This window comes from Peromyscus maniculatus, chromosome X, assembly GCF_049852395.1.
Source record: "Peromyscus maniculatus bairdii isolate BWxNUB_F1_BW_parent chromosome X, HU_Pman_BW_mat_3.1, whole genome shotgun sequence".
In the NCBI taxonomy this organism is placed as follows: domain Eukaryota; kingdom Metazoa; phylum Chordata; class Mammalia; order Rodentia; family Cricetidae; genus Peromyscus; species Peromyscus maniculatus.
In genome coordinates, this window is record NC_134875.1 from 5,015,496 (window position 1) to 5,139,262 (window position 123,767).

The following is a 123,767-nucleotide window of genomic DNA, read 5'->3' on the forward strand; positions in this document are numbered from 1 at the left end:
CAACAGGACAAAATGGACAGACAGAACATGAAACAAAGGACTACTGATTCTTGCCAAAACAAGTGTGGTTATGGCTTTATCAAAAGGCATCTTCTGAGACCAGGACAGTATGGCCCCATCCCTGAAGTGGCCTTCGCAATCCGGAAAAGGTACGGTGCCCTTTTCTTCGAAGGCAGCTTAACAGGCAGAGGGCCGATGGCTTCTGTTGTGCAATGGAACAGCAGCTGAAAAAGTTATTCTTGAAGAGTAACTAAGCTCACGCCTCTCAATAGTAGACTGGCATTTAATGGAGGGATGCAGACAACAAGGGGATGCTAAGATGAAGCCATTTATACACAGCCAAGAAGAATGGACATCTGAATTCAAAAACCATCAACAATTTCCAGAATTTAAAATCCTGAATCATGACATGACACTAGTGGAATTCAGGTGTTTCTGGTACATGGACTGCTCTCACCCAATGTGAGGTTGAACTGTTGACCTTGTGTACATCCTACTTCACAAATGAGTCTGTCAGATACACTAAGCCTATAGGCTGATGATAATGCCCTAACACTGCAGAGAAATCTCAGGTCACTGTCCAGGCAGCTGGCTGTTTCTGTCAACTCACAAATTTTTTGGAAGTTGCTTACATGCACTTCCTGTTTTTATTTTTGTTAGGTAATATTATTTCCTTCTTGGGTCTCTGAGGGAGTTGAAGATTAGTTAGTTATAGTTGAAGATTAGTTAGTTATAGTTGAAGATTAATTAGGATAGAAAGTGAATTAGATACATTTTGGACTTACCAAAATAGGATAGATAATAGAATTATTTTCTCTGATTTGTCAAATACAAATGGACTAGACATTGTTTATGTATTTATTGCGTGTATATATTGTACTTTTGTATATAGTTTTTCATACGTTTGTTATAAGCTTTTTCCTTTTTTCTTTTTATTAAATTAGAAAAGGGGAAATATGGTGGTATTTTATTTGTACTGAAATGTGATTTTACTTGTATGTTACTAAATAAAGTTGCCTGGGGGTAAGCTATTAGAGCCATAGCAAAAGCTGTGCGGTGGTTGCACACGCCTTTAATCCCAGCACTTGGTAGTCAGAGCTAGGTAGATCTCTGTGTGTTCAAGGACATAGCCAACAGACAGTGACAAGGCAGTCATGTGGTTGGTTTTACAACCAATGAGAAGGCAGAACAGAAAGTCTATATAAAGACAAACAGACAGGAAGTAGCTCTCTTTTTCAGAGAGGTCTCTTGGCTTAAGAGGCTAGCTACAGCAGGCAGGTAAGGTTCTTAGCTCTGATCTCTTGGCTTTCTTCTTTGCATTGGTTCTGTGTTTCTTATTTAATAAGATGGTTGGTTACATCTACAGATGTCTAATATAGATAATGCTATGAATGTACACACAGACACACACACACACACTTGTGTATAGGAAGTTTCACTTGGTCAAAGCTTACAGCAGAGCAATGCTCACCATTGGTCACAGTCCCTCCCAGCTATGCTAGTTTCCATTGATCTCACAGTCTCCAATACTCTTGAGTCTAGAGATGGCTATTTTACACCTTAATATCTGAGAAAGTAGAGGGTGAGAAATAGTAGACCCTGGATGGGAGGAAATGCCAGCTTTAGCTCAAAACAGAAAGATATTATCAAGACATTTTATTTTGTGAAGTGTTGTGATATTGAATCATGCCTCCAAGAAATATATAATGAGATCCAAGCCTACAGTACCTGGGAATGCATTCTTATTTGAAAATGGAATCTTTGAAGGTAGTATCAGCTTAAGCCAAAGTGATACCAGAGTAAGATGGGCCATAAAACCAGTGATTTCTGTCCTTATAAGAATGAAACAGGAGCACATAACCCTCAAGGAGAAGGGTATTCATGTACAGAATTGGATAATGGAGTGATTCATCTATGAGCCAAGGGACACCAAGAACTGCTGGCAGCCACCATAGTCTAGCAAAGAAACTTGGGACAGATTCTTCCTTAGAGACTTGGTGGGAAGAATGGCCTCTGATGAATACTTGGTGAATGAATATGCCAATTTGGTTCATATCTTAAGCCAAGAACAGCTGAAAGAAAGTAATGAAGGGAAGCCCACACAGGCATGATGACTGGTAAACAAGCCAAGAGGTACATGGGGAAGAGCCAGCATGCCCCCTGCCAAGGTCAATCCACAAAACAGTCTGGCAAAGTGTACATGTTGTCAGGCCATGAGGCAAGATTTCTAAGTTCCACAGGCCCATGTTTCCTCTCATTCTTCCTTTTCAATCTAGCAATGACCCTCTCAGACTACAATATGGTCCAGATCATAGGGAAGTCAGAACTAAGGGTTCTCTTGTATTCTTTTCATTTCACATAATTCTGCTTTCTCTGACACCTCACTTTAAGTTTCAACCAAGGCTCTGAGGATTTCCTCAGAGTACAAATTACTTTATGTGGAAGAAACAGAAGAAAAGAGAAACGTGAATCAATGTGGTGATAATCTAATTGTACTGAATTATTATTTTGATTGTATGTTAATAAATAAAGTTGTCTGGGAGTCAGAGCTATTAGAGCCATAGCAAGAGTGTGGCGGTGGTGGCATACGCCTTTAATCCCATAGATATCTGTGTGTTCAGGGTCAGAGCTATTAGAGCCATAGCAAGAGTGTGGCGGTGGCGGCACATGCCTTTAATCCCATAAGATCTCTGTGTGTTCAGGGATACAGCCAGCATTGGAGACATATGCCTTTAAGACCTAGGGGGCTGTACATTCAGACAGTGACGAGGAAGTCATGTGTTTGGGTTTACAACCAATGAGAAGGCAGAACAACATACTTTAAAAATACGAACCGACAGGAAGTAGGTCTCTTTTCGCGAAGCTGGGACAGCAGGAGGAAGGGTGAGATTTTAGCTCTGAGCTCTGACTTCTCGGCTTTCTCTTTTACATTGTTTCTGTGTTTCTTATTTAATAAGACGGTTGGTTACATCTACATCTGGCGCCCAACGTGGGGCAAGAGTTTCCACCTAAAACCTGAGAAAAGATTCTAAAACAGAGCTAAAAACAGCTTCCTAATTGTCTCTCTCAAATGAGCAGCAGCTGCCGGTTTGAGTTACTGGCGGGTTCCTGGCGTGTGCGCTCGATCTGCAGTATGGCGGGAATGAGGCCTCTGCAAGTGGCACATTAAGCTGCATGGTGGATTTAGCCTTTGCTAGTACAAAACAAAAAGAGGTTTCTGGGCTACATGCTGCTTTGATAAGAAGCATAGACCCACTATTTCTGAGAGTTGATGGCTCCCAGAGCTGGCGGAAAATGTACCACCGCCATGTTGGAAAGCTGAAGTGGGCAGAGCCAGCAGCCACAGCGCCATTTCAGGCTTAAAAGGCTGCAGTTTAAAGCAATAGGCTTAAGGTAATATAAAAAATAAGCCACATAAAGATGGCTACCACACAGAAAATCTGGATTATGTTCTCTTTGATATTCGTAACTGAAGAAAAACATTTGATTGCAAAAGCTGTTGAGTTATGCCAAAATGTGTATTTTAAAGGTACCTTAACTTCAAAATTTGGATGTAAGGATATGTTGCTTTGGAAAGGAGGCTCTGCTTTTGTTTCCACAGAAAGCCAGAGGCTATGGATTTGTTCCAGATTAAGATACATCAGGTTTGACCAGCCAAGACCACCTGAAAGGTCTCCGATGACACCATGGCCCAGATGATCCAGCATCCAGAATCATTTCAAGGCAACTGGCTCAGACGATACGGTCTCACGGACTACTCCATAATCCTAAAATTTTCTTTGTGTCCCCATAAGATACAGCGCCCCCTTCCAGCAGGAAGTAGTAAGAGAAGCTACGCCCAAATTCCCAAATATACCAAGCTGACTTTGGAGATGTGTAAAACTTAAAACCTTCCTTTAAAAAAAAAAAAAAGAAAGGGGAAGTGCTGTGGGACGGTCTGTATGTCAAATTGCTCTCATTGGTCAATAAATAAAACACTGGTTGGCCAGTGGCCAGGCAGGAAGTAGGTGGGACAAGGAGAGAGGAGAATTCTGGGAAGCAGAAGGCTGAGGCAGAGAGACACTGCAGCCGCCGCCATGACCAGCAGCATGTGAAGATGCCGGTAAGCCACCAGCCACGTGGCAAGGTATAGATTTATGGAAATGGATTAATTTAAGCTATAAGAACAGTTAGCAAGAAGCCAGCCACGGCCATACAGTTTGCAATATAAGTCTCTGTGTTTACTTGGTTGGGTCTGAGCGGCTGTGGGACTGGCGGGTGACAAAGATTTGTGCTGACTGTGGGCAAGGCAGGAAAACTCTAGCTACAAATCAAATCAGTGAATTATGAGTGTTTATTAATTTGGGGAGTAGATCCTAAAGAGATGACAGGTGTGTGTGTGTGTGTGTGTGTGTGTGTGTGTGTGTGTGTGTGTGTGTGTGAGAGAGAGAGAGAGAGAGAGAGAGAGAGAGAGAATGTCTTAGCACAGACAGATTCTCACTATGTATCTGAGGCTAGCCTGAAATCATAAGTCTTCTATATCTACCTCTCAAGGAGTGGGGTTATAGGCTTGCATCACCACACCCAGCTCAGAGTTGGGATATTTAGACAATGAAAGAATATACCTTTAACCTTGTATGGCATCACACACATGTAATGCTAGAGAACTCAGAAGGCTCATGAAGTAGCTTAGCTACACATGAGACTCTATCTCAAGCAATGAATGAATCTCCCTTTTGACCACACTCTGCTATGCCATGAAGAGCAGATGGAATGTTAGATGTCTAAATATAGATAAATAAGACACAAGTTCCACCTATACATCTAAGCAAAACAGGTAGAATTCTGTGCCCTGGGCAAGTTGACAGAACAGGTTGGAAGACTGTGGTCCTCTTATGTCTCCTGTTAGTCCATGGAACAATCTAGCAATTAAAGAACATTTAGGAAATTGTCATTCGCAGAACTCATATCAATACACATTCTTTGTCAAGGAGCCAATGGATACCAATGTTCAAGTCCCCATCTCTGACTGCCGTAACTTTTCCAAGCATCCCACACTAGGAAAGTTGTGTTGGTGTTTTAAGGTTGCTCTACTAAATTACTCAGTTCCCCAAAACTTGGTGCCTTAAAACACTTATCAGGTGAGCATAAGAACCTGGGCTCAATCTCCAGAACTCACATACAAGTGCTGGGCATAGTGGAACTCATTTAGAATGCCAGCACTAGAAAAGGGGCGAAAGGAGGGTCCCTGGTTATTGTTGGCCAGCCGGTCTATCCTAATTGGGGAGTTCAAGACTAGTGAGAGACATTGTCTCAAAAAGTAAGGTTGGCAACACCTGAGGGTTGGCAACACACTAGGGTACTGACCTCTAGTAGAGAGAGAGAGAGAGAGAGAGAGAGAGAGAGAGAGAGAGAGAGAGAGAGAGAGAGAGAGAGAGGAGAGGGGTGGGTATTTATTCTTTTACATTGTTGGAAATCAGAAATCCAAAGCTTGTTGTTATGCATGCATCTGGAGGGCAGAGATTGACATCAAGTGTCTTTTCTCAATTGCTCTCATTTTTTTTTGTTGTTTATTTGTTTGAGACAGAGTTTCTCTATATAGCTCTGGTTGTCTTGGAATTCACTTATGTGGGAAAGGCTGTCTGGGAACTCACAGAGATCTGCCTACCTCTGCCTCCCAGTGCCCTTTTGTGTCTTTGTTGATGCCTTCTGCTCAACATAGAATGTCTGAAAGCTCTTCTCAAATTCTCTGAACACACTCAGCCTCCAAGACTCAACTTACTGGAAAGCAGTGAGGAGGAAGTCCATGCCTTTGGGAAGTTTAGCCTTGCTATATCACTGCAGCAAGTCACTACAACACCTCCAATGTAAGAAAGGATACTTCCATCCCTCAGACATTAAAACCAAAGCACTAAGATTGGAAGTGAATTGCTCAGGGTCACCTAGCTAACAGATAATGACACGTATGTCTAGCCATATAGTGTCTACCCACCCCCAAATATCCATGTCATTGTTCGAGGAACTTGTGAATATCGCCTAATATAGGAAACATGATCATCAGATATGATTATGTTAAAGGTACTGAGATGGAAGGTTACTCTGGATTAGCTAGGTCAAACCCCAATGTCCTCATGAAAAGGAAACAAAGACTAGATAATAAAGAAGAGAAGGAAGTGAGTGTGGAATTGTGATTGAAATAATGTAAGGGAGATCTGTAGGGCAAGGCATTCATGAGCTTCCTGAGGCTGGAGAAGACAAGGAAACAATTTCTCTTCTAGACTCTCCAGACATCATAGTTTTAGCCCAATGACACATATGTTGGCCTCTTTGTGAGCCACCATGTGGTTCCTGGAATCAAACCTGGGTCCTCTGAAAGAGCAGCCAGTGTTGTTAACCACCGAGTAACAGAATAAATGTATGTATTTTAAGCCTTTGGGGTTTTGGCAATTTTTATAAGCCATATAAAACTAATACCAAAGCAGGCTGTGAACTCAAGATTCCCCAGGCTTCAGAACATGTGTGCTTCTATGGAGCTTACAGTGGGCCATTTCATCTAGAATAACTCCCCCTCAAAATGCAACTATTTTTCTCTCTTGTATATTTAAATATCTGTTCATAACATTGAGGGCCTGTGTGATCCATGCCATTAGAATCCACTTCAAGATGGAGACTGGGTTGTGTGCATATCTGTGTTCCCAGAACCTGCAGATGGGAGTCAGATACACATATCAGACATGTGTATTAGGATAGCCACTTCCAGCTGACAGGTTCTAGGAGCTTGATTGTTTCTCATTTCCATAAACCAATGCTAATTAAAAGGTGAAACATACACATAATTCATCAAAAAGCATTTTTAAAAATTAAGATAAGGGCTGGAGTGGTTAAGAATACTGGTTCTCTTCCAAAGGACCTGGGTTCAATTCCTAGCACCCATATGGCAGCTCATAGCTGTCTACAGCTCCAGTTACAGGGTGTCCTACACCCTCACACAGACACACATGCAGGTAAAACACCAATGTACATAAAATAAAAATAAAATTAAGATAAACCTCACATAAGAAAGATGTAGTCTTCAATTCTAAGACACAGTACAACATAGGTGACCCTTGAGAGCATGATGCTCAGTAAAATTAGCTGGGCAGAAAAAGATATACTGAGAAAACCAGTTTCTAGGAGGGGCTTAGAGAAGTTCAACCCACAAAGGCATACAGTGAAGTAGAAATTATCCCAGGTTTAGAGGGTATCTGGGAGTTTCAGTGTGAGATGATGAACACATATGGTCAATTTTAAATTTGATTTTTTTAAGGATTTATTTTTTTTATGTGTGACTGTTGTAGAATATTGTTTTCAGATATGTTTATGCTGTGGAACATTTGTTTAATGATGCAAAGATGTACTGCATTCTTTTATGTTGCATTTGTTTAACTCTGTGAAGCTGTATTACTGTGCCTGTCTAAAATATCTGATGGTCTAATAAAGAGCTGAACAGCCAATAGCAAGGCAGGAGAGAGAGGATAGGCAGGGCTGGCAGACAGAGAGAATAAACAGAAAGAGAACCATGGGAGGAAAGGAGAAAAAGCAAGAGATCAAGGAGTGAGAAAAGAAGGGGCCAGCCACACAGCCAGCCACATAATAAGAGTGAAAGTAAGATTATAGAAGTAAGAAAAGGAAAAAGCCCAGAGGCAAAAGGTAGATTGGATAATTTAAAGTCAAGAAAATCTGGTTAGAAATAAGCCAAGCTAGGGCCAAGACTTTATAATTAAGAATAAACCTCCATGTATGATTTATTTGTGAGCTGGGTGGCAGGCCCCCAAAAGAGCAAAAATAAACAACAACATCTGAGTATTTTATGTGCTTGCTGCCCATGGAGGTCAAAAGAGGGCATTGCATCCCCTGGAACTTGAATATGGATGGTTGTGTAGCATTATGTGTATGTTGGAATTTGAGTCTGGGTCCTCTGCGAGAACAGCAAATGTTCTTAATTGATGACATACCTTCCCCACTTCCGAGTCTGTGTATTTTATACAACAGAACTTGGAAATATATGATCTATTGTCTCTAGTTTCTTTCACTTGAGTAAAGTCCATAATGTCTTTAAGGTATATTCATGTTGCAGCATGTTCTTGGAATTTATTCACTTTTCAAGCTGAAAAATATTCTACTGTACAGAGAGACCACATTTTGTCTTCCAACCCTTGATAGGCATTTTTTTTTTTTTTTTTTACTTTGGCTCTTTTGGATGATGCTATGATCATTCATGTGTGAGCCTTTAGTTTTCAATAGAGATGCAACTTGTGGTTGCATCTTTTTTCTTTTTTCTTCTACTTTGTTGGGACACCCAAGATGGCCTTCAACTTACTAAGTAGATGAGGATGACCTTGGATTCCTGATTCTCTTGCCTCTATATCTAGAGTGCTGGTATTATAGGCATAGATGCACTGTTGTTCTCAGCTTTGTCAACAATATCACTACTGCCTCTTCATCCTCCTTATTTATACAGAATCCTGCTATGTAGTCTAGGCTGAACTTGAACTTATAATTCTCTTGCTTCACTCTTCTGGATAGCTGAGATAACAAATATGTGATAGCATGTGTGGCATGCTTGCTTTTATTTCTTTTCAATATATATATATAGACAATTAGAATTGTTGATAATCACCACCTGTGGTAAGCTGAATACTGTCTCCTAGAATCCACATCTGCTGGAAACCTTAGGATGTGTCTTTGTTTATAAACAAGGTTTTCTGGATCTAATTAAGTTCTTTAATGTTAAATTGTACTGGATTAGCACAGGTTCTAACTCAAATCCAAGCCCTGCTGTGTTGCCATGGAGGTCATGCAAAGGCAGGGATAAAGTTTGGAAGGGTGCACATATAGGAAGAAAATGCCAAGGACTGCCTAATGCTCACTCCAAGCTGCAAGGAGCAAGGGGGGATTTCCCTGTCAAATCTTCAGGCTTCACTACCTTCTGACTGCAGACTTCTGGCCTCCAGAAGTATGAAAAAGACAATCACCATTGTTCTAAGGCACTAAATTTTCCACAGACAATTAGTGTGGGACCCCTCAGGAGTACCAAAACTGTTAATTAGAAGGTGGCAAGGTGCTTGTCAAGCATTGGGCACATTGCTCAACACTTCTGGGTTAGGTTATCTTGCTTGTCAACTTGACTGAATCTGCAATCAACTAAACACAAGCTGATGTGCCCTCCTATGAGGGATCTTAAAAATCAGATTATTTGAAGCATTTTACAGAAGGACAAAGCACAGAGAAAGGAGAATGACCTATCCAAAGTTAGAGTGTTGAAATTTTAAAGACTGTGAGAATTTTTTGTTTTAGTTCTTAAAGGTTTAGATTCTTTTTTTGTTTGTTTTATTTAAGAATTTTTTAATTCATTTTACAAACCAACCAAAGATCTTCTTCTCATCTCTTCTTCCGCTCCCCCCACTACCCCCTCCCCTCCTTCCCCTCTAGCCCACACCCCATCCCCTCCTTCAAAAGTGTAAGTCCTCCCATGGCTGGGACAGCAAAACATGGAACATTCAGTTGAGGCAGGTCCAAGCCCCTCCCCACTGCATCAAAGGTGAGCAAGGCATCCAACCATAGGCACTGGACTCCAGAAAGCCAGCTCATGCACCAGGGATAGATCCTGCTCCTACTGCCAGAGGCCCGTTGAACAGACCAAGCTACATAACTGTCTCCCTTATGCAGAGGGTCTAGTCCGGTCCCATACAGGTTCTAAAGCTGTTGATCTAAAGATTGTGAGTTCCTACAAGTTGGGTTCAGTTGTCTCTGTGGATTTACCCATCATGATCTTGACCCCCCTAGCTCATATAATCCCTCCTCCCTTTCTTTGACTGGACTCCCAGAGCTCAGCCTGGTGCTTGGCTGTGGATCTCTATATATGCTTCCATTAGGTACTGGATGAAGTTTATATAATGACAATTAGGGTACTCACCAATCTGATTATAGAAGGCCAGTACAGGCACCCTCTACGTTATTGCTAGGGTTGTTTTTGTGGATTCCTGGGGATTTCCCTAGCACCATGTTTTTTTTTTTTTTTTTTTTTTTTTTTTTTTGGTTTTTCGAGACAGGGTTTCTCTGTGTAGCTTTGTGCCTTTTCCTGGAGCTCACTTGGTAGCCCAGGCTGGCCTCGAACTCACAGAGATCCGCCTGGCTCTGCCTCCCGAGTGCTGGGATTAAAGGCGTGCGCCACCAACGCCCGGCTAGCACCAGGTTTTTCCCTAACACCATAATGTCTCCCGCTATCAAAATATCTCTTTCATTGCTCTCCTACTCCGTCCCTGTTCCAGCTCCACCATCCTCCATTCCCTCATGTTCTCATTTCCCTTCACCTCCCTTCTATTGCTTCCCCTTAACCCCAGATCTCATCTATTTCCCCTTTCCAAGGTGATCCATGCGTCCCTCTTAGGGTCCTCCTTGTTTCCTAGCTTCTCTGGAGCTGTGGATTGTAATCTGATTATCCTTTGCTTTACATCTAGTATTCACTTATGAACTGAGTACATACCATGTTTGTCCTTCTGAGTCTGGGTTACCTCACTCAGGATGATATTTTCTAGTTCCATCCATTTGCCTGCAAATTTCATATTGTCATTTTTTTTAATTTTGTTTGTTTGTTTGTTTATTTATTTATTTCAGCTGAGTAATACTCCATTGTGTATAGGTACCACATTTTCTTTATCCATTCTTCAGTTGAGGGACATCTAGGTTGTTTCCAGATTCTGGCTATTACAAATAATGCTGCTATGAACATAGTTGAGCAAATGTTCTTGTGGTGTTATTGAGCATCCCTTGGGTATATGCCCATGAGTGGTGCCATTGGGTCTTGAAGTAGATTGATTCCCAATTTTCTTAGAAACCACAATACTGATTTTCAAAGTGGTTGTACAAATTTGCACTCACACCAAGCATGGAGGAGTGTTCGCTTTGCTCCACATACTCTCCAACATAAGCTGTCTTCAGTGATTTTGATCTTAGCCATTCTGATGGGTGTAAGATGGTATCTCAGAGTCATTTTGATTTGCATTTCCCTGATTATTAAGGATGTTGAACAATTCCTTAAATGTCTTTCAGCCATTTAAGATTCTTCTGTTGAGGATTCTCTGTTTAATTCTGTAGCCCATTTTTTTTTTAATTGGATTGTTCGGTATTTTGATGTCTAGTTTCTTAAGTTCTTTATATATTTTGGAGATCAGCCCTCTGTCAGATGTGGGGTTAGTGAAGATCTTTTCCCATTCTGTAGGCTGTCATTTTATCTTATTTACAGTGTACTTTGCCTTACAGAAGCTTCTCAGTTTCAGGAGGTCCCATTTATTAATTGTTGCTCTCAGTGTCTGTGCTACTGGTGTTATATTTAGAAAGTGATCTCCTGTGACAATGTGTGTTAAAGGCTACTTCCTACTTTCTCCTCTATTAGGTTCAGTGTAGCTGCATTTATGTTGAGGTCTTTGATTCACTTGGATTTGAGTTTTGCACATGGTGATAAATATGGATTTATTTGTAATTTTCTACATGTTGACATCTAGTTATACCAGTGCCATATGTTGAAGATGCTTTCTTTTTTCCATTGTACAGTTTTGGCTTCTTTGTCAAAAATCAGGTGTTTATAAGTGTGCAGATTAAAGTCAGGGTCTTCAATTTGATTCCATTGGTTCACATGTCGATTTTTATGCCAATACCAAGCTGTTTTTACTACTGTAGCTCTATAGTAGAGTTTGAAGTCAGCGATGGTGATGCCTCCAGAAGATGCTTTATTGTACAGGATTGTTTTAGCTATACTTTTTTTTCCCATATAAAGTTGAGTGTTGTTCTTTCAAGGTCTGTGAAGAATTGTGTTAGGGTTTTGATAGGGATTGCATTGAATCTGTAGATTCCTTTTGGTAAGATTGCCATCTTTATTATGTCAGTTCTACCTATCCATGAGCATGGGAAATTTTTCCATTTTCTGACATCTTCTTCAATTTCTTTCTTCAAGGACTTAAAGTTATTGTCATACAGGTCTTTCACTTACTTGGTTAGAGTTACCCCCAAGGTATTTTACTTTATTTCTGGATATTGTAAAAGGTGATGTTTCTCTGATTTCTTTCTTGGCCCATTTATCATTTGTATACAGGAGGGCTACTGTGGTTGATATATTGTGTACCTCAATTAAACTAATCATGGGATCACAGAACAGAACAGCCACCAGATTAGATATAGAGGCCAGAAAATCATGGCGTACATGCCTTTAATTCTATCACTAGGAGGCAGAGATCCATCTAGATCTCTATAAGTTCAAGGCCACACTGGGAACAGAGCTAGGCATGGTAGCACACACCTTTAGTCCCAGCACTTGAGATCTCATATCTTTGCTTAGAAAGGACACATGCCTTTAATCCCAGGAAGTGATGGTTCTTAACTATGTCACCATCCTGTGACGGCATCCCAGCCTAAGAAGCGGGTGGGCCCTCTGTGTGCCCCCTTCTTCTCTTTCCGCTCTCTCCTTCTGTCTGTTCTCTCTCTCTCTCTCTCTCTCTCTCTCTCTCTCTCTCTCTCTCTCTCCTCTCCCAATAAAGCTCTAAACAGGTAACCATGGCCTGTGATTCTTCCAATCAGCACTCTCCTCCACCCGCATGGCCACTGCCTGCAGCGCTGAAGCATAGCCAACATTGGTGCCATGACTCGGATATACCACCGAGCACCGAGGACCTGCTGTGACCGCTGCTGCCTGCTGCCTCCTCCTCCATCCAGTGAGACCACAAGACTGTGAGACTGCGAGACCCAGAGCGAGACTGTGAGACCACGAGTGCTCATGCATCCCTCGCCACCTCTGCTGAACCCCCACACAGCTACCGTTGCTGTCACCACAGTGAGTCTGCCGTTCTTGTAGCTTTAGTCTGAGCTATATTCTTTGTGACAGACACCCTGGGGGTTGTCCTCCTGCTGTGCTGGCAAGGGCAGGCACATTTTTGCTTCTGACAAGGGGGTAAATGGTGTCTAGGGTTCAACGGTGGACCAACTGCACTGCAGCCACAGTCCTCACCTTCCCTTGATGAAGAGGACTCGTGACTTGAGCTGATTCTTAGATCTCTCTCTACTCTCAGGGACGCCCGAGATTGTAGTCTGATCCCAGCTTGTTATTTTAATATTTTATTTTTCTCTTGGCTATAGCCATGGGACAAAGGGGCAGATATATTTGCCACCTACATTGATGGATAGGGGCAGGTACTGGTAAACCTGGCCACATAACAATGTCACAGGAACTTCTGCCAGTGAATGGGCAAATAAGAGTTACTTTATCTCCAAGCTTTGTGCTAAAGTTCTAAACCCTTCTCCCTCCCCACTTCTGTGTCTGCCACGTGCAACCTTTTCTGTCTGACTTCTGCCAGAAGTGGGTGGGCTCAAATGGGCAGGCTTGGGCGGTTTCTATGACTCATCCTAACTCACCTTAACTCCATCCACTCATTCTCAAACTGCCTTGAGAAGCACAGATGGGTCTGGAAGTGGCTAAGATCCATACAAATAAGTTTGCAGTAGTCAGGATAGTTGTTAAGCCAGAAATCAGCTTATAGCCTCAGATAAGCCTTCCAAAAGGATCAGTTTATCGTCTGCCTACTGGCAGGTCTTCCAAAAGCTGTCCTTAAGGCACCAATAATCAGGAAAAAAATTCAGGACACTGAGTAAAATCTGGCTCTTGTTCCCCAGACCTCCCAGACTAAAACTTAAGCATCTGGAGAGCAAGACTCCTGACCCCACAGGCAAAAGAGTTATCTGTGGCATTTAAGGTGTGCCAGGAATGAGATAAAAGTCCAAAAACAAAATTGCCAAGTGCTGGCACTCACTGACTCCCAAAAGCTATTGGGTCCCTGTTTTAAGTGAGGAAAAGGCCACGGGCTACCGAATGCCCTGCCAGGCCATCAACAGCATTGTTGAAAGTGCCGCCTAGAAAGACAACCAGTCAGCTGGCTGCCCCCAGGCACCAAGACGCATGGGTACATCAAGCTAAGACCTCCAGCAGACCTAGGCTTGGCTACAGACATGGCAGGGAACCCAGAATGCAGCAGGGAAACGATCTGTTTCTTTCTTTTTGGACACCAGAGCCACTGACTCAGTCCTGGGAGTTTTGGGGATGTCACCTCTCCTTTATTGTCAGGTACAGAGGACAGCATTACCCATTTCACCAGATTTAATTGCACTTTCAGAGTTACTTAATAAAAAAAGATTTCCATCTAAAATAAGAGCTCATTGCTTCACTCCAGATCCACTGCTTGTGCATACAGACAGGGCCCTGATCTTTGCCTTGTCCCTAATTCCAAAAAATAAATTCTCATACACCACAAGCTTGTCTCTTTGCAGTTCCCTGTTCTAACTCACTGTTCAGCCAATGATACAGGACCACCACAGAACTGCAGTCCAGAGATCATCAAGTAAGAAACTGTAACAGCTAAAGGTATTTACACCCCCAGACCCAAAACCATTTGGGTGCTACAAAAAAGACTTTAATGTAAACATCTAATGTAAACTGTGAGATGCTTTTAACAATTGATCACCTGTCTCCTGGATGCCAAACTAATAAAGGAAACAGGTGCTTTAAAATAATCTGTCTCTGATAATGCTTAACATGTTTCAAAATCCATAGGGATAGGCTGGATCTACCTCAGATAAATGCCAACATAAAATAATAATGATTCTTTTCTCTCTAAGCTTTTTTTTCCCTCTGTGTCACCAGCATCTTGTCAAACAGAAAGTTCCCAGCCACAGCCAAGAGGGATACATGTCTCCAGAACAAACGGATGACAGACAGCATCCCGCAACACCTGTCTACCTCGGAAGGCTCCACTTCTCCATTCCCCTAAGAGCCAACCGATGTCCAAAAGTCAGCTGGAAGCAGTTTTTGAGAGGAACAACGCCCCTATTCCCATCTACCTGCTTTTTTATAATAAGCAAAAGTCTGGGATGTAAGGACTCGGTCCTTAATTATGTCACCATGCTGAGACAGTGTCCCAGCCTAAAAAGTGGGCGGGCCCCCTGTGTACCCCCCTTCTTCTCTTTCTGCTCTCTCCTTCCATCTGTCCTCTCTCTCTCTCTCCCCTCTCCCAATAAAGCTCTAAGCAGGTAACGATGGCATGTGATTCTTCTGATCAGCACTCTCCTCCACCAGCCTGGCCGCTGCGGGCGGTGGCCAGCCATGAGCAGCGCCAGAGCATAACCAACAGGCAGAAAGGTATATAAGGAGTGAGGACCAGGAACTAGAGCCTTTTTAGAAGCATTTCAACTGAGACCCTCAGGGGTTAGGACTCAGAAGCTTTCAGTCTGAGGATTTGTGGCAACAGGATCAGCTGAGGAATTGGCGAGGTGAGGTTGGCTGTGGCTTGTTCTGTTTCTCTGGTCTTTCAGCTTTCACCTCAATATCTGGCTTTAGGGTTTTTATTAATAAGACCATTTTAAAAGGTCTTTTTAAAAAGTTAATCTTGTATTCTGCCACATTACTGAAAGTATTCATCAGTTGTAGGAGTTCCCTGGTAGAATTTTTGGGGTCACTTATATATGCTGTCTTATTGTCTGCAAATAGCGAAAGTTTGACTTCTTCCTTTCCAATTTGTATCCCTTTGATCTCCTTTTGTTGTCTTGTTGCTCTAACTGTGACTTCAAGTACTATATTGAATAGATATGGTGAGAGTGGACAGTCTTGTCTTGTTCCGGGTTTTAGTGGAATCTCTTTGAGTTTCTCTCCATTTAATTTTTTTTGGAAGATAAGTTTGTAATTATATTTATGTACAGAAAACTTGGCAGTGTACATTTAATTTAATGTTGGCTGTCAGCTTGCTATAAGTTGCTTTCATTATGTTTAAGTATGTTCCTTGTATTCTTGATCTCTCTAAGACCTTTATTATGAAAGGGTGTTGGATTTTGTCAAAGGCTTTTTTTGGCATCTAATATGATGATCATGTGGTTTTTTTTCTTTCAGTTTTTTTATATGATGGATTATTACATTGACAGATTTTCATATGTTGAACCATCCATGTATTGGGCGCCAGATGTTGATGTAACCAACCATCTTATTAAATAAGAAACACAGAACCAATGTAAAAGAGAAAGCCAAGAGGTCAGAGCTCAGAGCTAAAATCTTACCCTTCCTCCTGCAGTGCTCCCAGCTTCCCGAAAGAGACCTATTTCCTGTCTGTATGTCTTTTTTATAGTATTATTGTTCTGCCTTCTCATTGGTTGTAAACCCAAACACATGACTGCCTCGTCACTGTCTGAATGTACAGCCCCCTAGGTCTTAAAGGTATATGTCTCCAATGCTGGCTGTATCCCTGAACACACAGAGATCTATGGGATTAAAGGCGTGCGCCACCACCGCCACATTCTTGCTATGGCTCTAATAGCTCTGACCCCCGGGCAACTTTATTTATTAACATACAATCAAAATCACATTTCAGTACAATTAGAATACCACCACACATGTATCTCTTGGATGAAGCCTCCTTGATCATGGATAATTTTTTCTTGGAGTCTGTTTGCTCTACTGTCTACACAGGGCCTTGACTTTAACTGCCTCCATCTTCTGGCTCAATTCCCTGTGTCCTTGAATTTCTTCATTTCTTCTGTCCTGTAACCAGGTCCAGACAACTTCTTCAACCCCCTTATGTGGCCACAGAGAATCCAGCCTTAGCCTTTCCTCCTACATGATGCTGGCCATTTTTCCATGAACTACAAGCCTTGTTATGCTGGGGATCCCTTAACACCCTTCAATGGCTTCCTTTTGTTCTCAGGATCAAACCTTTGCCATTATCATGGCATTCAAGGCCTTGCCTGACTTTGCCATATGACAAGAGGAGAGATGAAGAGTGTTGTGGGAACTCTGAGGATAATTGGTTTGCAAGCCAAATATAGGGGCATGGGGGCAGGCTCCATTTCCAGAGCTTCTGTTCACTTATGGGGTATGCTCTGTCAGTTCCCATATATCTGGGTCCTGATGGGCTAAAGGCTCAAATATGTATCAATTTTGTCTGGTAGCTTTTGGTTTCTATTTCTTTTTAAATTTGAGGAGTAGTAGGCTTTTGAATTTTTAATTTTGTATTGTAAGCACTTTAAACAAAACACTACTATGCCCCATGAAATAAAGAACTTTTGTACATCAACAAAGTTCACAATTGCAGAATAAAGGTCAATACTCTGGGGTTTGGGGCTTCTTTTTCCTTCTCTGCACAAAACTGGTCAAAACCTTGAGTGTGAGGTCAGCCATGGAGGAGGGGACTCAGTGGGAAGCTAGGTTGATAGACAGGAGACCTTACTTTCCTAATGCTCCCTCTTCGTGCAGCAGTGTGTGTGTGTGTGTGTGTGTGTGTGTGTGTGTGTGTGTGTGTGTGTGTCCATCCAGTAAGGGCCCTATAGGCATTAGGGCCTAAGGCTAAGGGAGGGTAGCAGAGACTCATGGGAGGCAGCAAAAGCCTTGAGCACTGGTTGAGTCCCTTTGGTTTTCTGGAGATAAAGGGTAACCCCAAGTTGGACTAGGGGACCTTCATCCTTGCTTTCCTCTGCCAGTTCCCAAGTGTTACTGGTGGCAGGGGTAAAACATCAGGGAAGGATAAGGTTTTGCTGTTGTGTTATTTGTCTTGCTTTACTTTGACAGAGGGTTTTTCCATATAGCCCCAGCTGGCTTTGATATTGTGGCAATTCTCCTGCCCCAGTCTCCTGAATGCTGGAATTGAAGGGATGAGGCACCACAGCCACCAGAAAAGAGCAATTTAAACATGGACAGTAGTGCTCCTCTGGTGGGCATCTTCAGCAGTGTCAAGGTCCTGGTTGGTAGATGCTACCTACTAAGGCTGCTTTTGGCCATGGGTGGAGGAGGCTCCCTTGAAAAAGTGGCTGGTATATAGAATCGAGAGTGGATATTTTGTGAGGAGGGTTTTGCAGCTGTTTATTTGGGTAGCATTAGAACTTCAAAGTTCTGGCCAGCTGCTGAAGCCTAGGGCCTCCAAGACATCCTGGTTTCTCTGTTCACATGTTTTCCTCCAGGTCTGGTATGTAACAACAGGAGCAGAAAGCTGGGGAATGGTTGAACATCAGGCTGACCCCCAGAAAGTCATTGGGGTCACTAGCAGTGTTCTCAGTACACTCAGGACAACTGCTGTGCTCCTAGGATGGCCTGCTAGCTCTTGTGGATAATGACATACTTTTCTGCCTTGTGAAAAAGTTTGGTATTTTAGGAGCAGAGCTAGAAGGGCTAAATGCTTTTCCCAGTTGGTGGCAATATTTGAAGCATGAGAAGTTCAGGGAAGAGCTAGGTGTAAAGGGTGAGGAGAAGGGAGTAGTGTGTTGACAAATACTTGGTCAGGCATTGGTCCCAGAATTCAGATGCATTGGTAATAAGGAGGTTGTGTACAGCAGACAGGGCAAGGATCATGGCTTGTATGCATTGAACTTCCTGTATGTAAATCAGTTTCATGTTCAGCTGGAATTCAGTAGGGTTGCAATGATCTGACTGAGTTGCTTACCCAGTTCCTGGTAGGCATCTCTTTCCAACTGAAAGATTCACCAGGCCTCTCAGACTCACATTAACCTCACTTATAAGACACTGAGAGACACACTAGGCCCAGACACATCATCTTACAAAGGGAGAATTATCTTATAGCCTTATTCAGGCATTTTGATTGACAAGGGTTTTTGTTTATCTCGTGTCATTAGATATATTATGACATCATTCTTTTCTCTTGGTTCTTGCACCTGCATCTAGGCAGGTTATCTTTTATGTTTATCTTGTGTTGTACAGAAGCATACATTTTAGGTCCTGCCTCATCAGTTGCCATTCCCTCCACTGTGATAGCTCAGTTTAATCCAGTCTGTAGTGAGAATCTTAATTAGTTTTAATAATAAAAACCCAGAGTCAGATATTGGGGTAAATGCTGAAAGATCAGAAAAGTAAAGGAGCAGCCAAAGTCCTCTCTTATCTCCATAACTCCTCAGAATGAAGAGGGGCTGAGCTCCTGTCTCTGCCTGCCTAATATTCCTCTTTCCACTTAGCCATGCTGAGGGATGACTTTCTGTACTTGTGAATATATGTTGTTCCCATTGGTTAATGAATAAGCTGCTTTGGCCTATGTCAAGGCAGCTTAGAGGCAGGCGGGAAATCCAAGGAGAGAGATAGGAAAGAGAAAGGCAGAGTCTGGAGAGACATCATCCACTCCAAAAAGGAACAACAAGATGCCAGCAGATCAGTAAAGCCACAGAACACATGGCAAAGCATAGATTAATATAAATGGACTGAATTAAGTTGTAAGAGTTAGCTAGCAAGAAGCCTGCCATAGGCCATACAGTTTGTAATTAATATAGGCCTCTGTGTGTTTACTTGGGTCTGAGTGGCTGCAGGACCATTTATGAGAGGGATTTGTCTGGACTGTGGGGGGTGGGTGGGCAGGACCAGAGAAAACATGGCTACACAGCCATATCATTTCCTGTCTATTTGTACAGACCTCCAGACCTTTATGGTTAACTAATGGCTAGCTCTACCCTCTAATCTTCAGGAAAGCTTTGTTAGAGCACAAACAAAATATCACCTAATTTCCCCCTTTTTATCTATTACCTGTAACTTATGTGCCACTACAGTTAAGATATAGGATATTTAGTGTCATATCCAAAATTCATTTGTGCTCTTTTACTATGACTATCCACTGAATATCAAGTTTTCTTGCTACAGGAATACATGACCAGCAAGGGTATAACAATCTAGGGGTCTAGGGGAGAAAACATTCCTGTGATCCCAGCAATCAGAAGGCAGAGATAGGAGGATCATGAGTTCAAGGCCAGACTGGGATACAGAGAAAAAGAAGGCATTCTCACTCACTCATTTCCACTCCTTGATTATTGAGGTCATACATAAGGCCATTATAAGAAATAAAGACCAATCAGCTATTTCTACTCTTCAGCTCCAGTTATAGCCCTGCTTTGTCCATGGGAAGGTCTACTCCTAACACTTTGTGTGTTTGTGTTTCTCAGTCCCATATTTAGTGCAATGCATAGAATAGAAGCAGAGAAAGGGGGAAGAGAAAGAGGGGAGGAAGGGAGAGAGGGGAGAGGGATAGAGGGAAGGGAGGGAGGGGAAGAGAGAGAGAGAGACAGAGAGAGAGAGAGAGAGAGAGAGAGAGAGAGAGAGAGAGAGAGAGAGAGAGAGAGAGAGAGAGAGAGGAGATTCATGTATGTGTATATGTGTTGTGTTGTTTCTGGCCAGGAACACTGGGAATGGGAGTAGGAGCCATCCTTAGAAGTGACCAAAACCAGGTATGGACAGGCTCCATGCTGCCACAGTGAACAGTAGCACTTTCTTTGTCCTGAGAGCTGGTTGTAGCTAAGCTCTTCTTGGGAGTTTTCTCTGTAGTAGGCTTTTGGTTGTGGCAGCAGTGAGGGTATCTGCGTTCTCGCCACCAGGGAGGTGGACTCCATTTGCGGAGATTTATGGGAAAAAAACTGCAGCTCGTTTGTTGGTCACGGGTCATATTTTTCCTATTGAGTGGCTGTGAACTTTCCCAGTACCAACCCTGTCTCTAACCCAAGTTTCGGCAATTATTCCCCTGGGCTTTGGCTCTAGCGCAGCCCACCCTCCTTTTTGCCTGCATTGGCGTCTCTGGCTTCTAGTTCCCAGCAGCTGCCCAAACAGCTGAGTTCTTTAGTCTGTGCAGGGATTTTACTGCAGCTTTCAGCAGGGAGCAGCAATCAAGGCTGAAGCATTGGAGAGCCATGCAGCTGGGACAACTGAACTAGAGGAGGAACCTGCGGCCCAAGGTCACGGACTGGCAGCACCCAAGCTCTGGGCTAGAATGTGTAGTGGTCTTTCGGGTGGCCATTCCTGAGCACCATCTCCACTGCTTCTTCCCATCCCTGGCCTCTGGTGACGCGCTGCCTGGGGCTCGCAGGCTACTTCTGACATTTGTCTAGCGACAACAGGATGGGAAGGGGTCTGCCGCAGCTAGGCATGCCACCCAATCCAGATCTCGCGACCTAATGGGGTGTCTTTGAGCCCCGCCCCCGCCCTTTCCTCATGCCTCGCCCCGGAGACTGCGGCCCCGGGACCGCAGTGTCGCCCAGTCTCTTCCAGTGGGCCCTGAGGAGTCGCGCCCCCAACCCCCAGAGCGGGCATTAAGGCGCGCCTCGCCACTGTCCTTCTGGGCTGGACGACTGGCGCCAGCTCTGGGCGGGGCTCTGCAGTTGTGACAGGCTCCTCCTCCCCCAGCTCCTCCCCCCCCCCCCGCCTCCGCCCTCCTGCGCTAACTGTGCTCCTCCGGGCCCCTGCGCCTGCTCCTAGCCATGGTGGCCTGGCGCACCGCTTTCCTCGTTTGCCTCGTTTTCTCCTTGGCCACCCTGGTCCAGAGAGGTAAGGTGGGCACGGGTTGGGGCACCCAGGGACCCGGCCCTGTGGCCTGGGGGTCGCTCTGCGCATGAGCGGCCCTGCCCCTGCCTGGTCGGCCTGAAGTGGGGGCATCAGGCGACCTAGTAATTCTCGGCCTAGGGGTGAGGGTCTGAGGCTTCTGGGACTGAACCCACTGTGAATTGTATAGTCGAAGATGAGTCATGGTACCCTTCTTAATGCTGGTCTTAGAACACTAGGATGTTAAAATCCTGGCCAAGCAGATGCCACCATTGGTGACAACAGCTGTCCCCAGGGTTGTACCTTGGAAAAAGCAGTCATTTTGAAATTTGGCTATGAGGCCATCTGCAACAAAAGCATCTGGAGAGCTTCCCAGGAGACTTCCTGGCCAATTTCATCAAGATCTCAGTGGGGTTGGAGCAGGGACAGAGCAAAAATGGGGCGGGGGTGAGTGGGGGTAACTTGTAGGTCTTATTAGCGCCTTTCCATGGTTTTGGTGTCTGTCCCTACACTTCTAGAGAATATGGTCATATTTTGTGGAGGAGATGGACACAGAAATTGTGCTGAATCAAGGGAACAAGTTTCTTTCACCTTGTGCAACTCAATTTGTGCACCAGGCCCAGCCACCTGGTCATTACCTGGGGTCTTGTTACAAATGCAGTATCTCACACCCTGACCTACTGAGTCAGATTCAGTGTTTTTTTTAGTGTAATAACCAGATCCCAGGGTAATTTGCAAACACATTCAAGTCTGAGTAGCATATTCTCTTGATAAATACAGTCTGTGCGTGGAAATAGGATCTTAAACATGCACCAGCAGAGTCTTCTTACATTTATTTATGTCCCGTCTCCATATCACAGAAAAAAACAAAACAAAACCGTAAAACGGCTTCAAGAAAATGCTGTAATTGTAACCGAGCAGGAACTGTGCTTTGAGCTTTCTGAAAATCAAGGAATTTCTAACCATGAAAAAAACAGACTTAGGCAGACAAAACTCGGTCCTAATAATATTTATGTCACATATAAGGAACATTAGCAAAGAGAACTCTTAGCCCAGGAAGTTATGCAAAAGATGCAGAAATGGTTAAGGGCAACCCTGCAGGAATTGCTACAAGAAGACTCTTATAGCAAGCTACAAAGATATGGACAGTCTGGGCTCTAGGAACTGATGATGTAGAGAGTGAAGAAAGCCAAGACTTCAGTCTCAGCAACAACCCGGTAGAGGGAGAAAACCAGCACCAACATCAGATCTATGTGATAGACTTCTATGGAAAGAAGAAAAGCAGTCACAAGGATAAAGAGTTGATGAATTTTTTTCAGTTTCCATTCGGGGATAAAATTTTTATTATCTAATGGGCTTTTGTAGAGAAAAGTATCCAGTAGCCCACTTTATCCTTGAGGGCTATGTTCCAAACACTGCAGGAGATGCCCGAGACTACAAATGTGGCTTTTTTTCCTTTGCTGGAACTGGAACATGAAACCCTGCATGCTAGATAATTGCATCTTATGACATGGAGGTTGTGAAACTAGACTATAAATGGCCAAGCCTCAGGTTTTCCTGCTTTGAGTTCAGAGAGACTGAGGAAGCTTGTAGAGGTGAAGTCATACAGTGATTAGTTGGCAGCTGGGTTTGCTCCCAGGCTTCTATGACTCCACAGTAGCCATCTTAAAACACTGGGCATAATTAATTTAGACCTGGAGGCTGCCCTACTTCTAACCTTCAGTGGCTTCCTGAAAATGAGTTCTCTAAACCTGTTCAATCAGTCCATATAATGACTAACAATCACAAAGGTGTCTTTGACCCAGGAATGTGTCCTTCTTAGATCAGCTACCATTTCCTGGGTGCTTTCTGTGTGCCATGTATAAAATATACCTACCTACCTTCCTTCCTTTCTTTCTTTTTAAACATGGGGTTTCATGTAGCCCAATTTTGTAGCACCAAATTTGCTATATATCCAAAACTGGCCTTGAACTCCTGGATCCTCCTGCCTCTGCTTCCTGAGATCTGGGCCGATAGTTATACACCATTATACCTAGCATGTATCTTTGTTCAAATCACCACAACTGTTCAGATTAGATATTATCCTTGCTTTCAAGTAAGGGGACTGTGGTCACATATCAGAAGACTTTACTAGGGTTCAACCCAGATAAGAGTGCCACCCTGTGATCTTTTTGTATTGTTTTGTTTGACCTAAGAACACTGAACCAGAAGTAGCTTTGTTTTGAAGGTAGGGACCCAGCTTTTCTGTAGTGTAGTCCAGAGAGCTCTGCCAGTGTCTCTTTATTCTTGTTCCTGGTCCTCAGTAATGGGTTGTGTCTCAACCTCAGCAGGCATGCAAAAGGTCCCAGAAGCACATCTGGGGATAAAGTGTAAAGTCCCTAGGAAGTAGACACAGGTTTTAGCTCCCCAAAGTTGAAAGGATGGTTAAGAAGTCACTCTCAGCTGGGTGGTGGTGGCACCTGCCTTTAATCCCAGCACCTGGAAGGAAGAGGCAGGCAGATCTCTGTGAGTTCGAGGCCAGTCTGGTTTACAGAGTGAGTTCCAGGATAGCCAGAGCTGTTATACAGAGAAACCCTGTCTTGAACCGCAACCCCCCCAGCCCCCGCCAAAAAAGTCACTCTCTAAAGACATAAGGTAGTTAGCTTCAATGTGTATCTTACTGCTTCTGAAACATCTTCTGAGGGCAGGTGTGTCATCTGAAGGTGCCCAGAGTGTGGGAAGTTGTTCTTGTAAGGACCAGGGAGAAGGACCTTAGCTATGTATGTGGGTAAGAGTCTTAACAGGGCCTATACTTTAGGAAGGCCTGCCATGAGCCAGACTCATAGTGCATCACACATACTAGTGTATCAACCCGGGAAGGTTGACACTGTGACCTGCTCTGCCCCTTGACATACATAGTGACCTGTTGCAGTCTTGAAAAGCAGTGGACAATGAGGAACACATGCAACTCAAACCACTTTGTAATTCCATCTTACTGCCGTCAGGACCATCCAATCAGTAAATAGACAGCTCTCAAAGGAAGAAATAGAAATGGCTAATAAATATTTGAGGAAATGTTCAACCTCCTGAGTCTTCAAGGAAATGCAAATTTAAATTGCTTGATGTTAGAATGGTGCTGATTAGGATGTGGGAGGACCTTAGTCACCATTGATGGAAATGAGCTCTGGTGCATCCACTGTGGAAATCTGTATGAGGTTTTTCAAATTCTGCAAATAAAATTCCCATATGATTCAGCTCTACCACTTCTGTGCATATAACCAAAGGACTGTAAGTTAACAGACCACAAAGATACCTCCATACCATATTTGTTACTATACTATTCCCAATATCCTTGTATGAAATCAGTCTAGATGCCCATCAACTGACAAATGGCTAATGAAAATGTGGTACATTTATTATTATTATTATTATTATTATTATTATTATTATTATTATTGTTATTAGTGGGGTGTGTATGTGGGGGCACACACATACCACAGTGCACATGTGGGAGTCAAAGGACAACTTTCTTTAGTTGATTCTCTTCTTCCATCATGTAGGTCCCAGGGATCAAACTCAGGTCATCAGGTTTGATGACAAGTACTTCTACTCACTGAAACATCTTAGTAGCCCCACAATGGAGTGTTATTCATCTGTGAACAAGAAAAAAATATATTCCTTGCTGAAAAGTGGGTAGAACTGGAGATCATCATGTTAAGCAAAATAAATCACTCAGAAAGACAAATGCTCAAATGTTTTCTCTCATATGCTGAGTCTACATATGTATGCGTGTTAAATTTATATTTGTATGACATGATACTAAACCAGGATTGTTGGGAAGAGGTAGGGGAGTAGTAATGTGGCAAGAAAAAGAGAAGGTAATGGGGAAAAGATAAATGTCACATTTTCTCAGATACTATATATATATATATATATATATATATATATATATATATATATATATATATTAGGGGAAGGGGGTGGGAAATGACTGCTTAAAGGATAAAACGTTTGGGGAGTGATTAACATGTTCTAGAAATAGAGAAAGGTGATGCTTGTACAACCTTAAAGTACTGTAAAAACCACTGAATTATACACATTGAAAGGGTGACTCTGTGGTATGTGAATTATATATTTGTTTAAAATGATTCACAATGGCTGGAGGTGTAGCTCATTGGTAGAACATGTGTTTAACATGTGCAATGCCCTGGGTTCCATCCCCAGCACTTCAAAAAGAAAGAATTAATAATTAAATTTAAAAAGGTTTTAAAAAGTAAGATGGATGTGGTGACCCATGTCTGTAATCCCAGCATTTGGGAGGATGAATTAGGAAGACTGCTGTGAGTTTGAGAGCAGTCTGGACTACATGGTGAATTTCAGGCAAGCCTCGGTTATAGCCAACCAAAGTAAAGCAATGCAAACCAAAACACTGCACCACACCAAAAGAAAACAAATGATCTTCTACTTATGTCAGGTGTGGTGGCATATGCCTATTAATCTCAGTGTTCCAGAAGCCGAGGCAGGAGGATCTTGAGTTGGTGTTATCCTTCTGTCTCAGCAAACAACTAGAAGTAGGTGCATACAATTGTATATTAGGTCTGGTTGTCAAGAATTGGGTATGAGCACAGTGGCCCCAGGTGCTGTAGTGCTGAGTGGGCCAGTCTGGGATCCTAACAAGAACCTGTGGACTGACTTGGGGTATCAGGTTTGATTGATGTGCCCCAGAAAGTATGCAGGATTGATTTCAAGCTACTTAGCCCTGCTTGCCTCAGTCCTGGGAATTGGGCATCATGAGGACAAAGATAATTTTCTTTCCCTGAATAGTTCTGGGGTCACCATTGTGCAGCTAGTCCTCCACAGGGTCTGGAGACTCTTTCAGTGCTGCAGGATATTTGATCATACTGTGAACCTTGAGGTTACATTATTTACTGGAAAAACCTATTTCTAGCTGTGGTGTGGCTCAGCCCTAGCACACACCTTTAATTTAAAAGCTTTCTGCTTGAATATTGTAAACAGGATTAAATAAAGTCAACCATAGGTCAGGAGGCAGAAGAAGCAACCAGTTGACAGGAAGTGAACATAGGATTAAGAAAAAAACAGAGAGTGAAAGGGAGTCAAGAGGATGAATAGAAAGATGCACAGGAAGTAGAAGGGAGGGACATTCAAATTAGGAGGGTGGTTGGAGACAGCTTAGGAGAAGGAGGCTTCCAGGATGTTGGTGGAGGAGGAAGGTCAGCTGGGTGCTTTCTCTGACTCTGAACTAGCAGGCTTTCACCCCAGCATCTGGCTCCCAAGTCTTTATTGGTAAAATCAAATGATTGGGATTTTGTTAAAAATAACATTTCAGTCTTGAAAGCTTTGGTAAGTTTTCAGCCCCTTCATTGATGTTATAGGCCATGTCTTCATCCCTTCTCACAAGGTAGACAATAGGCAACTGTAACAAATGAACAGAGGTCATTTGAATGGGTGTTTGTGGGTACCAGGGAAGGGCCTGAAGTTGCTTTAGTGGGATGACAATGAAAAGGCCTGTTCTGGCAACTTAGAAGGGCCTAGAGACCAAAAACTTCATTGAATTTAGAGAATATACTTTGTAGATACGCTGTTTTTCCTGTCTCCAGTTGTGTCTGTATAAAACTTGATGGTTTTGTGTTTCCAGCTTTGTATACACTGTTAACTTTGTGCATTTTGAATGTCATTCCTCTGCTGCTCTTGGGTGCCTGGGAAGCCTGGCTCAGAGGCTCCTAGACCTCTAATCTAGACTTGGCCCTTCCAGAAGTCTGCTCAGAGGTTCATTGACTGATGATTTGATCACCATTGGATGTGAAGGTGAATATCTGTAATCCCAGTATGCAGGAAGTAGAGGCAGGATAATTGGAGTTCAAGGCTAGCCTCAGCTACACAGCAAATTTGAAGCCAGCCTGGGTTGTATGAAACACTAACACCACTCTTCAATAATTCTGGGTATATGCCCTGTGTATGGCTTTAATCAACTGGACTTGGAAGTCACAAAACGTTGCTTTCATTGTTTTCTGTGTGTTATGAGTCACATAGGATAGTTGAGGTTCTAGGTGACAATACATATTCTACCTTGCAAGGGTAGGAGTGTCCAATGATTTTTAGCCACAATTTCAAAACTGTGACACAAACTCATTGAGATGTAAAGGTCCAGCTAAAATGCTGCACCCTTTCAAGCTTTCTGCAGTAACCCTACTGGCAGTAACTGTGCATAGCTTTAGTATGAGGCTGGTCTCTTTGGTTCTTTAAAAAGCAATGATTCATTCCATGTATTTGGTGTCATGCCCATCTCTTTATTTCTACCCCTTTGAATGATTCCATACTGTGCCAATTGTCAGTTGTCACATTTTCTTTCCAGTGAGGGGGCTTAGCTAGTTAGCTCTGAAGGTTTTTCTAGGATTTTCTCTGTGGGGGAGGCTTCCTAAGGAGAGCACAGTGTCCATCAGGACAGCTTCCTTGGAATTGGCAGAGCATTGGTCTTCAGGAGTCTAGAGTATCTCATGAGCTGGGGCAGCCTGGGGCCCTTTTCTACATCAAAGAAGGGTTACTGAGGTTTAACTGTTCTTAGATGTGGACTATAGAGCAGTTCCTTACACACATGCTTTTGAAATTAGGTCTGAAAGTTGTGGGGAGGGTTGCTTATTGCTAAACTTATCAAGCATATGAGAAGCTCTCAGTTCCATGAAGTGGGTGTGGGCAATAACAGAAAAAGAAAAGTTGGTTGGTTGGTAATGGATAGTTTGTTGGCAAGGGGAAAGTGGGTGTTGTTTTGTGCACTATAAGGTGTTTGGCACCATCTCGTACCTTTACCCAGCAGGTACAGGTAGCACCCTGTTCAACTGTCTTGCCACCTGAAGATAACTGCTGAGTGCCCAGTGTGTGCTAGAAGGCAGAATACCCCCTGGTGGAGCACAACAGATCTTGGCACAGTTGTATATCTCATGCCTTCCAAGATGGCTGTGTATATGTATGGTGCTAGGGAAGTAAATGAGAGCCTTGTACATGCTACTCAAATGCCCTACTGACAAGCCACACCCCAGCCCTTGACAGATATTTTTCTTTTAAGACAGGGTCTCTATATGTAGCTCAGGCTGGCCTTGAGCTTGCATAATTCTCCTGCTTCTGCTCTGAAATGCTGAGATTAAGGGTTTGAGGTAGCATACATGGCTTGCACATATATAATTTGGAGTTCCCCTTTCTGACCAGTTACTCATGAGTCACCAAAGACTTCTTTCTGTCTTCATCACTGCCTCAGAATAGATGTGTTGGAAGAAATTATAGAGAACCACAAACGTTTCCTAGTGAGAACTTACTCAGGGTCTGAGAATCTGAGCTTGCTTTACTGGGCAGTGCTGCATAAGGGAATGATTTGATGATGGGCGTGGTTACCAGGTGTTTGGAAGGGTCTGCACTTGGTTGTGTTATGGTATGCTTTGATCTAACAAGGGGGAGGTCCCTTAGCATTGTTATAAAAAGCCTTTTTGAAGAGGCAGAAGGGACTGTTGGGTTTTGATCCAGGTCCTCCTGAAGATATCTTGTGTTTCTGTCTTTCTGCCCTTTGCTATCTTTCTATATAAATGTTTCTTATCCCTCTCTTCTCCTCACAGAAACACTTTTATAAGGTTGGATCTTGCCTCCCACAGATGGTGCCAGAACTAGGAACTTGGGTGCAAAGGAAGTAAGTAGGGGAGGAAGCACTGCAGAAGCAGTTGGATATGTCTGGTTTTGTATTAAGGTTAAGGCAGTGGTATTTTATTCTTTGGGAGCAAGAACTGTATATATAAAAGTTAGGCTGCAGCAAGTACCTCTCTCTTTAGGTTTCATTCTTTGTCTCTCTCTCAATTTCTATCTATTAAATTAGAAAAGAAACAGTGTTTAGGTACAGGAATATTGTGTAGGAAGAAATTTGGGGTAAGAGTAGAATTTCCCTAGTGCTGGGCCTGGCACAGAAAACAGCACCCAGGAATAAGCAGTCACTGCAGACTTAGCAATCTGAGAAAGAAAAGCTGATATGGGGCAGGAAACAGTAAGCAGATGTTTGTATAGTCACTTGTAGCAAGTTTGAAAACTAGGGAAGTTAAGGTAGAACAGCAACACATACATAGGTTCTTAGAGTTCATAGAGGAGTTGTGTCCTTTGCTTTCTGACTATGGGACTCTTGACGCAGACTCCTGGGGGAGAATTGGAGTGAAAATTCAACAATATTATGAGGAGTATGGGCTGTAGAAGATTCCTGTGGAAGCTTTTGGCCTGTGGGAACTAATTTGGGATAGCTTAGATCTAAGTCCTGAGTGGCAGGGGGTAATTTTCCCTGAGGTAGATATGGGCAGAACAAAACCCTCTACTCTGCTGGAGCTGCTGCTAGATGAGAACTTTTGCAACATTGTTCAATCAGGGTCAGTTCTCTCTTGGCCATGAAGCCAAGTTTAAGGAAGAGAAGTCTTGGGATGAGACAAGGGAGGAATTGAAGGGCTTGAGAGACTTAGTAATTTCTCTTTCTCAAAAACTGGAGGCTCTTCAGGTCTCTCCTCAGAAGGGTACTCATCTTCCTTCTGTAGGGGTGCAATTAGACTCATCTGGGGGGTTGTATATCAGAATGGAAAACTCACCCATAATTGCCCTGGTACAAAAACCTCCCAGAACATGGCAAACCCTCACTGCTAGTCCTTTGTCTCACCTTCAAACTAGTATTAGGGAAGTAGCTAACAGAGGGGAGGAAGTGCAAGGCTTTCAAATGTTCCCTGTAACTGAACAGCTAGATGCCTGGGGTAATATAGTGCAAGTGAATGTGAACAGAGTTGGAAGTGTAGCAGCCATAACTGGTTGCAGCTAGGTTTCTTCCCAGACCTGGAAGGGCTGCTTGGGAATTGTAGCTTGTGGCAATGGGGCAGCATTCAGCTGTGCAGCACAAGGCACACAAGAGCCCTCAGGACCTCAGGACACTGGGGTCTCTAGGCAGGCAGGCCCAGAGACAGGACAACTCCCAATGAGCTCTGTAGCAGCTCAGTTACTATGGCAACCACCTTTTTCCTAGGGGAGCTCTCCTAGGGAAAGCTAACTGAAATTGCCTCTGTGGCTAAGAGCGAAGCTTCAGAGCCACTTGTTTGAACTGAGTTGAGTTGTTGCATTCAAGGGAGCTGCAAGAAATTTGGGACTCCTCATATTTGGAAATTCTTGCCTAAAAGTCGTAATGACTTGAACTGCTAAAAGGGACTTCAGAGCCACTGACAAGGTAGGCTCTGATTTCAAACTTTTAGGAGAACTATAAAACTGTTATTAGAACTAACTTTTTGAACTGTGAACTTCAGAAATGGAACACTTTTGAGTTCACCTACAATTTTAACTGTGATGACTCATGATTCATGTACCCTCTGTCTTGTTGGTAGAAAATGTAAATAGTTCTGTTAAGATATCTCTTTTGAATATTTGCTAAAGTTTGTAAAGTGTAAATAGTCCTATAGAGAATGTAAGTTTGTAAGAATTGTAAATTTGTATATTAATATTAATGCTAGTGTAGCTGGAAGGTTTCTCCAGTCCCACCTGGCCACATGGTCCCATGTTTCTCCGGTCCCTCCCAGCCCCACAGTCCCACAGCCACTTATAAAATAATCACTCAGAGGCTTACATTAATTATAAACTATATGATCAGGTTTCTTGTTAGCTAGCTCTTATAACTTAACTCAACCCATTTCTATTAATCTATGTTTTGCCACATGGCCGTGGCATTACTGGTCTGCTGGCATCTTGTTGCTCCTTGGGTAGCCGACTTGTGTCTCTCACTTTGCCTTTCTCCTCCTAATATTTCCCTTGGATTTTCCCACCTGACTCCATCCTGCCCTGCCAAAGGCCAATGCAACTTTATTTATTAGCCAATGGGAGCAATACATATTCACAGCATACAGAAAGACATCCCACAGTACTTCTCCTTTTCTGTCTAATAAAAAAGGAAGGTTTTAACTTTAACATAGTAAAATTATATACAATAAGACAGTTACCAAGTAAGAATTACAGTTACAATATCTAGCCTATTTGTATTTGGTAAAATTAAAGAATATTCTATCATCTATCCTATTTTTGTGAGTCTTAAGTTTCATATCTAATTTCCCTTTTATCATGACCAAGGAAAACCATAACTATCTAATCTTCAACTCCATCAAAGACCCCAGAAGTATATAATATTATTTAATTAAACAGGAAGTGCTATGTAAGCAACTTCCAAAATTCTGGAAATGATAGAGACAGCTGGCTGCCTGGACAGTCACCAAAAGTTCCTCTGCAATGTTGGGGCATCCATCTTCAGCCTACAGGCCTAGAGTCTCTGGCATAGCTTTCAGTGAAGCAGGAAATTTTAAGGGCTATTCCACCCATTCTGGCAAAGTTCATCAGTTGTTTCTCCCCATGTCCTGTAGAATGTCTTGCAGTTTCATCTGCAAAGCAGGAACCTGAAGGATCATTTTGCCTTGCAAAGTTCAGTGGTCATCTTCCTATGGGTTCTGCATGTCCAGTTTATATAACGTACTGTCAATTAGTCAATGCAAGGACACTTTTTTGCCCAGTGGTTAACTTTTGCCTTAAAAAAAGCAAACTCCATAATTAGTTTCTTCAATGCCCATCATTCTCCTTGAAGTAATTGGTGCTGTCAGGAGCAGACATGTCTCATTGTCCAGAAAAGTTCTTAAGTTCTTAAAACATTTTAAATACCACATTCTGTAGGTCTTTGAAGTATTTGAAGATTATCTACCTAGTTGAAATATGTCTTTGTATACCTAAAAAAAACTTAACTAACATTACTATAAGTTTGATTAGCCTAGATGACTATTAATCTGTATTTCTTAACTATATATTACAATTTTAAATGAGCTATATAAACATAATAAATTAAACAAGAGTAGAAAAATACATACAGTATAACAAAATTAACTTTAAATTTGTAATAAACTAAAATATATAGCAATGTAAAACATTTTTAAAAAGCTCTTGCTCTTTAAAAGTAGATTCAATAATCTTCCCTTTTTTTCCTAGCATATCTATAGTATTCCCTTTCTTCTTTAGAAAGAGATTACATTTATAATCAACCCCCTTTAAATAAAAATAAACATTTATAAACAATATTTTGGGAATTTGGGTGTAGGGTCTCCTACTACTTCCTGCTAATTAGGGGTGCTAACAATCTTATCAGGATCCTGAGAAAATTACGAATTTTAATTAAATCTTGGCTGTAGTAGACTGTGAGGCTGGATTGTCTGAGTCAGTTGCTTTGAAGCTGATTTTGGATGTTGGATCATCTGAGCCATGGTGTCATCAGAGACCTTTCAATGGGTCTTGGCTGATCAAACCATGTTAGCCTGGAAGCAATCCATAGGTTATCATCTTGAGGAAACACAAGTAGAACCTCTTTTACAAAGCAACATATCCTTAGACACAAATTTTGAAGTCAAGATACCTTTAATGTACTGGTTTAACTCAGTATCCTTTACAATCCAATGTCTTCCTGTGGTTAAAAATCCCAAAGACAATATAATCCAGACTCTCTGTGTGATTTCCATCTTTATTGGGTTTATTTTTTATATTATTTTTACTGTCTCTTTAAAGACTTTATTTTTTTTTAAATTATCTGTTTCTCTATGTAACTGTCTATCCTCCTTTTCCTCTCTCCTAAGCCTACATACACTTTTACACATAATGTAAACCATTTAGAGGTTTATTCCATCTGAATCTGTCTTTTGTGTATCTAAAATCCTTTTCTGATCATTTCAAACTGTGGAGTGGCTAAGATTGAAGTGGCAGACCTGGCTTCTGACTCTGCCCACTTCAGCTTTCCAACATGATAGAGGTACCCAGGAGAGTCACGCTTACACCTCCAACTCTGGGGTCCATGCTGCCATCAGGTAGTGTGATGCTGGTTCATAAACCCTTCTTGTCTGTATGAGTAAAAGCTAAATCCATCATGCAGCATGCTGAATAGCTTGGAGACACCTCTGTGTACCAAGGCAGGAATCTGCCATGCTGCACTCAAACCTGAATGCTGTGGCGTCTCACAGCCCACATGAGACATGAAGTAAGAAGTTGTTTTGGGGTCCGTTTTAGAATCTTTTATTAAGATCTCTCAGGTTTTAGGTGAAAACTCAAGCCAACACTTTGGACAGCCAAATGTAGCTGAAAGGTGTTGATATTGATGAACCATGGTTTGGTGAAGCTAAGGGAGTCTTTAGGTTTGATACAGTTGCATCAGGAGTTTATTGTTTTATTTGATGCATTTGCATCAAGAGTTTATTGATTTAAAATAGGGCTTGGCACAGCTAAGACTGTTACAGACATCTTAGACCCATCCAAAAAGGACATCATTCCATCTTAATCATCCTCTACTCCTTTACTGGGTGGTGTGGCAGCCATAGGGATTACTTTGGTTGTTCCAGCTATTTGCAAACTCTTAGTAGGGACCAGAGTTAGAGCTAAATTAACCTCTGTACTTTCCCCTGCCACAAGCTGGTAGTCAGAGACAGGTAAAATTCTTCTTGCAAGATGCCAGCCTAAGACAGTATGCTTGATGGAAAGTGTATCTCCATGATGGGTAAGGCTGATTAGAGAAGAAGAGTGACCTAAGACAGACACAGTCTATCTGACGGGTCTGACATTGCCTTTAATATATTAGGAAGGGAGAGTTATAGAGACCCACAGAGGTTTCCTAGTGAGAACTTACTCAGGGTCTGAGACTCTGAGCTTGCTTTACCAGGCAGGGCTGCACAAGCGGATGATTTGACAATTGGCATGATTACCAGGTGTTTGGAAGGGTCTGAACTTGGCTGTGTGGTATGCTTTGATCTAGCAAGGGGGAGGTCTTTTGCTCCACCCCTTAGCATTGTTATAAAAAACCCTTTTTGAAGAGGCAGAAGGGACTGTTAGGTTTTGATCCAGGTCCTCCCGAAGCTATCCTGTGTTTCTGTCTTTCTCTTCTTCACTATCTTTCTATCTAAAAGTTTCTTATCCTCTCTTCTCCTCATAGGAACCCTTTTAAAAGGTGGGAGCTGTCCTCTCACAAGAAATGAGATCACAGGCCATCCTTGCGGGTTGGTGTCAGCTCCACTGATCTCAGAATCCATCCTGGACTTTTTGGTGAGCTTTGAGCTCCTGCTGGTTATGTCAGCCATCACTAAACCCTTTAGGCAGATCTTGTTTTGCTTAGATAGCCAAAGAGAACTCATACCTTTCATGTTAAAAGATAGAGACTGATTCTTCTTAATACATTTGATTTTTATTGAGAATCAATAAAAAATTATAAACAGGAAAATGAGCCAAAGACTTGTTCAGACAGTTTGTAAAATAATAAATCAAAGGCAATAAACATAGAAAGAGGATCAGCTTCTTTAGTAACCAGAGAAATGCAGATTAAACTATAATAAGATAAAATCATCTATCTCTCAGGTGGCTACAAGTGTGATAAAATCTGACAATACCAAATTCTTGCATGGTTATAGCAATAATAGGTGGTCTTTGTGTAAACTTGGAAAATGTATGAAAGTGTAGAGAAAGCACAAAACCCATCACCCAGGGACAGCCTTCATTGCCAAATTGCCTACTGTGGATAGTATTACCCCTGAGCAGGTGAGCCTGGACTATATAAGAAAGATAGCAGAGCAAGCTAGGGTAAACCAGCCACTGTTCCTCCATGGCCTCTGCTTCAGTTCCTGTCTCCAGGTTCTTGCCTTTAGTTGTTGCCCAGTCTTCCTTCAGTGATGGACTGTTGGAAGTGTAAGACTAATTTAATCCTTTTCTCCTGAAGTTGTTTTTAGTCATGGTGTTTATTGCAGCAACAGGAAGCAAGATAGAACAGCATAGAAAGTAGTGAATTCCATTATAGCATTTCCTCTAAACATTTCAGGCAGCCTAGGCTGACCTCAAACTCACTCAGTCACCTGGACAGTTGTAGATAGATGTCTAACTAGCAAACACTTAGAATCTGCCTGTTTCCATTTCATACACATTTGAATGTGGAGATCAGGACAACTTACAGGAGTCAGTTCTCTCTTTCTTCTATGTGTGTTCTGAGGATTGAACTTGGGTCATCAGGCTTGGCAACAATCATCTTTAGCCACTGAGCTGTCTTGTTGGCTCAACATACAGGACCATTACATCTACTGTTTCTGAACTGGAGAAGCCTTTGTGTACCTGGTTGGTTTTTCCTTCCCATCTTACATATTAAAACACTTCCATTTCCACATATCACAAAATTCACTCATCTACAGTGCACAATGTCTTGGTTATCAGTATGTTCACACAGTTGCCTAGCTATCATTATTGTCTAATGACCATCTAATTTTATAGCATTATCACCTCCAAAAGAAACTCCTAACTCTTTAGCTGTCTCTCTCTACCACCCATGTCCCTCCAGCCCCTAGTGGTCTCTAGATTGTTTTCAGTCTCTGTGGCTTTCCCTGTTGTGAGCATATCATATCATAAATAAAATGATATACTCTGTGCTCCTTTTTGTTTGACTTCTTTCCTTTAGTATCCAGTTTTCAAGGTTTTTCCATGTATTTCAATGGACTGGTACTAAAGCTCTTTGTGGCTGAATGGCTTTCCACTGCAAAGATAGACACTTAGATGTGTATCTGTTCCTCACTGGACAGACACCTAGGTTGTTTCTCCATGTGGCTGTTGTGACTAACATGGTTATAAACATTCAGTACAGGTTCTCATGTGGCTTAGGTTTGTATGGACTTTCTGCCAACTTACCTTTTATTTAGAAATTACCAAATCATGTGACATCACTATGTTTAGCCTTGTGAGGAAGAGTCAGACTGTTGAGTCTACCAATAGTAGACAGGGGTTTGCTTCCCCACAGCCTCACTAACACATTCTAGTTTTGTTTCTTTTCTGATTCTGACCATTCCTGAAGGTGTGAAGTGTTAGCTCATTGTGGTTGTGGTCACAACAGACTTCCTGTGCTTATTGGAGTCTGTGTTCTGGAGTGAAAAACTGAGCAAGAACTGGGAGGCCAGAAGTAAGTCAGACTTCAGTGTTTTTCAGAATTTGGTGTTATTGTTGTTGGTTTATATTGTTATTTCAGTGATTCATTGAAGACATTATTATTGATCAGTTTAAATTTCCATAACAGATCCTGACTGTTAGTATTTTTAATATTGAATTAAAAATATAACTGTATTGTTTTCCCACTCACCCCCACTTCTTGCTCAAATTCATGGTCTTTATTTCTTGTTGTCCTCTCTCTCTCTCTCTCTCTCTCTCTCTCTCTCTCTCTCTCTCTCTGTCTCTCTCTCTCTCTCTCTCTCTCTCTCTGTCTATCTATACACACACACACACACACACACACACACACACACACACACACACAACATTTATTTATTTTTCTTTAGGTAGGCATCAGATCCCCAGGACTTATAAGCAACCATATACCTCCTGATGTGGGTGCTTGATCCTTCTGCTTCAGCATCTTCAATGTGGCACTGGAGGCGTGCACCACTATGCCTGGTCTCCATTTGGCTTAATTTTTTTCTAGATTTATTTTGTTGTTTTTATGTGTACAGATATTTTGCCATATAAATATATACATCACATGCATGTCTTGTGCCCTCAGAGGTCAAGAAGGTGTTGGATCCCCTAGCACTAGAGTTACAGACAATTGTAAGCAGCCATGTAGATGCTGAAAATCAAACCTAGGTCCTCTGCAAGAGCAACAAATGCTCTTAACTCCTGAGCCAACTCTATGCCTTCCAGTGGGATTTCTATTTTATTTATTATTTTTTTTCATTTATTTTACACACCAACCATGGTTTCCCCTCTCTCCTCTCCTCCAGACTCACATATACCCCCCATTCCCATCCACTCCTCCTCCATCCCCATTCAAAAAGGGGCAGGCCTCCTATGGGCTTGAACAGAGATTTTGATTGGAGTTAAATTTACTACATAGATTAGTCTGAGGAGAATCAGCTTTAAAATTTTTTTAGTTTAGGGGGCTGGACTGATAGAAGTAGTTAAGAGCATTTAGTGTCCTTGCAGAGAACCCCAGTTTGGTTGTCCATACCTAGGTCAGGTTGCATACAACCACTTGTAATTCCAGCTCCAAAGGATCTGATGCTCTTTCTATAGGCACTAAACTAATACATATGCATAACCCCTCAGCTCCCATAAACTTAATTAAAAGAATTGTAAAAGTTTCTTTTTAATTTAGTTTTTTACATTATTGACATTTCTCATCCAAACTTGGTCTATGTAGTTCTTTTATCTTAGTGTTTGTTTTCATAACCTTATTCATCTTCATTCTTCACATTGCCAAACATTTTTAGTATATATTCCTGTTATAAATAGGATCTTTCCCTTCTCCTCCATTTTTCTAAGTCATGAATAGTGTTACCTGAGAAAGTTAAAATGATTTCTTATATTTCTGAAATTAACAGCAGTATACTTAACTTTCTTCTATTTTGTGTGTGCATTCATAATGTGGACAGTTTCTGGGGATGACCCATAGCCTCTAGCCTACACATACACACACACACACACACACACAGAGAGAGAGAGAGAGAGAGAGAGAGAGAGAGAGAGAGAGAGAGAGAGAGAGAGAGAGAGAGAGAGAGAACTTCACTGACTGAGTTACATCTCCAAAACCATATTTTGTTTTGCTGTGTAACCTAGGCTGGCCCCAAAAGTTGTAGCAATCCTTCTGCCACATCTTCCTAAACACTAGGCTTGCAGGCACGTGCCACTGTGCTTGGATTATTGTGTTTTAGTGAATGGAAGCAGGCAGTGCTGAGCATTACAAACAGCATGATTCCATGCATATGACTTTCTTGCACTTATGTCACTATGAAGGCAAAGAACAAATGAGTGGTTATCTGGGGTTTGGGATGGGTGCAGGATGGAAGCATAGGAGAGGTGGAGACAAGTGGATGTGTTGTCAAAGGTAAGGAGAAGGGATCATTATGGTGATGGAACTGTTCTGAACTGTGGTGGTAATCACACAACATGGGATAAAATTGTATGGAAATAAATAAACACTCTCAAATGGAATGCAAGTAAAACTAGAAAAGTCTAAATCCAATGTATGGTTATATGGTCCTCAGTATCTTTATTGTAATAATATAGTATATTTTGGCATAATATGACCTTTGGAGGAAACTGAGCAAAGTATAAGAAACCTCTTTATGTTACTTATTACAATTCTGTGAGTCTATAGTTAAATAGGCAGATGTTGAGATCATGTCACTCAGGATTCCTGGAGGCATCTACTTGATATATAAAGCAAGAGGCAGTTCAAACATAATGTGTCCAGAAAGGAGGCACCCAAGGGAAAGGGAGGAAAGAGTTGGCCATGAACTTTGTGGTGTTTAAACAGTACTCAGGAAGATTGATTGGATCAAGAGAGATGCCTGGCAGGAAGCCCCCAGTGCAGAGCTCAGATGCCTCTGTGAATATGGTGACATAGATTTGGAGGAACATGAAAACATGAACTGAAATCATAGAGACAGGTGGAGTCTCTTTGGGAGGCACACCTACATTGACAAGGTAGTCATATCCATGAAGGTCACTGAAGTGATAAGTGACAAAGGATAAGAGTCAGACAAGAGGAAGTATTCATTATTGAGACACAGGACAGAGAGAATCTTGTTAAGTGACCTCAAATTCACTAAAGGATAAAGCTTCCATCTTTCCATGTACATTCTTCCTCAAGCCAGCCTCTGCTCAGTGAATAGTGTCACTATCTAATCCAAAATTTCAAGGCTCATCCTCATCATACTCTCACCCTTCATCCCTCACATACATCCTCCTACCCCTTCCCAATGTGGCCTTCCTTCTCTGCCTTCTTTTCTTTCTCTGTCCATTCCCTGCCACATACTCTGTCCACAGGCTCCCTGGAGGCTGTATGATTGGCTCCTGTAGTGCTCATGCCTGATTCAGGAGGTTTCCTGTGCCCTCAGACCCTCCTCTTCTGTTCCTTTGTGTGAAAGGCAGAGGATGGCCTCCTTTGTTCCAATATCTCTACCAAACTCTCACTTTCTAATCCTCTTTCCTCCTTAGTACCTAGTTACCATTAGACTATGAGGGTTTGGTGTCTAATTCATCCGTGCTGATGTTCTGGCTCAAGAATCCTGTGAAGGACATTAACCACAATTTTTCTGTTAACCCAAAGCTCCTTAGATTTTGTGTGTGTGTGTGTGTGTGTGTGTGTGTGTGATGCATATGCTTATGTGGTTTGTGTACATGCCATGGCTAGAGGTCATGTGTCTTCAATTGTTCTCTATCTTATTTTTTAAAATTTTTTTTGAAGATTTATTTATTTTTTATGTATACAGTGTTCTGCCTGCATGTATGCTTGAACACCAGAAGAGGGCACCAGATCTCATTACAGATGGTTGTGAGCCACCATGTAGTTGCTGGGAATTGAACTCAGGACCTCTGGAAGAATAGCCAGTGCTCTTAATCTCTGAGCCGTCTCTCCAGCCCCTTATAATTTTATTTATTTACTTTTTATGTCTGTTTTACCTGCATATATATGTGTATCACATGAGTGCAGTGCCTGCAAAGACCAGAAGAGGGCGCCAGATCTCCTGGAACTGGTGTTACAGGTGATTGTAAGCCACCTAACATGGGGTTCTGGGAACTGAACTTGGGTCTTCTGCAAGAGCAATGAGTGTTCTTAACCATAGAGTCATCTGTCTAGTCCCAGTTTTTGACACCAGGTCACTGAGCTGAGAGTTTACCAATTGACTATGGTGGAGTGACTAATGAGTTCCACCTGTCTCCATATATCCTTGTCCACTGCTAGATTTACAGATGTGTGCCACCACATCCAGCTTTTACATGGGTGCTGCTGATCTGAACTCAGGTCCTTGTGCTTGTGCAACAGGAACTTTACTGACTGAGCCATATCCCCAACCCCATTTGACTGTTCTAAATAAAATAGGGTTTTCTGAAATTGGAATAATAGCATCAGGGCCAGGTCTCTTGTCCTTATGTACTGGCAATTGGAAGCAAGCACACTTTGTTTCATGTTTGAGCAGTCAGGCTCAGGCTTTGGTTGGAAGCCAGATATATTTATGGTTTGTAAGACATATGACCTGCCCCTCTTCCATCTGATACCCTGAGCACTTGGCCATTTTTCATCCCTCTTCTCAACACATATTATGCAGGCCAACACTGATTCAGCTGGGAGCTGCAGACTTTTTCTTGGTTCCCTGACTAGAATCTTTTTTTTTTTTTCTACATTGCCTTACTTGTGAGTGTAGGATTTTGAAATGCAATTAAAGGATATTTTATTTTTATGTGGATGGGTGTTTTGCCTACATATATGTCTGTGCACCACACGTGTGCCAGGTGCCCTTAGAAACCAGAAGAGGAAGTCAAGTCCCCTGGAATGGGCGTTACAGATACTTATGATCTGCTATGTGGATTTAGGGAGCCAAACCCAGGTCCTCCACAAGAGCAGCTAGTACTCTTACCCACTGAGCAGTCTTTTCAGTCCTGCAGTTTTCTTCTTTTTAATATGGTGTTATGGTTTGATTGTAAATGTCCCTCATAGGTTTTTGTGTTTGAATACTTGGTTTCAAACTGGTGTTATGGGATATTGTGGCACCCTTAGGCCATACGACCTAGCTAGCAGAAGTGGGTTACTAGAGGCAGGCCTTGAGGTGATAACCACTTCTGGTTCTAGTCTGAACTCTGCTTCCTGATCCATCAAGGTGTGAGATATGGCATCTGCAAGGTCTTGTCCTTGGATCCAGTCACTCTATTATGCTTCCCCAGCCATGATATACTATATTCCCTAAGACTCAGCGTCAGTATACCTAAAGTTGCTTCTGTCAAGTATTTGTCACAGCTATGGGAATGTAAATTAAAAATGACTCTTAAAAATTGAGAGATGGGATTGGGGTATAGCTCATTTGGTATAGTACCTACAAGAAGACCCCTGTTCTCCCAGCCATGGAGATTACAGCTGGTGGATGGGAGCAGAAGGATCAGAAATTGAAAGTCACTCTTAGCTCTATAGTGAGCTTGCGACCAGCCTGGGATACATGAGATTCTGCCCAAAATGAATTGATAGCTCTTGTATATATTCATTTTATTTTGTTTGTTTTGGTTTTGAACTTTCTTGTTTTTCCCTCCCTCCCTCCCTCCCTCCCTCCATCCCTCCCTCCCTTCCTTCCTCATTTATTTTTTTGAGATAGTGTCTCTTGCTGTAGCCAAGGCTGGTCTGGAATTCCCTATGTAGACCAGGCTGGTCTTGAACGTTTGCTTCTTGAATGCTGAAATTATAGGCACACACCACCATATCAGGGTCAGTAGAGAGAAAGAGAGTATGTGTATGTATTTGTGTGTGTACACACGAGCATGCACCATAGCATGCATTTTGGAAGTCAGAGGACAATGTCAGGTGTCAGCCCTGGCTTTCCACCATGTTTGAGGTACATTCATTAGAGACAGGTCCAAGCCCCTTTCCCTGCATCAAGGTGTCCCACTATAGGTAGTGGGCTACAAAAAGCCAACTCATGCACAAGGGATGTATCCTGATCCTACTGCCAGGGGGCCCCTTAAGCAGATCAAGCCACACAACTGTCTTGCTTATGCAGAGTGCTTAGTCCAGTCCCATGGAGGCTCCATAGCTGTTGGTCTAAAGTTCATGAGTTCCCACTAGTTTGGTTTGGTTGTCTCTGTAGGTTTCCCCATCATGTTCTTGATGTCCCTTAATCATAGAATCTCTCTTTTCTCTCTTCTACTGAACTCATGGAGCTCAGCCTGGTGTTTGGCTGTGGATCTCTGCATCTGCTTCCATCAGTTACTGGAGAAAGGCTTTATGATAACAGTTAGGGTACTGACTAATCTGATTACTGGAGTAAGCCAGTTCAGGCACCCTCTACACTATTACTAGTAGTCTAAGCTGGGGTCATCCCTGGGGATTCATGGGAATTTCCCTAGCTCCTAGTTTTCCCTTATCCCCATGATGTCTCTCTCTATCATGGTATCTCTTTCATTATTCTCCCACTCTATCCCTCCTCCAACTTGACCATTCCATTCCCTTATGTTCTCACCCCCCAACCCCTACCTTCCATTGCCCCCCGTCCCCAGTTTACTCATGAAGATCTCATCTATTTTCCCTTCCCAGGGTAATCCATGCATCCCTCTTTGGGTCTTGATTATTAGCTAGCTTCTCTGGAGCTATGGGCTGTAGTCTGGTTATCCTTTGCTTTACATCTAGTATCCACTTATGTTGCTCAAAACTTAGATTTTCTGTACAATAAGACATGTCTGCTCCTGGCAGCACCAATTTACTTCAGAGAGAAAGATGGGTGTCGAAGACACTCTGTATGGAGTTTATCTTCTTCTTGGCAAAAATAGCAATTTGGACAAGAAACTGTTCTTGCCTGGAGTGCTTGACAAAATGTTGATTGATTGGACATGCAGGTCCCATAGGAAGGTGACCACTAAACTTTGCAAGGCAAAATAGTCCTTCAAGTTCCTACTTTGTAGAAGAAACTGCCAGACATTCTACAGGACACAGAGAAAAGTGACTGAGAGACTCTAGGCCTATAGGCTAAAGAAGGATGCTCCAACATTGCAGAGAAACTTTGGGTAGCCAGCTGTCTCTGTCATTCTAAATTTTTGGAAGTTGATTACAATACTCTTCCTGTTTACTTAGATAATATTGTATCCTTCTGAGGTCTTTGATGTAGCTGAAGACTAGATAGTTGTAATTTTGGTTTTGATAGGAAGTAAGGAAGATATAAAACGTTGGATTCCCAAATATATGCTAGATAGGATATCTTCATTAATTTTGCCAAATACAAATAGACTAGATATTATAACTATAATTCTTACTCGATAACTTTTTTGTTATATGTATTTTTGCTGTGTTGAAGTTAAAACCTTCCTTTTGAATAGAAAGAAAAGGGCAAATGGTGGGTGATATCATTCTGTATGCTGTGAAAATGTGTTGCTCTGATTGGTTGATAAACAAAGCTGTTTGGCCAATGGTGAGGCAGAATAAGGTTAGGCAGGACATTCTAAAGAGAGAGGGGGAGGAAGAAAACAGAGCAGGGGAGACCTGTTAGCCACCGTCAGAAGAAACAAGATATAAAGGTACCAGTAAGCCTCAAGCCACATGGCAAAGTATAGATTTATAGAAATGGGTTAATTTAAGATAATAAGAACTAGATAACAAGAAGCCTGCCATGGCCATAGTTTAAAAATAATATTAGCCTATGTGTGTTTATTTGGGTCTGAGCGACTGCGGCACCAGCGGGTGAGAGAGATTTGTCCTGACCACAGGCCAGGTGGGACACAGGAAAACTTTCAGCTACAGAGTACATGCCATGCTTGTCCTTTTGAGTCTGGGTTACCTCACCCAGGATATATTTTCTAGTTCCATCCATTTGCCTGCAAATTTCATGATGTCATTGTTTCTTACTGCTGAGTAGTACTCCATTGTGTATATGTACCACATTTTCTTAATCCGTTCTTCGTTTGAGTGGCATCTAGGTTGTTTCCAGGTTCTGGCTATTATAAATAATGCTGCTATGAACATAGTTGAACATGTGTCATGTGTCCTTGTGGTATGATTGAGCTTTCCTTGAGTATATGCCCAAGGGTCTTGAGGAAGATTGATTCCCATTTTTTTTTTTTGTTTTTTTGTTTTTTTGTTTTTTTCAAGACAGGGTTTCTCTGTGTAGCTTTGCGCCTTTCATGGGACTCACTTGGTAGCCCAGGCTGGCCTCGAACTCACAGAGATCCGCCTGGCTCTGCCTCCCGAGTGCTGGGATTAAAGGCGTGCGCCACCACCGCCCGGCCTTGATTCCCAAATTTTTGAGAAACCGCCATACTGATTTCCAAAGTGGTTGTACAAGCTTGCACTCCCACCAACAGTGTAGGAGTGTTTCCCTTGTTCCACATCCTCTCCAACCTAAACTGTTATCAGTCTTTTTGATCTTAACATTCTGACATGTGTAAGGTGGTATCTCAGAGTCATTTTGATTTGCATTTCCCTGATGACTAAGGATGTTGAACAATTCCTTAAATGTCTTTTGGCCATTTGAGATTCTTCTGGTGAGTAATTCTCAAACAGCACCTCTTCTAGATGTCAGGTCTGTTCAGGCTACTAGCTCCTTGCTAGATTTCCTCTCTTCTTCTTTCCTCTCCTCCCCTCCCCTTACCTCCCTTTTCCTCTTTCCTGTGTCCTTTTCTCCTTCTCTCTTCTCTCGTCTCTCCTCCTCTTCCTTGTTTCTTTTTGTCTTTCTTTCAGCAGACTAGATGTGTACCAATGATACTACTGCTTCTGTCTCTCATATGCTGGAAGATGGATGTTTGGGTTGTCTCTGTTTTGTAGTGTCACATGTGAAGCATGGTTGTATATGATTGGCCAGCATAACTTCTTTGTTGCTGTTGGGAATTTCCCATTGTGAGTCTACAGCCCATGTGTTTCTCCTGAAGATGGATGTTCGAGTTGTTCTCTTTTTATTAATACTTACAAATGAAACATATACAAGAAATCAAGGAGGGACATTCCTGACTTATAGAGCATATATATGCTTAATGTCTTTAGAAACATCTAGGGGGGTCTCAAGGGCTTCTACCATTTTATACTCTCAGCAGCAGTGCATGGCAAATCCCATTCTTCCTAAGATTATGATGAACTTTCAGATAAACAGAAGTGGCTGAAATCAGAATAACAGAAATCTCACATTCAGAGGAGTTTGAACCACTAAATGTTGAACAAAATACAAATGAATGGAATTTCCATGTACTGCTGCTGAGAGCATAAAATGGTAGAAGCCCTTTGGAAACCCTCTTGTTCTTTGGTCTTAGTCATAAGTCCTCATGGTCTTTATGTACACCCATGTGCTCTTTTTTATTGTTTCCCAGGGGTTTGGAGAGACCAAAGATACAGATATGCATGCTTGAGGACAATGTTTTAAATATACAGGTGTGTGTGGAGTCCAGCTTGAAGTTCTCTGACTTCTTCCTCTTTGTTTTCTTTCCAAAGAAGCAGATAGCAAAAATGATTGTTTCTTTTCCCTCTAAGCCTCTGATCAAAGATTGTTAACCTTTCAGTCACAGCCTTACCACATAGCCAAGAATAGCTCATTTCAAAGGGAAATGGGCCTGTTGACATTTTACAGGATGGGAAATGTTAAAGATCTTTTTTAGGGTGGGGCCAAATGCAAAAAGGTCTATTTGAGCCACAGGGTGGGAGGCAGGAGGCGATAATTGTTTGGCTGGGTCCTTCAGTGCTCAGCCCAGTGGGTGCAGATGACATCATCACTTTTTGCATTGTTCTTTCTTCCTGGGAGAGTAGCACCTGTAGTGTGTGCACTGTCCTGCTTCTTACATCCTCAGGAAATAACTAGTTAATGCTTTGTCTGCACACACCCTAGGTCAAAGGATTGGGGCTTGTTGTGGTAGAGTAAGCATGTGGTAGACTGGGGTGAGGCAGTGGCTCTGGCTGTCACAGCCCCTGTTGAAGGAGTATAGGAGATGGAGCCTTGTTGTTTGGTATTCTTAGACAAAGCTTGTCATTTGGGGTTTTAATGTGTTGCTTAGGCTATCTTTTCAAAACTAGATATGATACTTCCATAGAGCAGGATACACAGATTTGTATGGTGCTAAAGTAGCAGGAAGCAGTTTCATAATGTAGAAGGTCTTGCTGCTTTTTTTTTGTTCCTACATCTAAGAGTAGGGCTCAAAACCTTTGTGCTCTGTAATTTGGTCAACCATCATTGGCTGTCTGTTAGTCTGGCAGGCATGAGTTAGAAAAACATGAAAATGTTATTGGAAAAGGATGTTACAGCTCATGGGGAAGCTTGGGCTGGAGGCTTGCCAACTTAAGTTTAAACATCTTTTCCAGTAGAACTTATCACAGCCAGAGAAGCTGGGGGTGGGGGTGGGCAGCATAGGGAAGAAACCTAATTATGCAAATTTTGATCTTAAAGCTTTATTCGTATGTTTCCTGGCAGGCTGTTCTTTAATCTCAAGAGCAAGATTGCTCAGAATTACCATATATTCTCGTTAATTGCATTAAAATTATACCAAAGGTTGTTTTTGCTATAATCAAGAGTGATTTTGATTAATACTTAGGAAATCAAATGCCTCACTAGCAGTGGGAATGCGAACCTTCTCAGTCAGCAGTCCTTTTTTCTTCCTTCCCTCTCCTTCCTCCAAAAGGCCAAAGATACAAATGCCTTTGAAAGGATTTTTAAGAGTCTATTTGCTTTTACAGATAGTTATTTTTAAAGAAAACACTCCAAAGAGGGAGTCCCTTTTCCTCTCTCTTGAGTGTGAAGGCTATAGAATAGATTTTGAGGAAGAGAGAGAGAGAGAGAGAGAGAGAGAGAGAGAGAGAGAGAGAGAGAGAGAGAGACATCAGCTGAGGGCACATGCCCTTTCTTGACAGGCTGACTATGGACTGGCAGATATTCCCTGCACGCTGTTAGGGCAGCAGAGCATGCTGGGAAGATCCAGAATGAACCTGCTGAAGAAGACAAGCCACTAATATAATGAGGACATTAAAATTACAGACAGGTATGAGATAAGAACAAAAGGGAAATGAACTAGAGAGTGAGGAAGTCCATAATGCTGAGGCAGAGGCCCAGTGTAGTGGCTGTAGGTGTGACAGAAGTATCTGCTTGTCTTTGACAGTTTGGGAGTGGTTGGTGATAGACAGGAGGTGTCATAAGTGTGGTGGCTTAGGCTGGAAAACTTCACATACCACACTATAAGAGAAGTGTTTCACAGGGGCCATCCACATGACCAGGGCATTTCAGAACAATTTCATTCTCAAGACCTCAATCTCATATCCTGGAGAGTCATTCATCATTAAAAATTAAACATTTTAGATTCCTAGAAACATGGATATGGCACAGCATTCTATAATTCCCTCACTATTACTATTATTACATTTCATATTAATATGATTGCTATTAAAATCCATACTCTATTCATATTTCTCTTAGTTTCTTCTTAATACCCTACCCAACTATTTGCAGTTTCCTACCTGTGGCTGGAGTTCAGTGAGTGTTAGGATTTTGATCTGAGATGTCCCACTTGTGCTCATGAATTGGCCTCAGCTGATGGTATTGCTGGGAAGTGGTAGTTACTCTGAGAAGTCCTGAGGCCTGGTTGGAAGTGAAGACTAGTTGGAGGTTGTATTTCTTTGTTTTTAGAAAGCAGACATATTCAGCCACCCACCCACATTATTACTTGCTTTGTCCTCAAAGCATGGTTTGATATGCGTGTTTGTGTGCTTACAATCTGTTCATAAGTTTTCATTAGTGCTATAGTGTGGAGTAGGAGCAGATCATTGAGGAAGAAAAAGAAACTGGAAAGATGGTCATTTGGAAATTCCATATTTTCTAAACTTGTCTTGTGATGTGTTCCAAATGACACCCTCCCTCCCTTCTCCTTTCCATTCTTTTGAGTGCTGAGAGTGAGAACCAGGACTTTGTACATGCTAGACAGGCACTCTATCAATGAAGTACATCCAAGGGCCATGCCTTTGAAGGATACATTTATGTCTGATTGTTGGCTCCCTCTCTCTTGTTTCCTGGCCACTATAAGGTGAGAAGCTTTCTTCTACTGCCTTTTTGCCATGATTGTCCACCTTAAGACAAGCCCAAGGTGATGAAGTTAAGTGAGCATGGCTTCAGTAACATTGTTTTCCTTCTTAAGTTGATGGAAAGATTATTAACACATGAACATCTTCCTCTGGAGACCCAGGAGTGGGACTGGCTTCATGTCCCACATCAGGACCTGTGAGTTTCTGTGTTATTTCCTTATTTATGTGTGTGATTTCTGCTCACAGGATAGGTATAAAGTGGTATGTCTTCATTATGTCCTAGCTCAAGAGAGAGATTCAGTACTCTGACCAAATATAGATGCTATTTGTCCCTTGTCTTTTTCCTTGCCAATCTCTATTCTTCCTGCTTTTAGAAAACTTGCTAATTCACACTGCTTCCAGGAAGTTGTGCTTGATTAACCGTAGCTATTTCTTACTCGTGGTAAGAAATGTTTATGTTTAAATACTACAGGTAATATGTGTTGTACTACTTTCCTAGGGCTACTGTAACAAAGTATAGTTAAAGTACTACATTAACAACTGGCCACATAGCGACATTTGATCAATAACAGACTGCATATATTATAGTATATACTAGTTATTTTTCTACTGCTGTGGTAAGGCACCATGACCAAGGCAAACTAAAAAAAAGCATTTAATTGGGATTATGGTTCCCATAGTTATTAGATTATTAGAGTCTATGATGGCAGATTAAAGAAATGGTGGCAGGAATAGCTGAGAGCTTACATTTTGATCTATAAGCAGGAGGTAGAGAGAGACACTGGGAAACCTCAAAGCCTGCTCCCAGTGACCACCCCCTCTAATAAGGGCACATTTCCTAATCCTTTCCAAAGAGTTGTACCAAGTGGGGACCAGTATGCAAGCATATGAGCCTACAGGGGCATTTTCATTTCAACCACCACACAGAGTATAGAGTAGGCAGAACCATCAATATTTGTGTACATACACCTTGTGATGTTGTCACAGTGACTAAATTGCCTGACAACACATTTCTTAGAGCCATTCCCTGATTTATTTTTCTGTATTTTTCAGAATAGAAAGAAAACACATGTATTTAGAGCACTGCAAAAAGAGCATTAGGCATGGTAGTAACAGAACTTGTCAATTCCCTTTAACATTTTTTGTATTTGAATTTATTTATTTGTGTGCATGTGCATGCATACCACAACACATGTATGGAAGTCAGAGGACAACTTTCAGGAATTGGCTCGCTCCTTCCATCCTGTGGGTCTCAGTGATTGAACTCATGCTGTTAGGCTTGGCAGTAAGTGCCTTTACCCACTGAGCCACCTAGCCATCCCAATTAATGCTGGCTTTAGTTTCAGGCATTTCTTTTTGATCAGTTAATGTGTGTGTGTGTGTGTGTGTGTGTGTGTGTGTGTGTGTGTGTGTGTGTGTGTGTGTGTATTATGTACCATGGCACATGTGTGGGAGTTACAGGAAAACTATGGAGTTAGTTATCTCCTACCTTTACCTGGGTTCAATGAATTAAACTCAGGTTGTCAGACTTTGACACCATCAGCCTTACCCATTGAGCTATGTCTCCAGCTATTCCTTTTTTTTAAGCAGGAGATACTTGTATCACAAACTGGACAACTTAAAATTTGAAAAGAAACAATTTTCACACAATTTTGGAAAGTAGAATTCTCCAGAGTTCCAGGTGTCAGCAGAGACATGCTCCCTTGGTCTCTTGGCTTCTAGATGGAATCCTTCCTTGCCTCTTCCTAGCTTCTGGTAGTGGTCATCAGTTATTAACTACCCCTTAGTGTGCAGCCACATTTTCATGTGGAGTCTTTATCTGAATCTGTCCAAATTTCTCTCTTTGTGTAACAACACATTGGATTAGGACCCACATTTTTGAGACAAGGTCTTGTATAGCTCAGGCTGGCCTTGAAGCCCTGATCATGTCTTAGTGTCTTGAATGCGAGGGCTTGTAGGTATGTATCACTCTAATGCAGAGTGGTTGCATCTTAACTTGAGTTTAATCCCCAAAGACTCCTTTATCCAAATATGATTACCTCCATAGGTTCTGGTTGATGATTATGGGTTTTGGGGGTGCAAATTTCACTCCAATAAATAGAAGCATATCAAACTGCCCACAAATTCCCCAGCAACCCACCAAAGAACATAGATGCCTAATCATGACCCAGTGCTGAAAAATCCATGTGGAAAAGCAGGCCAGGGGCCCATTGTGTTCTCCTTCCTTGGCTTGTTGCTCTTGATCACTAAATGTATCTCACTAAAATGTAAGATCAGCTAACTAGTTCTTTATGAATAGATGTGAGCTGTGGGAAGCTTTTGCTCTGGGTTTTAGGTTAGTATGACCAAAAGACATTTCCCTCAGGTGGATGGAATGCCATCATTTGTCACCTTACCTCTCACAAGTCCTCTACAAGCACAATAATTGGAAGAAGCTGTGCAAATGACAGGACCATGTGTAGCCCTGTCACAAATGCCAATGTGTAGCAAAGGCCTAATAATACACTAGGTGTGAATTATGGACTATAATTAAGGCCTTTGCCAGTCATATTGCCCAATTAGAATATATGTATAATTCTAAGTAGGACTCCATTTTTTTTAAAAAAAAATGAATAATTACTTGTTGAAAGTGTGACATTAAAGAGTTAGCAGAACAGGATCTGGAAAGATTTCCAAGTGAACACTGCAGACCTCTGAAGAACAAAGGTAAACACTTAGCTTATTTCAAACAGATGTCACCTGCTTTGGAAATGTCCCTGGAGCAAAGAATTCAAAGTTTTTACTGTTCTCCAGGCCTGGGATGGTGTTTGGATTGTTACATACATAAGAGTAAGGTGGAAAATAGTCTCCTATTTCTGTTATAGATTGATTACCACAAACTTAGATGCCTACAGCAGCACAAATCCATCCCTTTACATTTGGGGTATTGGATGGCTGAAAGAGCCTCACTAGACTGAAGTTCAGGTTCAGGAAGGTTGTTGCCCTTTGAAGGCTCTAGTGACATATCAGTTTCTTTGTCTTTCTCAGTTTTTTTGAAATATGTCTTCATGTAATGGCTCATGGTCCCTTCCATTGAACCACTGATCACATTCATTGTGGCCACCATTCTTCTTTCCTTATAGTGACCATAGCCTTTGGCTTGAGCCTACCCAGGTAATGCAGGATAATAACCATCGCTCCAAGAACCTAGACCTCAGTTTGATTACATTTTATAGTGATTTCTGATGCATAAATTAGCACTTGAAATGAGAACACCCCTAAGTAATTCCACCCACCACAGGGCTATTGCGTATTATATCATTACCATGGTATCATGATGTCACATTGCTTTTAATATGTAGTTTTTGTTTTACGTGGAAATACAATAGATTCCTAGAAAAAGATATCATATCTAGAAAATTACCACATGCGTTTTGGTTTTGATGCATATTAGTTAAGATCTTATGAAAAAACAGAAATGAAAATCCTAAAATATAGCTGGGCAGTGGTGGTGCACAGCTTTAATCCCAGCGCTTGGGAGGCAGAGGCAGCAGATCTCTGAGTTCAAGCCCGGCCTGGTCTACAGAGTGAGCTCCAGGACAGCCAGGACTACACAGAGAAACCCTGTCTCAAAAACCACTACTACCACCAAAATCCTAAAATATGTGGGTAAAGTGAGGGGTCAGTTTAAGTGACACAGACTTTTGTGGAAAATGTTTAAGTACTTTTTTCTTCCCCTAAGTAGTGGTTAATGAGTATACAATTAATTACTTATATTTTAAAATGGACAGTGTGGTCAGTTTAGGCCAACATATTCCACCTGTGTAACTATCACTGCAGTCAACCCCAAAGTTGCCTCATGATTTTGTCATCCCTTTCTCCCCTCCTCCCAATGACCATATAACAACATATCTTTTTTTCTCCATTGCCCATTTTATGTTCTCTAGAAATGGGATTACACAGCACACCAAATGGCAATTTTCTTCTGTTGTCTGGTCTGCTATTCTGTATAAGTCTTCTGGTATTCCATATTATTGCATGTATCATTCATTTGTTTGTTTTCCCCTTCAGATAGAAAGTGTCTGTTACTCAAAATGTTGGGTAGGTGACTTCCTTTGACAAACATTGAGTGTACAATGAGGTTGTATCTCAGTGGCCCTACTACAGGTGTCTGACCTCAGGCCCCCAAGCCTCCCTTGTATAGAAAACTCATCCTCCCAGTGGCCCCCACTGGGATTTGGGATGATAGCCAGGACAAAATGGTCTTATGGCTGAGGGTTGCAGGGGGCGGGGGTTTCCTCGGGTGACATTATGCTTTACTTAAGCATGTTTTAAAAATTATTTCTTTTATTTTTGAGATTATAATATAATTACATTTCTCCCATGTCTTCCCTCCAAACACTTCCATACAGGCCGGAGCGATGGCTCAGTAGATGGAACTATATATTACTCTTCCAGAAGACCTGAGCTTGATTCCCAGCATCCATGTTAGATGGTTCACAACTGCCTGGTACTCTAGCTCCACAGGCTTTCATGCCTCTGGCCTTCTCAGACATTCCCTCATATAAATACACATGATGAAAATAAAACAAACCTTTAAAAATGCCTCCCATATACCTCTCCTTGCTCTCTTTCAAATCCATGACCTCTTTTTAAATTAATTGTTGCTACATGCATACACACACACACACATATGTATATGTGTGTATATATATATATATATTCCTACATGCATAAATATAACCTAATCAATTTGTATAATGTTACTTGTATGTTTATGTTTTCAGAGCTGACCATTTGGTATTGGATAACCAATTGGTGTGCTCTTCCCCAGGGAAGACTATTTCTCCCATTCTCAGTATATTCCTTAGTTGCCTGTAGTTTTTTTTATGGGAATGTCTTTCTGTGTGCTGTGAATATATGTGGCTCTGATTGGTTGATAAATAAAATGCTGATTGGCCAGTAGCGAGGCAGGAAGTATAGGCAGGATAAGCAGACAAGGAGAATTCTGGGAAGAGGAAGGCTGAGTCAGTAGATACCAGCCTACTGTCCAGGAAGCAGCATGTAATAGCACACAGGTAAAGCCACGGAACATGTGGCAACATATAGATTAACAGAAATGGGCTGAGTTTAAATGTAAGAGCTAGTCAGTTGTAAGCCTGAGTTAATGGCCAAGCAGTTTTAATTAATATAAGCCTCTGTGTGTTTACTTGGGTCTGAGCAGCTGTGGACCAGGCGGGACTCAGGAAAAATTCAAATACAGTTCTTTGTGTAAGATTGAAGCCTGTGGGCTTTCCCCCACTTTGACATGTCTATTGTTGTTGTCCTTGTTCAGCTCATGTTCAGGCAATAATTGTTGGTGAGACTTTATGGGTGTAGCTTCTGACATTCCTAGGAGACACAATCTCACAGCAAACTCCCTGATCTTCTGGTTGAACAATTTTTTTTTTCATGCCCATGTGTTCTGTCACTTTTGCTGGGAAGATGTGAATGAAAATCTATTCACTGCAAATCTAGCTAGGTGAGTCAATGAATTTATTAGGGGTTAGTTACTTACGGAGACATGAGTTACTCAAAGGCAGCTGCATTACCAAAAGTCTGCCACAGGGGCTAGGGAGATGTCTCAGTCCATAAAGTACTTGCTGCACAAGCACAGGAATCAGCTCAATACTGAACACCCATGTACAAAGCCAACAGTAGTGGCACATACTTGCCATCTCAGTGTTGGAGACTGGGAGACAAACAGTTCCCTTGAGCTCAATGGCAAGCTGACATAACTTAATTGGTGTGCTCTAGGTATCTATGAAAGACACTATCTCAAAAAATAAGGTGAACTGCCCTGAGGAACAACACTCAAGGTTGACTTCTGGCCTCCAAATTCTCACAAAGGTGCACATGCATCTGCATACACAAGCATGCACATGCACATCTGTACATACATCTACAAAGACTTCTTTTGAAGTTCTACCCCAGCATGGGTGGTGGCTCACTAAAGCTGTATACATAGAGCTCACTACACAGCCTACAAGCAGATATGTGGTGATATTGTGTTCCCCAAAATATTGTGCACTCTAATAAACTTATCTGGGGTCAGAGAATAGAACAGCCACAATATTAAACATAGAGGTTAGACAGTGGTAGCACATGCCTTTAATCCTAGCATTCCAGAGGCAGAGATCCACCTGGATCTCTGTGAGTTCAAGGGCACATTGGAAACAGCCAAGCATGCTAACTCACGCCTTTAATTCCAGGAAGTAATGGCAGAAAGCAGAAAGGTATTTAAGGTGTGAGAACAAGGAACTAGAGCTGGTTAAGCTTTTATGCTTTTGAGTAGCAGTCCAGCTGAGACCCATTTGAATGAGGACATAGAGGCTTCCAGTCTGAGGAAACAGGATCAGCTGAGGAATTGGCGAGGTGAGGTGGCTGTGGCTTGTTCTGCTTCTCTGATCTTCCAGTATTCACCCCAATACCTGGCTCCAGGTTTGTTTTTATTAATAAAACCTTCTAAGATTCATGTTACACAGATCCATGGAAGATTGTGACCTTGCAGAGGGACCTGATGCATTTTGTTAAGTTTCATGATTTTCCTGAGTCTTGTGAGTCTCCCTAGACTGAGCCTAGGAAGGGATTAGGCATCAATAGCTTTATGAAGAACAGTGCTTTCAGCCCAAGAAGTGGCAAAAATCCTTAAGGAAAGAGTACAGTGTGTAGTGAAGAGTCATAGGGCAAGGTGTAGAAGTGGCAGGTTGGAGCTAGACTGGAACTAAAACCCTTGACATTCCCTGGCTATAGTTGCCTCACTCCAGTCCACTTTCATCTTTAAAAGTCCTCTTTCACTATGTATTTTCCTCCATCTCTTCCTTTTTGAAATAGGTTTTTTATAGCTGGCCTAGAACTTGACATGTTGACCAAGATGTCTTTGAAATGATGGTATAGAGCAGGCCAGCCTTGAATTGTGGTGAACTCCTACTGCTGACTCCCAGTTGCTGGGATTACAGAGGTGTGCCACTGACTTGGCTATTTCTCATCTCATATAGATACTATGTCATTAGATTGGACCACACTGCTGAGCACATTTAAACCTGATTATTCCTCTTAAAATCCTTTCTCCAGAGAGATGGCTCAGTGGTTAAAAGCACTTTTGCTCTTGTGCAAGATCTGGGTTCAGTTTCCAGCATCCACATGATGGCTCACAAATGCCTATAAACCTAGTTCCAGGAGATCTGATGCCTTCTTCTGATCTCCAAGTGTTCCTAAGTGCACATTGTGGACTAGACCTCAACATATGAATGAGAGGAAGAGTACAATTCATCCTATAACATAGGTATAGAGTGTCACTCTTTGCCTTTGCTAGAGAAAGATTTCTTCTTTCAAATTAGCTGCCCCTAAGTCAGCATCCAGCTCACACACAGGGAATTCCCAACAATTATTGCATTTTGCTATGAGTAGCAGTAATTAGATAAATCAGAATGTGACAAGGGGAGTGGAGTGATAAAACAGGCCTAGTAATTTTGCATTATTTCCAGAGTAGTATCTCATAGGAAAACTGCTTAATGGACTGCTTGTTTTGTAAGTTGGGTGAACATTCAAGTGTATTTCTCTTGAGCACTACTTTGGGCTCAGGACTAAAGAGAGAACTGGCTACCTCCACAGGTTCCTGGTATTATTAGTGTAGATCAGGAGTATAGAATCTCTGGCCTGAGTGGAGACTGGTTCAATCTCTTTGGGTAAGGGACCACCCCTAGGAGGATTGGCTCACTTTAAACTTTACTAAAGAGATGAGCAGAATGATTGCTTTTTAAAATGAGACACTGTACTTTTCCTTCCCAGGATCCTTGCCCCGTAGTTCAGAAGCTCATGGGCCATAGCCATGTAAAGGTCATAAGTCTGCCTGCTTTTCTGAATTACTCGGAAAAGCATACATTTTCTTTCACTTCTTTCTATATCTTTTCTAAGTATGCTTTCCTTCAAACTTTGGGCTTTACCCCCAGCATTTTGAATTTTCCTACTCTTTCTCTAAATCCTCCATTCCCCCATATGTGGCTGCTTGCTAGCCATATGTCTCACCTCCATGCCAGCTTAAAGAGCATGGCTTTCTCCCTTCTCCATTTTCTTCCTCTGGGGAGCTGCCAGGGCTTTTCAGCTTACCAGTCCTATGACTTTTTTTTAACTCTAATAAAATTGTCCTTGTGCTTCAATTTGAGTCTATTCTTAAATTATTTTATAATAAATTCTTTTATTAATGCAACTAGGAACCCTAAAGCAGACCTTGATTTTTCCTGTATCACCATGGGGGAAGGCTACTAGAGTTCAAATTGCTAATACTGAGCCCCTTGTTCAGGGTTTGGAAGAGGTACATAAGGACACTGAACAATAAGTTCACCTTGCCTAGTAGACCTTAGTTCATAGGCTTTCAGCTGCCTTTACAAGCTTGGCACTAGCATTAATTGCCAGGTTATGGACAGGGCACACATGACTTGGTAACTTTGGGCAGGTTGAATATGGTACACTGAGCTGTTCCAATTAAGAGGGGCTGGCAGTGATGCTTGGGGGCATATGAAAGGGTTTAGAGCAAGGAAAGGGAAGAGGAAAATGTAATTAGAATGTCAAAAATGAAGTAATAGCCTAATTCAGGGATCAGGTTATAAGTCCATGGTAGAGCAATTGTCTGATGTTTGTGAGACCCTGTGCCCAGTGCCACATGCAGGAAAAATGAGATAAAACAGACTTTAAAATTGAAAAACATACAACAATAAGTAAAAGGCCTGAAGCCATTTTATTGTCCTTATTGCATATTATTAAAGACATCACAGAGGGAGAAGGTCCAAACATCTGAGATACTTGGAGGAGGCCCCTTCCAGCTGAGTGCACCCTTACAGAACTGTGCACTGAGAGCTGTCAGGCTTTAACCTCTCAAGGCTCTTGATGGTCTCAGGGGCAGAGAGGGGATATGCTCACTTATCTTGTGGGTGCACATGTTTATTTGTGTGCAGATGCCTCATACATTTGTGTGTATGTCTGAATATGTACATGGAGGCCAGAGATCAACATTGGATTCCATTCCTCAGGAGTCACCCACCAGTTTTTTATGAAACAGAGCCTCTTACTGGGACTCAGGGCTCACTGATTAGGCTAGAGTAACCTGATAGTGAGTCCTGGGCATCCTTCTTGCTATACTTTTCTGATGCTGAGGTTATAAGAATGTGCTACCATACTCGATTTTTTTTTACATGAGTTCTGTGTATCTAATTCCGGTCCCTATGCTTTCTCAATGAACTCTCAGTAGAGATCTGTGTGGCAGGCACTGTTTCATCATCCTCACATTATATCTGAGGAAACTGAGGTGACAAGTAAGAAAGTGTGAGGACAGAGGCACTGCCCCAACACAGATGGTTTGACTTAAGGATGTGTTTGCTTTGCTGACCCTACACTGGGTTAGACTATTCAAAAGTCCTCTTAAAGAGTTGAAAGAAGTGAAATGTTTTATTTCTCACCCTCATCTTTTAAATGTTGATTTTTACTGAACTGTGCCTGTGTACATACCTCTCCATTTAACTGGGAGTGCTAGTTAGGTGACTGAATAACAGGGTGGCAGGGCACTGTGTACCTCTCTGAAGACTAGCACTTGGAAAGAAGTGGCTTTGAGTACTAGAAAACTATGATGTGAGCAGAATTAATAAATAGATTTGGTGATGGCTTGTTTTATTTTAATATTTATTTTAGTTACTTTTCTATTGCTATGACAAAACATCATGACTAAGGCAACTTATAAAAGAAAGCATTATAATTAGTAGCTTGCTTACAGTTTCAAGGATGAAAGTCCATAATCATCATGGCAGGGAACATGACATCAAGCAGGCAGGCAGTAGCTGAGAGCTTTACAGTTTGATCCACAAGCATGAGGCAGAGAGAGGGGGAGGGGAAGTGAGCCAACTGGGAGTGGCAGGGAAACCTCAAAACCTACTCCCAGTGACACACCTTCTCCAGCAAGGCCACACCTCCTAATCCTTCCCAGCTGCAGAGCAAGCATTCAAAAATGTGAGGCTTTGGGGGATATCTCATTCTAACTACCACACAGTTAAAAAGTCATCTCTCTGTTTCAGTTTCTTTTGAGCTCATATGTGCCTTGCTTAGTTCATTTAGAGGTCCTTGTTCTCCTGGTGTCCTCCATCTCCTCAGGGCTTACATAGGTCTACTGTGGTTCTCTACATATACATTATAGCAATTAGTTTAGTATTTTTATGGGACTCCTGACTATGGCAACAAGTGGGTCTCTGACTGTTGTGCCTGCTATCGGGATTCTTCCTGTTGGGTTGCCATGTCAAATTTCAATATGATAGTTTTTGCTTCATCTTATTATATTTTATTTTGTCATGTTTGGTTGTTATCTTTTAGAAGCCTGCCCTTTTCTAATGAGAGACAGAACTCTAGAGTTTGGTTCTGGAGAGGAGGGAAGGTTGGAGGAACTGGGAGGTGTAAAAGGAGTGAAAACTATAATCAGTATATTGTATGAGAAAAGAATCTATTTTCAATAAATGAAGAAAGTCATCTCTCTCTCTGGTATATAACTAAGATAACTGAAACACCCATACAAAAATTTGTACATGGGCATTCATAACATCATTATTTATAATGTCAAAAACTGGAAACAGAGCTGGGATACAGCAAGAAGCACTGGGTTCTAGTCCCCACACTGTGAAAAGAAATGGAATCAGACAAAATGGCTGGCCCCTGTTAAGTGGACAAACAAAATGTGCTTTATCCAGTCCAAGAAATTATTCAGCCATAAAAAGGATGAAGCTTTGAGGACATGATACTGAATAAATAGTCACAAAAATACAGGAAGTATGAATCCATTTATTGAGATACCCAGAGCAGGCAAATCCATAAAGAGAAAATAGATTATTGGCAAGAGCTGAGTGAGGAGTGTAACTGCTTAAATGCTTAATGAGTGCAAGATTTCCTTTTGGGAAATAGAAACAGTCATCAAAAGTCTCCCAACTAAAAAAAGCCCAGGACCAGATGGTTTCAGTGCAGAATTCTACCTGACTTTCAAAGAAGAACTAATACCAATCCTCTTCAAAGTGTTCCACACAATAGAAACAGAAGGAACACTACCAAACTCTTTTTATGAGGCTACAATTACCCTGATACCCAAACCACACAAAGATGCAACAAAGAAAGAGAACTACAGACCAATCTCCCTCATGAACATTGATGCAAAAATACTCAACAAAATATTGGCAAACCGAATCCAAGAATACATCAAAACAATCATCCATCACGACCAAGTAGGATTCATCCCAGGGATGCAAGGATGGTTCAACATACGGAAATCAGTCAATGTAATACACCATATAAACAAACTGAAAGAAAAAAACCACATGATCATCTCCCTAGATGCTGAAAAAGCCTTTGACAAAATCCAACACCCCTTCATGATAAAGGTCTTAGAAAGAATAGGAATACAAGGAACATTTCTAAACATAATAAAAGCAATTTATAGCAAGCCAACAGCAAACATCAAATTAAATGGAGAGAAACTCAAAGCGATACCACTAAATTCAGGAACAAGACAAGGCTGTCCACTCTCCCCATATTTATTCAATATAGTACTAGAAGTTCTAGCTAGAGCAATAAGACAACAAAAGGAGATCAAAGGGATACAAATTGGCAAGGAAGAAGTCAAACTTTCACTATTTGCAGATGATATGATAGTATACATAAGTGACCCCAAAAACTCTACCAGGGAACTTCTACAGCTGATAAACTCCTTCAGTAAAGTGGCAGGATACAAGATCAACTCAAAAAAATCAGTAGCCCTCCTATACACAAATGATAAAAGGGCTGAGAAAGAAGTCAGAGAAACATCACCCTTTACAATAGCCACAAATAATATAAAATACCTTGGGATAACACTAACTAAACAAGTGAAAGACCTTTTTGATAAGAACTTTAAATCTCTAAAGAAAGAAATTGAAGAAGATATCAGAAAATGGAAGGATCTCCCATGCTCATGGATAGGTAGGATTAACATAGTAAAAATGGCAATCTTACCAAAAGCAATCTACAGATTCAATGCAATCCCCATCAAAATCCCAACACAATTCTTCACAGACTTGGAAAGAAAAATACTCAACTTTATATGGAAAAACAAAAGACCCAGGATAGCTAAAAGAATCCTATACGATAAAGCAACCCTTGGAGGCATCACCATCCCGGACCTCAAACTCTACTATAGAGCTATAGTAATAAAAACAGCTTGGTACTGGTATAAAAACCGACATATGGACCAATGGAATCGAATTGAAGACCCTGACATTAATCCATGCACATATGAACTCCTGGTTTTTGACAAAGGAGCCAAAACTATACAATGGAACAAAGAAAGTATCTTCAACAAATGGTGCTGGCATAACTGGATGTCAATATGTAAAAGATTACAAATAGATCCATATCTGTCACCATGCACAAAACTCAAGTCCAAGTGGATCAAAGACCTAAACATAAATCCAGTTACACTAAACTTAATAGAAAAGAAGATAGGAAGCACTCTTGAACGCATTGGCACTGGAGACCATTTCCTAAATAAAACACCGACAGCACAGACCCTGAGCACAACCATTAATAAATGGGACCTCTCAAAACTGAGAAGCTTTTGCAAGGCAAAAGACACAGTCAATAAGACAAAAAGACAGCCAACAGATTGGGAAAAGATCTTCACCAACCCCACATCTGACAGAGGATTGATCTCCACAATATATAAAGAACTCAAGAAACTAGACATCAAAGCACTGAACAGTCCAATTAAAAAATGGGCTAAAGAGCTAAACAGAGAATTCACAAAACAAGAACTACAAATGGCTGAAAGACATTTAAAGAAATGCTCAACATCCTTAATCATCAGAGAAATGCAAATCAAAACGACTCTGAGATACCACCTTACACCTGTTAGAATGGCTAAGATCAAAAACACCAATGACAACCAATGTTGGAGAGGATGTGGAGCAAAGGGAACACTCCTCCACTGTTGGTGGGAATGTAAACTTGTACAACCACTATGGAAATCAGTATGGCGGTTTCTCAGAAAATTAGGAATCAAACTACCTCAAGACCCAGCCATCCCACTCTTGGGCATATACCCAAAGAATGCTGATACATACCATAAAGATACATGCTCAGCTATGTTCATAGCAGCACTATTTGTAATAGCCAGAACCTGGAAACAACCTAGATGCCCATCAACGGAAGAATGGATGAAAAAAATGTGGTACATATACACAATGGAGTACTACTCAGCAGAGAAAAACAATGAAAGCATGAAATTTGCAGGCAAATGGATGGAACTAGAAAATATCATCCTGAGTGAGGTAACCCAAACCCAGAAAGACAGTTATGGTATGTACTCACTCATTGGTGGATTCTAGATATAAAATGAACAATCAGACCACAACCCATAGAACCATAGAGGCTATATATATATAGCATGGAGGTCCGTAGGACGACTGTGGCATATAATAAATTTCAGTTTTACTCAATTATTGAAAAAAAAAATAGCCAAATGAATGGAAACACATGAACTATGAACCAAAGACTGAGGGGCTCCCAGCTGGATCAGGCCCTCTGAATAGGTGAGACAGTTGATTGGCTTGATCAGTTTGGGAGGCATTTAGGCAGTGGGACCAAGTCCTGTGCTCATTCCATGAGTTGGCTGTTTGAAACCAGCCAACTTATGCAGGGACACTTGGCTCAGTCTGGGAGGAAGGGACTGGACCTCCCTGGACTGAGTCTACCAAGTCGATCACAGTCCTCGGGGGAGGACTTGTCCTGGAGGAGATGGGAATGGAGGGTGGGCTGGGGGTAAGGGGAGGGCGTGGGAGGGGGGAGAATAGGGGAACCCATGGCTGATATGTAGAACTGAATGGTATTGTAAAATAAAAAATATATATCACAAAAAAAAAAAAAAAGATTTCCTTTTGGGTCAGTTGAAAGTAATATCTGTGATATAGTAGAAAGCACTAAATTTTATGTTTTAAAAACTTCTACTTTACCTGTATGAACATTTTTTTTTTGTGTGTGTGTGCATGTATGTCTCTGTATCATGTTCATACTTTGTGCCCATAGAGGCCAAAAGAGGGTGTCAGATCCCCTGGAACTGAACAGATGGTTGTGAGTCACCATCAGGGTGCTGGGAATTGAACTCTAGGTCCTCTAGAAGTGCAGCAGGTCCTCTTAACTACTAACTAAACCAGCTCTCAATCCCTGGGTTTCATTCTTTTAATAAATGTCATCAAAAAAAGAATTAGTCTGAGGTACTATAGCCAAGTCTTTTGATGGGAAGATATGAGAAGAGTTTTTAGGTAGAGAGACTCATGGGAGCCCTGAGTGGAGGAAGAGCCCTCTGAGGACTAGTGACTAAATTAATTACACAAGTCTTTTGGCAAGCTAGAATCCTATAATCCCATACTGAGATACAGTGCTCACAGGTTTGGCTAATAGCCATAGCTCTCCAACTGGCCTCCCACAAACAAATCTTCACACAATAGAGGGATTCTTGGAAAAGTATCAGTTTTGTCAAATATGCTTCCTTGACTCAGTGTGCAGATTTGGCTCCTTAAAGTAAAAGCTTACCTCACTGACAGACGCCTTCCCCACCACCCAAAGGAGGCTATTAATTCTAGAGAAAATGATGTGAGGAGCGCTTTCATACAAGCAGAAGGGAATAGTTAAATAGTTGAAATGGGAAAGTAGCTGGTGCTTAGTGATTGTTGCAGTCAGCAGAATAATGTTTCTCTTCCCCAGCCAGGATGACCACATATAAATTTCTGCAACCTGGAGTCTGTTACTTTGATGGCTAAAGGATCTTTCAGACAAACTTAATTTATAAGTCTTGAGAAGATTCTGAATTATCCAGGCGTGCCAGTGACATCACTAGGGGATGATCAGTCTGCAAAGGCATGCAATGATAGGAGCATAAGGCAGAGTGATGCACGTTGAGGATAAAAGACCATAAGCCAAGGGATGCAGGTAGCCTTCAGAACCTGGAAGAGACAAGAAAACAGACTGTTCTTCAGAGGAGCCCCCAGGAAGATTGTATGTGACTTGCTGGTACCTGGATTTTAGCTCACTTCAGACTTGTGGCTTCCAGAACCATGAGATCACAGTGTGAGTAGTGTTTGCTCCAGTGATTTTGTGTCTATGTGGATTTCTGAATTATTTTAATGAATATGCTAGTTGGAGAATAGAAAATGTAAGCTCTCTGTCTAGGCATCTGAACCCTGTGTGTTTGGAGATAAGCATACTATGCTTAGTTGCTGAGCTGGCCTTAATGGTGAGTTGCCTATTATTTCAGTCTGGCTTGGTTCTTGTCTCAAGGGACAGAGTTGAGCTTAAAAGAGGCTTAGGAAGTTGACAGAATTCTACAATTCTACTTTAAGACAAAACAAACAGATCTCTCTCTCTCTCTTTTTTAGACAAATTCTTGTGTACCTCAGAGTAGCCTCAGTCTCACTATGTAACCAAAGATGACCTAGCCAACTCCTAAAGGATTTCTCCACCTCTGAAGGGCTGAGATTATAGATGTGCACTAACATCCTAACAACTAAAACAGCTGTATGCTATATTATGGTTCAAACCCAGGTCTTTGCGCAAACTAGACAAGCATTCTATCAACTGAGCTACATCTACAGCCTAAGGAAACTTTCTTTGGGCTCTTTTCCTTTCCTCCACAAACAACTGATTAAGCATGATCCACAATCCAGATCCACCATTTTTAGTGGTTTTTTTCTTGCATTGTACTTTCAAAATATGTATATAATTAGTTTCACCATACAATCCAAGGGTTCGTGTTGTATGTTGAAAACCAAGTACAAAATAGTAACAAGGGGAAAGGCTAGGTGCATTTATTTGATTTGTTTCCCTTACAGAACTGGCTGATTTAGATGGCAAAGTCAAACAGATATGGACCTGGTACTATTCCTTGAAATTGCCATGTAGCCCAAGACAGAAATCTCCTGTTTTCTGCAGAAACAGAAACCACGGTATCTTTCTCTTTCTAAGTATTTGTATTATGAGAGCAGCCAGGCTGACAGCTGGCTGGATGACACACCAGTCTCAGGAGAAGGTTAAAGTGGAGCATATATTTTACCCAAGGACTGGCTCATTCTGTCATTAATTCTGGTCCTCAGACTGCTTTAATCACTTTGTAGAATGCAACACCAGCACCCAAGGCTGTAAGGTCTTCACCCTCTCACTATGTACACAAATATTGAATTTGAGTGGGTGCAACAGAAGCCCCAGTCTGTCAATGAATGTCCTGGCAAGGGGATTTGAGCAAGCCACTTCCTGGCAGTATGATAACTATGAATAAGTTCAAGGACAAAAGCTGAAGTTGAATTGAGAAAGAAATTGAAGAACTGGGGGTTATGGTGGGGATATATCTTTTAGTGCTAGCAGGTAGTGACCTTTAACACAGTATCTGAGAGATGAACACAGACCATAGGGACAGATTTGAATAGTTCTGGAGTCAACACATACAAACACAAAGTTTCTAAAACCTCAACTCTTCCTATGATTGAACTTCGTCAAAAGCACATGCCAGAAGCTTAGAGGATGGGTTAGTGTAAAAGCTGTGTCCTCCCTACCCCTGCCCCTGCCCGTGCCCGTGCGTGCGTGCGTGCGTGCGTGTGTGTGTGTGTGTGTGTGTGTGTGTGTGTGTGTGTGTGTGTAGGAATCTGAGCTATGTAGTCCAGGTTAGATTCTAACTCAAATCCTCCTGCTTCAGCCCATTGAGTGTAATGGATAGCCTACACAAGCTTACTGTATCTGACCTTTTTCTCATCTCCAGTCCCTTTCTTTCTTTGAGATAGTCTTACTCTGGAGGTAACACTGGTCTGCTATTTACTATGTAGCTTAAGTTGTCCTTCAACTTGTGCCAGTCCTCTTGCTTTAGCCTCCTGAGTGCTGGGATTGTGGGCATGTTCTAAGTGTGCTACCCCAGAAACAGAGAGGAAAGCATTTGTTTCTTTCCACAATGTCAGAATTTACTGACCAATAATAAATTCATAAAATATGGCAGTTTCATTGCAGAGTTTGCCAGATTCTCCTACTTTCCTTCATAGGCCTAGCTGAAGCAAATTAAATTGAGTTCTTTTATTTCAATCTTAATTTCTAATATTAACTTTCAAATCACACATTAACGATCTCTGTGTCTCTCTCTCTGTCTCTACACACACACACACACACACACACACACACACACACACACACACACACAATGATTGTAAGGATCAAAGAGACAGAGTTTCAGAGGCCTGAGCAACTATAGCTTGGAAACTGACAAAAATGCAAAATAGTCTCTGTGGGGGTGGGATAACGAACTAGCTAAGAGCTTTTTGGATAGGCACTGGGGCTCCTGGCTGCTGTCCAAAGGTGTGGGTTCTGGATCAGAGGTTCAGCTGAAGTTCATGAGAGCACAGGATGAATGGGTATCAAATCCACAGCAGATCCAGATTGGAAAACAGGAGGGTGATGGGCAGGCAAGCAAGTTAAGACTATATCAACTGAGCTGAGCTGAAGCCTCTGACACAATCAGGAATTCTCTGCATGCAAGTTCCTTGACACCTACATCAGGTGGTCAGTGGGACTGTTGCCATCAGATTACTAAGTGCCTACCTCTTCATGGATGCAGGTGAGGAATTTGTACTCTATCCTTGGTGTAGTTTCTCTGATAAGTTCTAAGCCTGGTTTCTCTGATATGATTTTGCTATGTCAATGTATCTCTATAGTTGCAATGAACCCTGGTAAATTTATCGGGTTACATCTCATTCTATTCCCAGTCATAAGTCGTTTATTAGTCTATACTGTGTGGGTGGTACTAGTCAGATGGTATCCATGACCTGCCCACCCTGATGCATAATTAACCTCCATCCTCATAATGGAATCTCTCAGGACAGAGCACAACCTGAAAAACTACTGTGGAGTAACTCAGAGTGGGCACAGCCTGATGTCAACAAGGCAGGAGCTACCATACCTGGTTAACCTTACTGTCTTTAATCATTTCATTTCCACCCTTTGTCTTCCTTTCTAATTTTTTTCTTGAGTTAAGAACTCATTCTGTAGCCCAGGCTGCCCTGAAACTTACTGTGTACCTCTGATTAGCCTAAAATTCATGGTGATCCTCATGCCTTAGCATCCCAAGTGCTGAAATTAGAGGTGTGACTCACCACATCTGGCTCTTTAGCCATTTTCAAGTGGATAGTTAGTGCTTTTTAATGGATCCATACTAGAAATTTGTGCTCTGTTGGCACTGATAAGGTGAGCTATGTGAAGCCATCTAGAGATAAAAGGTGATATTTCATTATGGCTTTCAAAGGGCCATAATGAATACTGTCTGTTGGACAAATTAAACATCAAAGTGTCTGGACAGTGTGAGAGACTAGCTTGGGTGTTCACTACTTTGCTACCAGTAACAATGATTTCTGGAAGAACTTGGTCCTCAATAGGGGTAGCTAAGTAAATGGAATTCCTATTGTCTAGTCAATCCTTGCCCAGACAGTCTACACTCTGACCACCACAAATAATTCTTGGATGGCAGCAGAAGTTTGAGGCAGATGAGCATATACTCCTTCCCTTTTCTTACATGAGCTCCATTCTCTGATCAGCAGTTAGCTCCAAAATCACTAAGTTTCTGCAAGAATTGATCTTTGCTCTTGTTCTAAGGTTAGTGGTGCTTAGTCACTCTTTTCTAATTGAAACAAACATCCACTCTCAGGAAGCTAACAAAAGTTAAAAGGCTCAGGAAGGTCATAAAACTTATAAGGCTCAGGAAAGTCATGAAACTTATAAGATATAGATAGCAAGCTTAAGCTCACAAAGCACACAAGACTCAGGAAAATAATTCTTATGAAGGCTTTTGGGTGATGCAACTGCCTATGTTTTGTAGCTGGAAGTTTTCCTGTGTCCTGCCTTGCCCTGAGGTCCCACAGCCATTTATAAACTAATAGCCCAGAAGTTTATATTAATTACCAACTGTATGGCCTATGGCAGGCTTCTTGATAGCTAGTTCTTTCATCTTAAATTAACCCATTTGTATTAATCTATATTTTGCCACATGGCCATGGCTTTATGAGTCTGTTGGCATCTTGTTGCTCCTTGGGCAGCTGGCTCATGTCTCCCCTTACTCTCCTTTCTCTTTCCACTATCTCTATTGGGTTTTCTTGCCTGGCTCCATCCTGCCCTGCCATAGGCCAATGCAGCTTTATTTATTAGCCAATGGGAGCCTCATATATTCACAGCATACAGAATGACATCCCACAGCAATGTTTTTTATCTTTTTGTGTGGTGTATGTGTTTATATGCATGAGTATGTATGTTCATTTGTGTAAGTGCATACATGCAATGGCTTGTGTGTGGAAATCAGAGGACAACCTCTAGTGTTGCCTTCCACCTTGTTTGAAGTAGGATTTTCTTCTGTTCACCTTTCTGTATACTAAGCTATTCCTTGAACTACCAGAAATTCTTCTTCCTCTGCCTCCCATCTCACTGAGGAACACTGGGATTTACATACTCACATTACCATGTATGGCTTTGCATGAGTTCTGAAGGTGTGAACTGAGGTTTTATGCTTATATCCTTTGTCCACTTATCCATCTCTCCAGTTCTTTTTGGTTTTAGATGTTAGTTTTATTTATATGAATGTCTGTGTGTCTGTGTGTATATGTGATAGACATGTGGGTGTCTGATGATATCAGATCCTTTGGATTTGGAGTTAGAGACAGTTGTAAATTGCTTTCCATGAGGGATAGGAACTGAACTCAGGTCAACTGGAAGAGCAGCAAGTGCTCTTAACCACTGAGCCATCTCTCCAGCCTTCTTTAATTCTTATATCCACATTTTTATGCAATTAGTCTCTAGACCACTTTTAACATGTTGTAGAATTAAAACCTTTTTCCTGTTAAGCAACCTCCTATATTTTTTACCTTAGTCCCTGGTAAGTAACTCCTATTCTATTTTCTGTCTTTAAAAGTATCATTACTCCAGGGACCTTGAGTAAGTACTATCATGAAGCATGTGTATCTTATGACAGGCTTAATTCATTTAGCATAATTTTAAAAGGCTCATCCATGTTATAATCATTTGCTGATTGATTGATTTATTTATAGCTAGAGTTTGAAACATGGATCTCATAGCTGCTCATAAGCATCTCTACCACTGACTTAAACCTTCAACCTTCTTGTTGTCATTTTATTTATAATTTTTCTTATATTTTCTAAAATTTACACAGCTAGCATGTACAACTTGAAAATAGTCTTAAAATGCACATGAAACATTGAGAGGCCTATAAGATAGGGCCACAACCGGCCACGTGGCTTTAAAGGCTATATTCAGGCTTTGGGATTTATAATCAGTGTAATGAAAATGTCTTTGAGCTTCTGATTGGGGAAGGCGATGCTTCAGAATATATTTAGACAAGAAGAAGGGTGTCTCTCTACATGTGGTCTGGAGAATGTCTGGGAGCCTACTTTCTACAACAAAGTCCTAGGAAGTAGTATGTGTAGTGGCTCAAGGGAAAGATGCTTCCTGCCTGAACTAGCTTCAGAGAAGCAGGTGATCCTTAGGCATGCTATGCAAATAAGTTCACAGTTCTTGGTGATGGCTTGACTTTAGAGCATGAGAGCGATATCCAAGGTGGTTTGAAGGATTTGGACTTAGATAATAGATAGTGTGGGCAGTTGTGACAATCAATGAAACTGATGTGGAACCCAGGTCTGGCATTTGGCTATGAGAAATTGTGGACTGACTCGAAGAGGAGGGAGTAGAGCCTAGATATTCATTTAATAAGTTTGGTCATGAAGAGTAGGGAGATAGAACAGCAGGACTGAAATGGAGGAGTGGAGTCAAAAGAGGGTTTTCTAGTTAAAAAGTGAAATATGTTAAAAATAGATGGGATACTTCCCAAATCAATATACAGGTTCCACTCAATCCTATTAAAATTGCAGCAGTCTTCTTTTGTAAAAATGGGCAGGATGTTCTTAAAATTCACATGGAAACTCAAGGGACCCAAAATAGCCACACAGACTTGCCAAACAAGAGAGAAGTTAGTGGATTCCAAGTTCTCAGTTTCAAAACTTACTGTAACAGTAATGAAGATAGAATTAATCCCCTTGGGTAGCAGTAGAATATGTAGGATTAGGATTCTGGAGAAAGGGATGGGCCAGGGACAGGCTAGGCCACAGTCATTGCCTTTCTCCCTCTGCAGTGTTTGGCCAATTGCAAAGATGAAAATCTTGATGGGGTGTGGCAAATGTAGACTAGGATTCTACATGCAGGCCTGCTTCTAAACACAGAAGGGATGTCAGTGGTTAACAGTGGACCTCATGGAATGATTGCTTTGCTTTTTCTTACTTCTGAAGCTGTGTGGGTTCCATTGGGCTTTCTGTCTGTGTGGACTGCATTGGGTTCTGTCCAGGCTGGCTCATGGGGGCCATAATGTAACCCACGCTTTGTGTAAGCACATTCGTACTGCTTAATGAGCTGTGTTACAGTGAGAGTCTCCTGCTACTAGCTTACTAGCTTGAGTCACAATGAAGAAAGACAAACTTATCTATCTATCTATCTATCTATCTATCTATCTATCTATCTATCTATCTATCTATCTATCTACCTATTTATTTATTTATTAGTATGTGGGACAATGTTAGTAGAGGGACAATGCACATGCATGTGAAATGCCCATGTATGTGAAGGCCAGTGGTCAACCTTGGCTTTCATTCCTCAGGAACCATCCACACTGCTCTTTTTAGCCAGTGTCTCTAGCTGACCTGAAATTCACCCAAGTAGATTAGACAGGTTGGACACTGAACCCCAGAAATGTCCCCATCCCCTGATTCTTGCTACTGACTGAGCCATCTTCCCAGCTTCAGCCTAGACTTAGTGATTTCTGTTTTCTCTGCCAGACTCTGATTTGGAAATTTTCATTTAAGAATCACAGACCAGATGCAACTTCCCACTCCTCCCAAGAAATTACACAGAAAGCCACTGATGTTTATGCCAGCTGTGGGAGAAGGAAATGTCACATGCATTGTTATTAGTTTAGAGGTTATGGTTTAGGAGATTTTGAAGATGCCCTTGTCTGATAAGTTGGCATTCTTGTGCATTTATTTCCCAGACTTATGTCAGAAGAGCAGAATCTAAATGTTCATCAGGCAGGAATGAGTTTAGATGAGAACATGGCTTTGTTGTCTCTGAATATACTAGGCTTTTGAACATTTGAGCACAACTGTCCTGTAAGTTACTTACTTACATATTTCTGTGGGCTTTCTATTTATTAGTCAGTTTAGTTGACTCTTCTTAATACCAGATATGATAATAAAGGTAGTTAATATCTGAGATTCCTGTGTGCCAGAGAGTTTAATAAATTCTTTATGTATGCCAGTTAGTCCTCATACCAGCCCACTGAAGTAGGCTCTCTGCTGTCATATCCATTTTACAGATGAGGAAACTGAGGCCTTGAGCCTTTAAATCTTGTACTAGTATTTTTTGTGGGTGTGTATGTGTTCGTGTATATGTGCATGTATGTGTGAGTATGTATGTGAGTGTGTAGGTCAGAGACTGGTGTTGGTGTTTTGTTCAGTAGTTCTCTACCTTGTTATTTGAGACATAGTCTCTCACTGAAGGGAGTTTGCTGATTGGATAGACTGGATGGCCAGCAAGCCCCACGGATCTTCCTTTCTTCAGCTCCCCAACTCTGGGAATACAGATTAATGCTGCTATGCTTGGCTTTTTATGCATGCTAAATTCAGGTCTACATGATCCCACAACTGTCTATGGTGGTGAGTAGGAGAGCTGGATCTGCATCTGGACTGTTTGGCTCCAAAGCAGATCATCAGTACCAATAAGTTCAGGTGTTGCCTCAGAACAGCCTTGTCTCTATGTTCCAGCAGTGGTTTCACCTTGTGCAAAGCACTTGGGAGTTGGCACTGCAGCCCCAAGTGTGGTGGTAATCTAATTGTACTGAAATATTATTTTGATTGTATGTTAATAAATAAAGTTGTCTGGGGGTCAGAGCTATTAGAGCCATAGCAAGAGTGTGGCGGTGGTGGCACACGCCTTTAATCCCATAGATATCTGTGTGTTCAGGGTCAGAGCTATTAGAGCCATAGCAAGAGTGTGGTGGTGGTGGTGGTGGTGGTGGTGGTGGTGGTGGTGGTGGTGGTGGTGGTGGTGGTGGCACACGCCTTTAATCCCATAAGATCTCTGTGTGTTCAGGGATACAGTCAGCATTGGAGACATATGCCTTTAAGACCTAGGGGGCTGTACATTCAGACAGTGACGAGGCAGTCATGTGTTTGGGTTTACAACCAATGAGAAGGCAGAACAACATACTATAAAAAAAACGAACCGACAGGAAGTAGGTCTGTTTTCTCGAAGCTGGGACAGCAGGAGGAAGGGTGAGATTTTAGCTCTGAGCTCTGACTTCTCGGCTCTCTCTTTTACATTGTTTCTGTGTTTCTTATTTAATAAGACAGTTGGTTACAGCTACACCCAAGAGCAGCATACCTCATGCCATAGGACTGTGACAATACCTAGAATGTCCTGACATCTCATGGCACAGCCTGTTTGTGCTTATAGTTTTATTTCCATCATTGTATTCCACCTTCTGTAGAGGGACACTATCGTTTGACATATAGGGGACAGGTCACCTGTGTGGGATCAAATGGTTTCTTGTGGACACCTCATGTTTTCTAGCTCAGGGGCCATTTCCACTTCTGCTACCTAGTTATTATTTTTTAATTTGTTTATTTTATGTCTAAGGATGTTTTGACTTATACCACATTCATGTCTGGTACCTGTAGAAGCCAGAAGAAGACCTTGGAACTGGAGTTACAGACTTCTGTGAGCCATCATGTGGCTTCTGAGAATTGAACCTGGGTCATCTGCAAGAGCAGCTATTAGCTACTGAGCCTTCTCTCCAGTCCCCATGCTGCCTAATTACTAACGACTGTGGCTAGTGGGCTCTCACTTGTAAGAAAGGGAATATGGTCTCTGAGGCCCTGGGATAGTAGACAGCTACCCCTCCATTTTTTGTTGAGATATAAATTACAAAACATAAAATCCACCATTTCAATACCTATACTTCATTGTTTTCAATAGACTCACTATGCAGTGCAGTCATCCATCTGGTGCCAGAAAATTTCTGCTGCCCTAAAATGAAGCCTCATGCCAATTTGCAGTCTAGTCCTTCACCTCCAGCCCCAGGCACCCACTCTACTTTTCTTTTGCTCTCAGCTCTGACTTCCATGCAGGATGTTCTCTTTGTGGGCATTCAATGCACATTTGTGATTTCCTTGGTGAATGAATATCCATCATAGACATTTTGTTTTCTGTGTAGAAACAAAGAATGAGACTCTCCTTTTAATAACATACTCATCAGTGAAGTGACTTTTACAATTTGTACAAATCCTTCCCTGACACTGGAAATCAAACAGCCTGCTATATAGGACACTGTGGTGGAATTATGTTCCCCAAAATATTGTGCACCATAATAAACTTATCTGGGGTCAAAAATGGAATAGCCACTAGATACAGAGGCTAGAAAATAGTGGCACTCACACCTTTAATCCTAACATTCCAGAGCCAGAGATCCCTCTGGATCTCTGTGAGTTCAAGGCCACATTGGAAACAGCCAGGCATGGTGACTCATGCCTTTAATCCCAGAAAGTGAGCCTTTAATCCCAGGAAGTGATGGCAGAAAGCAGAAAGATATATAAGGTGTGAGGACCAGAAACTAGAAGCATTTGGCTGGTTAAGCATTCAGGCTTTTGAGCAACAGTTCAGCTGAGATTCATTTGGATGAGAACTCAGAAGCTTCCAGTCTGAGGAAACAGGATCAGCTGAGGAACTGGTGAGGTGAGGAAGCTGTGGCTTGTTCTGCTTCTCTGATCTTCCAATGTTTACCTCAATACCTGGCTCCAGGTTTGTTTTTATTAATAAGAACTTTTAAGATTCATGCTACAGGACACTTAGATGCTTCCTAGAAATATACAAAAAGACTTTCAGCTCTGGTGCCTGCCATATTTACCAGTGTTTCCCTTCCCTAGCGGGAACTGGAGCATGGGGTGCTCTGTACATACTTGAAATCATCTGGCAGCTCCAATCCTCAGTGGCCACTGCATTTGGACTGTCAGGTGCTGACTCCCGGCTTCTAGTGAACGTCTCTGCCTTCTTGTTGTCCTCTCTGAGAGTGGTTTAAATTTATTCATGAAACTAGTTGGAGCTCAGGTGGCAATGATGAAATGCATTTAGTAGTCAGAATAAGAGACAAGCTATTTTCACATTCCTTTGCTATGCTGCAGTGCTGTGGATATTGCTCTATATAAATAAAACACTGATGGCCAGTGACCAGGCAGGAAGTAGGTTGCCAGGCAGGAAGTAGGTGGGACAAGGAGAGAGGAGAATGCTGGGAAGCAGAAGGCTGAGGAGAGAGACACTGCAGCCACCGCCAGGACAAGCAGCATGTAAAGACTCTGGTAAGCCACCAGCCACGTGGCAAGGTACAGATTTATAAAAATGGGTTAATTTAAGATAAAAGAACAGTTAGCAAGAAGCCTGCCACTGCCATACAGTTTATAAGTGATATAAGTGTCTGAGTGATTATTTTATAAGTGGATTGTGGGACTGCGGGTCTTGGGGAACCTGGAGAGAAGCCCTCCAGCAACACTGCAGTGCCTAACTAACCCAGAGGCTATTAATTGCTCAGCGTGCTTTGAGATGGAGAAACATACATTTATGAAGACAATGTGTTCAGATCTGGATTGAGTAACATGAGTTAAAATGCTGCAAACATTTCAAGTAGATTGGATACTAGCATTCTTGGCTTGTTCTTGCCTTCTGCAACACAGGGTCTGGAGAAGATACTTACTTGTTTGCACCAGAAACATTTGGGAATTTAATCATACATGCTAGTAGGTTTGTCTTATGGATTTCCCAGGAGCAGTTTTCACAAATGTTCCCATGGAAAGCAAAGAAGTGTGAATTTGTTTTAATGACCTACAGCCTTTCCTTTTTTTTAATTAAAATTTTTTATTCATTTTACATACCAATCACAGAACCCCCTCTACTCTCTTTCCACCCTCCAGTCTCCCTCCTCCAGCCCTCTCCCCATTCCCTCCTCTAACAAAGTAAGGCCTCCCATGGGGAATCAGCAGAGTCTGGTACATTCAGTAGAGGCAGTTCCAAGCCCCTCCCCCTGCCTCAATAGTCTTTCCTTTTGTTAGTTGTGGCCCCAGAGGCCCTCTGCCCAGGGAGCTGGGGACACAAAGCTTTGCTAGCAGCTGCACAGGTGAAGCCTTATTGTTTGATGGTGAGCATCCATTTTATATGCTTCATTTTAGGTTTAATCAAGTTGGGTCCACGCATTGGGGCCAGGTTTATTCTTTTTTCTTTTAATTGTGTGTCGTGGGTGTGTGTAGGTATGTGAGTATTCATGTGTGTGTGCCTGTGAAAATGTATACATGTGTGGAGGTCAGAGGTCAACTTCAGGTGTCATTCCTCAGGAACCACACACTATGTTTTCTGAAACAGGGTCTCTGGTGGGGGATCTGGGGCTTACCAATTAGGCTAGGCTGGCTGGCCAGCAGGCCCCAGGGATCTACCTGTTTCTGCCTCCCTAGCACAGAAGTTAAACATGCATTACAATGCCTAGCCTTTTTGTGTGTGTGTTTGTGTGTGTGTGTGTGTGTGTGTGTGTGTGTGTGTGTGATCTGTAAAGTTAAACTCAGCTTTTCATGCTTGCATAGCAAACACTTTGTTGACTGAGCCAGCTTCCTGGCTCTCCAAATCTGTTCTTTTTCCTTGAGCCCAAGTGGTCAAGAGGCTATGCCATAGGCAAAATGGCTAGCCCATGATTTGGTTCCTGAGATCTGATTCTGATTCTTCTTTTAGTGGGCTTTCCTTGCACTTTGATTACATCAAGATTGATCAAGTCTGTTTCTTTTTGATATGTAGCTTGGCACCTTTGGAGTTGTGTATGCAAAGATACTAGCCCAGATGAGGGGCAAGTGAGTGGTATCATGGTTTTCATGGACACATTTAAGTATAGTGTAGGTTTTATGGAACCTCCATTAAGGCAGACAAATGGAAAAGTTGAGATGACATATCTATACTTCACCAGACTAAGATGTCTCTGGTATTCTTTCTTATTCACATCTACAGAAAATAGCCATGATTTCAAAATAATATAACAAAAGTAGTTCAGATATTTATTCAGTTAGGATTAATACTGGCTTTTATTTTCCAGAAAACCTAGAAACTGCTTACATTTACAAAACAAAGAAGTAGAATAGAAGTCATCCTTAGAGAGCAAGGGGGTGGCTGTCACTGGCCACTTGAGAGAAGCTGTTTTCTGCTAAAGTCCCAACATATTACCCCTGAAATCCTTGGCTTAAAGGTGGCATAGCAGCCTCTGAAGTTCTTAACCAATCAGTAGGCAGGAGACACATGTGGAGGTGAATTTGCCTTTGGTCTAAACCTCAAATGGACTGTCACCAAATCATAGCCAGAACTATGCACTGATAATTGGGAAAGGGGCAGACTGGAATTGGAGAAAGCACTCACCTTAACATTTGTTGAATTTTCACTTATTTTATTTTATGTAGTGGATGGCAGCCATGTTGGACAGGGTATGCCTGTAGAAGATGCTCATAAGCCCTTACCTGGAAGAGGGTACTCAGGATGAACAAAGTGAAGTGGGCAGAAACATCTGAAGTAGGATTGATTAATTAATCAAACCCGTATGTAATGCTCCTTGAGGGCCCATCAGTAGTCTCTCTGGGATCACATATATCCATCATGTCTTTGGCAGGTGCTGTTATACAGCAAGCTCATGACATCACTGGCTAACAAGGTCTTACTTTGCCTTGCTTTACAACCTTCATTTTAAGATGTAGCCTTGGCTTCCCACACCACTCTTGGTAAATCAGGTTGCAATGGAGGTCAAGTTTGTGTTCTATTCCCAAAGGAAACTGTGCTAGAGGACAGACGCTGGCTATCTGGGTATATTTGGATAGAAACAGTACTTTATTCATTAGATCCTCTCAATGACACACACAAGTTCACAGGGAACATTTCCAAATTCTTCTCTATCAAAGAAGATAGCTGCAGACTGGTGTCATCAGCTCACGGCATGGTTTTCCCATTAAAATTCTTAGTCGCCTTCTGCAGTGGATGAGGTAACTTTTCTACTAAATGCTGCAACACTGGCCCCTCAGATTTCAGGCCTTGGGACTTGTGAACTGGGCCTAAGAAGAATCAGCTGCTTCCTAAAGTGTGTTGGTGCCAGAGGAAGAGCCTATGGGATGTCTGCCAGCATCCCAGAGTAAAGTTAGAGTATGGAAGAGCAGCACCTGTATGACACCCTTTGCAATATATGGTCTATTGTGAGGACATCTCTGCCTGTTTGGGTTTTAGTTGTAGGTGTTTGTTGTTTTATGGTGCTGAAGATGGCACCCAGGGATTCATGTGTGTTCCTCAAGGACCTTACTATTGGACTACACTCTTACCCTAATTGTAGGTTTTGAAGTCTTAATAGTTCAGGCTTGAGCTTGAGGATGACTGTTTCATCCATAGATGGGTTGGGTCTGTTGAGTCCAAAGTCAATAGGAATTAATTAATAAATACTACAAAGTTGTGTCATATTGCTCTTCACCCCTTACCCAATGACATGGCTAGATATGTCAGGAGCCAGCAGAGAAATGGCCAGTTCTACATGTTATTAGCTCAATATGCTATTGTGGACTGTGTACTTTCATTGTTCTTAGATGGGAAAGTAGTGGAAGAGTATTGAAAGAAGACCTAATGGATTGATAGGTTTGGGAGACACTGATACAGAACTTTGAATTAGAAAAATACATAGACATAATTAATTTTTTTAAAAAAGCGAGGAGATAGTAACCTTGAAAGGAAATAGTTCCTTCCTCTTGACCTCTGTTCGCAATTCCTTAGACATTATCTCTATTAGTAGCTTCCCTGTGTGAACTTCTAGAATGTTTTTATGGTTGTGGATTTAGATATATACACACAAATGGGAGAACATTTCTCTGTCTCTTCCTGTATTTCAGACTGTATCTCATGTCAGTAAGGCATTCCCCATTCTTTTCTAACACAGCAATTCAGTAACTCATTGTGTAGAAGAGCTGCCTTTCACACAGCTGTTCCTCTCTGCTGACCACTATTTTGCCTGCATTTGTTTTTGCTGTTGTAAGCAGAACAACACTGGGTGTCTTTGTATGCCCTTCTTTATGTCCATGTTACAAGTATTTTTCTCTAATACACACTTAGAAATGGCATTGTTAAGTTGGAAAATGCACATATAAAATATTTAGATGTTAAAATAACTACAGACTTCCAGAAAATTTGCAAGTACAATATTGTAACATGAATTCCTAAATGGTCTTATTAATAAAAATCCCAGAATCAGATATTGGGGTAAATGCTGAAAGACAAAGGAACAAGCCACTACCTCTAGGACTCCTCAGACTGAAAAGCCTCTTGCTGAAAGACCTTTAGTTCCTGACTCCTGCTCCTTATATATCTTTTTCCACCTAGCCATCCTAGTGCTGGGATTAATGGTTTGTGTGCTTCCCAAATACTGGGATTAAAGATGTGCGATTTCATGTGCTGAGATTAAAGGTGTGAGATCTCAAGTGCTGAGATTAAAAGCAGGCGCTTCCCAGTACTTGGATTAAAGGTATGTGCCACCACTGCCTGGCTCTGTTTCTCTCCTAGGCTGAGTCAATCTCATGTAATCCAGGGTGGCCTTGAAATCACAGAGATCCAGACAGATCTCTGCCTCACAAGTGCTAGGATTCAAGGTGTGTGCCACCACTACCTGGCCTCTATGTTTAATCCAGTGGCTTGTTGCATCCTCTGATCTTCAGGCAAAGTTTATTAGGGTACAAGTTATATCACCACACAATATGAAGAGTTTGGTCCTCCAAATCAAATCTCTTCAGTGTACATTGTTTACCTGATGCCCTGATGCATTAGCTGCTCCAATCTCAGCACACTGGAGCAAGCCAGGACATGTCACTATGCCAACATCTAAGTCAGGAAACCAGCCTAACCTTGATCACATTACTACTGCCTAATAGTCACACCCCCATTCAGATTTTAACAGCTGCCCGAATAATGTCCAGTGTAAAAGTTAACACATATCATTCACCCTCAATTTCTCAGTTCTGTCCCACTTTCTGTGTGTTTTACTCTCATGCATGTGTGTTTCTCCAAATATTTTTCCTGACCTATTTCTGGATAGTTTCAGATATTGTACCTATGATCTCTTCATACAACATGCATCTGCTGTAAACATGGGCATATTCTTCCTGACAACAATAGTATTTCCATTAAGATCAGGCAGATGGATGAGAACCAGAATTCCCATCTGGTCCACAGACCTTATTCACTTTCTCTGATAGTTCCAATAATGCCCTTTGCAGGTTAGAATCCAATCAAGGAGTACCTATTGGGTTTAGTATTATCATTTCTGTAACCTCAGGATGTAAATATCTCTGACTACTTGTTCAGTGCTGAGAGAACGTGCTTTTGGGGATTTTGTCTATTTTATGGATGATTTTCACTAATTGTACACATCCCTAAACCAAAGTTCATAATATTTCTTAACATGTTCCCTGCCCTTTCCTTCCCCTCTGGTGTCTGTTGCTGGAGGGCTTCTCTCCAGGTTCCCCAAGACCCGCAGTCCCACAATCCACTTATAAAATAATCACTCAGACACTTATATCACTTATAAACTGTATGGCCGTGGCAGGCTTCTTGCTAACTGTTCTTATATCTTAAATTAACCCATTTTTATAGATCTATACCTTGCCACGTGGCTGGTGGCTTACCAGAGTCTTTACATGCTGCTTGTCCTGGCGGTGGCTGCAGTGTCTCCCCCCCTCAGCCTTCTGCTTCCCAGAATTCTCCTCTCTCCTTGTCCCACCTACTTCCTGCCTGGCAACCTACTTCCTGCCTGGTCACTGGCCATCAGTGTTTAATTTATATAGAGCAATATCCACAGCACTTCCCTTTTTTTTCTTTTTTTAAAAAGGAAGGTTTTAACTTTAACATGGTAAAATTACGTATAACAAAACAATTACCAAGCAAGAATTATTGTTACAATATTAAAGAAGATGTCCTATCTATCTTATATTTGTGAGTTTAAGGTTTTATATCTAACTTATCTTTTATCATAACTGAGGAAATTACAACTATCTAGTTTTCAACCACATCAAAGACCTGAGAAGGAACATAATGGTACCTGAGAAATGGTAGATGGATGCAAGCAACTTTTGGGAATCTTGCAAAAGTAGAACAAGACAGCTGGCAGCCTGGACAGTCACCTAATGTTTCTCAGCATTGTTGGTGCATTCAAATTGGCTACAGGCCTAGAGTATCTGACAGACCATTTTCAGAAGCAGGAATTCTGAGAGACCATCTTATCCTGTCTTGGCAGAGTACAGTGGTTGCTTTCCTTGTGTTCCTCTTGTCCAGAAAGGACAGCATTATATTTGTACTGTCAGCCATCAAGGCAAGGGCAGTTCTTTGCCCAGTAGGCCATTTTGTGCCAAAAAGACAAACTTCCAAATGGAAATGTCTTAGAAGCCCAACATTCTCTCGGGATCAATTGGTGTTGCCAGGAGCAATTGTGTCTCACGTCAACAGAATTTTAAGTTATTTAAATGCCATATTCTCTAGGTCTATGAAGTGTTTGAAGATTACCTATCTATCTGAAATATATCTATGTATACCTAGAAGACTTAACTAACATGGCTACAGATATGATTATCATAGATGACTAATTATTAATCTATTTTTTAATTATCCTTTACAATTTTAAATGAGTTACATAAACATAATACCTCAAACAAGAATAGAAATATATATATATATATATATATATATATATATATACAGTATAACAAAATTAACTTCAAGTTTGTATCAATAAACTAAAATTTATACCAATGTAAAACATTTTAAACATAAACTAAAATCTATACCAATGTAAAACATTTTAAACAAGTTGTTCTTTAAAAGTAGGTTCATTAATCTACCCTTTTATCTTATCATCTCCATATCCTCCTATATATCTATATCATATCCCCTTTTCTTTTTTAGAAAGAGATCACATTTATAATCAACCTGTTTTAAATAAAAATATTGGTTTTTCTCTGTCCCATACCAGAGGGCTCTTCTGATTTGGGACACAAGAATCACTTAACCATTTTTTTAAAGCAATATGTCTGTGTTTAGAGGAGGAGTGAGCCAATTCCACCTCTAAAGCCAGCTTGGTATATTTGGGAATTTGGGCGTAGCATCTCTTACTACTTCCTGCTGGAGGGGGGCGCTGTATCTTATGGGGACGCAAAAAAAAATTTTAGGCCTATGGGGTAGTCTGTGAGGCTGTATTGTGTGAACCAGTTGCCTTGAAACCACTCTGGATGTTGGATCATCTGGGCCATGGTGTCATCGGAGACCTTTCAGGGGGTCTTGGCTGGTGAAACCTGATGTATCTTAATCTGGAACAAATCCACAGCCTCTGGCTTTCTGTGGAAACAAAAGCAGAACCTCTTTTCCAAAAGCAACATATCCTTAAATCCAAATTTTGAAATCAAGGTACCTTTAAAATATACATTTTGGCCAGGCGGTGGTGGCGCACGCCTTTAATCCCAGCACTCGGGAGGCAGAGCCAGGTGGATCTCTGTGAGTTCGAGGCCAGCCTGGGCTACCAAGTGAGTTCCCGGAAAGGCGCAAAGCTACACAAAGCTACACAGAAAAACCCTGTCTCGAAAAACCAATATGTATATATATATATATATATATATATATATATATATATATATATATATACATTTTGGCATAAGTGAACAGCTTTTGCTGTTGTCAGTCATCTTTCTGACAACTATTATTTGTCAATTAGAATAAATTTTACCTAGGGGGAATAACAATAAAGTAGTAGAGCCATGTTTGGTACACATAAGTCCTTCCTTTGCTTTTCATTTACAGAATCTTGCTGTGTAGCACAGGCAGCCTCTGGATGGTGATCTTCATGCTTCTACTGAGTACTAGGATTAAAGGTGTACACCACCATGGCTAGCTTCATTGTTCTTTTAACTTACATTTCCCCAAAGATTAGAGTTGCACATTATCTTTTTATTTGTCTGTTGACCATAAATATTATTTCTTTGGGGAAAATGTCCCTTATCTATTTTTAACTAGTTTATTCTCTTGATACTGACTTATGAGTTCTTTGTACATTTTAGAAATTTGCTATTGTGAAATTAGAGTTGTCTCTTACTTGCACTAATTGTTTCCTTAGCTATGCTGAAGCAGTTTAGTTTGACATAACACTGTTAGTCTACTTTGTTTGTATTTGTTTTTGTGGTGCCAGGAATTGAACCCAGGGCTTCATACATGCTAAGCAAGCTCTTAACCTTTAAGCTACTCCTCACCTTTGCATTTGGCTTTTCTGTTTATGCTTTTGGAATGCTCTTCAGGAAACTATTAGCTGAACCAATGCCCACTACTTATTTTAGTAGATCTAAAGTTTTAGGTATAGCATTTAATAGATTTAAAATTAATTTTGACTTGGTTACTGTACTGGAATAAAGGTCCAATTTTATTCTTTTGTGTTTTCTCACCAGCAATTCCTGAAGACACATCCCTTAACCCTTTGTACATTCTCAGAAAGCAACTGTCTGTAAGGGTTACACGGGTTTATTTCTGGTTTTTTTTATTTTATGCCACTATTGTTCTGCTTTTATTTCTGACAGCTTTGTAGTATACAGATTGAGTATCTCTTACACAGCTTTTAGATAATTTTGGATTTCTGATTTTTTTTATTACACTTACCCAAACTGTAGTTTGGAATCAGGGGTATGATGCCTTTATGTTGTCAATGTCTGGCACTCTCACTTTCCAGACTGGCCTCACAGGGCTTTCTGAACTGTGTCCCAGAATCTATGACTTGTGATTTTTTTTGCTGTTCCTCAGGTGTTTGTTTAAAATAGACTTAGACTTGAGAGATGGCTCAGTCATTAAGAGTTGTTCCCAGCATCTATGGTGAACAGCTAACAACATGTATAACCCATCTCCAGGGAATCTGACACCCACTTCTCTCTCTCTCTCTCTCTCTCTCTCTCTCTCTCTCTCTCTCTCTCTCTCTCTCTCTCTCTGTGTGTGTGTATAGTTTGTTCTTTTTTTTTTTTTGGTTTTTCGAGACAGGGTTTCTCTGTGTAGCTTTGCGCCTTTCCTGGAACTCACTTGGTAGTCCAGGCTGGCCTCGAAATCACAGAGATCCGCCTGGCTCTGCCTCCCGAGTGCTGGGATTAAAGGCGTGCGCCACCACTGCCCAGTTCAAGTGTGTATAGTTTTTTAGAGATAGAGTTTCCCTGTTTAACAGTCCTGTCTGTCCTGGAACTCACTCTGTAGCCCAGGCTGGCCTCAAATTCACAGAGTCCACCCATCTCTGCCTCTCAAGTGCTGGGATTAAAGGTGTGCACCATGTGACTTAATTTTTAAGAAGTAAGAATAAATAAAAAGGAAAATTTAGAATCTCCATTTGAGACAAAGTATATGATATTCATCTTTCTGGATTAAGCTTTTTACACTTAACATTATAGTCTTGAGTTTCATCTATTTTCTTGCAAAGTACATGATTTCATTCTTCTGTGTAGCTGAATAATATTCAATTGTGCACATGTGCCACATTTGAAAAATCCATTTATCCACTAATTGTGGTGGTATTGTGTTCCCTGAAATACTGTGTACCCTAATAAACTTATCTGGGGTCAGAGAACAAAACAGCCACTAGATACAGAGGCCAGAAAATAGTGGCACACATGCCTTTAATCCTAGCTTACCAGAGGCAGAGATCCGCCTGGATCTCTGTGAGTTCAAGGCCACACTGGAAACAGCCAGGCATGGTGACACACGCCTTTAATCCCAGGGAGTGATGGCAGAAAGCAGAAAGGTATTTAAGGCATGAGGATGAGGAACTAGAGTTGGTTTAGCTTTTAGGCTTTTGAGCAGCAGTTCAGCTGAGAGGCATCCAGTCTGAGGAAACAAGATCAGCTGAGGAATTGGCAAGGTGAGGTGGCTGTGGCTTGTTCTGCTTCTCTGATCTTCCAGCATTCACCCCAATAACTGGCTACAGGTTTGTTTTTATTAATAAAACCATTTAAGATTTGTGCTACAACTCGTGGACATCGAGATTGATTCTATAATTGGCTATATTTACTCGTGCTGTAAAAACACATTGACTATGGGTTCCACACTATGATAGTGTTCAACATGGACAGATAATGAATTTTATCAAATGCATTATTGCAATTATTGTGATAATCATATGGTTTTGCTTAGTATCATGTATTTTTGTTAGTACACTGTATTCCATGTATTGATTTATGATGATTCTTTTATCTCTGGGATGAATCCTACTTGACAATGGTAAAAGGTGTTTTGAATGTGTTGTTGGATCTTATTTGATAATGTTTGTTTGAGGAATTTTGCCTTTGTATTTAATCAGAGAAAATTGTCCCATGGTTTTCCTGTAGTGTCCTTGTCTCTTTTTGAGATAAGAAAAAATGAGTTTATAAACAATTCCCACCCACCCCGGAGTGGGGGCTGTGGAAAAATTGGTTATCTTTTCAATTTTAGATAGAATTCATTAATGGTGAAGTCTGGGAGACTTTTTATTACTGGATTACTCTCTTTAGTTGTTTTTGATTTATTCACATTTCTTATTTCTCTCTCAGTTGATCTTGGAAGGTTACATGTTTCTGTGAATTCAACTATTTCTTCTGTGGGGCTAGAGAAATGGTCCAGCAGTTAAGAACACTGATTCCTTCTCCAGAGGACCTGGGTTTGTATCCCAGCATGGCAGATCACATTCATCTATAAGTCCAGATCCAGAGGATCTGATACCCTCTTTTGGCCTCTGCAGGCACTGCATGAACATAGTGCACAGACATAATGTAAGCAAAAGATCCAATTACATAAGTAAAGAAGTGTCAGTAATTTCTTTTAGATTACTCACTTTGTTGATGAATAGCTGTTAATAGTAAGCTTTTAAGATCATTTGTATTTGTGATACCAGTTGCAATGTCTCCTCTTTTATTTCTGAGTTTGTTTGGGTCTTCTCTAATTTTTATTTGTTGCTGTAGCTGAAAACTTACCTAAAGATAACAAAACAAAACAAAAACCCCCAGGTAGATCAGGAGTTTACATGTAGCCTCAGATACACTGGAAATTTGAGGCCAACCTGGACTACATGAGAATCTGGAGCCCATCACTTCAGCTGGTCTTACCCCTATGTCCCCAAGGCTGGGATTAGGAGCTCATGTCATCACATGCATTTTTTCCAGGATTGCTGGGGATCCAAACTTGTGTCCTTATAATCACACAACAGGCACTCCATCCACTGAGCCATCTTCTCATTTTCCTGGTTTCTGTTTTGTTTATTTCCATTCTGAACTTATTTTTTTTAACCGTTTGCTATGTTTGGCTTTACCTTTGTCTTACTTTCTAGCTTTCTGAGGAGTAACATGAGACCATGTGAGATCATTGCCCATTTTGATGGAGACTTTCCTGTAGGACTGCTTTCAGTTTGAGAGTATTGTGCTTCCATTTTCCTTTGTCTCAAGATACTGTTTGATTTCCCTCTTGACTTTTTTCTTTGACTTATTAATTGTTGAGAAGAGTGATGTTTAATTTCTATGTATTTGTGAGTTTCTCTAGCTTTTCCTCACTATTTAGTTTTATTGTCATGCTATTGTAGTCAGAAAAGATATTTGTTATGATTCCAGTTTTCTACAATCACTGCTGGGATGTACTTTGTGTATTAATGCACAATCTGTAATATTCTCTGTGTGTTCATTTGCAAAGAATATCTGTAAATTCTTGTAAAACCCAGCATTTCCTTGTTCTGATTAGATCATCTATTTGGTGATAGAAGCTATTACTGTATTATAGTGTCTATTCCTATCTATTAATGACTGCCATATATATTTGGGTGCTCTGATGATGGAGACATATATATCACAAGCATTTTGCCTTTTTGATGAATCAGCCATTTTGCATTATCTAATGATCTGTTTCTTTGTACCATGATGAAGTGTTTGACCTCTGGCCTATTTTTTTCTGTTGTAATACAGATACTTTAGCTTTCTTTTGTTTTCCATTTGCATTCCCATACTCTTTTATTAAATAGCAAAGACCATGTCAAGAATATATTTTAGAGTGTACCTCAATGGTAGAACACTTGTCCAGTATGTTTTAGGTTCTAGGTTTAGTTCTCAGAGACACAAATAATAATAGTAAGGACAAAGAAAATATTTCAGTATTATTGTTTTCCTTAAAAGTCACCTAAACTTTGGGCCGGGGAGTGGTGGTGCACACCTTTAATCCCAGCACTAGGGAGGCAGAGGCAGGCGGATCTTTGTGAGTTTGAGGCCAGCCTGGTCTACAAAGCAAGTTCCAGGAAAGGCGCAAAGCTACACAGAGAAACACTGTCTCGAAAAACCAATAAATAAATAAATAAAATAAAAACCACCTAAACTTAAAATTATCTTTTTATTTGTAGGATATGGAGACTTGGATGATTTTAATCTGGAGGATGCACTGAAAGAAACTTCCTCAGTGAAGCGTGAGTCAAGCAAACAACCATGAAAAGCAACCACTAGTGATCACTGTATTCCCTTTGGAAAAGCAGATACATGCAAGCAAATTAGTTGCATCTTTGTCTATCTGTTTGTTTTCTGTTACATGTGCAGGGCTTTTGTTGTAGAGCCATACATGTGTTATCTTCCTTTATCATTTAATGTATACTGAATACATGAGAGAATGTCTGTCTTAGCTATTTTCCTGTTTTACAAGAAGAGAATTTTGACCTGTTACAGTTCTCTCATTTTTTTTGTTTGAAACAGGGTCTTTCTCTAGCTGTCCTGAAATTCTCTATGCAGACCAGGCCATCTTTGAACTCACAAAGATCCACTTGCCTCTGTCTCCTGAATGCTGGAATTAAAGGCATGCACCACCACAGCTTGAACCTACATCATCTAAAAAGTTATTTTCACTTTTACTTTTATTTCATTTTAAGTGTATATGTGTACACGAGGGAAGGTATGATATAGTCCAGAAAAGAGTTCAGATACTCTGGAGCTAGATTTACAGATGGTTGAGAGCTGCCTGATATGGATTCTAGGAACCAAACTTGGGTCCTCTGCTAGAGCAACCGCAATTCATAACCACTAAGCTCCAGAACCCATGTCATTTTATCATACTTCTCAGTGTGATTCCTTGGAGACCCTCACCTACAATGGCCTCACGGAATAACACCAAGGCTATTCTCCTCATGGCATGTCTTCTGCAAGCCATAAAGCAGCACACACACACACACACACACACACACACACACACACACACACACACACTACTTAATTTGCTCCTCTTGTTGTCCTCTATTCTCCCTTCAGAGAGATGGGACCACTTCAGCACCACAACTAGAAGGCCAGGAACAACCAGAGCTCCAGCAAATCCAGCAGGTAACAAAGCTTGCCTAAAATGGAATGTGAGGAAGGCAAGATTCCTCTGAGAAGGGAAGTGAGGCATCTGGGGCAATATCAGAATGTGCTATGTAGAGGTTTTATACATATATGAAAGCCAGCAAAGAAATCCATTTGAATATTAGATTTATTTCAACAGAATACTGTCTGGTTGATTATTATACCATATGTTAAGACAGTAAATTTACTTTATTGATTCTTTGGGTAATTGAGATGAATGCAGCCAGAAACCAGGTATAGGAGGAGGAAGAGGAGGGGAGTCCCACCTGACTGAAGCTCTTCCTGGTGGGGTCTGTTCTTATTAACTATAGTATAAATATGAGTTATTCATGGTCTGGCAGAAAGGGACAACCTCAAGCCATAGGAGAACTCTTGAATGGAGATGCTCAAACATTTTCTCTAAATTTTTGAAGATCTCAAGAGAATTTGTTTATGTGGGTCACATCTATAACTATTTCTCATCTGAGAACTTAAAACTGTTATTAATCTAAAGAAAATAAAAAGCCATATGTATTAGCATATGTAGCGGACTTTTATGAGAAATAACTGCTTATAAGGTGAAAACACAATTTAGAGTAAAGAGTGACATTATTTTATGAGTTTCTGTAATGTCTGGCTTGAATAGGATACACCTGGACTCTTTGTGCGTGTGTGTGGTGCTTTGAGACAGGATTTTACTATTTAGCCCAGGATAGCATGGGACTCACTATATATAGACCAGAATTCACTAGGTAGACCAGGCTGGCCTCAACCTCACAGAGATCTATCTGCCTGCCTCTGACTTACCCCTGACCTCCAGTGCTGGAACTAAAGATGTACATCACTATGCCAGGCTTCATCTGGATTCTTATATCGGCTTCTGTACTGAGCTGCTGTAAGTTCCTGAGGTCCAGTGGAATACATGAAGAGAACCCAGGCTCATGTAGATATGCAGTAGAAAAAGGAAAGAGAACTTAATGTGGTTTGGGATCAGTTGAGACATTCTTCTTAGAAAGGACACCAAAGCCCAAACAGTGGTTGTTTATCCCAGAATAAATGTGTGAAGTGTGAACCATATCTGTGATACATCCTTGCTAAGCTTCTTTGAGCCCCACTGGACTCTCCTGTTTTTTAAAAGGATCTTCTGCCCATTCATGGTTTCATAACACCATGCACTGGTCACTTGGAAACATTGGTACCCTGACTAATGCACAGTGCCCATGCTTCACTATATTATATTTCAAAATCACACTGATTAGTATTACCATCCACCCCACTGGGGGAAAAAAGCCTTTAGCAAGCCATATATAGTGGCATATGCTGTAATTACAGCACTGTGGAGGCAGAGGCGGGGAGATCACCCAAAGTTTGAAGCTAATCTGGTTTGTATTGTAAATTCCAGGGTAGCTAAGTTTACATAGCAAGATTCCTTGTCAAAAAACAAAGAATAAAGAAATATTCAAATAAATAAATGAATAGAACAAAAAATTAAAAATCAGCTAGCTGTTGAAAAGATGTTCATATTACAGTCACCAGTAAAGGTTTTTGAAAATTCTGTATTTTGATTTAAATTTCAAATTTTATTATTGACAACAGATACTATCAGGTGGAGGGGTGGTTCAGTAGTTAAGAGCAGTGGCTGCTCTTTCAGGGGACGTGGCTTTGTGAGCAACCACAAGGCAACTCAAAACTGACTCCAGTTCCAGGAGATCCAGCTTTATGGTCATGCAAGTGTTTCATAGATATGCATGCAGGCAGATCACTCAGACATAAAGTAAAATAATTAAATAAAACAGATACTATCAGGGTTTGTGTTTAGGTGATAGAAAAGTCTATTCATTTGTAAGGAAATGTCTGATACATATTCAAGTTGGCGTAATAGTTGTTATTTAAATAAAATCTTTAGGTGTTACTTGGTTTATGTAATTCAAGGGAAATTATCTTCAGAGAAAAGTGGCTCATGCTGCTGAGAATTCGTAAATCTGTGACTTTTGGGTATTCTGCAAACCATTTAAATATGCCTCTGTGTCAGAGAAAAGGTTTATTTTGTTTATTTATTTTTTGTTGTTGTTCATTTATTTTGAGACAGGGTCCCACTATGTAGCCCCAACTGTCCTGGAACATGTAGATCAGGCTGGCCTTGAAGTCACAGGATTCAACTGCCTATGCACCTAGTTGGCATTAAAGTGTGCACCACCACACCCAGGCCATACTTCAATAAAAATTATATTTCTACTTTTCTATAGTAATTTTTCAGCACTGATAAACACACTACCTTAAATACATTTAGCAATTTAAAACAAAATTTAATTTTTCCTAAGTTTCCCTATGATGATTCTCAAATTTGTCTTTACCCAGTGTTTTAAAATTGAAATTTTACTTTATTTGGCTTTGGCTTGGGAAAAATTTTACTTATTTCATTTTTTATAGTCTTACTATGTAGCCAAGGCTAGCCTCCAATTTGCCTCCTTCTCCCTCTGAGGTTAAAGCATGTGCCATTATACTTAATGCTAATAATTAATTTTCAGGTCGTCATAGATTAAGTTTCATGTTCTCTTTACCCATGTTTGGTTTGTGCATCTGCTGTTCTAATCAGAAAAGTACTCCATGATCCCAGGCTGGGCGGTGGTGGTGGCGGCGGCAGCGGCACACGCCTTTAATCCCAGCACTTGGGAGGTAGAGCCAGGTGGATCTCTGTGAGTTTGAGTCCAGACTGGTCTACAGAGCAAGATCCAGGACAGCCACCAAAACTACACAGTGAAACCCTGTGTCAGAAAACCAAAAAAAAAAAAAAATTAAAAAAAAAATTACTCCATGATCCCATTGTACAACCACACCAGCCTTCCTTCAGTTCTATCCTCCTTTACCCATCTCTTCCCTAATCCCTGGCTACCATTAATCTATTTTCCATTTTTTAAAAAATATGTTTACTTTATAATTAACTTAATTTCACATATTAGCCACGGATTCCCTTTCCTCCCTCCTCAAGGGAATAGGAAGAAGCAGAGTGCTAAAGAGGTCCCCAGAAATCCACAAAGATACATCCACCGTAGACTTCTGGCAATGGTCGAGACAGTGCCTGAGTTGACCTGCTCTGGTGATCAGATGGCCGAACACCCTGACTGTCATGATAGAACTATTTTCCATTTTTAAAATGTCATTTCAAAAAGGTTATGTAATTGTGATGAAAAAGCAGACAATCTTTTGGAATTGGCCTTTTTTAAAATTTTTTTAAATTTATTTTTTTTTATTTTACAATACTATTCAGTTCTACATAATAGCCACAGATTCCCTTGTTCTCCCCCTTCCTGCCTCCCTCCCCTTCTGCCCAGCCCACCCCCCATTCCCACCTCCTCCAGATCAAGGTCTCCCCCGAGGACTGGGATCGACCTGGTAGACTCAGTCCAGGCAGGTCCAGTCCCATCCTCCCAGATTGAACCAAGCGTCCCTGCATAAGTCCCAGGTTTCAAACAGCCAACTCCTGCAACGAGCCCAGGACCTGGTACCACTGCCTAGATGCCTCCCAAACAGATCAAGCCAATCAACTGTCTCACCTATTCAGAGGGCCTGATCCAGTTGGGGGCCCCTCAGCCTTTGGTTCATAGTTCATGTGTTTCCATTCGTTTGGTTATTTGTCCCTGTGCTTTATCCAACCTTGGTTTCAACAATTCTTGCTCATATTAACCCTCCTCTTTCTCACTAATTAGACTCCCAGTGCTCCACCCAGGGCCTAGTCGTGGATGTCTGCATCCAGATTCCTCAGTCCTTGGATGGGGTTTCTGGCACAACTATTAGCGTGTTTGGCCATCCCATCACCAGAGTAGGTCAGTCCCGGCTGCCTCTCGACCATTGCCAGCAGTCTTTTGTGGGGGTATCTTTGTGGATTTCTGTGGGCCTCTTTAGCTCTTTGTTTCTTCCTTTTCTCATGTGGTCTTCATTTACCATGGTCTCCTATTCCTTGTCCTCCCTCTCTTTTCTTGATCCAGCTAGGATCTCCCGCTCTCTTTCCCTCGACCCTCACCCTTCATTGCTCCCACTCATGTCCAGGCTGTTTATGTAGATCTCATCCATTTCTCCGTGTATTTCTTGGGGTCCTGTTTTCCAGGTAGTCTCACTGGTGATGTGAGTAGCAGTCCAGTCATCCTTGTTCCACATCTAGCATCCTCCTATGAGTGAATACATACCATATTTGTCTTTCTGAGTCTGGGTTACCTCACTCAGGATGATTTTTTCTAGATCCATTCATTTGCCTGCAAACCTCATGATGTCATTGTTTTTCTCTGCTGAGTAGTATTCCATTGTGTATATGTGCCACAATTTATTTATCCATTCTTCAGTTGAAGGACATCTAGGTTGTTTCCAGGTTTTGGCTATTACAAACAATGCTGATATGAACATAGCTGAGCAAATGTTTTTGTGGTATGATTGAGCATTTCTGGGGTATATGCCCAAGAGTGGTATAGCTGGATCTTGGGGGAGATTGATTCCCAATTTTCTAAGAAAGCGCCATATTGATTTCAAAAGTGGTTGTACAAGCTTACTTTCCCACCAGCAGTGGAGGAGAGTTTCCCTAGTTCCACATCCTCTCCAGCATAAAGTGTCTTCAGTGTTTTTGATCTTCGCCATTCTGACAGGCGTAAGGTGGTATCTCAGAGTTGTTTTGATTTGCATTTCCCTGATGATTAGGGATGTTGAGCAATTCCTTAAATGTCTTTCAGCCATTTGAGTTTCCTCTGTTGAGAATTCTCTGTTTATTTCTATAGCCCATTTCTCAATTGGACTGTTGATCGTTTTGATGTCTAATTTCTTGAGTTCCTTATATATTCTGGATATCAGTCCTCTGTCAGATGTGGGGTTGGTGAAGATCTTTTGCCATTCTGTAGGCGGTCGCTTTGCCTTGTTGACTGTATCCTTTGCTCTACAAAAGCTTCTCAGTTTTAAGAGGTCCCATTGATTGATTGTTTGTCTCAGTGTCTGTGCTACTGGTGTTATATTTAGGAAGTGATCTCCTATGCCAATGCATTCAAGACTCCTTCCTACTTTCTCTTCTAGCAGGTTCAGAGTAGCTGGATTTATGTTGAGGTCCTTGATCCATTTGGACTTAACTTTTGTGCACGGTGACAAAAATACTCAATAAAATACTGGCAAACAGACTCCAAGAACACATCACAACAATTATCCATCATGATCAAGTAGGCTTCATCCCAGGGATGCAAGGGTGGTTTAACGTATGAAAGTCCATCAATGTAATACACCATATAAACAAACTCAAAGAAAAAAACCACATGATCATCTCACTAGATGCAGAAAAGGCATTTGACAAAATCCAACATCCCTTCATGATAAAAGTCTTGGAGCGATCAGGAATACAGGGAGCATACCTAAACATAATAAAGGCAATTTACAGCAAGCCAACAGCCAACATCAAATTAAATGGAGAGAAACTCAAAGCAATTCCACTAAAATCAGGAACAAGGCAAGGCTGTCCACTCTCCCCATACTTATTCAATATAGTACTTGAAGTTCTAGCCAGAGCAATAAGACAACATAAGGAGATTAAGGGGATACAAATTGGAAAGGAAGAAGTCAAGCTTTCCCTATTTACAGATGACATGATAGTATACTTGAGTGACCCCAAAGACTCCACCAAGGACCTGATAAAGCTTATAAACACCTTCAGCAACATAGCAGGATATAAGATCAACTCAAAAAAATCAGTAGCCCTCCTATATACAATGGACAAAGAAGCTGAGAAGGCAATTAGAGATACATCACCCTTTACAATAGCCACAAATGACATAAAATACTTTGGGGTAACACTAACCAAGCAAGTGAAGGACCTATATGACAAGAACTTTAAGTCCCTGAAAAAAGAAATTGAAGAAGATGTCAGAAAATGGAAAGATCTCCCATGCTCATGGATAGGCAGGTTTAACATAGTAAAAATGGCAATCTTACCAAAAGCAATCTACAGATTCAATGCAATACCCATCAAAATACCAACACAATTCTTCACAGACCTGGAAAGAATAATACTCAACTTCATATGGAAAAACTAAAAACCCAGGCTAGCCAAAAGAATCCTATACAATAAAACAACCTCTGGAGGCATCACAGTCCCTGACTTCAAGCTCTACTATAGAGCTACAGTAATAAAAACAGCTTGGTATTGGCATAAAAACCGACATGTGGACGAATGGAATTGAATTGAAGACCCTGACATTAACCCACACACCTATGAACATGCAATTTTTGACAAAGAAGCCAAAAGGGTACAATGGAAAAAAGAAAGCATCTTCAACAAATGGTGCTGGCATAACTGGATAACAACGTATAGAAGGCTGCAAATAGATCCATATCTGGAATTGGCTTTTTCATGTATCTTGATTCAGTTGGGATCCATCCAACTTGTTGGATGGATCAGTAGTTTATTTTTATTGATGAAGAATTTTTCATAGTTTGGAGGTACCAAAGTTTGCATAGCGCTTTCTGTATGGCAGGATGTCTGAGTTGTTTCTATTTTGGGACTACTGTGAGTAAAGTTGCTGTGGAGTTTCTTGTGTGGCTGTATTTGTACGTATAAGCTTTCCTTTCTCCAGGAATCATGCCCAACAGTGTGATTGCTAGACCAGGTGGTATTTGCATACTTTTTTAAAAATAAGAAGTGGTTGATTCTTCAAGTAATATTCTATTAGTCTCCATTCCCTCTAGCATTCTGTGAGAGATCGTTTCTCTATGTCTTAGCCATCTTTGGGTATTTTCACTAGTTGGCATTCTAACCATTTTGGTGGCATTGTAGTTTTAACCTGTGATTCACATGCTTATTTGTCCAACATATTTAAGTGGAATGTTTGTGTATGTATTTTACAGTTTTTAATTCACCTTAACTCATTATTTAAAATGATCAAATGAAACATGGGTATTGTTTCAACTTGTATTTGAGCTGGAATTGCTGGCATAAACCACTACCTTTAATCCCAGCACTCAGGAGGCAGAGGAAGGTAGATCTCTGTGAGTTCTAGGATAGTCTGGTCTACATAGTGAATTCCAGGACACAGTAAGATCCTATCTCAAAAATAAATTTTGTCAGGCTTGTTTTTTAATCTTTTACCCAGTTGTTAATCAGTTTGTTGTTTCCTTTGTGCTTTGTGGCTCTCTAAAGGAAGTAATTTTGACTTGACTGATGCATTAAGTGATGGAAATGATGGGCGCCAGAAACCAAGCACAGGAGGAAGAGGTTAAGTCCTAATTGGCTGAAACTACAGGCTAGCCCTATATCTCTCCGGTGGCTCTGTTTCTATAAATGTTCATTTTATTTTATTGGTTTATTTATAATTTGTGGTATTTATTTTCCATGTGTATAGGTATTTTTGCCTGCATGCATGTCTGTGCACTACATGCATGCAGTGCCTATAGAGGCCAGAAGAAGTCTTTGGATCTTCTGGAACTGCAGTTACAGATGGTTGTGAGCCATCATGTGGCTGCTGGGAATCAAATTCAGGCCCCCTGGAAGAGAAGTCAGTGCTCCTAACCATGGAATCACCTATCCAGTCCTCAGTCTGTCTTATTAATTATAACAGCCCTGTGTGCCAGAGGAGAACTGTCAAACAGAGGCACTTAAACATTTTGGTCTTAATACTCCCTAAATTATTGAGAATCTCAAGTGATTTTGTGTGGACTATATCTATTGACATTTATTATGTAGCGCATAAAACCAAAAAAACTTCACTAAACAATTGAAAGTTAACACTAAAGAAGTGCACATGTGGGCTGTGGTGGTGCACAGCTTTAATCTCAGCACTCAGGAGGCAGAGGCAGGTGTATCTTTGTGAGTTCAAGACCAGTCTGGTCTATATAGTGAGTTCCAGAACAGATGATTTGCATAGTATAACCCTGTCCCAAAAATGCATATTATCATACTTTGGACTTTCTTACTGTTGAGTTTTAAGAAGTCTTTACATATTCTAGACATTAAATCTTACACATGTGGTTTCCTTCTATTCTTTATCTGACTTTTTTGTTCCATTAACAAAGTCTTCTCTGCAGCAAACAGTTCTAGGTTTGACTGATTATGCTTCTGCTACCAGGTCTGAAAGCTAGAAACTCTGTGTATTCCTAGGTCCCATAGATTTTCCTATCTTTTTTCTTTAAAAATCTTTTTATTTCCTGTGAAAAGCAAATTGTTCCAAATTGCTTATTTGTGCACAAGTCTATCTTTCTATTGAATTGCTTTTGAAACTTTGAAAAAAAATCAATTGAAATATAACTCATTTTTTTGTTCACTTAGTGTATTTTGACACAGGGTCTTGCTATATAGCTCTGTCTGACCTGGTACTTTATATATATATATATATATATATATATATATATATATATATATATATATATATATATGTGTGTGTGTGTGTGTGTGTGTGTATGTATGTATGTACGTATATATCCCAGTGTGGCCTCAGAATCACAGGGATCTACTGCCTCAGCATCTCCAGGGCTGGGATTATAAACCCACCAGACCCTTTGTGTTGCATTTGGTGTTCTTGTGTTTTGTTGATCTTGCATACTTATTCATAATAGATATAGGTCTGCATTTTCTTATGATGTCTTTGTCAGGTTTTTACATCAAAGTAATGCTGAGTAGTATTGGTCTCATTGAATGGATTTGAAAGTATTATCTTTTTGTATTTTCTGGATGACTTGCTTCCCTTCTAATAAATATTTTACATTTATTATTTGAAAAATATATGCGTGTATACAATGTATCTTGATTATGCCCTCCCCCATCCTCTCCTAAGTCCTTATAACATATCTCCCTCCCAACTCCCAAGTTTGTCCAATTAGTAGTGCATTGGCATGAGGCCATCCCCTGGGGCATGAGCAACCTACCAGAAGCCACACTTCCAAAGAAAAGTGCTCCTACCTCCCTAAACAGCCATCAATGGCCAGTACCCTCTCAGATGTGGTAGTGGGTGACTTTTTGAAGCATTGGTCTTTATTCATAGTGTTTTATAGAATTCACCAATGAAGCCATATGATCCTTGGTTTCTCTTTATGTGAAGGTGTTTTGTCATTAATTCTATTTTTTGTGTGTATGTGTATGTGTTTGTGTGTGTGAGTGCACACCTGGATGTGAGGGAACATGCATGTGTGTGAAGGTCAGAGGACCTTTCTCTGTGTAGCTTTGCGCCTTTCCTGGAACTTGCTTTGTAGACCAGGCTAGCCTTGAACTCACAGAGATCCACCTGCCTCTGCCTCCCAAGTGCTGAGATTAAAGGCGTGTACCACCAACGCCCGGCCCAGCTGTCTTCTTAATTTCTTTCTTATTTATGTTTCTGAGACACAGTTTCTCTCTGAGCTTTCAGCTTGCTGATTGGGTTTTAGACTGTCTGTTCAACAAACTCCAGGAATCCTCCTGTCTCTTCTTACTCAGCACCAGGATTGCAAGTGCATACCATTGCACTGAGATTTTATGTGGATGATGGGGACCCAAATTCTTTTCCCCATATTTGCATAGGTAATTTCCCCATGCCCTGGGAGGTTTTTTGTTTTGTTTTAATTTTTTGTTTTATGTCTACTCATATTTTGTTTCTTCCTGAGTCACTCTTAGTAGTTTGTGTCTGTTCTGAAATTTGTCGTCCATTTTCAGACTATATAGTTCATACTTTGACTAAACATTCCTTTAAAATCATTGGTATTTCTGTTAGGTCAGTAGTAATATCTTCTCTTCTACTTCTAAATTTTAAAAAGATTTTATTTTTATTTTAAATATATATATATATATATATATATATATATATATATGCATTTATGTGTGCACATGAGTGCAGAGGACAGAAGAGGGTATAAGATCCTCTGGAAGTGAAGTTACAGGTGATTGTGAGCTGTTTAATGTGGGTGCTGGGAACCCAACTCAATTCCTCTGCAAGAGCAGTACATGTTCTTAACTACTATGCTATCTTTCCAATCCCATTTCTCATTTTAATAGCAAACCATATCTCTTTATTGAAAATAAGTTTTTCCCATACAATATATTTTCATCACAGTTTCCTCTGACCTGTCTACTTTCAGATCCTCCTCATGTCCTCACCCATCCAGCTCCATATCTTTTTTTTCTTTAGAAAATAGGCAAATTAAAAGAAAGAAACAAACAAACCAGAATAAAACAAAACACCCCCCTCAAAAAAGCACAGTACAGACACACACACACACACACACACACACACACACACACACACACACACAGAGAGAGAGAGAGAGAGAGAGACAGAGAGAGACAGAGAGAGAAACAAAATCCACAAAAACACAAAAACATAAACCATAATATACAAGCAAAAGATCAGTAAGAAAAAAAATGACCAAAGAGTCAATATTAGACAAAAAACAAAAAACAAAAAACAAAAACAAAAACAACGACAGCAAAACCAACAAAAAACCTCCAAAAATACCATTGAGTTTGTTTTATGTTGGCCATCTACTGCTGGGCAAGGGGCTTGCCCTGAAGTATTGTTTGTATACCCACTGATATCTCTCTTTAAAAAAATCAGTCTAGCTAAATAACTGTCCATTTTGTAGATCTTTAAAAACCCATCTTTGTTTCAGATATACTGTGTTTTTTCTGATCTTTAGTCTCTGTATTTCTACTCTTCATTTTCTTCCTTCTGCTAATTCTGTATTCAGTTTCGTTCCCTCAGTTTCCCAAGTGAAAGTTTAAGGTGTAGTGATTGTAGATCTTTCTTCTTTTTAATTAAAACATTTGTGGCAGTGAATTTCCTTCTTAGGCATGGATTGTGTGGGAGCCTGTTCTCGGGTTCCTCGTGGCTTTACCCAACAGGTCTGAATAGAGGATGATCAGGACCACGGGTCTGAGTGCAGGTGTCTGAGATGGTCTGCACTTGGTTGTGCTGTGGGGAGGAGGCCTTTTGCTCCACCCCCTTGGCATCTCTATAAAAATCCTGGGGCAGAGACAGTCAGGGCCCGTTGGAATAGGCTCCAGGCCCTCTCGAGGCTATCCTTTATTTTCTATCTGTTTATCTCCGCAAAATTCTCCACTATAAATCCTTCTAGCTAATATTTCCTGCTGCTTGCACTCAAGAAAACTCGGGGAAGCTGTGGGGTTGGTGGGTAAACGCCCCAAAGATGTGACAGTGACAATATCTTACTAGTTTTAGCTAGTTCTAGCTTTGTTTCATTCTTGTCAAAGTATGTCTTAACTTTTGGTTTCTTCTTTTATCTATTGGTTATTTTGCTTTCTTTTTCTTATCTTTTCTTCTTATTTATTTACTTGTAGTGCTAGGGATAGAATGCAGGTCTTTATATATAGTAGGGAAATAGTCTACCACTAAGTTATACCTCTAACCCTTCCTATTGTTTATTTGTGTGAATGTGTGTTTGTGGTGTGGTGTGTTTACATATTCATTTGGTTATGTGTAGATGACTGTGTGTGCGTGTGTGTGCGTGTGTGTGTGTGTGTGTGTGTGTGTGTGTGTGTGCGCGCGCGCATGCGCGCGCGCGCCTCAGAGATTGATGCTTGGGGTCTTCCTTGATTGTTCTCCACACTATTTTTGGGGACAGGCTCTCTCACTGAACCTATAACTCATTAATTTGGTTAGGCTGGCTAGCTGCTTCAAAGGTTGTCCTACTTCCATCCTCTTAGTGATGGAGTTACAGATGAAGTGCTGCCACATCTGGCTTATACTTTTATTGTAAGCGTTCTTGCTTTCTCTTTCTTGGTTGATGTTAAAATGCATGGTAAGACCCCAAACCAGAAAGTTATTGCTCTTAAGGTTAAGTAAGGTTTCTCTATTTCCACTGAATCCTTTTGGTCTCTCCTACCTTATGAAAGATCAATTGTCCACTTCCTTTTTTAAATTTTCTTATTTTTCTGTATTTGAAAAATGTTGGTGTCCTGTGCCATGTTGAACTTGAAAGAGGATAAATCAGTGATTTCTGTCTATCTTAGTGGAGCAGATGGAGAGTTTTCTTCTTTCCTTCATTTTATTTCTTCTGTGATAGTGCTGTTAACATTTACGGTCTTTCCTCCTTAGTTAATGTTCCTCAGAGATACACTCACAGACACACCTGGAAGTATGATTTACTCATTTCCTAGGTACTTCTTGATCCACTGAAGTTGACCATCAGGATTAACCATCATAGGTCCTATTTAGCTACATTCTTGTCTCAGTGTCTCCTACAAAGCAGCAAACCAGATGTTAGTTGGTACCAGGGTGTCATTTGAAATCTGAAGTTCTGTGAGCTTCCTTTTGCTTCCCTGATAGGGATGATGACCACATACCTTGTTGCTTAAACAAGAGAGATTTATCTTATAACCATTGAGGTAAAAAATGCAGAATGAATATGATGGCCTGCAATAATCATACTAGCAGGGCTGCAATCTTTTTGGATTGCAGGCTCTATGGGAAAAAATTTGCTTCCTCCCCTTTTTGCCACATATATTCTTTTGCTTATGGCTACTTCTTGTATCTTTAAAACCATGAACACGCCAAGGTTTTCTTTTTTCAGTTTGTCTGTTTTTGTGTATTTTCTTGTAGCCCAGGCTGGTTTAAAACTCCTTATATAGTTCTGGCTGCCCTTGAACTCCTGATCCTCCTGCGTCTGCCTCCCAAGTATTGTGATTAGAGACGTGCCCCACCACACTTGAGTTTTTAGGATCTTCTATGCATACAGTCCTGTTACCTACAAATACAGTTTAGCATCCTTCACATTTGGATGCCTTTTCTTGTTCTTGCTACTGTGTTGAATAGAATTGGTAGAGTGGGCATCATTGTCTTGTTCCTTGTGTTAGAAGAAAAGCTTTCAGTTGTTGTACCTTTAACTGTGGTGTTACCTGATTCCTTAGCCTATGTGGCCTTCATTTGATTTAATTACATTACTTTCACTCTAGTTACTTTTCCAGTTGCTGTGAGAAAATGCTCTGAGAAAAGCACCTTAAGGGAGGGTTATTTTTGCTCAGTTTGAGAGAGTATAGCCCATCATGGTGGAGAAGACATAGCAGCAGGAGTGTGAGGTAGTCACATGCATCCACAGTTAGGTAGCAGAGAGAGATGACAACTTATGCTCAACTCACTTCATGCTTTTTGCACAGTCCAGGATCGCCACCCAAAGAATGGTGCCATCCACTGTGGGTGGTTCTTTTCAAGACAATTAACCTAGTCAAGATAATCCCTTACTGCATAGGCAGAGGCCTGTCTCACAGATGGTTCTAGAGCTCATCAAGTTACCAACTGAAATTAACCACCATAACTTCTAGAGGTAATGTGTTGAGAATTTTTATCAAAAAGCTGTTCAATTTTGCCAAATTCTCTTTCTATGACTACTGAGATGATTACATGATTTTTATGCTTCATACTTTTAATATTTATTGATTTAAGTTCTGTTGAACAATTCTTGTGTACCAGGCATAAATCCAGTTTTGATCATGGTGTGTAATCTTTTAAATGTGCTGTTGAATTCTGTTAATTCAATTCTGTTAATTCTGCTAATGTTTCCCTGATGTTTTTTTTTTGCCTCTGTTCATGCAAGTTTCCTTGTTTGTGGCATTCTTGTCTGGCTTTGGCATGAGGGTCATGCTGGTCTCATGAAGTAAATTTAGAATTATTCCCCCTTCTTCAAATCTGCAAGAATTTGAGAAGGATTAGCTTTAATTTTTCTTTGAATTCTTCAAAGAATTCATTTTTATAGCCATCTGTTCCCCAGATATTTATTTGTTAGGAGGTCTTGATTATTCAATTTTTAAATGATTATTCATCTGTTTATATTTTTATTTTTCATAATTAAGTCTTAATAGTTTGTGTGCTTCTAGAATTTGGTACAATTTGTTGGAATACATTGTCCATTGTATTTATTTAGTATTAGTTGCAATGTCTTCTCTCCCATTTATAATTTTTAATGATTATAGCAGAAATAAAGATTTTTAAATTTTGTTTACTTTTTTTAAAAAAGCCAACTTGAGCTTTCCTTCCCTTCATTTCCCCATTTCTTTGTTTCCTTTTGTTCTAGGGAACAAATCTAGGACCTCAATGTAAATAAATGTATGCTTACCTCTGAGCTGTACCTCCAGCCCACTGAATCTTAACTCCATTAAAGCTTCCTGTTGTTTTTCTTTTCTGTAATTCTTTGTCCTTCCTGGTTTCTCCACATCCTTCTGTGCCACTTCTTCCTCCTCTTCCCTCTTTTGAGACTGAGTCTTACTATCTTGGTAAGTAGTCCTGGGTAGTCTCCAGTGCAAGGTCCTCCCACGCCAGCTTCCTGAGTGCTGGACATGCACCACTTTGACTGGTCTTTCCAGCTTTTTAGCCATTTTTTCTCTTATGGGTCATGGTTCTGTTGTCAAATATGTGAACTCTTTGTCAAACATTCAATTCTGAAATACTTTCCTCTAAAATTTTTATGATTTTGTATTTAAGCAAATATAATCCATCCATTTTCAGTTGATTTTATATAAAAATGAAACCCATTGCTTTTTATTTTGGAAGTCTAATTATTCCAGCACCTTTTACTGAAAAGATTCTTTTCTCCATTGAGTTGCTTTGCATATGTATAAAAAAATCACTTGAACATATCTGAAGTCTTTTGAGCTCTTCATTCTACTCTGTTGCCCTGTGTATCTATCCATCTGCCACATCTTGACAACTGCAACTATAAAATGAGCCTTAATATTAGGTAGAGTGATTCATCCCACTATTCTTTTCAAGGTGTTTAAAAAGCTAATCTAAGGTTTCTGCCTTTCCATAAAATTTTTAGATTTGACTATTTCTAGAAAAATAATCAGTGAGACTTTTGTAGGCTTGCACTGAACATATACATGATATATATTTATATATATAAAATCAGTGTGGAAGCTGACATTTCCACTCTGTTGAGTTCTCCAGTCCATGAACTTAGTATGTTTCTCTGTTTTTTAGATCCTCTTTATTTATTTATTTATTTATTTATTTATATTTTTATAACTTTCTACCCCTAGATTTACTTTATCTGAATATAATAGTTTTTCACACTGTTTTAAAGGTATATATTTTAATATATTGTTTTCTTTTACTTTATGAATGGTGGGTTTTGGATTCCATATGTTCATTACTATTACATGTTGATACTATTGATTTCATTTCCAAGACCCTGCTGAATTTGCTCACTAGTTCCCCATGTTTACATTCTTTTCAGTTTTCTGTGAAGATTATCAAGTCACCTGCAAATATCGACAGATTGATTCCTTCTTTTACAATCTGCATATTTTCTCTTCTTTTAGTTATAGAACTTGCAGCACTGTGTGACAGTGAGGTTGCTTTGCTCCTGATCTTTCAGGAAGACAATTCAGTCTTTAACTGTTTTCTAGAGAACAGTCCTGAAACTGAGGGAGTTCTCCTTTAATCTTAAATTGGCGAAGAATACCCTTTTCATAAAATGTTCTAGATTTTTCCATGTCAATAATATATGATTTTTCATCTTTAGCTGGTGCATTGATTTATTTTCAGGTCTTATCTAGCTGAAGTCTCATATTTTCGATGGTCTGAACAACTCTCCCCTTGTTTCTCCTCCTTGGGAATTGAAACCCCAAGCTGTCTGTCTTGCCAGTCATTTATTGTGACATGTCAAGTATATATACACTTTGTTTTGATTTCCCCCCTCTCTCGTACCTCCTCTGTTTTTATTTTTTTGTTTTCTTCTGTGTACCTCGTGAAAGTCTTTTGCCTAAGGAGGACAGAAGAAGGCATCAGACTCCGTGGGACTGGAGTTACAGAAAACTATGAGTAGGCATGTAGGTACTGGGAATTGAATCTGGATCCAAGAAGCCAATGCTCTTAACCATTGAGCCATCTCTTGATTTCATATCCATTATTTCTTTTGATGTTTATACTTTCATATCCAGGAGATATCTCCAAATATAATGTCACAAATATTTTTCAAAATGTTTTTAAAAAGTTCTTATCTTTAGATCTCTGATCTATTTTTAGTTGATTTTTATAGATGGTCAACTTCGTTCCTTTGCTTCTATGCTCATACTATTTTTCTCTTGTGTGCTTGCTGTAGCACTGTCATTACCTTTCCCTTAGAATGTCTTCAGTTATAGGAATAATTATGGCAAATTCTAAAGTTTAATAGAAGAAACTGTTGAAAAATTCATGAGTGCCATGTAACTGATGTAAAAGGAACCCATACTTCTTCTTTTTTTTTTTTTTTTTTTTTTTTTTTTCCGAGGCAGGGTTTCTCTGCATAGCTTTGCGCCTTTCCTGGGACTCACTTGGTAGCCCAGGCTGGCCTCGAACTCACAGAGATCCGCCTGGCTCTGCCTCCCACATGCTGGGATTAAAGGCGTGCGCCACCACCGCCCGGCGGAACCCATACTTCTAAAAGAATCTGCGTATAGTCAAAGACCATTTACAAAATGTACGTGTGTGTGTGTGTGTGTGTGTGTGTGTGTGTGTGTGTGTATTTGTCTGTTTTAACCACTTTCAGTTTATAATTCTCTATACATCATAGAAAATGCCAGTCCATTAATCTCCAGGCATTTTCTGTAGTTCAGTTGCCGGATTAATAGTGGAGGAAACCATGGTTTGAAGGTCTTGGGGATCATGCTTAAGCTCTAGAACTCCTTAGTTCATATGGCCAGGAGATCTGGGCTCATGTTATAGCTCTACTCATCAAGTGTTGAGATGTGGAGCTACATTTTTTTCTCAGTCCCCATCCTATAAAGAAGAGTGATCAGAATCTCCCTCACTTAAACCTTTTCTATCTCTTTGGCATGTTTTTCCAAATGATTATGAGGTCATATAGGTTTCAAGCACTAAGACAAGAGTACTCTATTCTGGTGTGACTTTTAAAACTATAATGTAAGTATACTTTTTTTTTTTTATTAAACCTATGACTCTTGCTGTCTTCCCTCCTATTTTCAGGGAGATGGGACCATGTTGCCACAACCACAACTAGAAGGCCAGGAACAACTAGAGCACCACCAAATCCTGTGGGTAAGATGAGCTCTCTGAGGAGAGAAGTAAGGAAGGATTTCTACATCACCTACTTGTTTGAGTGTCCTAGTTAGAGTGTCTATGGTGTGATGAAACACCATGACCAAAAGCAAGTTGGGGATGAAAGGGTTTATTTGGCTTATACTTCCACTTTACTGTTCATCACTGAATGAAGTCAGGACAGGAACTCAAGCAGGACAGGAACCTGGAGGCAGGAGCTGATTGATGCAGAGGACATGGAGGAGTGCTGCTTTCCAGCTTGCTCCCCATGGCTTGCTTAGCCTGATCTCTTATAGAAAACAGGACCACCAGCCCAGGGATGGGACCACCCACAATGGGCTGGGCCCTTCTGCACCAACCACTAATTAAGAAAATGTCCTACATGCTTGCCTACACCTTGATCTTATGGAGACATTTTCTCAAATGGGGTTTCTCCTTTCAGATGACTCTAGCTTGTGTCCAGTTGACATAAAAACTACCCAGGACAGTGGGTGATTGTTTCTTTTGTTTTGTGGTCCCTAGAACCAGATGATTTAAACTTGGCTGATGCCTTGGATGATCAAAATGTTATAGATGGCGGCAAAAAACCAAATGTAGGAGAAGGAGGAGGTAAGTCCTAGCTGCTTGAAATTACGGACCAGTGCTACAGTTCTTGGTAGGGTCTGTCTTGTTACCTGTAATAGCATTGAGAGCCATTTTGAGTACTATAGATCTAGGCCACTTCAAGCTGCAGGAGAACTGTACAATAGTCATGCCGAAACTTTTTGATCTTGGGATTCCCGAAATTATTTGAAATCTCAATAACTTTTATCTATGTGGGTCATATCCCTCAGTGTTTATCATCTGTATATTTAAGACTTAAAATAAAGCAGTATTATCAGTCTAAAATGATTAATACTAAAGCCATACATATTAACACAAATAGCACAGTTTATGAGAAATTACTATGTGTGACAAGATAAAAACAATTTATTGAGAAGTGTGGCATTATTTTACATATCTTGGAATTGTCTAGAATGCTCATCTTGCTAGGAGATAACCAGATTCTCATATTGAAATATGCTGCTTGAAAGCTGTCTTCTGACCTTCACATGTGTACTGTGGCACATGCATGCCTACACACACACACACACACACACACACACACACGCGCGCGCGCGCATGCACATGCACACACACACACACACACACACACACACACACACACACTCTAAATACAATTAAATTTAGGATATTAAAACAGATATGTAGCTGGGCGGTGATGGCTCACGCCTTTCATCCCAGCACTTGGGAGGCAGAGGCAGGCGGATCTCTGTGAGTTCGAGGCCAGCCTGGGCTACCCAGTGAGTTCCAGGAAAAGGTGCAAAGCTACATAGAGAAACCCTGTCTCGAAAAACCAAAAAAAAAAAAAAAACAGATATGTAACCGAATAATAAATAAATAAAAGTGTTTTAGTAACTTTTCCTCACTCAGTTACCCTTTAGTTACTTTTCTAGTTGCCCTGAATACCTGACAAGCAAAGCAGAGGAGGAGGGGTTCATTCATTCATTTGGCCGGCTTATGGTTTCAGAAGTGATTGGGTCCCAACAAAACTCAATTGGTCACATTGTATCAACACTCAGCAAGCACAGAGAGAGACAGGAAGTAGGCTAGTGAAGCTCAAAGGTTAGTTCCCAGTGACATATTTCCAAAAGCTGGGGGGTCAAGTGTTCCAACACGTGAGCCTATAGAATTATTTCCTATTTGAACTATAGCACCCATTCAATGGACTTTTGCCCATTTGTTGTTTTGTAACATTGCAGGTTAATTGTTGAAGATTTCTCAAACTTCAGTGTAATGCCATACTTTATTATGAAAAACCAAAAGCCACATCTGGTACTAATACCACCAATGTCATTGGAAAGTCTTTATGCAGTGGGATGCTACTAGACTCACAGTAGCTGATAGAGGCTTCACTTGAAATCTTATTGACAAGTACCATCAGTGACTGTCCTGAACTGATGGATTCATTTCATTCAGTTTTAAGAAATGCTTCCCAAATAATCAAGTTGGTACAGTATTCATTCTGCCCAGCAAGAATGGTCTGTTATGACACAAAGCAGATAAAGTCAATTAGAACTGAAACCATCATACAAGTGACTTTTGTGAGTCACTTCTAGTACTTTGGAATACAGCAGAAAGGGTTTAAGCACACTTTGCATTTCAGTACATAGGACATTCAGGAAGATATGTACTTAATAGTTGAACTATAATTAATGATTCTGTTTCTCATGTGAGTTATTTATAGTTGTCTCACAAATCACGAGAAACTTAGGGAGAATTTTGAAAATAGAAATGTGGAGGCCCACAAAGGTTTCCTAGTGAAATCTGGGCTTGCTTCACCCAGCAGAGCTGCATTAGAGGATTGCTTGACCATGTGCATGGCTACCAGGTGATTGGAAAGGTCTGCACTTGGCTGTGCTGGGGGGGGATGTCTTTTGCTCCACCCATTGGCATTCCTATATAAAGCCCTTTAGAAGAGACAGAAGGAGCCTGTGGATAATGACCCAGCCCCCCCCCCCCAGACTGTCCTGTGTTTCTTTCCCTTCTAGCCTATGTAATATGTCTTATCCCTCTCTCATCAAGAGTACCCTGGAGTAAAAATTGGGAGCTGGTCTCCCAGCTGGCCTCCCACAAAGAAATGAGTTAAGATTTCCTTTGCCCAGTTAAGAAGCTGAGTTTACTATTCAGAGTCTCAGATAGCGGCAATCCAGGTCCTGGGAAGGGGTCTTATCTGAGCTAAGGTACTCTTCAGAAGAAGGTCATGTGGTTTGTTGATACAGTATATTTCCCTTCAGCTATAGAGATAGTGGCTCCTTTAAGACCAGCAGGAGAAAGAGGACAGGGAGCTCCCATGTCTGAGCTCAGGGAAGCCCAAAACAAGCTTTGAAAGAGATAACTTTGTTAAGTCAGGCTCTTAATTACTTTGACAAAAATCTCTTCATCTTTGGCATATAATGCAACTTAATCACTAGGATTATATTCATTTTCTCTATGGCCCCACAAAAACTCAAGTTGACTGGAGGTTATACAGAACATATATACTGGCAGTGGGATTCTCTTTCTTCTCTCTCATCTTCCTTCCCTTCCTCCTCCTTCTTTCCCCATCTCTCTTTTGTTTTGGCACCAGACATGGTTCTCAGGGCCTTATATGTACTGTATCACTGAGCCACACTCCCAGTACCATGAAGAACATCCAAGTGTCATTGGCAAGATTTATTTTTTGCTGCTGAAATAGTTTTGTCACTGAAATGTATTTTTTTCTAGGTTTGTCAGACAAGGATCTTGAGGACATACTGGGAGGTGGGGAATACAAACCTGATAAGAATAAAGGTAGGAAGATTTCTTTGTCCAGCCACACACCTAATTCTCATTCAGATGTTTACCATTCAAGTCTCCAGGTAAAGCCTGCCATTCTTACTCAGCCTCTGGAAAATAAGCCTTAGATATTTCTACTTGTTTTGGGGGTGGCTTGTCACTTTGGGGGTGGGGGCCCATTTGTAAGCCATCCTGGAGAAGCTGACCTTTTGCCCTGTTGTTCTTTATGCCAAGGTACCTACCTGGGCTAGTGTCCCCACCATAGCAGATGCCTCTTTATGAGGCAGCACCAAGAGGCTGTGGTAGGACAGTCACAGGAGGTATCATGGTATTACCAAGACAGCCCGCCCTACTTGGAAATCCAGTTTTCCATGCAGTGAGATGGTTCAAACATAACAAATATTTTAAAGAAGCACCTAGCAAATCAGATCTTTTAATAATATCTGTGTATTAAAAGAAGTTTAGGACTGGTAGAAGTTTTAAAATGGTTCAGGAAGGTTCCTGTATACTCTTGACCCAGTTTCTCCCAAGGATCCTTGATTGCAAATCCACAGTCATAGATTACCTAGAGTAGGAAGCTGACATCTGTACAATAAAGTCAACCACTGACCTGGGGATTTTGTCAATCTTATCTTACATGCACTGGTGTGTATGTACGTGTGTGTGTGTGTGTGTGTGTGTGTGTGTGTGTGTGTGTGTGCATGCATATGTGTGTGTGTGTGTGTGTGTGTTTGTGTGTGTGAAATTTTATCACAATTGTCGATTTCAATAACCATCACCACAACTGGGGAGACATTATAATATATTCTCTTATTTATGCTGCCCTGAATAGCCATGTCCTTCCCAAAGTCACATGTTTGTAGTTCCCTCAGCTATTAATGATTTAAACCTTTCATCATATTATATGTCAAGTTGGATCTTAAGTATAGGGTCTGAGATATAAGCAGGCTTGTGGGTGTGTTCATGTTGGAATCCATAGGTGTAAAACGCTACAACTGTGGCCTCTACAATCATTTGTGATAAGATGTTAGAATGATAAGGTGTGATGTTTGATACCCTTTCCTTATTATTCCCTGTTGTGATGGAAAATTGTAGCAGGGTCTGAAGGCTGCAAGTTGTGAGTATATCTGGGTATCATACTTCAAGACCCCCTCCCCAAGCCCTGACTGAAACATTTGCTTCTTTCTTGGAAGCACTGTGCCTTTCATATAGGAACAGTGTTCTCTTTTGCTTAAAGTGTACCATAGTCACATTTGTCCCCAGAAACACCTTTCCAGGTGGTGTCATCTCTAGGAAATAGCTCTAAAAGCCTCTAAATGAAACTTCCAGTTGTCAGAAGAACATGGAGCATTTAAAGGGCAAACCAGCAAATGAGCCAATTACTCCTGGGTGACAATTGGTGTTTCCAGATGGGAAGATGAGAGCAGTGGTCACATATGTAAGCATGTACAAGACTGAAAGTCTGAGTGACATGCCAGGGGCTTTTCTTCATTAACAATACTTGTTTTAGTAAGGAAGACGTGTTAGGAAATTCTTTAATTAGGCTCATATTGAAGCTTGCCTTGTAAAGAATAATCAATTGTTGGCTTCAGTTTCTCCCCCTGTCATCATAGGTGTCAGGAAAGAAGATCAAAGGGTGAAACTGGAACATGAGTGAGATTCACAGAAACCATCCCTTACACCAAAACAAGCTCATGATTGGGCACTTCCCAGGCTTTAGTCTTCACCACATAGCTTCAGTTATTGTTCTAGAGTCGATTTCTGAAGTAATATATTATCTGTTGTGTATTGTTTTCTCAAGACAACATTTTGGCAGACTGTGTCTGGCTCAAATGAGTTTGTTACTGGGTCCTCTTGCATCTGTTGAGGCGAGTTGTTTGTAAACCTTCTACTCTTACCCCTCCCTTGCCCTTCCTGGACTCAGATTGTTGCCTTTGTTTGCCAGCAGCCTCCTTCTTTTCCTAACACAGATAGAAGAAGTACCAGAGAGATTTCTTTGGACTTATTTCCACAATCTTTCTAGCTTTAACATGAGAGAATACATGCCAGGTATTTCTATTGTTCTGTAGTGTAGAGACATGACAGACACTCCAAGTCCCTGCAACACACCAAGGAATATGGCATGAACATACGGGGTTTTACTGAGCTATACTTAATATGAAACATTGGGTGTTTTAAAGTCCCATATTATATCAGGACAAGACAACATCAGATTATCTACAGAATATTCTCAGTTCTGTGTTGGGGAATAGACAAGATGTGGCTGGGAGAATTTCTGCAACAGTGAGAATACCTTGGTGGTTAGCCCAGGCACTCAGTATGTCTCGGCATGGTTTGTCCATTTGATTTTATTTGGTAACTGTAAGTCATTTGCAGTAATGTCTTTTCCTTTTTTGTTTATTCCTTTTTTTCTTGGCAGGGTCTTATTTGTAGCCCCAGCTTGCCTGGATGTCATGAGCTTCCTGCCTTAGCCTTCTAGATGTTAGATTCAAGAGAGGCACCACCATGCACAACTTTATTTATTGGTTTAAAAAAATTACACTTCTCTTGTTAAAATAAAAGTACATTTTAAAAAATATCTAAAAAGCCTTCTTGTTGGAAGCCTGGGATACTCACAATGTCCTTAAACACTTGAATACCTCCCCAACAGTTGTAGACATAATCACTCTACTGTTCCATGACTCTGTGTGTCCTTGACAACCGGTTGCGTCAGGCACTCACTGTGAGCCACGAAATGAGCTGCCGTCAGAGAAAGGCAAGCACATGCCTTGTGTCCCTGTCTCTCCCAGTAAGTGGCTCTGTAGAACTCAAGGCTGACGTCTATATGTGCATTGTTGTCTTTGTATTTGAGATACTAGGAGTCTGGCACCTCTGTTGACAACAGAGCTTATTCACAACATCTTAATCCATTCTCTTTCACTATAACAGAATGTCCAAGGCAGAGTAATTAATAAAGGAAAGAAGTTTATTTACCTCACAGTTCTGGAAGCTAGAAGACCAAGATTGGTGGCTACATCCAGTGAAGGCCTCGTGTTCCACCCTAACATGGCAGAAACACAAAAGGTCAAATGAACGCAGACCCATGAGACAAAACACAAAGGCAGGCTCTCTTTGTAACAACCCAATGTTGTGGCAACTAACCCAGTCCCAGGACAAAAGCATTATACTGCCACAATGGCAATCAACTTTCACCACAAGTTTCCATGGGGCAAGATTTATTCAAACCACTGCACATAACTTCCTTACTGAGGCAATGCCTCTTATTCTACAGGGTCCATTCAAGCAATGGTGGTTGCTATAGCTATGTGGTCCCTATCTCTATGGGACCTTTTATAGGAGCCCTTACTACCATTGCAGTAACAGTCTCTGTAGCAATGACAGTCACTATAGTTACAGCTAGGTTCCCTAGAGCTAGGTATTCTGTATAACTATCTTTGTGAGCAGATGTGTATCCTGAAAGCAAATTACAGTATAATATATACCATAGGAGGAAATTTGGGCCTGTGTTTGAACTCAGGGCAGTCCTCTTGCCCTAGCCTCCCAGGAAGCTTAACTGTGTGCTGGGATTACAGGTATGTGTTCCTATATCCAGCATATGCTATCCTTTTAAAACCAGTATCTATTCAGTAATACTCAAGATATTTTTCTCTATTATGTAGATTTTGAAATACCATCAGTGACTACTTAACACTATATTACACTACAATTTATTTATCTATCATTTAGCCTATTTTGTGTAGTGGTTCTTCTAGCTTTTCAATTATACACAGTGCTTTGAACACTGTTGAGCCAAATATGAAAGGCCACAGTTGTTTTTGTCAGACCAATTCCTAGCACTAAAATTGCTGAGACATAAGATGCATACATTTTTAAAAATATGACTCTAAATGACATTACCAAATGATTCCCCATTAAGGTGGCACCAACCTCCATTTGCCCTGCTAGGAAGTAAGCAGGTATCCATTTTCTCCAATACTAACCTCAGACTAGCAAGCATTATGGTTTTGTAATCTTTGTGAATTCAATCAGAACAAAACATTTGTCCTAGTCATTTTTTTCATTTCTTTGAATCTGTGTGTTATTAGAAACTCAATATATTTTGTGATCTGTTCATGTCCTTGACCCATTTTTTTCCTCATTTTTTTCTAACAAATTATTTTATATTATGGAGCCCTTTTCCAAATATTGCCAAACATTTTATTTAGTTACTCGACAGTTCATGGACCAGTGTACCAAAGGACATAATGAATGAAGTATGTTTCTGTGAACATCTGTATACAAATACATAGAAGTTTTTACACGGGCACAATTTTCAACTGTCTCAAGGATGTTTGGGCACTGGCATATGCTCAGCCTCTGCTAGGGCCTCTGTGCTGGGTCCAGACGTGATGGGAAGGATCACTTGTAAGACAGAGCAAGCATTCTGGCTTGTGTCTCTCTTCCTCTTTTGATAAAACCTAGAGGTCAACCTGAAAGCTCCACCCCTATGACCTCATTTAATCATAATTATCTCCCAAAGGCCTCACTTTCAAATACCATTAACATGTGACCCTAAAGATCAGGCTTCTGGCAACTTGAATTCTAGGAAACACATTCAAATCATAGAAGTGATATTGCTAGTGCATGCCGTAACTTTGTTTCATGTTTCCAGGAGCTACTAAGCTGTTTCCACAGAAGCTGGGCAATTTCTCATCCTTACTAACAATGTATGAGGGTTCTAGGTTCTCCATATCCTTGTTAGACTCTCCCCTTCTTTTCATTTCCTCCCCCTCCTAAAGTGTTGGAATGTTAAGGCACACTGAGCTTCATTTGCATTTTTCTTCTGATTAAGTTAGTCCCTTCTCAGGTACACATTTGTCAGTATTTGGGGAGTTATCATTCTACTTGTTTGTTTTGAGACAGGGCCTCTGCCTCCTAATTCTCCTATTTCAGTGTGGAGATTACAGGTATATGACAGTACATCTAAATTTCACTTCATAGGTATACTAGGTCTCTCTTTCCCTTTTCTCCCCATCTCACTTTTTTATTTTGTTTTTGAGACTGTCTCATTATATAGCACAAGCTGGCCTTGAACACATAATCATTCTGTTTTAGCCTCCCTTGTGCAGGAATTTAAGTTTGTGCTACCACATTCAGTTTATTGCACTTATTTGTAATGTTTTTTGAGGCACAAGAGTGTCTCTGTCTCTCTTATCTGCTCTCACTCACTTGTTCAATCTTGCTTATGCATTTATTACTGAAGTTCTTACTTTTAATAGACTCTTTTCTATTTTGTATTTCTGATTTTATGATCATGTTTAAAAGCTAACCCTTGCTCCTGAGATACTATAAATGCTGTCCTAAAATGTCTTGTGGTTTTACCCATTTCATTTTTTATTGGAAATTCATTTTCATGGACTGTACTGAGTTGTTTAATGCTAGTTGGATTTGTCACCTGTCCTAATATTATCTTTTGCACAGGGAATTTTGTAGAGCAGCTTGGTTCAGCCTATGCTTGGAGAGAATGAGTGGAGCTCAGAAGCCAAAGAGGGATGAAGGCCATGACTTTGTCCTGAGTATTCCAGTGATAGGTCAAGATGGCTCACTTTGGTTCATGTGACTGAATGGACAGAAAGATTTAACTGAGTAATGCACACACACATGTGGAAGCTAGGTGTCAATATTGAATGTCATTGTCAATCACTTTCTACCCTAATTTTTAAGATAGGGTCTCTCACTGAGCCTGAAGTTCACAGATTTGTCTAGGATGGCTTTCCATACTCTGTCTTGAGATGAAAGGAAGAAAACATTGAATTACTAAGTTCAAACTTCAGGAAGCTAGTGACTTGAACACATCCACAAAGTGTGCCTGTGTGAATGCTTAGCTTTTACCGTTGACAATGACCACTTCAAAGAATAGCAGAGAGGATTGGACTGTAAGCACTTACTGCTGAAATGTCAGTTTTTGTTAATCTGCACTCTATCCTGCTCTTCTTTCTCCAGTGCAATGTTGTTGTCAAAAATGCTGGAGCTCAGCAGGGTGTGGTATGGTGATGCATGCCTCCAAGTCTATCACTCTAGAGCAGTGGTTCTCAACATTTGGGTTCGCATATCATATATCCTGTATATCAGATATTTATACTACGATTCATAACAGTAGCAAAATTACAGTTATGAAGTAACAATGAAATAATTTTACAGTTGGGGTCTCCATAGCATGAGGAACTGTATTAAAGAGTTGCAGCATTAGGAAGGTTGAGAAGCATTGCTCTAGAGGCCGAAGCAGAAAGATCTGGAGTTTCAGGTTGGCCTGGGCTACATACCCTGCCTCAAAAACAAAACAAAACAAAAATGCTGCTGTTAGTTTAAATTTTATTTAATTATTTATTGTTGTACCATATATGGTACATGTACCACTTGCATGCCTGGTGCCTAAGGCAGCCGGAAGAGAGTGCTGGATCCCCTGGAACCAGTTACCAATGGTTGTGAGCCACTTTGTGGGTGCTGAAAATTGAACTCAGGTCCTCTGCAAGAGCAGCCAGTTCTCTTAAGCCCCTCTTTTAGTAAATAGGCAATCAGAGGCCTTTATGAAATGCTTTTAACTGGAAGATTTGGCTCCACATACTAACACAACAAACTTCATTTTGTCTCCCAAGACTCTTAAAAATAGACTATTTTTAGAGTAGTTTTAGGCTCATAGCAAACCGAATGGAAAGTACAGGATTCTGACATCCCAACTGCTCATCCCCATTACCTTCCTTCACTACAGTGGAATATTTTAATACTTATAAACCTAGACTCTTTGATTAGTGAAGGAAATGTCAGTGCTTGTTGCTTCCAACATCCTAGAGTAGTTTCTCCTAAAATAGTAACCCTACCAATTTCCAACAAGTCCTGAGAACATCATCTTCTGTCAGTGAGGATCAGGGCCAGTTGACATTCTGGATCTTAATTGTTGCTTGTCATTGAGTTGTTCTCCAGGAATGGGGGGAGGGGGTTCTCTCTGTGGAAGTGTTTGTGTGTTTGTGTGTGTGTGTGTGTGTGTGTGTGTGTGTGTGTGTGTGTGTGTGTGTGTTAGCCTTAAAGTTTTATCATGTGGTGACAATGTATCACCATAATCAGATAAATCATTCTGTCACAAGGTTCTTTCTTCTATGACCCTTATAAGCAGGGCTAATGTTCTTTCCTCATTCTCCCCAACCTCTATTAGTGTTAGCATTAATCTGTTCTGCATCTCTGTGATACTTAAGAACATTTTGAATGTGAAAATATTAGATGTGGTTTTATGTGTTTGTATTTGTTTGTGTTTCAACTATTTTGGTATAGGTTTGCAGGAGATACTACTTGGTATTGTAGTTTGCAGTGAGGTCTAACTTCTTTTTGATCATCCTTCATCTGCCTGAAAGTCTTGGCTTTCTCCCTTGTAAGACAGCGATGCTAAGAGAACTGCTCCTAGTATATAATGAAGAATTAAACTTGAAACCAGAGCCTAGAGAGTATTATAAGTAACAAGAGCTTAGTATATGGAAGCGATCATTTCAGGAGGCCTTCGGGAGGCCCAAGCCTACTCATCTTGGGTTCATAGGGGTCATGGCAGACACTAAATGTATTTGTCTTTTTCCCAGGTGGTGGTGGTTATGGCAGCAATGATGACCCTGGATCTGGTGGGTATCTATGGCCTAAGGTTTCTGTTGGAACCACAAGGAAGAATAACACTGGTCCACTCTGGTCTTAGAGTTGCTTTTCTTTGCCCTTCCCTGAATGTTTCTGTTAGTCAGCTTTCCATCACCATGAAAAATACTGAAGATATATAATTTAAAAGAAGATAAAACATATGATGGTCATGGTTTTGGAGGTTCTAGTGCATGGTCAGTTGACCCTGTTGCCTTTGGTCCTGTGGAGAAGTGAACTATCATAGCAGACACCCATGATTGAGAAAGCTGCTCACCTACTTTCATGGGTTCTTAGAAATAGATAGCTGGCTATTATAATGCAGCTCTGAAATTCATTCCACTGCAACTCCTTCCCCTGTTGAGGGTGGAACCTCATGATCTAATTACTTCTCAAAGGTTCTATTGCTCCTCATTGCTGCATAAAGGACATTCTTCAACACATGAGTTTTTGAATGGATAGTTCACATCTAAATCACCACAGTTACCAATAGAATCATGAGGCAAACAGCAGAGAAGAGCAACCATTCAGTGGAAGTGACATGAAGTTCTAGGCCCTGGGATAGGTGGCCCAATTGGAAACCAGCTAACTTTAGACACAGATAACCGGCTGGGTCTCTGTAAGAGAGAGGACTGCAATCTGCCTCTCATGTTTCTCAAGATGAAAGTCTTTATGGAACACTGGAAGCACTTGGTAAATCCAAGGGGCTACTGTGTCATTGCCATGCCTTGGGTATCTGTGGCATAGCTCTTCTACATGAACTTGGAGATTATGGACATCTGAGCCAGCATAACTTGAGGCTATCAGAGCAGCAGAATCCTGAATGAACTGTTGGCACTTGGAGTTTGGGGTCTTGTCTACTCAGTTCTATTTATTCTTCCACATCCAGGCATGTCAACAGAAACTGGCACCATTGCAGGTGTTGCCAGTGCCCTGGCGATGGCCCTGATTGGAGCTGTATCCAGCTACATCTCCTACCAGCAGAAGAAGTTTTGCTTCAGCATTCAGCGTAAGTATACACCCAAGCAGGAAAAGGAGCCCAGGCAATTTCTCATCCTTTCCCCTACCTGCTCAATAGCAGTAGGCTTCCTAGGGGGTACACTTTGTACATTTTTAGAAGCAAATTCAGGCTGAACTAAAGTTTATCCTGGTCTGGAAAAACAAATAGGGCCAGACTATGTGATCTTGACTTTCCAGGCGTTTCAACTAGAACAGGCCATACTTCTGTTGGAACAAAGCTCAGTGAACACTGTGATGTTTATTTCCATAGATTGGGAGGAACCCCAAGAGATCCTTATGACCTCAGATCTCATCCAAGTGGGCCTTCAGAGGTCCAGTGTCACAGCCCTTTCTACTGCCAATCAGAATACCATGGTATACTAGAGTATCTTTGGCATGGCAGTGGACATCTTCAGGCCTCTCATGATTCTGGTGTTGCTCCTTTCTGATCTTGATTTCTTGATATGTCACTACCTGGATGCCTCTGTTCCTCCTTAAGTCAGATCATTTAAAAATGTATGAACTCATAGGTTGTTTTAAGGACTAGTAATGAAAGACAAATCATAGAGTGATTTTTTTTCATTCCTATGTGCTGGAATTTTAGAGGGCAGATTGCTTTTGTTTCAGGCTGTAGCCATGAGTACAGTACCTATGGTCTCCAGTCTTAGAAGGCTATTTTCACCCCATGGCCAGAGGGGGAAGCAGGAGTTTAGATAAGCATTTTCCAGATGGCCTTGTGAAGAGATAAAAAGATAACACTTTGAACTTGAGCTAAATTAACTAAGAGAAAAACATGCTACTCTGCATGACTGATCAAAGTCATTAGTGTCATTTAGGAAAATTTTTTTTTATTAATTTCTAACCAGTCTCCTGTTCAGTGATGCTCTTAGACAGTGATAGGTAGAGCCTGGGAATAGCTAGAGGCCTGGTTCTGTCTTCATAACTGCCAAAAGTCTAATTTTGTTGGAAGCACTACATCAGGTCCATTTGTGTCAAAAGTCTAATTTTATTGGAAGCACTACATCCAGTCCATTTGTGACGAAAGTCTAATTTTGCTGGAAGTACTACATCTGGCCCATTTGTGCCCTGGTTTTCTCTTAATTTCTCCTGCTATGTGGTTAGGGAATCCAGTGAAGGTTTCAGCCTTAGCAATGAAAATGTAAGCCCTTCAGCCCCAATGCTTCTCTCCATGCCCCAATTTGGCAGCCATCAGGGTATACCAGAAAGGACATGGTGGTTAGGAGGGCTGACAAGCTGACCAAGCAGACTAGGCAAGCTGACTTGCTTATGTGGGGCTTAGAGCTTTGACTTCATTGTCTCCCCAACTCCTGTATCTGTCCTCCCAAGCTAGAAGTCCGGAGTCCTACAGTGCCTACTCTTGATGAACCACACACATGCTTCCCTCTTACTGTTGCCCATCCATGCCAAGGCCTTTTTCAACCTCTCTGACTCTGTCTCCCTTATACTTCAACTTCTTTAGGGCAGCCTTTTTAAAAATACCTGGACTTCTCCAGGTTCCCTGATGACTACAAGGTCCCAGCCCAGACCCTGAGCTGAACTTGGCATTCAAAGTCCTGGCCATTTGGCTTCTCCCTGTCCCCAGGAAGTCTTCCTTCCTTTTTTCCTTCCCCATAGCCATTTTCTCTGTCTATATATTCTGCCTTCTACAGGGCACAGCCTTTGCTGTTTCCTCTCTGCATTGCTCCTCTCCACTCTTATTGTTCAGGCCTGGGGTATCCTCTTCCAAGGAGCTTTCTCTCTGGCCAGTCTGTGGCTGCATCAATTATGCATCACTGTGCTGCCACAGCACCCCCTGCTGACCTTGTTCGATTCTAAATTAGCCTGCATTTTCCATGTCTGTGGCTAAAACTCAAGCTTGCACTTGTCTTGACTGGCCATTGTGGAACTTTGTGGGACAGTGTGACTGCCACTTGCACTGTGATGGTACATGATCAGGAAGGATTCCAAGGATGCTTTTGTGTGTGGCTAGCTTTTTAAGAATCAGGAGTGTTTGATTCTAATCTCCACTGTCCAGCTGGGCTGCTGATTAGAGTCAACCATAACCTCCAGTGATTTGAGGTCTGGAAGGGCAGATAGAAAGCTCCAGGGAGTTGGCAGGTGCCTGCTAGGAGGACCTGCCCTTACCTCTTTGGCCTCCAACCTCTGTTGTTACCAAAGGAGTTCCCATTTTGGGAACACTCAGTTTCCCTGCCCACCCTCAGTGCCAAGTGTCAGTGAATCTTATATAAATATTCAGTGGGTTTGTTGCCTGGAGATGAGATCTTACTTCAGGGTTCTAAGCTTTGTGTCTTGCCTTCAGATGCAGCAGAAGGGCAAGGTAACAATATGCTTTGACTTACTCATGTTTCTTGTGCTTTGGCCCTGGAAACCTCATTATTCCCTTCTCCCTGCTCTCTACCTCACCTCTCTCCCTGGCATTCACCAACTTGCCTGTGACCATACCATTTGTAGCTTTTCCTGATATGTTGTGAGGATGCCCCCTGACACATCATCTATTCCCAGGCCCAAGATAGCAGGAGTCAGGGATATCCATGGGGTAGATGGGGGGACTCAGATACCGATGGGTGAACATATCCCAGAAGCCACTAGAGGAAAAAGGCTATCTTCGTTTTGCCAACTGGGAATATGGGCAGTGGTCTGGGAGCCTGGGGCATGTCTTCCAGCTCCCACCCATTGGCACTGGGGCCATCACCTGCCTGACTTTGCATGGTAGTTATCCACCCCTGCTGAAGAATACTGCCTACATTTTTCACAGGCCCATCTGGCTTTTGCTTTGAACCTAACAGCTATTAAGTCAGGTAAAAGTCAGGAAAGTGATTTGTGTCCAGTGAGTTGGCCAGTTAGAATCAGAACCCATTTTCCCTCAGGCCCTCAGTTATTGAGAGAGAAGACACAGAAGATAAGAAGACTTATACAAACAGGGGTGGAGGGCTGCTCCGAGTCTCTGAGTGAAGAGGATGCTTTGTTGAGTTGCTTCATTGCCCTTGGGGGTGGGGGGAGCCAGATCACAAACTAGAGTGGGGGTGGGAGGAGCCAGATCACAAACTAGAGTAGATCAGCTGTTTGTAGACCCTGGCCCTCCAAGCATGGGTGGAGACATCAGTCATTCCTGTGGTCAGGAGAAGCTAGTTGGCTTCCTTGTGCATGCAGGTGCTGCTGGGAAGGTCATATGCTGGCATTTCCAGAGTGAGCCCTGCACATCCATATCTGTCCTTCCTTACCCTGCATTCATCAGTCATCCCCTTAGCTCTTGGCTCCTTCTCCCTCTCCACCTCCCTGGACTCTGGGCCTCATGTGGTCCTATGGATGGTCCAGAGCACTGTCATTTGGTACCCTCTTTGCTGGATATAGCTGTTGTCTTGACATGATGGCAGTGGCCCTTTATGGAAGGGGGGGAGGTTTGTTGGGCCTTTGATGCATGATGCTGTTTGCAAGGATGGGATGAGAAGTTCTTGGCAATTTGCTCCTTGGTGGCCAGTCTTTGTCAAGATGATGTGCTGGTGATCCAGGTTCAGGGGCACTGGCAAAGTTTACTGTCAAAGAGGACTCAATCATGAGGGCTACTTTGTTTCCTTGTGCCTCCTTTACTTTGCTCTGGCTCTTTTCAGAGGGCCTCAATGCAGACTACGTGAAGGGGGAGAACCTGGAAGCCGTTGTGTGTGAAGAACCCCAAGGTGAGGACTTCTCCATCACTGTCCTTTGCTGAAGGCTTTCCAAATTCAGTGGCTACAGCACTGAATAGAACTGGGTTAGGAAGGCCCAGAAGAATTGGCTTCTGGAATGTCTGCTAATCAAAAAACTTCAGGGGCCCAGGTTTGCCTGAATACTGTGACTGGTCAGCTGGCCTCCCTGTTTCTTGAGAATGGGGACACTGGTGTCATGGTGATAACTTCTAGGTTCTTTTGCTGCTCATCCCCAACTATTGAATCATCTGAATGTGATCCTGGGACACATTACTTCTTTGCCAGCAGACACACATATACCCTGGGCGTGCTCATCCATAGCTGTGGAAGGTTTTGCATGTAGACCTCTAGTCGATTTTTTTAAATTTTTGTATGTTTGTGACAAGGTCTCAGATAGCCAAAACTGGCCTCAAACCCACTATGTAGCTGGGAGTAGCCTTGAATTCTTGATCTTTGGCTTCTACCTCCTGAGTGCTGGGATTATAGGTGTGGATTCACATCTGTCTCTAAACCTTTCAATTAGAAAATGACTAAAGACAAGGAGACACATAATTAAAAGCTAATGTTCTATTACCCTCTCTGGGGTCATTGAGCACTTTTGGGGTTCAGTGGCTACCATAAACTAGAGGCCACATATGGTAAGGCCAAATGAGAGGGAGATGGACATTCTTGTGGTCCAAGAATGCTGATGGGAAGGCATGGCGTCATGAGGCAGTGGGATAAGCCTGCTCTCCTTCAGCTGAGCCTGTGGTGGCACAGACAAGGAGAAAAGGAGAGACCAGAGCTACAGGACAGCAGCTATGGAACCTGGGTGCTGAGGAAGGACCTGGCCATACCTGGTCTATAATGGAGAATGAGGTTCCCCAGGTCACTGCGTATAGAAGTTATCTGGTAGTGCAGCACTAAAGGTATGGAAATGGTCCTGGATACAAATGCAGAGTTGTGGATTATATAGGAGCATTCTGCCACAATTTTAATAAATTAATCAACAATGAGTGAGCACCCAACGACAGAGTGCTATGATGAATGCTTTAGATCCAGTAATCCAGAAGTTTTGACAGAAGCATGCCCATTTCCTAGATAAGGAAATAGAGGCAGAACTCTTTTGTGCAGCATGACAGGCTTCTGCCTTTATTCTCCCTTGGCCCACCCTGAACTTGGCCTCTGAGGCCTGTAGCAGTCCCTACAGGGGGCACTGAGCAGGCTTGGGATGTGCTGAATTGTCCATGAAATATGAAACTGAACTTTTAACAGAACTTGGTTAGAGCAGAGGTTGAAACTCTCCTAACACATGTCTTCTCTCCCTAGTGACATACTCAATACAAGAAACGCAGTCTGCAGAGCCTCCACCACCAGAGCCGCCCCGGATCTGAGGCCCTGTTCAGTGGCAGGTTCACAGAAAGGGTACCACTGCTTGTGACCCAGCTCCAGATTTCATTTGCTGACCCTTCCCTCAAGTTTCTTCCCATGCCACTGGCTTCTTATTGTGCTGAGTTTTCTGGACAAGCCTTAGGTATTTGTGAGTGTAGTTTCTGTGCCCTGTCCTGAAGAATATGGTGACTGCTCTGCCACAGGTCCTCTGAAGAGACTTGGTGCTGAGACTTGAGACCTGCCTTAGGCAGATTGCCAGCATTGGAAGTTGCTGGGCCATAGAGACAGTCTGCTCTAGCCTTAGCATGGGATAAAGGTGGTAGAACCAAGGTGATGGTAAACAAGAGGATGGTGGAGACAGTGCTCAAGGAAAACATTTCTGCTTAAGCAATCCCTAGGTACTATGAGACTCTTTACCTATATGCTGGAGGGTTGCTGTGGCACTAACCACTAAGGGCTGTGAGTAGGATGCTCAGCTAGCATCTGGCACATATGAAGCCCCTGCAAGAAGCAAATCAGCTAGCATCAAGCTTCAACACACACACACACACATACACACACACACACACACACACACACACACACACACACACACACACACACACACACCATGTAACACCTAGGCATTTTTTTTTTTTGGTTTTTCGAGACAGGGTTTCTCTGTGTAGCTTTGCGCCTTTCCTGGAGCTCACTTGGTAGCCCAGGCTGGCCTTGAACTCACAGAGATCTGCCTGGCTCTGCCTCCCGAGTGCTGGGATTAAAGGCGTGCGCCACCAACGCCCGGCTTACCTAGGCATTTTTTAAAATTTTATTGTTCTTTCCAACTCCAGGTTTTATATTGATCAGATTCCAGAGAGCTTGTCCAGGTGGGGGCTCTTCAGTTATTTTAGTGCAAATATGCATCTCACAGTAGTCTCACCCTGAGTTTAGGAATCTGGAGAACAATGTAGGAGCTGTGACTTGCAGGCTTGATTCCCATCAGATTTCATAAGGGTCTCTGGCTGGTCTGGAAACTTCTGCATTGGAAACAAATTTTCTACCATTTGGGGGTAGGTGCTCACCCCTGCCCTGTACATGATCTTATTTGAGTAGCAAGAGCTACAGATCCTGAGAATGAACATGGAAACCAGAAGAATGATTGCTGTTTTATTAGAAGCGGATGGGGAAGGGGGAAGGGGGGGCAAGGAAGCTGGCTCAGCTGAGTGGAATGTCCCTGCTGCCTCTGTAGTTGTAAAGCTGTCCTCCCTGTCTGCTATGATGAAGAGGGCTCTGGCCATGTTCACAGTGGTAAATGTAGGAAACCAAGGACTAGGGCTTCACCTGGCTGGCCCAGAGCTGCCTGCTACCACCTAGTTTGGGCAAGAGCTGGCTACTTCCTGGATTGTTCCATTGGCTTTTGGCCCTTGGCTCCAGTGAGCTCTGCACTGAACCCTGCAGTTGAAAGCTAAGCTAAATAATGTGAACTAATAATTTGCCAGGTCAAAATGCACTTCAGAAAGCAGAGTGTATCACTGGGAAGGCAAGATCCTACTAACAAAACTCACAGCTCCTCCGGACAACATGATTGCCCCATATATTCCACAGGCTGTAAATTGGCTCCTTCATATCCGCTGAGCTGGGATAAGGCAACGCCCACCTTAAGAAACCACTGAAATCTTTTGCTGTCTAATGCATGCCTTGAGTGTGTTTGTTGTTTAAAGACTATTCACGGTGGAGGGCTGGTGATGTCATGTCTCCAGGCAGCCTGAACACCCATTCCCTGTGTGTACCTATGGACTATGAGATGTCCCTTTTGATTGGCCTTTGATCCCAGACACAGTAGGTCTGTGGATCTGATAGGGAGACTGGAGCACTGGGGAAATGGTACCAAGATGGGAAAAAAAAAAAACATGGCCTCAGGAATCCCCCTTTATTCTTCAGGAAGTTAATTAGCAAGGGAGGCATTACTTGCAAGACGTGTCAGTTTCCAGAACCTCCTAACTTGCTGGTTAGATTGCTGTCAACTTCATCAGGATTGTGCCTCACCAAGGACACCAATGGTGGTGCCACCCTCTGGCCAGTGCTGAGCTAGAGGTGGCTTAAAGGAAGACTTTTAGTATCTCTGGCCTGTTGACATGTAGCTAAGGTAATCTCACGGGGGTTGTCTACTTTACCTTTATGCTGAGGCCTGTCTGATGGCAAAGCCCTTGAACTTCACAGCCATGATGTAGAATAAATGCCCTCTTGTGAAACTGTTTTATCAATAGCACTGGTTCCAGTGAAAAAGAGCTCTACTTTGCTCTCCCTTAGCTACCTCGGTGCCTTCTGCATAAAGCCCTTCTGCATAAAACCCATCACTCAGCCCGCAGGCGCTAGCTAAGTGGCTGGACAGGCCTGGGCGGGCCATCGGCCTCCTGTTCATACAATCTCATCCCAGGGGCCGGGCTCCTCCTTCCCACTGGCATTTTATACTTGCTGGGGCATTGTGGCCTGTAGAAGTTTTGGGACTGGTTTTGTAACTATGTCCCCCCTGAAGGCTGAGTTGGCCAACTTGAGCTAGTCCCAGGTGATAGAAGAGAGAAAGCAAATGAAGAAGACCCACTTGCCAAGATCAGATCTGTATCATTGTGACTTGACAGGAAGAACTTAAAAAAAAAAACAAAAACTCAACATTCTCAAGTGGCTTGATGTAGGGGGCTGCCCACCCTGGTGTGGGACAGGCCCACTATCTCAGCCACTTGGGTTGTGGTTAGTACCAGTTCTCTGAGGAAGACATGCTGGAGACTGCCAGAATCCCTGTACATTGTTTTATGTGCTTGTGTCCAAGTGTGAATTGTAAATGGTCTAGTGTTTGCATTAAACAAAATGGAATCCAACATCTCCTTGCGTTCTGATGCTATCCATCTTTTCTAGTTGTCATTTTTGATATGGTACTGACTTCATTCCCCTCTCAGCAGCCAAAGGTGTGTCTTGAGCATTGCTATTATTCCTCCCACAAAGTGCCCAATCTCGGGGCTTCTGATGGTGGGCTCACATGGTACAGGAACTGCAGCATGGCATGTTTGACATATTGGAATGAGAGAGAGGCCAGAACAGAGCACCCTTGCCACAGCATCAGTTCCTTTGGGAGGATCAGCATTGGCTCTACCATCCAGGTAGCTCTGGAGAATACTGCTCAATCCTGAAAGTGAGTGTGCTTTCTTCCATGGGGACACTATTAGAGATGGTAGCCTGGGAAGTAGTCCAATACTCCTATGC

General features: G+C 41.3%; 1 protein-coding gene across 4 annotated transcripts; it reads left to right on the forward strand.

The window, feature by feature from the left end:
- Positions 1-20,916: 20,916 nt before the first annotated feature.
- Cd99l2 (CD99 molecule like 2) lies at positions 20,917-121,139 on the forward strand. Of its 4 annotated transcripts, XM_015992751.3 has the most exons (11): positions 20,917-21,349; positions 85,513-85,575; positions 86,405-86,473; positions 103,378-103,449; positions 103,972-104,058; positions 106,756-106,821; positions 114,411-114,449; positions 115,346-115,465; positions 117,776-117,793; positions 119,085-119,150; positions 120,468-121,139. In XM_015992751.3, the coding sequence occupies exons 1-11, from the start codon at positions 21,283-21,285 to the stop codon at positions 120,530-120,532; spliced, it is 732 nt and encodes a 243-aa protein (XP_015848237.1). In that variant the 5' UTR covers positions 20,917-21,282; the 3' UTR covers positions 120,533-121,139. The 4 variants fall into 4 exon arrangements, with proteins under 4 accessions (XP_015848237.1, XP_006973984.1, XP_042124801.1 ...); XM_006973922.4 differs by lacking the exon at positions 117,776-117,793 and having other exon boundaries at positions 21,049-21,349; XM_042268867.2 differs by lacking the exon at positions 86,405-86,473 and having other exon boundaries at positions 21,205-21,349.
- Positions 121,140-123,767: the final 2,628 nt, after the last annotated feature.

What these genes read in the sequence shown, in the direction of transcription:
- Cd99l2 (XM_015992751.3), top strand. Translation starts at nt 21,283, where the DNA reads ATGGTGGCCTGGCGCACCGCTTTCCTCGTTTGCCTCGTTTTCTCCTTG. An exon ending in AAATGTAGGAGAAGGAGGAG is followed by an intron (nt 104,059 to 106,755) that starts GTAAGTCCTAGC and finishes ATTTTTTTCTAG; the next exon opens with GTTTGTCAGACAAGGATCTT. An exon ending in TGTGTGTGAAGAACCCCAAG is followed by an intron (nt 119,151 to 120,467) that starts GTGAGGACTTCT and finishes TTCTCTCCCTAG; the next exon opens with TGACATACTCAATACAAGAA.